The sequence below is a fragment of the Ylistrum balloti genome, unplaced genomic scaffold (assembly GCF_031769215.1).
Source record: "Ylistrum balloti isolate Yb309-2 unplaced genomic scaffold, AGI_CSIRO_Ybal_v1 Utg370806, whole genome shotgun sequence".
NCBI classification, from domain to species: Eukaryota; Metazoa; Mollusca; class Bivalvia; order Pectinida; family Pectinidae; genus Ylistrum; species Ylistrum balloti.
The window spans coordinates 334395-478573 of NW_026782467.1; the positions used below are offsets into that span (position 1 = coordinate 334395).

Genomic DNA, 144179 nt, shown 5'->3' on the forward strand with positions numbered 1-144179 from the left:
GTCCCTAACCAAACTTCTATACCTAAATATCTCAAACATGACTAGTAATTTCTGGAAAAATGCAAATTAACTGTTTCCTGCTACCCTAGTTGTGCCAATTAGATTTTGGGTCTGAACAGAAAAACAAAATGGCCGACAGGTGGCATATTGGATTTTGATTTTGCAAGTTTATTATCACTATTTCTTGAGAAGTACTGGGTGGACTTTTCCTCGTGTTCCCTAGCTGTGACTGTTTGATTTTCAGGTCTGATCAGGTAAAAAAGATGGCGGACAGGCGGCCATCTTTTATTTCACCTAGTACAATTTGTTATCCTTATTTCTTAAGAAGCATTGAATGGTCTCTCTCAAATTTCTTATGTAGGTTTTCCTTGATCTCTAGGTTGTGCCCGCTTGATTTTGAGACTGATCAGAGAAAATCAGGTGGCCTACAGACCATCATCATGGATTTGGTAGTTTAAGATTATCCTCGCTATTTCTGCAAAGGAATGTTTAATTTTCTTATCATTAGGAGCAAAAAACAGAGAAGACATTAGAAAAGTAAGGGAAAAGATTCAGCTTTCAAAGAACAAATAAAGACTAAACAATGGTGGGCGCCAAGATCTCTCTGGGATCTCTTGTTTCAGATCAAATGCTTTAAAATTTGTTAGGCTTTGATCAGGTATGGTTGAATTGATCCGAGTTATCATAATAAAGGGGTTATAAAGGCGACGTACGAGACCTAAGGAGTCCGCCAGTATTCGGTCATATGAAGGATGGGGAGACAACAGACGAAATAGTAAGTATTCCCCTACTGGAATGGTTTATATACATTTTAGTCATCCCTTTAAGTGTGTGTGCATCCATGATAACATCGTGTACAAGATATCTCCGGAACCCAACAGTAGGATGCACCATCATTTATGTCACGTCATGTATCTTTTTACCTGGCAGGGAGATGTGTGATGGGTTAAACAATCATGTTTACAAAATCGTAATAAAAATTTCAGATCGATAGGATGAGGGGAAATTATTACAAATGTATGGTAAACAGAGATCATAAAGGAATATGATTAAGACCAGGTGTTCCGAAAGAGCAAGTTCCTTCCTTTCTACGTTAATGTCATTTTCTGAAAATATAGATCTGGCCAACAACAACTACCTTATATTACAAGAAGTAACGAACAGACGTGATCTCATACCGCGCAGGTGACTAGAAATATACAAAGTTTGTTGTCATTAGTTGTCGACAATTAATGAGATATATGGTAGGAAGTAATCACAGGGTAGAGAGACCTTAATGGTCACGAATTTGACAATGACAACAGTCATTCATTATCACTTCGTGTCTTCCAAAACATGACACCAACGATATCCCATATTTCCTTTATTGTAATATTAGACATCTCTGTAGTATAAAGAAAATAGTCTGAAGTATTAGATACGTTCCATGTGGATTCTTGTTATAAAATGTGTTTATTCTGTTTATTTTAGTCAGGCTCCGTTTATTTTGACTTTCATTAAGCGGTCGTTCGGAATGTCCAAATAACTGGCAAAGTTCTCTACCTAACAATGTCATTTAAATATACAACAATATGAAGACTTAAACAGTAAGACCATCAGCCATTTATATATATATCACTAATTCCTTGATCCCTCGATCACACAGTGGATTACAATATGACCTAAGTTAAATACGACTTACCCTGAACTAGTTCGGCCTAATGAACGACCGCCATGGCTAGCGTGTATATTCTGCTTATATTACTTTGTAATATTTTAGGTAAGTGACCCAGTGTTTAACTTTGTGGTGTTGATAATTATCTAAAATGTTTAAAAATTATAGATTGTAATATAAATAAAGCAGCATATTTAGTATATTTTTTGCCCTGGGTATTTCTATCCTTTGTTTACATTTGGTTTGTAAAATGGAGAACACGTTTTAACTTGTGTGTATTAGTGTTTGTTGGATTTTGATAAGACAATACTTAGTGCAAATCGATTACCTTAATGTTAACACGTTTGTTCCTTGGACCATCAGGATCCAAATCTGAACTTACTTGTTGTCAACTTTCATGTGTGTTTTTTTTCTCCACATGCACGTCCAAAGTTTTCGATACATGTTTTACGTGTCAGGAAAACAAAGACTACATACAAGGTTCCAAGAGATTATATTGATGAAGATATGCAAGTTATATAGTCATCATTACAACCTCACGAGGTGGATATATTTCTTTCCTTTGGAATGCTCTTCCGAATGCCCGATGCTTTTGTTCGTCAGTGTAACGCGGTTCCCATTTGAGAACGTGACATTACTTCCTTCCATTAACTTCGATTTGTACGGCGTCTGTTTTCGATGAAGCCGGAGACGCTTGACACATTTTTGGAAGTTTCCTTGATTTAAAATTTCAATTATGAAGAAACCTTCATTATTCTCGAACTCAGCAAAATGTGTTACAGAACTCATACGAGATAATATGAAACGGGTCCTGAGTTTTATACAAGGTAGCAACAGGGACACGTGTTACATATATCGTAAGAAGTAGTATAGACCGCATGGGTCCTGTTGTCATACCATATAACTTGCCCGTCAACAACAAGAAACAAATTGTTTTGTTTCAAAGGAATTGGCACTAATGAAAATATCGGTGAATGACGAAACTATCAGAGACAACTACCACCAAGCTGTAAGACAAATATGATTGTGATTTCACCATATTGTGAATTTTCAATCACTTATTTGATTTCGGTACTTAGATCTTGTTCCGTGAAAGATTTTGACAACTGAGAGATAAACTCACGGCACGATTTCGAGAGATACAGATTGATGAAGATTATGGGAAAGTTTTATGGTCTCCATCATGATCTCTTTGGGAAATATTGTAGTTTCTCGTGCGAATTGAAGCTTTCATGTGTTCTATGTTCGTATGTATGTCGGTTGATTTCGTTGTTGGTAACCTTAAATGTTGTCATTTGACGTCACTTTCTTGGATCGATCAAGGTTTACATAGAGTCGTTGATGAAGCAGGAGACGTTTACCCATCCGGAACACATGGTCTAATTCCCTTGATCCCCCACCCCAAAGATATCGGTGTAAACTTTGCACCTTCGAGATTGTAGATGGTAGACATCATGATTACTTGAGTCTTAGTCCTCGAGGTTTGTCGTAACCTGCATGTCTCATTAAAATTCGTTCGAATGGTAACACAGTTCAGGGTATTATAAATATGCACTTGCCTTTTTGTAATTATCAGATATACGACAATTTATTTGATAATGGCGCTTGAGCATCCCGAATCTAGATTTTGATATTTTGGGATTTCCTTGGTCACCTTTGGGTGTTACTGGCGAGTCCTGGAAAAAAACGAGGTTTAATTCATCATTTGGCTCTATTGTATCTAATTCTCTTTGAATGAAAATGTTGTATTCACTGGTGTGTCCTTCGTATATGTTATCAGAATCATAGTCCAATCTCAAAGTCAGTAAAATTAGGACAAAATATTAACTAAATAATACGCAGATTCTTGAAAAAATACAAGGAGTATAAAACCAGGTGTTCCGGGAAAGTAAACGTTTTCTACTTCATACACAACTCCAGTCATGTAAATCTTGGTCGATCAGAGTAAGTTATGTCACGTTTCCAAATGAAAACACGGTATGGTTAAAAACAACAACAACAACAACAAAACAGCGGAACCAGCGGGTATACTATAGAGCATCAACCAACCTCAACTTCATATCGCAAAAAATACCGTAAAACTTCCAAAACATTTCCGCCAGCTTCTCTCGAGACATTGCACTGTGAGCGTCTGTCAGCTGCATGATATTGAGAGCAAGTCCTTGAATGTCAAATCAATTGCAACATGTACACAGGGTACAGAAAATAGGAGCTTGCTCTCCAGAAACTGAAAATTTTCAGTAGGAAAATTAAAATCATTAAACTTATCATCAAACAGTAAGAAATTCTAAAATAAGAGTTTAAAACACTGATTAACTACAACAAAAGGTTGACTTATAGCCGATTATCTAAAATCTCAAATGGAGGACGTTATGTTTGTGTTATATTGGTCCTCTGTTATCCTGTACATTTCAGGTTGTGATGCAGGCGACTTCTGTTACCAGTATCTCACCTACTCCTACACCTACGGACAGGAGTACTACTCCTACTACGGCTATTGTGACGCAGGCTGCTGTGGTTATACAGTGTACCGAACATGCTGTCAGAACAAGAACAATGCGTAAGTGCGGTTAATATTTCTTTATTACACATATTGCTGTAGATAAAATTCATCAAAAACTGACAGGAGTGTGACATTCCACGGGACTGATAAACCCGAGGGTTGATAGACTGATATGGAATCTTTAATTTAAAAAAAAACCAAACAAACAAACAAACAAACAAAAAACAAAAACAAAAACAAAAAAAACAAACAAAAAATGACATTACATTTATGTCGAGTAGTGGTTCATTCGGTTTGTAAATAATGACAATATGTGTTTTAGGATCAAAATTCTAAAAATATCATTTACTTAGGTTTACATATATACGATTATCAATTCTCCCAGCGTCAGCCCGTGTAGTTCTTACAGGAAGGTCAGTGTTGTCACAATGACATCTACGGCGTCACATAAATGATCACGTAACTAGACGATGTTGTAGTTAAACAATATGCCGGTATATACGCAACAGTAATAATATCAACCAATGTGATCTTATCTTAGAGAAGTAACATGATCAACCAATATGACCTTATATTACCGAGGTAATATGATTAACCAATATGATAATATCTTAGAGAAGTAACATGTTCAACCAATATGACATTATCTTACCACGGTAATATGTTCAACCAATATGACCTTATCTTACCACGGTAATATGTTCAACCAATATGATCTTATCTTACCACGGTAATATGTTCAACCAATATGATCTTATCTTACCACGGTAATATGTTCAACCAATATGACCTTATCTTACCACGGTAATATGTTCAACCAATATGATATTATCTTACCACGGTAATATGTTCAACCAATATGACCTTATCTTAGAGAAGTAACATTATTAACCAATATGACCTTATCTTACCGAGGTTATATGATTAACCAATATGATCTTACCTTACAGAGGGATGATAGCCGGTATTGTGGTCGGTGTTCTCCTTTTCATCGGTGCTATTGTCATCATAGTCGTTTGTATTTACAAAAATTCAAAACCAATCGAACTGCCGACGGATAATGAAATTGAGGCCACTCCGTCGGAGTGTAGTGATATCGTGTGTAAGTACGTTATTCTTCTAGGCCATAGTGGTTGGTTTAGTAGCTTCAAGAGCTATGACGTGAATGAGTCGGACATGCGCAAGCAATAACATGAGGGAAAAGAAACTATCATTTAAAATATTTCGCTTACACAAACTTTACGTAAAATAAATTGACGCTTGAATTTTCTGGACACAGATGATGTCCCATTTGTAAGTTTTGATATGTGCTCTGTTTCACTCCTTCATTCCTTTACTTGGCTCGTTTCAGTAGGTGAGGATGGAGACGAACCTTTTCATCCCCCTCCCAATTCACTGGGAAGCAGTCCGCCATACGACACGATGGGACAAACCAATCCTGCCATGACGACAGAGGCGTCCGTTTCCCCACCACCTCCTTACACAGATGAAAATAGGTACTAGATTCAGAGACAAAATCCCATCAACTTGGTCAAATCTCTCCCTGTTTTATTTCTCGTCTCGAATCAAGCGGGATAGACTAGTGACAACGAACGGGATACCTATTCTGCGAAAGTGTCCGATATTCGATATCAATTTCTATATGGCCCTTCACTGTAGCCTATATACTACAGATACCTACTTTCACCGGTCAATTTCCTAGTGTTGCACATTTTCGTGAAGATTGTTTGAACACTGCTTTAAACACCATCAAGACATTTCTAGCTTCATGTGTTAGTTCATCAAATCAGCTGCAGTAAGTCAGCAGCTCTTCACACTCAGGAACATCTGCATCGTCGCGGTATTAACAAGCTGGTTTTGGATGATTTAAAGAATATGTTTGGATATTACGTTATTCTGATTGGTTCTCCACATAGATATAGTATTACGTCATATCGAGCACCACGATATAAAGATATTGGAACTGGTTTCCGGAATATAGAAAGAAATCGACATTGGCTGGCTATACTTGAACGACAATGTATCGTGACAAAGCAATTGGTAGGAAGTAGGACAGATAATCAGATGTTAGGAAAGTAAATGTAGCATTAACGTGTTAAAATGTCGTCGTGATATCAAACAAAAAGATTTTTTTTTTCAATGAAACATTAAAACACGTTCATGAAATTGTTATGTTTAATGGTTTTAGAAAAGGACTAATAAATAAAAAAAAAACACTTCGTGTTTGGTATGAAATTAATACACGTAAAAGTAAAAGCAAGCAACCGAATGATTCTGAAACATGAAAAGTGCCACTTGTGCGCCATGTTTTAGGGAATTAAATAACTGAAGGTTCCCATAGGAAATGCTGGATCTGCTGGAAAATGTCCTCAATCCTAGCCGAAACTTCTCCGTGATAGGTGTGGACAGGTGAGTTGTCCTGGTGAAGCCGAACTCTCTCCGTGATGTGTGTGGACAAGTGAGTTATCCTGGTGAAGCCGAACCCTCTCCGTGATTGGTGTGGACAGGTGAGTTGTCCTGGTGAAGCCGAACCCTCTCCGTGATGGGTGTGGACAGGTGAGTTGTCCCGGTGAAGCCGAACCCTCCCACAAATTGGTGTGGACAGATGAGTTGTCTTGGTGAAGCCGAACTCTCTCCATGATTGGTGTGGACAAGTGAGTTATCCTGGTGAAGCCGAACCCTCACACAAATTGGTGTGGACAGGTGAGTTGTCTTGGTGAAGCCGAACCCTCTCCGTGATGGGTATGGACAGGTGAGTTGTCCCGGTGAAGCCGAACCCTCTCCGTGATGGGTATGGACAAGTGAGTTATCCTGGTGAAGCCGAACCCTCTCCGTGATGGGTGTGGACAGGTGAGTTGTCCTGGTGAAGCCGAATCCTCTCCGTGATAGGTATGGACAGGAGAGTTATCCTGGTGAAGCCGAACCCTCTCCGTGATAGGTATGGACAGGAGAGTTGTCTTGGTGAAGCCGAACTCTCTCCGTGATGTGTGTGGACAAGTGAGTTGTCCCGGTGAAGCCGAACCCTCTCCGTGATGGGTATGGACAGGTGAGTTGTCCTGGTGAAGCCGAACCCTCTCCGTGATGGGTATGGACAGGTGAGTTGTCCCGGTGAAGCCGAACCCTCTCCGTGATGGGTATGGACAAGTGAGTTATCCTGGTGAAGCCGAACCCTCTCCGTGATGGGTGTGGACAGGTGAGTTGTCCTGGTGAAGCCGAACCCTCTCCGTGATGGGTATGGACAGGTGAGTTGTCCCGGTGAAGCCGAACCCTCCCACAAATTGGTGTGGACAGATGAGTTGTCTTGGTGAAGCCGAACTCTCTCCATGATTGGTGTGGACAAGTGAGTTATCCTGGTGAAGCCGAACCCTCACACAAATTGGTGTGGACAGGTGAGTTGTCTTGGTGAAGCCGAACCCTCTCCGTGATGGGTATGGACAGGTGAGTTGTCCCGGTGAAGCCGAACCCTCTCCGTGATGGGTATGGACAAGTGAGTTATCCTGGTGAAGCCGAACCCTCTCCGTGATGGGTGTGGACAGGTGAGTTGTCCTGGTGAAGCCGAACCCTCTCCGTGATGGGTATGGACAGGTGAGTTGTCCCGGTGAAGCCGAACCCTCCCACAAATTGGTGTGGACAGATGAGTTGTCTTGGTGAAGCCGAACTCTCTCCATGATTGGTGTGGACAAGTGAGTTATCCTGGTGAAGCCGAACCCTCTCCGTGATGGGTGTGGACAGGTGAGTTGTCCTGGTGAAGCCGAACCCTCTCCGTGATTGGTGTGGACAGGTGAGTTGTCCTGGTGAAGCCGAACTCTCTCCGTGATGGGTATGGACAGGAGAGTTGTCTTGGTGAAGCCGAACCCTCTCCGTGATGGGTGTGGACAGGTGAGTTGTCCTGGTGAAGCCGAACCCTCTCCGTGATGGGTGTGGACAGGTGAGTTGTCCTGGTGAAGCCGAACCCTCTCCGTGATTGGTGTGGACAGGTGAGTTGTCCTGGTGAAGCCGAACTCTCTCCGTGATGGGTATGGACAGGAGAGTTGTCTTGGTGAAGCCGAACTCTCTCCGTGATGGGTGTGGACAGGTGAGTTGTCCTGGTGAAGCCGAACCCTCTCCGTGATGGGTATGGACAGGAGAGTTGTCTTGGTGAAGCCGAATCCTCTCCGTGATGGGTATGGACAGGAGAGTTGTCTTGGTGAAGCCGAACCCTCTCACACATTGGTGTGGACAGGTGAGTTGTCCTGGTGAAGCCGAATCCTCTCCGTGATGGGTGTGGACAGGTGAGTTGTCCTGGTGAAGCCGAATCCTCTCCGTGATGGGTGTGGACAGGAGAGTTGTCTTGGTGAAGCCGAATCCTCTCACACATTGGTGTGGACAAGTGAGTTATCCTGGTGAAGCCGAACCCTCTCCGTGATTGGTGTGGACAGGTGAGTTGTCTTGGTGAAGCCGAATCCTCTCACACATTGGTGTGGACAAGTGAGTTATCCTGGTGAAGCCGAACTCTCTCCGTGATGTGTGTGGACAAGTGAGTTATCCTGGTGAAGCCGAACCCTCTCCGTGATGGGTGTGGACAGGTGAGTTGTCCTGGTGAAGCCGAACCCTCTCCGTGATTGGTGTGGACAGGTGAGTTGTCCTGGTGAAGCCGAACTCTCTCCGTGATGTGTGTGGACAAGTGAGTTATCCTGGTGAAGCCGAACCCTCTCCGTGATGGGTGTGGACAGGTGAGTTGTCCTGGTGAAGCCGAACTCTCTCCGTGATTGGTGTGGACAGGTGAGTTGTCCTGGTGAAGCCGAACCCTCTCCGTGATGAGTATAGACAGGTGAGTTGTCCTGGTGAAGCCGAACCCTCTCCGTGATTGGTGTGGACAGGTGAGTTGTCCTGGTGAAGCCGAATCCTCTCCGTGATAGGTATGGACAGGAGAGTTATCCTGGTGAAGCCGAACCCTCTCCGTGATAGGTATGGACAGGAGAGTTGTCTTGGTGAAGCCGAATCCTCTCCGTGATAGGTATGGACAGGAGAGTTATCCTGGTGAAGCCGAATCCTCTCCGTGATGGGTATGGAAAGGAGAGTTGTCCTGGTGAAGCTGAACCCTCTCCGTGATGGGTATGGAAAGGAGAGTTGTCCTGGTGAAGCCGAACCCTCTCCGTGATGGGTATGGACAGGAGAGTTGTCCTGGTGAAGCTGAACCCTCTCCGTGATGGGTATGGACAGGAGAGTTGTCCTGGTGAAGCCGAACCCTCTCCGTGATGGGTATGGACAGGAGAGTTGTCCTGGTGAAGCCGAACCCTCTCCGTGATGGGTATGGACAGGAGAGTTGTCCTGGTGAAGCCGAACCCTCTCCGTGATGAGTATAGACAGGTGAGTTGTCCTGGTGAAGCCGAACCCTCTCCGTGATTGGTGTGGACAGGTGAGTTGTCCTGGTGAAGCCGAATCCTCTCCGTGATAGGTATGGACAGGAGAGTTATCCTGGTGAAGCCGAACCCTCTCCGTGATAGGTATGGACAGGAGAGTTGTCTTGGTGAAGCCGAATCCTCTCCGTGATAGGTATGGACAGGAGAGTTATCCTGGTGAAGCCGAATCCTCTCCGTGATGGGTATGGAAAGGAGAGTTGTCCTGGTGAAGCTGAACCCTCTCCGTGATGGGTATGGAAAGGAGAGTTGTCCTGGTGAAGCCGAACCCTCTCCGTGATGGGTATGGACAGGAGAGTTGTCCTGGTGAAGCTGAACCCTCTCCGTGATGGGTATGGACAGGAGAGTTGTCCTGGTGAAGCCGAACCCTCTCCGTGATGGGTGTGGACAAGTGAATTATCCTGGTGAAGCCAAACCCTCTCCGTGATGGGTGTGGACAAGTGAATTATCCTGGTGAAGCCGAACCCTCTCCGTGATGGGTGTGGACAAGTGAATTATCCTGGTGAAGCCGAACCCTCTCCGTGATGGGTGTGGACAAGTGAATTATCCTGGTGAAGCCGAACCCTCTCCGTGATGGGTGTGGACAAGTGAATTATCCTGGTGAAGCCGAACCCTCTCCGTGATGGGTATGGACAGAAGAGTTATCCTGGTGAAGCCGAACCCTCTCACACATTGGTGTGGACAAGTGAGTTATCCTGGTGAAGCCGAACCCTCTCCGTGATGGGTGTGGACATGTGAGTTTTCTCATGGAGCTGAACCCTCTCCTTGAATGACTTTCGCAGTAGTCTAGCGTAATATTTCTCATGAATTGATGCCCCATGGGCATGTGAACTGATTTCCTGAAATATGGTTGGCATAACCTTCTTACTTGACATCGTGGCTTTGAACTTGTGTGATTCCATGCCATGGATTCCTCTCGGGCCTTGAGCTAATCTAATCCTAAATCTATAAATAGATTCCAGCCCCCATCCCTTCTACAGATGAAGCTTCTCCCAAGCAATGGTAATAAATATGAATGTTGTTATCCTTCAGTAGCTTGTCATAATGTACGCTGTATATGGATCCAAATGAAAGGCCTGCTGCTATTACAAACTCACAAACTAGTAATACTTTGGTTTTCCTCATTAGTTTGTGTGGTGTTAAGAGTTTTTCGGACTTGTATTGATTGAAAGCTGTCCTCACCCAACGTTTGATATTTACAAAAGAAGGGGAAGACTCCTCATAAATTATTTCTCTTCAACCAATTTGGCAGCTTGACCGTCCGGAAACCTATGACCGCTCCATACTCACTTTTGTCAGTTTTACAAACTCCTTAGAGGCATGTAATACTAAGTAGACCCCACCAAGTGCATTTACTAACAGGACGTGTACATCGCGAAGTGGACACCATATTTAAGTTCATTAACAACCTATAACAGTCACGGCAGGGAGAACCTGCATGCAAAATGGATAGAGATGACTTTCTAAGACATTCTAGAATAAAGGGACGTGGCATTTAAGTAGTCACGACTCATCCTATCTCGTTAAGGACACTAATAATGATTGGAAATGTATCCTCCATACTCCAAGGGTTACAATCACTTTCGCTCTCTGCACTGTTGGAACATGACCAATTTAGTAAATGCATTTGGTGGGATCTATTCCTGCCAAGAAAAATTTTGAAAGAACATTAGATATCAAAATGCCTTCTAAGTAATGGAGACGGGATGAGCCCGGTCTGAGAATCTCTCAGGTGACCGGTAGTTCCTTTCATCCCTGTACTGATTCTACTTCAATAATCATAACAAACCAAGAAGTTGTATCATTAAAAATTTATTTATCATATTTGTCACAAAAAGTATAATGACAATACAAAAAAGATTCATGTATAAACTCGACAGATTTTATGATAAAGTTTGTATATATATAAACATCACATGGCACAACACAAGGGAGACAACCTCCATCACATTTCTTCCTCCTTTCCCAATTACACAATCTTTCACTCGTTAATTTTATATCCTTCACTGAAATGTATCTTTTATGAAATAGACCTTAAATCACTAAATCTAAGGATTTCACATTTTCCTTACAGAAATTCTATGGCAAAAACTCAAATCTTGGTTATTCTGACTCCAGAAAAAAGCTCATGGAGAGGTATCAAAACTGTAATTTGGCCAACTTTCTTTTGGTCATTTTCATTGAAATGTAAAACAATTACATGAACAAAATGAATTGTACAGGCCTTCATGTCAGGAAGTGTTTGAGTGTAAGACATGCAAAGTATGCTGTAGTAAATTGTTGCATTTTCAACAAAACAATTCTGGGGTTTGTAAGATATAAATATATAGCAAAATTATAATTTAAGATTTACTGGTTTTATTTACAGAATTGGAGGGTATTTTACAACACAATGACCTGTACCGAGGTCATTTCACACAATCGTATTGTTCTCCTGGCAGTTTACTCCAAAGCCAACACAAACAAATTGTTTGGTGTTGGCCTCAAATATCACACACTTGAAGCAAACAAGGACCACATAATTGTTGGATGTTGGCCTTGAATTTTCACATGATTATACTGATGCCAACCTCAACTTTTTGCTTGATTCTGGCCTCAACCTATTACACACTTATATTGAGGCCAACACCAGAAAATTGTTGGATGTTGGTCACAAACGTCACACTTATATTGAGGCCAACACCAGAAAATTGTTGGATGTTGGTTACAAATGTCCATTACCCTATCACCTACAATGGATTACATACTTGTAACAAGGCCATCGCTGACTAATTGTTTGGTGTAGAGGAAAAGACATTCAAAATATATCCTGCCCCTGGAATATCAAATATATTTTAGGAGGAGTATTAAAGGTGTAAACCAATCAAAACACTAGATCTCTTTGTCCAAACATCTTGTATAAGGACAATATAAATGCATCAGATTAGCAGCAACTTATTAAATACTTGTATCTGAAATTTCTTAAACAACTTTAAACAGCAAACATTGAAAGCCTTTATTTATTAAAACGTTCTCAAAACATTGATTACGCAGAGTAAAACAGAAGTAGATCAAACATTATGATGATAAAGAATGTTGGTCACTACTGGTCTTAAGTCTACACACAAACAGTTTTTCAATAATGGCCTTATTGCATTTCACTTACATGATATAAAGAAATACACTGTACAAGTATATACAGCTGTGATGTTCCTGGTACACCTACCAGATATCTTACACATCGTTCACATACATCACTTACATAAAAACTTCATTTTCACTTGACAAGCACACGTTTTTCTGTGATTAAAGCTTTTCTGTGTCTATTTAATTCTGAAATAATCCTGACTCAGTGTATTATCTCTTACTGACCTACTAACTGGCATGATTATCATACTGTTGCTGAATCATTTAATATAATAGAAGAAATTAAATTTTCATGTAAATTGACTTAAAATCTTCAAACTTTCCCATCTGTACTTTGTAAAATGATCAGCTAAAACCTTGCCAAATGAAAATATTGACAAAATTTTATAAAAATTCTCTAGACACCCATACCTCTCCTTATCACTGACTGACAGTTAAAAAACAAAGAAAATCCAACATTCAATAAATATCGAAGATGTAGTGCCATTTCTTTTCAAACCTTTTAATTTTTCATCATGTTTTTTCTGACAACAACTACAGCCATTTGAATTATCATAAATGATGGGAAAATATTAAAATAAAAAAAAATACATTAGATAATTCTGAACAAAGTTGATTGTAGATCTTACCCTTATCGATGAAATAACAAAAATTGCAATCACCTTAAGCTTTACATAAAACACCAGTTAAACAAACAAATGCTATGATTTTGACCTGGGCCATACAGAAAGTAAATTTCACACTGCTGTTTTTTACTATCTATAAAATGAAAAACCATCCTTAAGTATTGACCTAAGCCATCCAAGGATGAATCGACCAACCCCAGGGGATATTTTATCAATGGCCTTACACTTGGTCATATCCAAAAACTGCAACATGATGATGCAAGAAGACAATGTTCAAACTTTGAAAAAAACTTTCAACTCAATTGCTTACACAAATTTGAGAAAAGTACCATGTTTATTATAATACATAAAGTAATGCTTACAGTTAGATTTAAAGCTGTGCAGTTTAAATGCTTATGTTACAAGTTAAGTACTATTCTCTCTGGTAATTTCTGTATCCCTTTAACAAATTCTGCTAATACATGAAATGAATACTGTGTAATATCAACTTAGATGAAATAAAGCACTTTTTTTAGCAAACCATAAGCACCACATAATCACAAAACTGTTTTGGTTTAATAGGAAACATTTGTAGACAATGATTACAGGTTGAAGTATTTGTAGTAAATTTAACATCATTATTAGAAATGTTTAAAACACTAATGCTTACATTGTGTGACAATGCATTAAAAACAAAACAATTTAGACTGAAAAATGGAAAACCATGAAAAATCAAAGACTGAACGGACTAAAAAGTACTTAAAATCCATCAGTAAAAACAGGTAATGTATGACCAGTTGTCTAATGTAAAATATGTTTTACAAGAAATAAAACATGTATTGTTATAGATGATAAAACATTTAAAGCTTTTGAAAGATCTTAGCACCAACACTTTCACAACGGAATATCTATATCGTGCACTGAGATAAAGCCGATATCAGCACCACTGACCAGGTAAACACTCCTAACTTTACATTGTCTGTGACCAGGTAAACATTCCCAACTATACACTGTCTGCTTTTATCTAGGTTCTAGTACCAGGTTTTATATATAAAACCAGGGGCACTAACTCATGAAAAGTACCAGGTTAGACATATGATAAAACCAGGGGCACTAACTCATGAAAAGTACCAGGTTTTATATATGATAAAACCTGGGGCACTAACTCGTGAAAAGTACCAGGTTTAATATATGATAAAACCAGGGGCAATAACCCATGAAAAGTACCAGGTTTTATATACGATAAAACCTGGGGCACTAACCCATGAAAAAGGTGTAACTAGGTGACAGAGTCTCCCCAAATTCTTCTTGAAGTGGTGATGAAAAATAGCAGGTTTTTACCTTGATGAACCTTCAATTCTTTTGTTTTTTGTTTTTTTTTGAGAGTTTTTCTCTTATTTTTTAAACATGTCTTTTGAACATCGTTAACAAATGATACATACAGTTATGGATTTGATGCTACAACAAATAATTGCCTATCCTCCTTCTAAGCATGAGAGTAAAAGAATTAGGTTTTAAATATGTCTTAATAATGCTAAATGTTTGATACTGTATGAAAAGACTTTCCTTCATTCATAAACTTTTTGTACTCCACTAATTTGAACTTTGTTAAGTCATAATTTTAAATGTAAAATGCAATTTTCAGAGGGTCACACTAACAAAGTTTTGTTTCTTCAAAAGTCTGTAGAAGAGCAACAGATTTATAACAAAAAAAAACAGAACAAAAAAAGAACTGCAGGAAATATGAACACTAGAACTGTTAATGGTGTGAAGAATGTCACTTAGCAAACAGAAATTGTAATGCTGTTAAAGATTATATTTACATTTTGTATTTTTTTTTAACCTAATTTGACAAAGTCGGTCAGAATATATATACTGGTATATATAAAATCTTCTGTGTCACTTGGCAGTTTATTTTGCTTTTCACATGATTTCATATACATTTAGAAAGAAACAGTTTCCAAAAAACTATCCATAATACAGTGAACAAAAATATCTAAAATCATAAACACATGTAGATTTGATATTTAAGTCAGACTGTCTGAAGATTCAGTCCAAACATCCTTCTGTAGCAGCAACAGAACACATTGTAACTAGAATTAGCTGAGGTAGAGAAGAAAAAACTTGTACAAAATGGTAAAATATAGCCAGCTAGGTCTTCAATTTGCCCGTGTTATCATGCTTGCTCAAAAGATATTTTTGCACAGACAGCCAATCCGATACACAGACACACACAAATACTTACAAACTCACTGACACGTGGACTTTTTGTGGACACAGGTATTCGAAGCCAGACCCACAGACTCAAGGACACATGGACTTTATAGACACAGTTACTCAAAGCAGACAAACAGGCTCATTGACACATGGACTTCATAGACACAGTTACTCAAAGCAGACTCACAGACTCAAGGACACAGACTTTATAGACACAGTTACTCAAAGCAGACTCACAGACTCAAGGACAAAGACTTTATAGACACATTTACTCAAAGCAGACTCACAGACCCAAGGACACACAGACTTTATAGACACAGTTACTCAAAGCAGACTCACAGACTCATTGATACATGGACCCTATGGACACAGGTACACAGACTTATGGACACAAACACACAAAAACTCTTAATAAGAAAAATGTAATTACCAAGTTCTGGAAAATCAATGCACTCAGAATTTGACAGAAGTATGATTGCTAATTTAATAGAATTTCTGTTAGCATTGATACTTCAGTCAAAGTTTCTCACTCAACTACACATGGTCAAAAAAATGAATACACAATCTATAAAATCAAAGTTCTGTCTTTAAAATCATGTCATACAATCATATTAAAAATATGTATTATGTGTAATAAATACAAACATTTTTGTTCATCTCTTTCAAAAAAAAATGAAGACTTTGGCAACTAACATAAAATGAGATGACATCAAATTTACACAACTAATTGCTGAAATAAATAATGCTGGGGAGCCCTCCTGGCTACACACTGGTCTCTTTCTTGTTTTTGTTTTTGTCCTGCATCACCCAAATATCGTCAAGTCCCTCACTGTCACTGCTGGAGCTAGAATCCTCCATTAGTTGAGGAAATGCCCCATGTTTCCGTTGGAGCTTTTGCCGAACCCTGTCATGATAGTGGTAATTGACATAAGCATATGGTATCATTTTAGGACGAGGTGTACCCTCCCACTCAGCAGACGAAGAATGCTGCTTTTTGGCACTTTGTTTATGATGTTTTGAATGACGATGTTGTGGGTCATGTGACCGATGTCGTCTTCGATGAGATGCTTGAGATGTTGGTTCTGAGTTGTGATCAGAGTCATTGCCACGACTCCTGCGGACATGTATCTGACTATCAGAATCATGTGTGGTGAAGACTTTGGTATTATTACACAAGTCAGAAGTCACAGGGGATTTGTTATGGGGAGGCAGTGGTGGGGGGGACTGTGTATGATTTAGATCCTGCACTGCCTTTTTATTATTATCACTAGGGATCCTCTGATGAACTTCCTGAAGGAACGATTGTTCATGTTTACGTTGGATCCTTCCACTTGTATCAGAACTATACCCTCCTGAGGACGACCTCGCACGAGAGAAATGGTAGGCCGGAGGAGGGCGCTCCGATGTTATATGTTCATCCACTGAGCCATACTGTTTATATGTACAGCCCACTTGTTGTTGTTGTGGACTGATGCGTGACAATGGGTCATACCCTGGCGCAGCCTGATTATTATTATGATTATTATTCAAGTAATTATTTGTCACTTGCATGCCCCATTGTTTTTCACGAGGGCATACATCACTTATCTGACTTTGACCATCAAAGTCTCTGAGACGAGGCACAGAGCCATTCCGCATCATATAATCCTGTGTAGGACTAGTAGAAGTAGCGTTATTCTGAGGTGTGGGATTTTTGCCCTGCTTTGGTAGAGTGTTGTTACGAGGGGCTACAGGAGTAAAAGCACTGGGGTATGGCCGCATACCCAGAGAGCAGGCACTGGGTGATCTCCCATGGGCAGGGGCAACCTGTGATCCCGTATAAGATACTGTGCTACAGCATGGACTTGTAGTTACTGTGATTGGTGACACAGACCCACCGACAGGCGGGATTATATTACGGTCCAGCGGCAACATGGAGAACTTTGGTATAAGTCCACTGGAGCCCTTTATGGCTGGCAGTAGAAGCTGAGTAGGATAGAGATTCTGCTGAGACAATGGCAGTGATGAAGCCGGAGGAGACACTCCGTTTGATCTGCCATTAATCCCATTAGGCTGAATTTGTATCTCTATACTCATAAGTGTGTTGATGTCACTGGTATTTCCACGGTGATTGGCCTCCGAGCCAGAGAAGTAATCAGTACCACTACCATTTAAATCCTTAGTCATTTCTTTTGTTATAAGCTTTGAATGATGACGTTGTCTATCCCAAAATTTCTTTGCAATGCCATTTTGTTTAGGATTATAGAAACTTGGCACATTGTTAGGGTCTGGGGGCCCTGTTACAGAGCTCTCCCTATCACTGAGAAATGGCGGGGCAGGGATTAGATTGATATTGGATTGTTTCACAGGTCCGTCTGTCACCTCCTGTGTTATGTTGTAGTTCTTGTTCTCCATGTCTACATCATTGTTGGCATGAACCACATGACCATTTGACAGAGCAACATGATTACTTCCTTGATAATTTACATCATACACAGGATTTTGATCACAGAAGAAAAATCGCCTCCAACTAGAACATGAATCCTTCCTTGTCAGACAGAAATACACCAACATAAATATTCCAAATGCACTGCTTGTAAGTCCATACAAATAACTAAATATAAGCTCCTGATGGGGGATTATACTCTTGAAAGGTTGCGCAACAGCAAATCCTGCACATGTGTAAAATAATATGTACAGGAACAACATGGCTACCACAGCGTAGAGTTGTGTTATTGGTTGACGCTCCATATCCATGACACTTGATGCAATTGATTCCGTGTCCTCCTCTGGTGGTCGTCGTGTGCTGGTGAGTGCCTGTATCTCTGTGGTACCATCATCAGGACTTTGTGTTAGTTCGATGTCATTCACCTCTTCTGTATTGTCTGTCTCATTCAGGTTATTGGTCGTCTTGTGAATCACTCGGGAAATTCTCAGGAAAAATATTAAGTTGAATACCACCAGTAATCCTGTCGGACTGTAAAATGCTCCAATACTTGGATCCCAGGACAGGAAACAGCTGTGGAAGGCAGATAACATACCATTTATCAATGTCAATTTTTGGACAAAGATACAAAACATTGAATGAAGCATTACATTTTTTTCTTTCTCCTTTTTTTCTTCTATAGTAAATACATGTACATTCTATTTTCACAGCATAAGACTTTCTTAAATGTAACTTTGGATACTTTTAAATATGTTGTAGGAAATATCATCTGGTAGAACAAATAATAAAACCGATAAAATATGAAAAACTACAGGGAATATCTGTTGATTTTATTGTATGTGTATACTTACTAATCAGGCTCTGAGTAATGGTCAATGCTGACAGCCACAGTGATGCCGCACACAATGAGTGGCACTCCCCAGGCCAAAAGGTAGAAGCGTAACATTGGTTTTGGGGGTAAAGGCATGGCTACTGGTTCTGGGGGTGGGGCCGGTGGCTTGTTTACTTTATTGAACTTTTTAAGCATATTGCTGCAAAACAAAAACAAAAAAAAGATGAAGTTTTGTTTAGGCAGAATACAAATCAATTGAGCACATTGGCACAACTCTGGTGTCATTCATCAGAGAATTGACTTCAGAGAAATGTCACAATGAACAAGGTTCAATTGTATCCTGTTTTGTTTGTAGCTGCACTCATTCTAACAAATATCCAGCAAATATTTCAAGCTAACTCATGAGTTTTAACTACACTTCTATCAGAACAGCACCTTTAGTTTACATCCATTAAAGATTTATAATGAATTTATTGTAAAAAGATTGAACCCCTTATCTTTTCTACAATAAATACTGTTTTCACTTAATTTTAGTGAAAATAAATGCAATTGGATTACCTCCCCTATCACATCATGTAGTTTATATTTAAAACCTTTGTATCTTGTTCACCACTCAATTTTCATGAAAGATAAATTTTACACCAACAGCATCAATTCCAGGACCTTGGAATATTGTAGTTGATATAAGTGGCTTTAATCAAAATAATATAAAGAATGAAAAATAAAAAAGAAAGAAATACAAGGATTTATAGGAATGTCTTGTTCATTTGATTTAATTATAAGTAGTACAATGGAATTGAGAGATTTCCCCTCTCTACTGCAGTTGGCTTAACACTACTGGTATTTCAGCCAGGTAGCCATGTCTAATATCTTACTATGAAGTGACTGTGATCCAGAACATGGCGACCAGGGTGAGGTAGTGGATGCCGACGCCCACAATCTGACAGGCGAGGTGGTGATCTGTACGTTTCACTCCCATGGTAAAGCCGATCAGTAGTAACAGAATACTGATACAGATGTTGATCACAGAGTGTTTCAGCTTTTTAGGCACGTTGATAAACCTACAGAATCAAACAGAGACAATTATGGATAGAGTTGATACACAACCACACAACAATGAATTACAACAGATCTAGAGTTACTGAGGACTTCAGGGAACCTGACATTATTTCAAAAAGCTTTAAGTTTGACCTCTGACCCTCTAATTTTAATAGATGATCATAGATGTGGTATAACAGGTTACAATAATGTGTGTTAATACAAGCTAAACCATTGTTGAAGGAGTCGGGAGATATTTTATACACAAAGGTTTTTGCTACAGATGAAGGCATTGATGGAAGGAAAATATTACAATACATCCTATAAAGTTGGGGTATCATACATATGCCTGTGAAAAAAAAAAGCCCAGTAGAGTAAATGTGTTTGTTTACTACTAAACAATCCTGTTGAAACAATTAATTAGCTTACCTGAAGCAGGAAACATAGATGATGATGACAACCATGAGACGTAAACCTTACCTGACGCGGGAGGTGCAGGTGATGACTATAACAATGAGACAGATAACTCACCTGAAGCAGGAGACATTGGCAACAATGACAACCATGAAACATATCTTACCTGAAGCAGGAGACATAGGTGATGATGACAGCCATGAGACAGATGAGACAGATACAGCTGCCTACATAGACAGGGTAGGGTAGCAGGTGTAAAGTCCCCGACATCATCCCCCTGTCTAACTCACTAGAGCTATTCACCTGGTGACACAAAAATATTTCCTCATATAGGTTGGCACACAGCAAACAACCTCACATAGGTAGCCAGACAGCAAATGTATTGTTACATCCAATTTTACTCTGCTAAATGTTCTGACAAATTCACTTTTTTTTTTTTATAAAATCAATTTTCTACAGAATAACACATTATGGCAATAACACTGATCTATTCTAACATTACGTTATCCATATCATTAATATCTATATAATTAGCAATATAACCACAGCTTTATAAGACGCTAATGACCATTATATGTCAGTCTACGACATTTATGCTGTAGTTACTGATCAGGTGATCCTGTCACTAATCCTCGCATCAGAAATATATTTTTAGGAAGTGATTATCATTACATTCACTGTTAACACATTTCATTCTCATCAACACTAGTAAATGACAATCTATCTGTGGCCAAGACCTATAACCCAGAATCCTGGACTATTACAATAACTTCATGAGTACTGTGTATTAACTTTATAACTTACCTCCAGGATGGTGAAGATGGAGAGATGGAAGCAGTGAACGACAGTCACATTTGGGTCCGGAATGATCTGACAGCCGTCTGTCCTCCAGTCGCCATAGCCACCTACAACAATATAATACAATTATTACCTAAGACCAGCAAATGTAAAAGACATATCAGATTTCAGGCTTATCCTTAATTACAGGAAACATTGGCTTCAATGTCCCAGTATATCACCACCAGACTACAAATGTGTGTATACTAACGATTGACATCAAGGTCCCATTAGGGCCCCACCAGACTACAAATGTGTGTATACTAACCATTGACATCAAGGTCCCATTAGGGCACTACCAGACTACAAATGGGTCTATACTGACCATTGACCTCAAAGTCCCATTAGGGCCCCACCAGACTACAAATGTGTGTATACTAACCATTGACATCAAAGTCCCATTAGGACACTACCAGACTACAAATGGGTCCATACTAACCATTGGCCTCAAAGTCCCATTAGGACACTACCAGACTACAAATGGGTCCATACTAACCATTGGCCTCAAAGTCCCATTAGGACACTACCAGACTACAAATGGGTCCATACTAACCATTGGCCTCAAAGTCCCATTAGGACACTACCAGACTACAAATGGGTCTATACTGACCATTGGCCTCAAAGTCCCATTAGGGCCCCACCAGACTACAAATGTGTGTATACTAACCATTGACATCAAAGTCCCATTAGGACACTACCAGACTACAAATGGGTCCATACTAACCATTGACATCAAGGTCCCATTAGGGCACTACCAGACTACAAATGGGTCTATACTGACCATTGACCTCAAAGTCCCATTAGGGCCCCACCAGACTACAAATGTGTGTATACTAACCATTGACATCAAAGCCCCATTAGGACACTACCAGACTACAAATGGGTCCATACTAACCATTGGCCTCAAAGTCCCAGTAAGCTGCCACTAGATTCTTAGATGGCCGCTGTGTTTTGAAGTAGAGGACAATTGGTTCTGTCAGGTTCTTGATAGGGGTAGCTGTAAAGTTAAACAAAATTATTTCAGTTCTGTATATCATATCACAGTATCACATATGATAACTATCTCCTTCTTAATATGCAAACTAAGGTAGAAGAGGTAATTAAAAATTCAAATTCCAACAAATACAAATTATTGTTGCTTGGAAGACCAATATCAAAAATGATGTTCTGTAATCTGAAGTTATTAATTGTGCAACAGCTAAATAATATAAAAAAGTTACAAGAATCTTACCTGAAGCTACAGGTAAATATCACTAGAAGCTACATGTAAGTCTTATTGGAAGCTACAGGTAAATCTTACTGGAAGCTAGAGGTTAATCTAACTGGAAGTTACAGGTAAATATTACTGGAAGCTACAGGTAAATATTACTGGAAGATATTGGTTAATATTATTGGAAACTACAGGTAAATATTACGTGAAGATACAGGTAAATATTACGTGAAGATACAGGTAAATATTACGTGAAGATACAGGTAAATATTACTGGAAGCTACAGGTAAATATTAATGGAAGCTATTGGTTAATATTATTGGAAACTACAGGTAAATATTACGTGAAGATACAGGTAAATATTACTGGAAGCTACAGGTAAATATTAATGGAAGCTATTGGTTAATATTATTGGAAACTACAGGTAAATATTACGTGAAGATACAGGTAAATATTACTGGAAGCTACAGGTAAATATTAATGGAAGCTATTGGTTAATATTATTGGAAACTACAGGTAAATATTACGTGAAGCTACAGGTAAATATTACTGGAAGCTAGGGGTAAATATTAATGGAAGCTTTTGGTAAATATTATTGGAAACTACAGGTAAATCTTACAGGAAGCTACAGGTAAATATTACTGGAAGCTACAGGTAAATCTTACTGGAAGCTACAGGTAAATATCCAGGTAAATTACATTGAAAGTAACAGGTAAATCTTATTGATACACCTGCGATAGACTTACAGACATTAGCAGAGAGTACACTGGAGACAATGGCTATTCGGGAATGGTTCCCAATAGCAGGATCATCATGGAATGGTGTAGTAATGGGGAAGAGTTTTGTCTCCTTGTACAGTATAAACTGGAGGTGGAGTGTATCACTGTCCAGCTCTCCACTGCTGTTTAGGAGTGATCGTGGCAACTGAATGGATCCCTGAAGATTCTGTCAAATACAAAAAGAAAATACACCATGTAGAGAATACCTAGAGGTCAATACTAGTCATTATCATCTACAGATTCTGAAGATATCAGGATAGTAATGTGTGTCCCCAACAAATCACTTGCTGGAGATATTGCTGAGGACGATATGTGTCCCAAGAAATCGTACTGTCAACTTACACTGTATACTTAGTACTAATAATGATATTTTCCTATAGAGAACTAATTACTTTTACTCCTTTAGCTTTGTAGTAAAAGTTTAGAGCTAATTCCTGGTGTCTCCAGGGGACTGATAAATTCCAGGGTTACTTAGGATTTATAGATTTATAGCTCATAAAAATATTCTTTATTTCCTTACAAACTTACTGGTGAGACTTTAAATCTTTCAAACCTTGGACTTGAAGTCATTTTTTACTCAGGTTTTATAAGGTACCTTGGATTTCTTCATATTTTACAGTCCTACTAATAATGTGTATTCTGCTGTCTAAAATTTGCATATCTTTTTTATCTCGATGGTTTATTAATAGAGAAACATTATCACTTACTCTAAGTGAGTGCTTGAGGAAATAGATAAGGCCAGATAAAAGTGGCTACTACATAATGAGCTCTGTTGGTTCTATATCAGTTCTCCACCCATGTCGGAATGTTATCAAAGATAGTATTGTAACTCCAAAACATCAATACTAGCAAACCCTCCCACATCACCTAAACACCAATACTAACAATCCCTCTCACATACTCACAAACCATCTCACACTACCAAAACACCAATACTAACAATCCCTCTCACATACTCACAAACCATCTCACACTACCAAAACACCAATACTAACAATCCCTCTCACATACTCACAAACCATCTCACAATACCAAAACACCAATATTAACAATCCCTCTCACATACTCGCAAACCCTCTCACACCATCGAAACACCAATACTAACAATCCCTATCACATATTCGCAAACCCTCTCACACCACCAAAACACCAATATTAACAATCCCTCTCACATACTCGCAAACCCTGTCACACCACCGAAACACCAATACTAACAAACCCTCTCACATACTCGCAAACCCTCTCACACCACCGAAACACCAATACTAACAAACCCTCTCACATACTCGCAAACCCTCTCACACCACCGAAACACCCATATTAACAATCCCTCTCACATACTTGCAAACCCTCTCACACCACCGAAACACCATTACTAACTATCCCTCTCACATACTCGCAAACCCTATCACACCACACAAATACTTACTCGCAAACCCTCTCACACCACCGAAACACCAATACTAATAATTCCTCTCACATACTCGCAAACTCTCTCACTTCACCGAAACACCAATACTAACCCTCTCACACCACACAAATACTGATACTCCCAATCCCTCTCACATCCTCCAAACACAAAAACAAGCAAACCCCCTAACATCACACAAACTCCCAATTCTTCTCAAACCATACAAATACTGATACTCTCAATGCCCCTAACATCATCCTATCTGTACCTTTGAATAAAATCCTGAAATGGTAGCAGGTATCTTATGTAAATTGTATATTTAGAAATATGTGTCTGCGACAAAAAGTAAAGTTGTGATATATCTAGTTTAAGTGAAATCATCTGCACTCCCCAGGCCCTCATAACATCAGTCACAAATACCAATGAAGATATCAGAAGTAAAAATACCCACAATCCTCAAAACTTAAAACTAAAGTCACAAAAACCAATACAGACACTCCACAGATAACCAGAGATTCTCTTCTTTCATATTTTTGCTGAAACATCATCATCTATCTAGGAAGGTATACTGTTATCATCTATACTGACTTGCTGTCGGGAAGATTTCTCCCTTACTTATTTTGAATTCTGGAATCTAATGTGATTGTAAAGAGATACTTTTTGAATTCCTTCTCTGTAGAGTACAAACTGTCTGTATGGCTCAAAATCATTTGATATAATAAGATTTTTAATAATTAATAACTATTTATAACATTCTAATATATAATACAAATTTCAAAGAAAAAAACATGAGACTCTGAATTTATTATTATTTTTTGTATATTGCCAGTTTTTAAAAGTACATTGTTTCCCCCCCCCCCCCCCCCCCCCCCCCCCCGAGCATTTTAATCTGATCTTATCTGGTTCATTATAACAAATCTAATTTTCTTTGGATTATTCATAAGTACTCTTTCAGCACCAGAGAAGAAACAACTATGATAAAAATAAATGAAAATCTTAAAATATGCTGTGGTAAAGTTCCACTTACACATGGGATGTACTATTCTGCTCTTTTTCTAGCTTGTTAAACACCCTCACTAACAATCCTTCCATCATGCCAGTACCTATTTCTACAGCTGGGTAGACTAGGATGATTGAGATACAGTATATAGTTGACAAAAAAAAAAATACAAACAGCAGGAACCCATCCTATCACTGATCTACACCAACTCCTAAATTGATGAGATTTGTTTTTAATTTACATTCAAATTAGAATCTGAGGTACAGTATGAAGTAAACCTTAACATGCCTGGGTGGTCCCGGAAGTATGTATGTACCCCAAGTACAGTCTCACTGATATACTCTCATCTGGTCGTGTCAAACAGCCGCAGCCTCACATTTCACTGTTTACTTATCACATGCCTCTAACTGATATACATGTGCCTTATATTTTCAGAGAGAAAAAAACCCACCTGTAACTTAAGTAACTCAAATTTGTTGGGATATACATGTACATCATGAGCATGTGTTGTAATCAAAACATCCGACATGTATTGTAAATAATATCTATAACATAAATTGTTGGTAATATGTCTGCTTTAGCTATAGTAATACATCAGTAAAATTGTCAGGTCTTTAGAGATGACAGGCAAGTCATCAGTTTTACTGACATGTTGGCCAAGCACACCAACTGATCCTACAGTACCTGTAGTAAACCCTGTGACAGAGGTATCAATTTTATAAAGAGCTGATACAATGTGCACCAGGCTTGTTAAAGGAGGTGACTGTACACAGGTATATATACAGGAAGTGCTTATCTCTAGCAGTAACCATCATAAAATGTAATATCTAAGGATGGACCTAATGATAAACATTATCAGTTAAACATACAACTTTATAATCATCGCTAGGGTTATGGTTAAATGTGGGATAATCTTAATTAAGTATACCTATCAACATATATATATATATGTTTAAAGTATTGAAGCTCGAGGTGAAAAATATCTCAACATCCCCATACTTTATAGCAACACATTGATAAACAGGTCTGTGGTTTGTAGACTAGAAACAAGTTTTGTACAGAAATCACACTGCTTCTTCTTTCTTTAGAAAACTTTACACAGTTTCTTACATAGAAAGCATGATATTGCGTAGAAATACAGGCTTAAAATCTCAAGTACTGGGGTTGTGAAAGACCTGCACAGCACTTAACATGCTGACAACATCAAAATTGCCAGGTAATGTAAAAAGTTTGTAAGATGACATTTAAATCAGAAAGTTGGTGGAGTTTTCCTTCCCACCAACCACCTGACTGCTCCCAGTCAGACGAGTCTATATTATAGGCCCCTAAAATCTAAGGTTAAAGTCAGTGTCCTCTAGCTTCACATATACCTCTAATTCATTTCAAATGTAACTGATGCACAGTATAATATATAATTCTTGGTATACAAATCTGTGGAAATATATCCACTGATCCTCTGGGATCACAGGTTAAAATAATACATTACCCTGCTCGGGTATGGCCATTTCAATAATAGAATAGTTAATAATAAGACCTGAACATTTTTCTAAACTACTACTGCTACTGCTAAATAAATAGGACTTATTGTTAATGGTAAAAGGTCCTACAATTTAACCAAAGTGAAATGAACAGAGTGGGGAAATGAAAATATATTGACTAATCTGCATCTGAAATTGAATAAAATATTCATCCTCAGTTTGAAGATAAGATTTTTACAATATCAAAACATGAAGTATGTTTGTAATACAATGAGGCGATAACAAATACAAGTCCTACAGATACGTGCTATTGGGACAGGAAATACCATGTGAAGATGGCCAGCACCTCTACCACTGAGGCCAAACACAACAGATAAGTCTATCTTATCTCAAAACCTATCACCACATAAACACACTAGGGAGGCTGACCTCTGACCCAAGAAAACAGGGATGCTGACCTATAACCCAAGAAACAGGGACACTGAACTCTGACCAAGAAAATAGAATGACCTCCAAAAAAAAAAAAAACTGAGAGTGACCTCTGACCTAAGAATATCTTCCAAGTAGTGGTGCTGACTTCTGATTCAAGTTTCAATTTAGGAAGAAAAGAGACAATGACCTGTTATTCAACAATACACGAAGTTAACCTCTCACCCGGGGAAACAGAGAGGCTGACAACTGACCTCTGACCCAGGAAATAGAGAGGCTGACAACTGACCTCTGACCCAGGAAACAGAGAGGCTAATAACTGACCTCTGACCCAGGAAACAGGGAAGCTGACAAATGACTGAGGAAGACTAACATTTGATTCAGAAATCGGTTGGATGCGAAGCAGATTTTATGCCACAAACATTGAAGCTGATCTATAGCTGACCAAACATTCATTCCAGATCAACCATGTATATAATTTTGAATAAAGGTATGAAAATTTCAACACTAGATATAAAATATTTGGAAAAAGAAGGCACAAGCTGTCTTTTCATAAGCTTGCACTCTTTCTTTAAAAATATTTTGATCTCTAATATGAGCTTATGAAGATATATGTCCACAGAATATTCACTTACAAGTGTCCATACTTTCCACATCTGACCAACCTTACCTGTCAAAGGTGACCAGGCCCATCTGTTGCCTTCTGAGAGGTGTGTACAGGTATGCTAAATCCTACAGCCTTATCCCAGGGTACGGGGTTACATCGTATGTCAAGTAAGGCACATTCAGAATCACAAACTCATTCAACAAATTCCCAGTACTCACCGCGGTGGAAACAAACAGCAGTAGAGCACGAACACATGTACAAATATCCCTGCAGGTTCAATACTATAATCACTTAGGTCAGTTTACAGCACATTGGTGTCAAATTTATCCGAGGTCACTGGTCCGCGCCCCTTTTTACTGGAGATTTTAACAATAGATGTGATTCCATAGATGGATGGTAGCATGTGTGAGCCCTGTACAGGCCACTCGTAACTCCTTAATGACATGTAAACAGTAATATTTTTGCACTCAGACCTTGGGGGCCAAAACAGGTCGAGTCAGTGGTTCCCTCTTAATGGCTGTGTTATCAAAGTCCTAGAGCTTCCACTGAGGAGCTGGTATTTCCTTGGCTCCTCCGAATACCTAGGCTACCAGGCTCATGGCCACATGACCAATTTTTCGATTTTTCTTATCTGATTTTTAAAGTCTACTCAAGTAAATTTGAAATTGTCTTTTATCATATCTTAAGCAGCTGGAGAGTAGTTCTACAACAAATTTGCCGATATTTGCCGTTAGTACAGGTTATTCATGTTTCCATGGAAATGATTTTTCTGCAGCTGAAGCAAATTCTTGCTGTGATTAAAAAGCTAGCAGGTTCCCTTTTAACTAGACTTGTAACATAATCTAAAATGTGTTATAACATTGGGTTATGTAACTTTGGACATTAGAGCGACAGAGTTCAAATTTCCACAATGTGTCATACTTCTTTCATGAATGTTCTCATAACAAATGCAGCATGTTCATGTAATTCACTTGAAAGTTTATGAGATAAATTTAATGTAATTACACTATTTATCTGATAAGGCTTGTAATGCTTAATACTACCAAATTATTACATGATTTTCTGAAATTAGATGAGATATCCACAGATGAAGTGAGGATCAGTTTGATCAAGTATAACCTACAGAGATATGTGAGAATCTCTGAACATTGATGGCTTTAGAGATACTGTTCATGTCTTTACAAGAAAATATCTTTAAATCTAAATTCTATACCAAGAAAATATCTTAGAAATATTTGATGTTTACATATAAGACATTTCTTAACAAGGATATAATGTCTAACTTCCTTTATCCTTTATTACAGATACATTGTATAAAGTGATCTGACAGTGATATTTCACAGAATGCCTTACATCAGGAATTTTTTTCACAGGTATCTAATTCCAAATTTGCATGTTTTCTTCCTTTTATTGTAAACACACAAGTAATACAACTATAGAGCTGAGGTACCTACAGACACCTGTAATACATCTATAGAGCTGAGGTACCTACAGACACCTGTAATACATCTATAGAGCTGAGGTACCTACAGACACCTGTAATACATCAATAGAGCTGAGGTACCTACAGACACCTGTAATACATCTATAGAGCTGAGGTACCTACAGGTACCTGAACACTTTCTAGTCGTGTAAAACATCTATAGAGCTGAGGTACCTACAGACACCTGAACACTTTCTAGTCATGAATACATCTATAGAGCTCAGGTACCTACATGTATCTGTACACTTTCTAGTCATGTAATACATCTATAGAGCTGAGGTACCTACAGACACCTGAACACTTTCTAGTCGTGTAATACCTCTATAGAGCTGAGGTACCTACATGTACCTGAACACTTTCTAGTTGTGTAATACCTCTATAGAGCTGAGGTACCTACATGTATCTGTACACTTTGTAGTCGTGTAATACATCTATAGAGCTGAGGTACCTACAGACACCTGAACACTTTCTAGTCGTGTAATACATCTACAGAGCTGAGGTACCTACAGGTACCTGAACACTTTCTAGTCGTGTAAAACATCTATAGAGCTGAGGTACCTACAGACACCTGAACACTTTCTAGTCATGTAATACATCTAAAATAAATAAATACTAGCTGGTATGTAAATTTTTTATCTAGTTTGACTGGTCAGTTAAATCTCCAGTTGTTGTTAGAATCTACACTATGTTATATTATACATTATAATGTATTCACAGTCTTCAAATGAGGCCTTTCAATTCTGAGACAATAGAATCACAAAAACAAAACATGCAAAAGGTATATTTTTGGTGTTTTCACAAAAGTTACACAGTACAAAAGTTATTCCAATATACAGTATTGTAAACAAGTGGTAACTTAACTAGAAGTCCACACTTACTACATACAGGCTTTCAGAATCTCTACTGTTTGTTTTGTAACAAGATACATATAGTCTTTCAGAATCTCTACTGTCTGTTGTGTGACTTCCTACATTCAACCTTTCAGAATCTCTACTGTCTGTTGTGTGACTTCCTACATTCAACCTTTCAGAATCTCTACTGTCTGTTGTGTGACTTCCTACATTCAACCTTTCAGAATCTCTACAGTCTGTTGTGTGACTTCCTACATTCAACCTTTCAGAATCTCTACTGTCTGTTGTGTGACTTCCTACATTCAACCTTTCAGAATCTCTACAGTCTGTTGTGTGACTTCCTACATTCAACCTTTCAGAATCTCTACTGTCTGTTGTGTGACTTCCTACATTCAACCTTTCAGAATCTCTACAGTCTGTTGTGTGACTTCCTACATTCAACCTTTCAGAATCTCTACTGTCTGTTGTGTGACTTCCTACATTCAACCTTTCAGAATCTCTACTGTCTGTTGTGTGACTTCCTACATTCAACCTTTCAGAATCTCTACAGTCTGTTGTGTGACTTCCTACATTCAACCTTTCAGAATCTCTACAGTCTGTTGTGTGACTTCCTACATTCAACCTTTCAGAATCTCTACTCTCTGTTGTGTGACAAGATATGTACAGTCTTTCAAAATCTCTAGTGTTTGTCCGTGACGTACAACTTTTTCACAACATCTGCTGTCCAGTCCAGTCCAGTCCAGTCTAGTATTCATTGACAGTCCAAAAGACAGTTGTTAAAATCAAATATCTTATGTATCAAACATATGGTGTTTTTGTATTACATGACCTCTTGAACTTTACATATCTTATCACAATAAAACTTGACTAACAACAAATCAATGCATGGAATAATACTGTTCCCTAAGGAAATATCAGAAAGCTACTGTCATGTAACAACCTTACATAGTGTGACCAGTCTCTGATATAAACAACCCTTACTTGAAGTAAAACCCAATTTTTGTTAAATCCCCAGAGAAAGCCGAGATGATCTGGTTGATTGACATGGTTTTCCTGCATGGACAGCATGTGAAAAATAAAACTACCTATTGTAAAAAAAAACTCATAGCCTGGTGCAGGTCAACATCTGTCTCCAAGGTGACCTTTGTTTAACTCTCTACATCATTTGTCAGAAAAACCTTCTGTACATACATAACAAAGAGCCACATTAAATCAATTGAGAACCAGCATAAAATCAGATTGCTGGTAGGTCTATTATGAACAGCAAAAAATCAAACAAATAATAAAATCAATAAACCTGACGTTCAAATAATATACCACATTTTGTTACACAACTTACATTAAACAAATGATGGTCTGTTCTACAGCTGCCTGACAACAAGTTTGTTTTACAGCTAATGGACAACTTTGTTCTACAACTGACAGACAACAACTTTGTTCTACAACTGACAGACAACAAATCTGTCAACAGACAACAAATCTGTTGTATAACTGACAGACAACAAATAACCAACCAGACAACAAATCTGTTGTATAACCAACAGACAACAAATCTGTTGTATAACTGACAGACAACAAATCTGTTGTATAACTGACAGACAACAAATCTGTTGTATAACTGACAGACAACAAATCTGTTGTATAATTGACAGACAACAAATCTGTTGTATAACTGAGAGACAACAAATCTGTTGTATAACCAACAGACAACAAATTTGTTGTATAACTGACAGACAACAAATCTGTTGTATAACCAACAGACAACAAATCTGTTGTATAACTGACAGACAACAAATCTGTTGTATAACCAACAGACAACAAATCTGTTGTATAATAGACCAAAGACAACAAATCTGTTGTATAACTGTTGTATAACTGACAGACAACAAATCAGACAACAAATCTGTTGTATAACCAACAGACAACAAATCTGTTGTATAACTGACAGACAACAAATCTGTTGTATAACCAACCAGACAACAAATCTGTTGTATAACCAACCAGACAACAAATCTGTTGTATAACCAACAGACAACAAATCTGTTGTATAACTGACAGACAACAAATCTGTTGTATAACCAACAGACAACAAATCTGTTGTATAACTGACAGACAACAAATCTGTTGTATAACCAACCAGACAACAAATCTGTTGTATAACTGATAGACAACAAATCTGTTGTATAACCAACAGACAACAAATCTGTTGTATAACTGACAGACAACAAATCTGTTGTATAACTGACAGACAACAAATCTGTTGTATAACTGATAGACAATAAATCTGTTGTATAACCGACAGACAACAAATGTGTTGTATAATTGACAGACAACAAATCTGTTGTATAACTGAGAGACAACAAATCTGTTGTATAACTGATAGACAATAAATCTGTCAACAGACAACAAATCTGTTGTATAACTGACAGACAACAAATGTGTTGTATAACTGATAGACAATAAATCTGTTGTATAACCGACAGACAATAAATCTGTTGTATAACCGACAGACAACAAATGTGTTGTATAATTGACAGACAACAAATCTGTTGTATAACTGAGAGACAACAAATCTGTTGTATAACTGATAGACAATAAATCTGTCAACAGACAACAAATCTGTTGTATAACCAACAGACAACAAATTTGCTGTACAACTAAAAGACATCAGAGTTGTTATGCAGAAAACAGTTAACCAAATAACTGCCATAACGTATCTTATGAACAATCAAAATTATAATGAAAATAATTATTTCATGATACAGTAGGTTATTTAAATCTCATTAATACACTTGGTATATCTGAATTCAACACAACTACAGGTAGATGTAGAGGCAGTAAGACAAATGAGACTATTAATCATGTTGGTCGTCAGGCCAAATTTCCCTAAGGGTAATTAAAATTCCGGATAAATGTAATTATGGTTCTATTTAACAGAGCAGCTATCAACATCGAGGCACCAGACATGGTAACTTAATGATCTGTTTGTCCTTAGTGACTCTGTCATGGTCGAGGTAATGTAATAACAATATATTGTCTATACTGCGCATGCCTCTAGTGTCAGATCGGTATAAACTTGACATATATGTGAATAAGGGAGGATTCGCTCTCAGCAAGTACATCTTTTTTTATTTTTTTAATTCTTAAAAAAGAATTTAGCATTTAGAAATATTCTAGCTTTTTTTAAAAAAAAAAAAAAATCCTTTTGTAAATGCTTCCGGTCAATGAATTAACTATTCAAATGACATTTATCTGACTTAAACCAAAGTCATATGAACGCTGAGATGACAAATCCAAGGACCATGTCAGACATACCAATAAAATCAATTGTACAGTAACAATCTGTTCATTCCCCTCATCAAGTCTCCAATTAACCTCATTTACCTTATCCTCATTCTATTTACTTCTCGACCACCGACCACCAGTGGTACCAAGATCTCTTTATACTCCAAACATTCAATTAATCTGATAAATTCCTTTGGCCCAGGTGTTCAATTGACTCAGTAAATTCCCTGTAACATGGTGGTTTAATAAACCAAGATGATTCCAAGCAGATCCCCTGTAGCTCAGTACAGTGTCGTTTACTTATCCTCCCTACACACATTTACTTACTCGACACTACAGATATCTGTATATAATACTGCTACTCCCAGAACTGCTACCATTTGACGACTTCAGACACTGTACCACTGATATAACCCCCAATGTCAGCAGTAAATATACCTTTATTAATGTCAACTAAGACACAATAGCTTTTTTCCCCCGATAAAGAATTCAAGAAAAAAATTCTTTAACTTTCAATCTTGATTTAAATGTTCTCCACAACCTAAATAAATATATGCAACAATATCTTTCAAAAGAAGAACAATTAATTCCAGACTCCATTATATTTGTAAAATTTCCTTTTAACTACACGTGAGAGTAGCCGTAAAATACAGACCTGGTTAAGATCTTAACTCACCTTTAAGTCTCCTGTATAATATCTAGATATACCACACAAACTGTCCACCAGTTATCACAAAAGGTAGCGGTCAGTCAGGTACAGGTCACTTGTCGACTGGACACTGGTCAGCTGGATTAATTAACTACCTGCATGGGCACAGGACCAACGACACAATATAAATGCTGCTTCCCATACAAACATTGACAAAGCCTAACGTTATAGCCTTGTGTGTGCCTTCACCAGGGACGTTACTGACAGTATCTGTCAGCATATCTGCATCGACATTTTACCTTCAATTATCATCATAGTCCTGCTTAAATCAGTCGTGCTTCAGTAGGTTTCCATACAAAAACAGTGTGCTTTGGGCTCATATACACTGTCTTATCACCACAGAACATCAGCATAACACCGTGCAATTATGAAAATAATTACTGCTCCATTATACCAGGCAAAAAAATGTACAGCCCTACAGACAGGACAACATTATCTGGATATATAATAAACAAAACCTTAACAATTTTCTATAAATCCACCACCATGTCAGTTTATCCCTTTGACCCAATTCTTATTTTCACCTGTCATTATTTCCAGGTAGCCTTAGAATTATACTAGCACTACAGGTAACAAGTGTCCGGCAGATCTTAGGAAAATATTGATACTGGCTGTCAGATTGAAATGAAAACCACGCTCTCTAAACATTCATTGCACTTCATTTCTCCTGAAGAAAGGCACACAAAAGGGAGATAATAGGCACCATTATACTAGACAAACATCCACAGCTTTACCGCCACCACTTGTACTGTGTTGGTCGTCTAAAATACATTAACACAACAAAAATCATTTAGGAAGCCGAATGGGCCCAACTTAGTATAGCTCATGGCTAAAACCTGCCTATCATAGGGCCCTATCAGTCAGTATTGAGAGAAAAAACACATGATACACGACTTTCTAAACACCAGCCGAAATGAATTCATATTTAAACCGACAGATTTTCACACAGGTAAAAATGTCAACAAGACAGAGCCATTTTCTATGATGAATTTCTTCCCATCGTTAATCCTGTTTCGAAATAAAGTAGATGAATTGAGACAGTATAGCCACTCCCCCATCCTCTCCTTCACTCTTATGGACATTCTTTCCTGGCCTTAGAGACGCTGACAACCTTCAGGAAGCTACATCATGTCATATTTTACATGTTAAACATTCATTACATTGGTTAAAAGTGTTTCACATCAAGCTATAGGAGATAAAGAAGGTTATATACAGGATATTATTCTGCTGTGATACGGTTATAAACAGACCTACCCCTGCTGAAACTATCTCGGATTTTCTTTTTTATCAAATATCTGGGATCACTGATGAGAAACAGAAGGGTTGATTCAGGTATAAACACAAATTTATTTGATGAAATGAAAAGGGATCATAGCCAGGTTATATAACTGATCCTTTCCCATTACTTCATTGAAAAGTGTCCAAAAGATTTGAGAAAACTGCATGATATCAGGAATGTTACATGGTATAATGTCTTTTCTGGAAAGTAGAGGAGTACACTTTTCATAGTTATACCAGATAAAGGATTTGATTTACTGAAAGTGTGTGTCTGGTTTAGGTGATAAATTTTGTATTTATCATCCCAGCTTGATCTTGTTTCTAATTTTTAAAAAAAAAAAACCAAAATTAGGCACTCAAAGTCATACTGAATTTGTTTTCTTTATTACTTTGTTTTGGAATTTGACACTAAACAATTACAAATTTTTAACTTCATACAAATCACATTGTAGGTGTAGAATAGAGGATATGGTAACAGCCATTAACACTAGTAATCATAAGCTATAATTCAAATGTCATTACTCTTGGCCTAATAGCTCATAAGAAGAAGTTGTTCATTCAATTTCAGTACACATAAGACCACAGACATAAGATAATTCTATGTAAAGGTACTTGATTTCAAACTTGACAGATCTCCATATTAGAAAGCTACATGAAAAAATACAATTTTGTTCCTGTTATGTCCATTAAATTAACCGAATCCCCCACAAAACATGATCAACAATCATTTTGCCATGGAAACTGTACTGATGTAATTTTCAAAAGTTTGCTGTCCTATATATGGATATAATTACAACCTGTTTAAATCACAATTTTGTGGTTTTCCATGATATATACATTTTCCTTGACACTTAATTTCATGAATGAATCTCACTTACAATATCCACTAGTACTGTAATCCATGTCAACATTTAAATTGATTTTTATTTCCTTGACACATAAGTTCATGAATTAAGAGTACCCACAAATTTAATATAATGCTCAGGAAAATTCCTGATTTTACAGAAAATATTTTGGCAACTATTAGATAGCGTTTAGTTAATACTGAGGAAAAAGTCAAGCTTGTATACAAATTCTCAAGACGACATGTACTGGTTAGCATACATCTGGGTGTCTACACATGGTCAACAAGTTCAGGATCAGCATTCAGTAGGTTTATGTCAAAGTCCAGAGTGAAGTATGAAGAATTTGCATTATTTAATCAGATATTATGACCAGTATAATGGCTATTTATAGAAATGAACCTACAGGTAGATGATTTGTATGTATGTATAATTACTGGTTACATATGCAAGGTAAATATTACAACTTCACTCACCATATACAGATAGCATTAATGTGACCACCATTTAACACAGACACTCCTGGTGTCTTACTGTCATATAGAATGTTTAACAACATTACTGTCACCACATATATAATACACAGTCAGTGGTTGTGGTATAGAGTATCCTTATTCTTTCACTCTAGTAAGCTGTTGTTCAAAAGTTACAAAAAAATTTGCTTGTGTTTTTGTAACTTTAGGCAAAATAGCTAACTCAAGTGAAAGAAATACCATACAAGGCCCAATGGACTGCACTGCTCACCATGTACTCAATGTACATCTTTAGTTGGAAAGAGTGAGGTAGCAAATTGTGACAGTGGTGAGTGGGAGAAGGGAAATTTAAAGAACACTCCTAGCTAATCCCGATACATCAGATAACGTTTTACTGATGTTTGTTAGATTATCATCTTATTCATCATTTAACAAATTATTTTTGGCATCAGAGACATCAACAAGACTGAAATCCATCCTGTAACTTGGACACAAATCATAAACAGAGAATTTTTTATTTTTGGTGATGTAATATTGCATTTAGCCTGAAGTAAAAAAATATTATTTTATGTAATCTAAATATTTTATGTTGTTGTAATCCACTTTTATTTACATCCTTGACTGAGAGTGATCCACAAACTAGGTGTATGTATAACAGTAAACAGAAAATCAATTCATAAACAACTTCCACCACTGTCTACTTCAATCATTATGAAATCCGAGGAACCTGTTATTTTGTTTTTTTTGTCATTTGGCAATGCAAAGAAAACACTGATGAATCAGAAAGCATCATTTTGCATACAAACAACAAAAAATTGATCATTGACTTACAAATTAATTCCCTGCATTAATTCCTAGAAAGATTAAACACTAGGTAAATGCAAATTAAGCAACTTTATGCTAGCATACAATTGTGTATAGTACTTTTTGTGGTGTATTTTGAGTCTATGAATGAAGTATTTGTCATCAAAATTTTGAAATACCAGGTATAAACAAATCTATTAAGTAATTACCACCAAATTAAGCACCAGCAAAACAGTGATCTTTTGAAAAACAACGGAAATAAGGCCCCACGAAAATATTTAAACCTTCACTAATACTTGGTATGGTTTATTCCTACAGTAGTTATCTCCCTTTAGCAGATCAAGGAAAGTGAGTTATGCTGCATCCTTTTCACAGCCCAGCTATTATTGGACGTAATACCCATTAAACACATAAAGCACAGCTGTACACATCAGGTAGTCAATATCAAACTAGCATAACTTTATCAAATATTTCTTATGTTAAAGGCACTGGGGATCAAGGTGAAAATAAACATATATACATCATGAGGTTTTATGATACCTTTCTCAACATTCTAATCTCAATTTTATCATCAACACAACCTTTTCTAACCTTCTTTCATTTTCAATGTGTAAAATGATAATCTGTACATAAATATTGTTTCCCACTCTCAAGATGACTATCACATTCATCCAATTTAGCATATCTAAACATATTTTTTGTTACTTTCCTGTAATATGACGGCAGTAGAAATAATAACTGATAAAAGAAATTTTTGTAAAACTTTTTTTTTCAGACTTTTTATTGGATTCTTCACTGTAAAGTGCAAGGATACCAGAGTAAAAAGTAATGCTACTGATACAGTACAATACTCACATTTTGTTTCTTTGTGAAGGAGGCAGAGGTATTTATAATGCCATTCTGACAGCTGAAGATACTGGTGTATGCTAGGCAAGTCATTCCTGTAAAGTGTTCTACAGAAACTGTCCGTGCTTCCAGTGCAATATTCTCTGAGTACTTGGTGATATTTGCTCTCCTGGACAGCTGTTGGTGAGGAATTCCTTCTACTATATTCACCAGCCTGTTAGGAAAACACATTTCTTTGAATCAACCAATGCATTTGTAGAAAATATATGCTAACAAAAAATTATGTTATAAACTGTGACACAATACATACATTCTGAAAGAAATACATCCATTTAAATGACCAAATCATAAAACAATTGATAACCTGTATTTCTTTATAAAAAAAAAAAAAACCATTTGAAAATCTATATCTCTTTCATATCAGACATAATTACAATTTTCAACAATCCAGAAACTTCTCATGATACAGTTGTTAACCCCCTTTTGATTCATACCATCTGTTTGTCTTAATTTCTCATTTCACAATTAATATTCACTCTTTTCATAAACCTTTACTATCTAATTTGTAATATAATACAGTTGTTCAATAATTTATACAATATTTTCAGTGTAATAACTTGATATAGATAGGAGTTATCCCCCCTCCTACATGTATAGTATGCCATGTACCTGGTACAAGCTCTGGAAGCTTTCTGTTCTGACAGGAACATACTGGCCGGTAAATTCAACAACAGGCTCACAATATTCAACAGCACATCTGCCAACTGTAAAAAAATATATGTCTTATGTTATATTTTGGATAATGAAAACATTTAGAATTTTAAAATGAGCGAACAATGTGGTTACATTTGTATAAATATTTAAAACAGTTAAGGCTGGCTGAACTCATTTTAAAAAAATGCCAGGTAGAGATCGGAGCTTAGTCTGAGCTGAGGAAATTTCCTCACATAAAGTTTGAGGAGGCAAATCATACCTATATGAATCTAACTGGATGAGTATATGTAAGTTTAAGATTTTCCATCAACTCAAAGTTGATACCTATTGTGTTACTATATTCAATATTCAAGATGGAGTATATGAAAATTCTGCATTATGAGTTTTTCTTATAACATTTCTAATATCTAGTATAGGTTTGTTTGTTTATTATTGTACATTTTTGTGCCATCTGGAATTTTTCAACTGGGTTACATGAAAGCAGCCTGCTAATGTTTTATGTGGAGTAGGAATTGCAGAGTGGAATAAGGCTAGATAGTGAACCTGAGATTGAAGGGTGGGACAAGGCTACACAGTGTATCTCCCAGGATTGTAGGGTGGGACAAGGCTACACCGTGTATCTCCCAGGATTGTACGGTGGGACAAGGCTACACAGTGTATCTCCCAGGATTGTAGGGTGGGACAAGGCTACACAGTGTATCTCCCAGGATTGTAGGGTGGGACAAGGCTACACAGTGTATCTCCCAGGATTGTAGGGTGGGACAAGGCTACACAGTGTATCTCCCAGGATTGTAGGGTGGGACAAGGCTACAAAGTGGATCTCCCAGGATTGTAGGGTGGGACAAGGCTACACAGTGGATCTCCCAGGATTGTAGGGTGGGACAAGGCTACACAGTGTATCTCCCAGGATTGTAGGGTGGGACAAGGCTACACAGTGTATCTCCCAGGATTGTAGGGTGGGACAAGGCTACACAGTGCATGGCTCAGGATTGAAGTGTGGGACAAGGCTACACAGTGCATGGCTCAGGATTGAAGGGTGGGACAAGGCTACACAGTGCATGGCTCAGGATTGAAGGGTGGGACAAGGCTACACAGTGCATGGCTCAGGATTGAAGGGTGGGACAAGGCTACACAGTGCATGGCTCAGGATTGAAGGGTGGGACAAGGCTACACAGTGCATGGCTCAGGATTGAAGTGTGGGACAAGGCTACACAGTGCATGGCTCAGGATTGTAGGGTGGGACAAGGCTACACAGTGCATGGCTCAGGATTGAAGGGTGGGACAAGGCTACACAGTGGGCCTGGGATGGAAGGGTGGGACAAGGCTACACCGTTGGCCTGGGACTGAAGGGTGGGGAAAGGTGGGACCAAGACTAGAAGATAGGCAGGACAAGATTAGACATTTACAGTTAAATAAATTTGTTACAATACCTCTTCCTGTTGGTAAGCGTAAGGTGCCATCCTCGCAAGGGCGCGGGATACTAGAGTCAGATCTGTGGAGAAGGACATGTGGTTGGGTATCACCACCAGCTTCTGAAGGTTACGCATTGTCCGCAACAAACCACTTGAATTCCCTAGCAACTGCAACAGAGCACATGAAATGTACATCCTAGCCAAAACCAACATCCAAATTCAACAATAACAATAAATACCAATATCCAAATTCACCAATAAATACCAATATCTAAATTCACCAATTACAATAAATACCAATATCTAAATTCACCAATAAATACCAATATCTAAATTCACCAATTACAATAAATACCAATATCTAAATAAATCTAAACCAATTGCAATGAAGAATTATATCCAAATTCAACCTTAGCATATAATACCTATATCCTTTTCACCCATACCAACCAATACCAATATTCAAATCCATCCCAATAGCTACATCCTTTATCATCCATAGCAATTTATACTAATATGCAAACCCACTAATGACCACCAGCCTTCCTGAACAAGAAGCTGCATTTTTAACAAGTTATGTCATGCTAATGAGTTCCAAAAGATATCTTCATTTAAATATTTGCTTTCAACTGGAAATTGCTCAAGTCACTTCAAAGTTAAATCATTAAGAATCCATTAAGTCTGATATCACATGTCATCTTAGTGACCTAGTTAGGATGTAATGATTTTACCTGGTAACCTAAGATATACACAACATCACTGCAGACAGGTGATGATCACAGTAATTACCTGTGTCTTACCTTATTTATCTCAAATAAGCCCAGGTCAGTCCAACACAACAAAGTCATGTGATGGGCTTGTTACATCATGATGTCATGTTGCTAATGTTACACAGCAACCTATCTACTGTAGAAGTAATTACCTGACATGGACTTTTTGCACCGATTATTCTAAATTATTATTGATAGAAAAAATATTCCAAGAAAATTTCAAAAACAACAAAATACATAAGAATATATGATATGATTTCTACTCTGAACTGAAGAATTTATCAGTAAGATTTTTGTACAAAAGGAAATGTTATTCTTATTCCATATAGGAAAGTATATGCTTTCTATTCTATACATAAGAATATGTGATTTTTTTTTCTGTACAGAAGAATATATTATTTCTATTCTATACAGAACAATATGTTTTCTGTTCTGTACAGAAGTCAGAATGCTATTTCTAAATAATATAGTAAGTCATAGTTCATAATATCAGGCTGGAAAATGAGCTGAGAGCAATAGTATCACTTTACCCTATTCCCAAATGACCTGGCCTGCATGGTGGTTTTAAGGATATTAACCCCTAATTAAGGAAACAAAAAAAAATGGATTCCAAAACTTGAAATACTTACGCTATCCGTTAAACTCTCGCCAAGAGACTGGAGTTTACGAGTGGTATCACTTGTAAATTCACATCGGTCGACATTGAGGTCACGCCAATGACCTTCAGGTGTGCAATCATATGTGGCAAGTCTATCTTGGCCTCGTTTACAAGGGAGTTCACTCCGCACCCCTGCAACTGTTTTTGGCCATTTGTAGATGCCCCTCTCTGTCTTGGAAGTGATGGCAACACAGTAGAGTGCAGAACTTGAGATGACCACAATGTTGATATCATCAGAGACATTGCCTTGTGGTGTTGTCACCATACACTGCCAGATCCCTGTGTCATCTTTCCCAAGGTTATTCAGTAATAGTCTGTGTGTCATCATGGTTCGGTCCTGGGAGGGGTAGGTGTGTACAAAGATCCCAGCTGAGCGATTGGTTGTGACAACACCACCTTTCCTCACCCAGAACATGTGCATATTATCGTCAACAACTGATGCCTGACACTCAAATGGAATCTTGTCTCCCTCAAACACCACTTGGCTTTTACTGGGCGTGATCTCAAACAGTGGCAGTTCCAATGGACGATCTAGAATTGACAAAGAAAGCATAGCAGTGAAAAAGGATTAAACTTGAATCAGTATTATAAACAAAATTTACAATTCTTACATCACCAATGTTTTAACTTGATAATTTTTCATAAGGAAACACTTATTCCTGTGATTAAAATTGTGTGGGCACAGATAAATACCATCTAAAGTATGAGGGTAATGAATATACAATACTCCTTGATCCTCAATTAACGAACAGTTCCTGACTGGCTCATGTATCTCAAATGAAAAACATCTCTTCACTAAGAAGCAAGTGCTTGATCGGTACACTGTATATTTACATTCTGCATGAAAGCTTCCCATTAACTCAATGTTAATCAGTTTTGTATTCACAGGAGTATAGATGCAGTCTGGACCACATGAAAGTATCATGACATCATTGTGGCTCCAAGTTGATCAATGTTAAATGCATTTTAGCTTTACATTGATTTAGCGGAGTATGATTTTCAACAAGCTTTTCCAGTATGTAAACATTCAGTATGGCAAACAGTTTTAAATCAGAAAAAAAGACATAACAATGTTTTAAATAATATCTGAAATGTAAGTATAACCATTGAAAGTCTGTCAGATGGTATCTATTGTCAATACGAATGCAATCTGGGTGCTAGATAAATACAACATCACCAGAACAATGTCAACATTGGTGAGACAATACTCGGACATGGGAGGAGTCACAGAGACAAAAAACCTGTTACCTCAGCTAGATAAATTATAATAACGTTAGCGAATGTCATTCTTTCACCCAAATTGCATTCATATCGACAATAAATACAATCTGACCAATGTTCAATGGTTAATTGTAAGCTGCCTGATAAAAACTTACAAAGGTGAATGAGAATGGCATTATGCACTAGTGTTATCAAAGGGAGATAACTCTTAACAATAGTCATGGGGATAATGAAATCACAGGTACAAGAGTACATCTGCACTTATACACATCCTTTAAGATTGTGAGAGTGATTATCAAACACCTAAGTCACTGGGAAGGGTAGACAGACAGAGGAGAACATTGACCTTCTCTGTAATTACCTGTCTGTCCATATTTACCAGCTGGTCAGGTCAGGTCCCGTCTGGTCCCGTCCCTACCTACCATAAATCTGTTAGCAGTGTGGCTGTTCACTGCCTATACCTCCTATACTGGGGAGATCTCCAGCACACTTTTCCATACTAAGTGGAACATATCCCACAGACATGGGGAAGACCTATGGATTTACATAACGTATACATCAGATAGGAGGTAAATCTCTAGCATACCTTTTTGACACTATGACCTTCAGAAACATATCCCAGAAATGTGAGGTAGATCTATTCATCTCCGTTATTGATAAGGAGATGAAGGAGGAAATCTCAACCATACTTTACATCTATAATGACCAGGTACAATGCACCTATACCAGTAACTTACTTTCCATTATCTATCTTTTTTTGATAGCTTTAAATATCAGAAAAACCTGAAGAAGAGCTGTCACACCTCAGATTCATATAAAATACCATGGTATATCTCTCCTGTTCAGTGCCAAAAACCCAATTAATTAATCAACAAAGTGCCCTTCCTGTAATTTCATTTGTGTTGACAAGTAATAACAACAGTGTAGCGTGTGCCTTCCGTCTGTGTTAATGTGTTACTACACAAGCATAGTCTGTACCTTCTGTCTGTGTTAATGTGTCACTACAAAAGCATAGCCTGTACCTTCTGTCTGTGTCAATATGTCACTAGGCAAGCACAGCCTGTGTCTTTTGTCCGTGTCATTGTGTCACTAGACAAGCATAGTCTGTACCTTCTGTCTTTGTTTATTTGTCACTAGACAAGCACAGCCTGTGTGTTTTGTCTGTGTCATTGTGTCAATGTGTCACTAGACAAGCACAGCCTGTACCCTCTGTCTGTGTTAATGTGTCACTAGACAAGCATAGCCTGTACCTTCTGTGTCATTGTGTCAATGTGTCACTAGACAAGCATAGTCTGTACCTTCTGTCTGTGTCAATGTGTCACTAGACAAGCATAGTCTGTACCTTCTGTCTGTGTTAATGTGTCACTACACAAGCATAGCCTGTACCTTCTGTCTGTGTCAATATGTCACTAGGCAAGCACAGCCTGTGTCTTTTTTTATCCGTGTAATTGTGTCACTAGACAAGCATAGTCTGTACCTTCTGTCTGTGTTTATTTGTCACTAGACAAGCACAGCCTGTACCTTCTGTCTGTGTCAATGTGTCACTAGACAAGCACAGCCTGTGTGTTTTGTCTGTGTCATTGTGTCAATGTGTCACTAGACAAGCACAGCCTGTACCCTCTGTCTGTGTTAATGTGTCACTAGACAAGCATAGCCTGTACCTTCTGTGTCATTGTGTCAATGTGTCACTAGACAAGCATAGTCTGTACCTTCTGTCTGTGTCAATGTGTCACTACACAAGCACAGCCTGTGTCTTTTGTCCGTGTCATTGTGTCAATGTGTCACTAGACAAGCATAGCCTGTACCTTCTGTCTGTGTCAATGTGTCACTAGACAAGCACAGCCTGTACCTTCTGTCTGTGTCAATGTGTCACTAGACAAGCATAGCCTGTACCTTCTGTCTGTGTTTATGTGTCACTAGACAAGCATAGTCTGTACCTTCTGTCTGTGTCAATGTGTCACTAGACAAGCATAGTCTGTACCTTCTGTCTGTGTCAATGTGTCACTAGACAAGCATAGCCTGTACCTTCTGTCTGTGTCAATGTGTCACTAGACAAGCACAGTCTGTACCTTCTGTCTGTGTCAATGTGTCACTAGACAAGCATAGTCTGTACCTTCTGTCTGTGTCAATGTGTCACTAGACAATCATAGTCTATACCTTCTGTCTGTGTCAATGTGTCACTACACAAGCACAGCCTGTGTCTTTGTCCGTGTCATTGTGTCAATGTGTCACTAAAGAAGCATAGCCTGTATCCTCTGTCTGTGTCAATGTGTCACTAGACAAGAACAGCCTGTACCTTCTGTCTGTGTCAATGTGTCCCTAGACAAGCACAGCCTGTACCTTCTGTCTGTGTCAATGTGTCACTAGACAAGCACGGCCTGTACCTTCTGTCTGTGTCAATGTATCACTACACAAGCATAGTCTGTACCTTCTGTCTGTGTCAATGTGTCACTAAACAAGCACAGCCTGTACCTTCTGTGTCATTGTGTCAATGTGTCACTAAACAAGCATAGCCTGTACCTTCTGTCTGTGTCATGTTGTCACTAAACAAGCACAGCCTATGTGTTTTGTCTGTGTCATTGTGTCACTACACCAGCACAGCCTGTGTGCTTTGTCTGTGTCAATGTGACATCCCATTAAACAGTGTGTATGCACTGTAAGACCTCACTGAAGAAGAATCTTGGTTTATTATGTCCCTACTTTGATGATGCTTTCCTTTTTCCAGACCAAGGCTGTCTCCCACACTAATATTGTTGATTAGTATCCTCGTGTTTTTTGGTGACACTGACACCAATATGCACCCCTACCTATTGGACAGTATGAATAAAACCCATGACCTAAACATCTGTGTAGGGGATACAGACCCAGCAGGCACATAATAACAATCTGGAACACACAACGACAATCAGATTAACAACGGTCAAATTATCACTCACAGTCATGTGTAATGAAATTTGACACCTGAGTGACCTCCCCTTCTGCAGCTCTGTGGGTCAGGTAATTACAGGGCTAGTCCTACAAGGTGACAGGCTGGAGTGCTAATAAGCCAAACAAAACCCTGGGGGACTGGTCAAAGTTGTAAATTCCCTTTAAAGCTTTGTCAAAACTGTGAATTTTTTCAACAGAGTTATGAATTTTCTGTGGTTAAATTAATAAATATTGCAGACATAATTAACCACAAGCCCATGTAAAACACTTCAGTTTAATTTCCTGAAGCACTCAAGCAAGTTTTTCAGTAGAAAGGTACAAGATAAGACATTTTCTAATATTATTAATGGTTAATATCCTATAATCATTAATGCTCCAGTCATTTGAATTCCATCATGATTTAGTAAACTATGTTAAGGGTGTTTCAGAGAAATCCTAAGTAAACAAAGCACACTTGTGTTATATACTCTACAGGACTCATGTTGGTTTACTGAACTTCAAAATAGAGCATCTACCGTCTACTATGAAAAGGAGCTGTCATATATTCAAATTTCTTCTAGAAGAAAACTCAATCCTACTGTATCTACAGACTTGTTGCCTGGCCTTATTTTAGACAATTAGATTTGCATTTGGCAAACAAATAATTGAGTAAAAGAGTTATTGATATATATGGCTCCAGAAGAGTAACAAGTGTCTCCTCCACCAGTCCAGTATAACACAGCACATAATGTAGGGTTTACTAAGCTGTAGTACAAAGGTCAATTACCATAGAGCCCATCAGTGCTCTACAAAAACAATAAACCCATGTCTGTGGGGCAGGCTAGTCAACCCTATTTAAAATCATACCTTCAAACAATTTATGTGAAAATAACAGGCTTAAATGGATCAGTGATACGGGAATCCTATAAACCTGTCTGTCATACCCTCATTCTGACTCCAGCACATGTAAATGTTGTGAGAAGGTGGGTGACTTGTCTTTCTGTGCATACAAGGATCTGAACTTATATTTTCCTGACAGTCAGATCTAAATCTTAAATCACACTTAGATGTCATACCACAGTGTAATTCCTTCTTTTTGAGGCCTTTCACAGGGCGATCCTTTAGCTCCTGGGGTACTGCGCAGGTTGTAGAGGACTGAATGCGAACATTTTTTTCCTTCATCCATTTTGCTATCCAGCGCAGGTGACAGTCACATCGTAAATAATCGGACTTAAAGTCACTGTGAAAAAAAATCAATGGAAATATTAATCAACACGAGATCAAAAGCCCTGACACTTGTAGCAGAGCTAGTGTAACAACTGATACAAGTAATTAACAGATGTATTAAGTTTGAATAATGCATTCATTGATTTCTCCAAAATAACAGTGATTCATCCCTAACACAGGTATGATCAGAAGAGTATTTGTGACATATAAACACGGGGTCCAGTTGTGTTATAACTGTAAAATCTAATGATCAACTGATCATACACTGATCTACAGATTCAATCACCATGTAAGACAGCTTCCTTCCATTTATTCATTTTTTTCAATCTGATACACTGATCCATGTATAATAACAAAAACACATAATAATGCAATCTTACTCCACAATAGTGCAATCCCACCATGTATAGTGTGGTTGTGTTAAGGAGATATATGTACAAGATTTGTGGAAAAAAATAGTGGAAGATGTATGCACAGAATGTTCAGCTGTTTTGCACTCCCATAGCTGTAATCTAACATGGTAAACATTTATAAGGTAAAAATTTGCAGTGTCTTACTGGTAGATTTCTGTGGAATATCTTGTAATTAGTAGAGCTCCTGGTACCCTTATTGACATTGTCTTACTGGTAGATTTCTGTGGAATATCTTGTAATTAGCAGAGCTCCTGGTACCCTTATTGACATTGTCTTACTGGTAGATTTCTGTGGAATATCTTGTAATTACTACAGCTCTTGGTACCCTTATTGACATTGTCTTACTGGTAGATTTCTGTGGAATATCTTGTAATTAGTAGAGCTCCTGGTACCCTTATTGACATTGTCTTACTGGTAGATTTCTGTGGAATATCTTGTAATTAGTAGAGCTCCTGGTACCCTTATTGACATTGTCTTACTGGTAGATTTCTGTGGAATATCTTGTAATTAGTAGAGCTCCTGGTACCCTTATTGACATTGTCTTACTGGTAGATTTCTGTGGAATATCTTGTAATTGGTAAAGCTCTTGGTACCCTTATTGACATTGTCGCCAATCTAAATATCATTATCTCCTTTTCACCAACAGTCCGTCCCTCATTCCCGCACTCTGCTAATTATAGTGTGCACTCTATTGATTCTAAACCTGAGAAGTACTCCAACATTTTACAGCCAACATGTCTGTTTTCAATACAGTCAATATTAACATTACGGACAGTACCTTGATTTGCAAGTCAAAGCAAAGGCTGTGTTAAAACACACAAACACTTACATTTTTATGACAGACAGTGCCGGTATGTTAAGCGATACGCAGTATAATTGTCACCAACAACAACACACTTACATTTTGCGAAGGGAGATGAGGTCGCTAAAAGTGCCTTCAGGAATTGTGTTGATCTTGTTGAAGGATAAGGACCTACAATAAATGACAAGTGCGATGAAAATGACGATAACAAAAAACATCCACCCTCCTGTCACTGTCACAATACATCTCATTAAAAGGAAATAAATAGCAGGCTCCGTAACTCTTGATTCAAATGTCACTCCTCTAAGGACTGGTGAAATTTTAACGAGGTGTTACTTTTCTTTTGTATCTTTTTACCTCCCCTACCATCTACAAAATGAAGAGTCACCAGACATGTGGTAAATGTCCCCCAACACTAATTTTCTGATACAGACACAGATCTTTTTTGGAAGGGTTACCGTAGAAAAGCATAACATTCTGTTCCCTGACACCTTTTGGTGGACTAGCTGGGTTACAGTGGCCAATAATGAACCATCTGAAAGCTTACATCCACAGCATTTACAGCAATGGACCAGTGATCTGCACACAGAGTCTAATATTCAAATCTGATAATACATGTAGTATTAGAAGTGGAATCCGAACGTCACGTTAATATTTTTTAATGTTAGGTTTTCAGATATTTTTGAAATCAGATCTCAATTTTTTAAATGATTGAATTATGAACAATACTACATATGAATAATCAAGGAATAGGGAATAAGATAAAAATTATTAGATTTTCCACAAGCTTTTTTATCACAATATGGTTATTATAAGCAAACCTTTTTCATAGAAATTTGTTATCATGTTTCAATTTTTAACTTTAATGAAAACTTTCAACATACAGAATTTCTGTGGAGAATTTTACTCTTCAAAGTTGAAGGATATATACAGTACTACTAAAGCACCACTTAGCAATCAAACCTATCTCTAGTGCCCAGCCAGCACAGATATATCCCTACTCTTTATAACGCTGCATAAATTTCCTGAAATCTTATATTCTCCATAAAAGTTGTAGAATCCTTAATGATTTGACATCCCTCTGTGAAAGCTGAATGATGCCTACTTCCCTAAACTTCCCACACATCTGATGAGTGAATAATCTGATGATGAGGTTGAAATAAGTAAAAATTTTGTATATATATATATAAATATTTTGTATATATATATATATAAGTAAATATTTTGTATATATATATACCTATATATATGTGATGTTACTGAACACTACATGAAATTTCTCACTGGAAATAAAACAGATATGTCCATATATTTTGGTTACTCATTACTAATCTATCAAATTAAAATATCTATGAAAATTTACTTGTTCCACAGTTTGTAAAAAAAGTAATGAAGGTGTTTTTATATGGGGGGAAAAGATACCAGAATATTTGTTTTAAAATGAAAAAGCATGTTTTAATTTGAATCTATTGGAGCTGATAGGTATTCTTTAATTAATCCTCTATAAACATTATTGCTATGGGAGAAGTTTTCATCAAAATAAGATATATGGGGAAAAAATCTACACTATCTTAAATATGTGTGAATTTATTTGATTTTTCATTTTAGAAGAAACTTCGTCTCAAATTAAATAAATCCAATTATTCATAAAAATTCATGAACTCAATTTGTAGAACTGGCAACTGGTGGAAGTGAACAATAAAGATTTAATTCATTAGGCATGGAATCCCAAACTTTATCTCAGATTACACACAAAAGACTGGAATCCTAAACTTTTCCCCATGTCAAACTCAAAAGACCAACACTTAAAACGGAACTCAAAAAAGAAAACATCTGTAAAATTGAAGGAAGCGCTTGAAAACAACTTTATAATTATAGACAAAACATTCTAGTAAATGTACATCATAAATTTTATTAGTATAATTGATTTACACTAGTTTAAATGGAAGCAAAGTTATGCCACAGGCATAAAATTTCAACAAAGGGCAATAACTCTGTTTTTAATTTTTTGGGGAACATAATAATTGAATCAATGGGATTACAACAATGAAATAGTATTTGTATTGTACTGTACTGTATGGGTGGACTTATCACCTCACATAGGCTTATTGCAGGATGACATGTACAGACAATAGCTAACTAGGAGGCTTACATTTTCTGCAGACTGGACATTCCGGTAAACATGGACGTATTGACACTGCCAATGTTGTTGTACGATAGATCTCTGCAATGACAAAAACAAATATGAAATATTCAAAAGTCATGCAGTCCTTTTGTCTGTTAAGTTATTCCAACAGCTTGCATCAAAGTGTTAATTTATTAATATGTAATTTCAAAATTACTCCTGGCTTTGGAAAGACAGAGGGTTTCTCATTAGAAATTCCAGGTCCTGACAACATTAGAAATATCAGCAGACCAGTTGGTGTAATTATCAAACCAATTTCGAGGCAAACATCAGTCTAATGTCACTGCGGCTGAGGGTATGACACACCCAGTCTGTGTTGTAGACACACTGATCAATAAGATCACACACTTAATATCTGCCATTTATCAGTCTCTCAGTTCTCCATTTCTGCAAGGATATCAGGGATTCTTTTCAATTTGGGGCTATATAATGCTGTCTAGAGGTTCTGAAAAGATTTTGGCCATAAAACATCTTCTCTGCAGATTATCCAGTTTGTCAACACTTTAACATCAGAAACTTGGTAAATGAGACACAATGTCTAAAAACATGACATCTTGCTAGAACTGGTCCAGAGCCCATTACTAATTGGTAACACTTTTGAATACAGTGTACCTCATCGATGCTCCTATCTTGATACCAAATTCACAACATAACTAGGACTAAATTGCATGAACTACATGTGTAATCATTCAACTGTAAAAAAATGGAAGAATAAATTAAAACCAGAAATCTGGATTAAAATTGATGCCGACTGTGAGGCCATCATGGTCAGTTACACCTTATAAGGTACAAAGGAAGGTACGGTTTACAACAGTTAACATCCAATTTCTCACTCAATTAGAACATTTTGAACAAATCCAAGGTCTGCCTTTCTGATACTCTGTAAGGGTGTGAGAGTGATGACCTTTGTAACAGATCTGCCTTCACACAATTACTATCTATTACCACAAATAAATACTTCTCGCTGTTAATGTTATATTCTGATAAATTCTCAGCCTTTTTCAGTTTATGAAACATGCACTTAACAATCTGCATTTTACCAACATCAATAATAACTGAAAAAGTTCATTATTGTCTATACAAATTGACCTGCCACGAAAATTATAGACTTGATTAAGTCTGAGCAAGTAACCAATCATACATCCTATGTTAGATTTACGAGGCACCTACATGAAAACACTTCTGAATAATGTATGCTTTTCCTGGTCTTTGTAAATGCAGTTCAAACAATGTTTATACTGAACAAGATATCATTAATATACATTACAACCCATGTATCATGATGCACTTTACATTTATTACAAAATTATCATGACAAATTTGAAACACTGTTTCATATTGCTAACAAGCCTACAACCAAAGGCATGGGTATGAACTTTATGTGTAACTTCATAACCATATCACTACAGTTTACTATCATTAATAACTGACTTGGTGAAATAATATCCTGTAACAAAGCAGACTCGTCAATATTTCGGAATGAAATTTAGTAATTTGGAACATCAAAAGTATTAGTTTTGTGAAGATTTCAAAAGAAAAAATAATAATTACTAGTAATTATTTCAAACATCAAAAATAGTATTTTGACAGATGATTGAGAAAAAAGTAGTAATGAACAGCAAAAATTAGCTAATAATTACTGTGAAATAGTAGGAGTTGGCAGGTCTGCAAAAGTATAGCCAAGACAGACTACACTGTCTGGGGATACAAATCTGTCAATAGAGTTTTGTGAACGAAAATCTTTTTCAATTGTTTATTCATAATGTATTTTTTCAAAATATCAATTGCTGTCACATGACCTTTCCCAGGATACCATGCTGCTTGTCCAACTTCCTGTAACCTTTCTAGTGTTAAGTGTAAAGGCTGACCTGGAAACTCAATAAATGTTCCCAAGTGTGTATAATTTATCAACTAAATTAAATTGAAGTATTTATTGATTAAATAAAAAGAAAAAATTTAAGGAAATGAATCCTTAGATCAAAAATGAAAGGGGGTTGAATGTACCCTTTGACACCACTTCAAAATCTAGTGGTTAAAGGTAGCATGTGGATAGACCAGGTGGGTATACAGGTACATCACAGGTAAATAATGTACAGGTGTGAAAAGGTGTGCTACAGCAGGTAAGATCAGGTGTGTCCATCAACTGATACTTTGGTCCCTACCACCATAAATGAACCAAATATTGACCAAAATCAAATTACATATACCTTTCCATACCATTATATTACCAAACGTTTTCATGTGATTAACAACAAGTATATATAGTGTCCTGTTTTTATTGCCAACAATTACATTAAATAACAACACTTTTAGAACCAATACTGGGTTATGATTTTACAAGCACTGTGACATTTTCATGACTTGGTCAAACTAAAGCATTTGAAAGCATCTGAGACCCAATATGCTTGTTACTAAGGCAAGTTCAACTCTAACCATGTCCAATGGAGGCAACACTGGCCAGACTTCTAAACTGTTTAAAAAAGGTCAGTTCTTGTAGAAACATTTCTAGTCCACAACAAATGTTGAATATTGCATGTAAACTGAAATGAAAATAAAGCAATGAAACAATACCTTAGTATGTTAGCTACTTTTCAAGACACAGATTCTCCAAAGTCTACCCAGACTGTCATATCAACCAGACCTGAATTTCTCTATGATATCATTGTACATCTTGCAAAGTATTTGTAATATCTTCACAAGGAAGACCCATCTGAATATCTGTATGAGCTGGACCTAAACTACTGCTGCCATTTTCTGTCACCAGGTATATAAAACAGATCTAAGAGGAGATATGACGATGAGGTGGGAGGTGGTGGGTAGTGGTGGGTAGAGGTGTTAGGTATTTATATAATAACATCAGCTAAGATCAATAGATACACGTCATTAGATTTAAAAGGAAGTATAGATATTACTGGAATACCTATAACTGCCATTTAATGAGGATAGTGGATGAAGTGAGTTTCCTGCCTTGAACCATTGATAACATCCTATTTCACTGCCCCCTAACTACTTACTTCCTGCCTGTACTTTAACATTCACTGACATACTGTTAAGGTGTGAAGGTAAAATAACTTTTTCCCCTTCATTTCTCTCCATCAGTGATATCAACTGACTACACCATGTAAAAGTGTGGCACTTATTTTCAGTTTTTTATCCTCTTACTCTCATCTTCCATTTTCTGATGAAGGAATAAATGGAACCGATCACTTTGAGATTATGCTTTTGGTCCTCAGATATATGTATGAAGTGACATTGCAATTTTACAAATTGATTGTCTTCTAACATGACCTTCACATTCATAGCCTTAGAAAAGAAATGTGTGATATATTCAATGCTGTTTAGAAAGTGGTTAAGGATGACCTTTGAACTTTAAACTTGATCCATGATGACCACAGATTCATGCGATATGTTGTACATGTTTTTTACCCTACACTTATATGCAGATATAAAGTGATAATTACACAACTCCACCTCCCCTCCACCCATCCCTTCACATACACTCAACCTCCCCTCCACCAACCCCTCCACATACACTCAACCTCAACTCCTCCCATCCCTTCACATACACTCAACCTCCCCTCCACCCACCCCTCCACATACACTCAACCTCCCCTCCACCAACCCCTTCACATACACTCAACCTTCCCTCCACCCATCCCTTCACATACACTCAACCTCCCCTCCACCAACCCCTCCACATACACTCAACCTCCCCTCCACCCATCCCTTCACATACACTCAACCTCACCTCCACCAACCCCTCCACATACACTCAACCTCCCCTCCACCCATCCCTTCACATACACTCAACCTCCCCTCCACCAACCCCTCCACATACACTCAACCTCCCCTCCACCCATCCCTTCACATACACTCAACCTCCCCTCCACCAACCCCTCCACATACACTCAACCTCCCCTCCAACCATCCCTTCACATACACTCAACCTCCCCTCCACCAACCCCTCCACATACACTCAACCTCCCCTCCACCCATCCCTTCACATACACTCAACCTCCCCTCCACCAACCCCTCCACATACACTCAACCTCCCCTCCACCCATCCCTTTACATACACTCAACCTCCCCTCCACCCATCCCTTCACATACACTAAACCTCCTCTCCACCAACCCCTTCACATACACTCAACCTCCCCTCCAACCATCCCTTCACATACACTCAACCTCCCCTCCACCAACCCCTCCACATACACTTAACCTCCCCTCCAACCATCCCTTCACATACACTCAACCTCCCCTCCACCAACCCCTCCACATACACTCAACCTCCCCTCCACCCATCCTTTCACATACACTCAACCTCCCCTCCACCAACCCCTCCACATACACTTAACCTCCCCTCCACCAACCCCTCCACATACACTCAACCTCCCCTCCACCCATCCCTTCACATACACTCAACCTCCCCTCCACCAACCCCTCCACATACACCCAACCTCCCCTCCACCCACCCCTTCACATAAACTCAACCTCCCCTCCACCCATCCCTTCACATACACTCAACCTCCCCTCCACCAACCCCTCCACATACACTCAACCTCCCCTCCACCCATCCCTTTACATACACTCAACCTCCCCTCCACCCACCCCTTCACATACACTCAACCTCCCCTCCATCCATCCCTTCACATTAACTCAACCTCCCCTCCACCCACACCTTTACATACCCTTAATCTACCCTCCACCTTCCCCTTTACATAAGTAGGGGGTTTAAATATGAATCTGTATCAAACATCTTCCTTTTAAGGTAAGTTTTTCATGACCTTGCACTTGGTCCACCAAAAGGCTGACTACATGACCTTGACTTCATTCTTGTTGCTATAGTGGTAACAGACATATTTCCTTATGTGTTAAGCAGTACTGAGTGAACCTTGTCACACAAACATCTGTAGTCAAGGAAACCAGCACTAGTCAGTTGGGTAGAGCTGATCTTCAATGGGGTGTGGAACATCTCTAATGGCTGACACTAACTTCAAAGGCAGCACTGTAATGTGTTTATGTTAATTATAATCATATCTACATCACTACAAGGTACTGTACTGAATCTGTGTTACTAGAACCTTACCTCCCTCTCCTTATCCTACCTATATATTTATATATCAGTACAGAAATTGTAGAGCAATCAAGAAATCACAAAATCTTTTACTATGTACACTTTCTAAAACTTCCACATACTGAATTGACTTATATACTGGTAATCATATACCTCAGAAAAATTGGATTTTACAAGTCATGCTGTTTAAATAACCAATGTAGTATGAAAATGAGACAGTTCAATTCATTGCTAACAACAATTTCAAAACAGGTATATGATAATTCAACACTTGAAACACTATTAGTCAATATAATGCAAAATGGTGTTAATGGTTGTTTAGCTGGATAGGTTCACTGATACAGAATGGAACGGACGTTTATTAGGTAGAATACGGTAGGTGACAATGCATGATCAAACCCTGAAATTGAGAATAACAGTGTTAGGAAAAGGAGTAATGGATATTAGGTTAAGGCCAAAATTTAATAAGCTAACACATGTCAGAATCTGTAGGCATGGGGGCATGAAAATATTACTATGTCCTGCCTACTGGCACGAAAGAGATCAAAGGCAAGGCAGTTTACAATCTGCCACATTCTCAAGGTATACCAGCAGGACTACTCTACATGGAGGAATTCCTGTAAAGACTGTTCCAATAGTCTAGGGAACCAGTCATGTACACAGTTGTATTGCTAGGAGAAAACAACAGCATGCATTTCAAAATTTAATGCTCAAAGCCAGAATTCTTCAATAACAAATTTTACGGTGGAGTAAGAGGTGACAAGGGGTGCGTGGCCTAACATTTTGGAGCAAGAGAGGTCATATTTGAATAATTAACACATCTTTTTTTAGGTCTAATTGAAATCTAATTACACCAACCAAAATAAGATTTTAAAAATCAGAAAAACAGACTTTCAAATTCTTCATCATTTTTGAAACCCCATGGTCTTGATTAAGACTTTCAATATCTGACGTTTTAGCATTTTACTTTTTCAGTCCAATTACTCTTTACAATACCAAGTAATGTAAGTCATAAAACTGTATGTCATTGACTGAGGGACATTTTTTTCTTGTCCCAATGCTCCTTCATATATGTTCAATTGTGTTAATTTGTTTTGTATGCAATGCTGTTGAGAAAAAATTTAATTCAAACTTTCCAATATCTTTGTACCCTCCCATATAAACTGATACCAATTCTAGTAAAAAATAATATCACTGTACCCTCCCATTCAGACAGATACCAATTCTAGTAAAAATAATATCACTGTACCCTCCCATTCAGACAGATACCAATTCTAGTAAAAATAATATCACTGTACCCTCCCATTCAGACAGATACCAATTCTAGTAAAAATAATATTACTGTACCCTCCCATTCAGACAGATACCGATTCTAGTAAAAATAATATCACTGTACCCTCCCATTCAGACAGATACCAATTCTAGTAAAAATAATATCACTGTACTAAAACTAATATCACTGTACCCTCCTATTCAGACAGATACCAATTCTAGTAAAAATAATATCACTGTACCCTCCCATTCAGACAGATACCAATTCTAGTAAAAATAATATTACTGTACCCTCCCATTCAGACAGATACCAATTCTAGTAAAAATAATATCACTGTACCCTCCCATTCAGACAGATACCAATTCTAGTAAAAATAATATCACTGTACCCTCCCATTCAGACAGATACCAATTCTAGTAAAAATAATATTACTGTACCCTCCCATTCAAACAGAAACCAATTCTAGTAAAAATAATATCACTGTACCCTCCCATTCAGACAGAAACCAATTCTAGTAAAACTAATATCACTGTACCCTCCCATTCAGACAGAAACCAATTCTAGTAAAAATAATATTACTGTACCCTCCCATTCAGACAGATACCAATTCTAGTACAAAATACTAAGTTTAAAACATACTCCCCACAGGTTTTACCAATTTACAGCCAACGTGTACCTTCAATGAACCTTTCATACAGAAATGCAATTACATAATCTACATGCAGAGTGACCTTGCATGAAATCAAGTACATACTTATATCAGACTGACCTTGGAATTTCAGCTACCCATCCTGGTGTGTTTATATATATATTTATCTGATGCAGGGCAAAGATTTTGATCAGTTAAAAATGGTACAGTCTTGAAAACTGGCATAAAATGTTACCGTAAATTAAATCAGCTCTTCTCTGTTTGGTTTAACGATATTTCAAAACACTTGTGATAAAAATACTTCAATGTTTAGAACCACCACCCTTTCCTTCATCTCATCTCCATCCTAACACAAAATACCTTATCAAGGATTACTACATATCCCTTCATCAACAAAGGTACAACTAAACTAAACTATTTCTGCAAAAGAATGAAATATTTTTCTGATATAAAATGATGTTCGTCTATCCGTGCCATCACACTGCTAGGTCAGGTATAATTACAGATGAGATTAACACCAGGAACAGCCTCTCTACTATATGGACCTAAACCTATAAAATCGGCCAACATCTCACAGACCTCGACAAACCACCAGTGTAGTTGAAGAAACACATGCTTCCTCTCAATCAAACTGTAAAAACCACACTTCTCCATCTTGATTTGTGATTGTGAGGTTAAAAATAGATAACATATCCCTATGCCACATCCTGGAAATGACCGACAGCTGTTGCTAACCAAACAACATACTTATACATCCATAAGTATACAGACCTATATGGTCATGTCGTCTAATCACAAATACCACTTTTCACCTGCGAATAAATCTAGAAATTTACAGAGACCATTTTTTTTTCTTCTAAATTGTGGTATGTTAATAAAGATGTTTTTCTTAATTTACAACATACTCATGTTAGATGGAACACAAAGACAAAGACAAAATTTTGTTTACAAAAAATCCCAACATATAGGTAAAACAGTTTTAGGTTCTTCTCTGGAACTCTAGGTAGGGACATATACAAGTAGGCTTTCAGATTAGCTTCCTTGAACATTAAATACATTCTAAGATTATCCCCCTTGATCACTCAGTATACCAGTTCACTCCAAGATTTTCTCCTAACAATAATCTGAGATTATTTCCCTTGAATACTCAGTAAACCAGTTCACTCCAACATTTCCCCTAAAAAATAATCTGAGATTATCCCCATCGAACAGTAACCAAACTGACGTTATCCCCCTTAAACTGTATTAACACTATAGGATTGTCTCCCTTGGAAAAGTAAACACCCTTTGAACAGCAAACATAATGAGTTTGTCCTTTTAACAATAAACAAACTGAAAATATTCTCCCTTGAACAATAAATTCAATATGAGATTATCCCCTAGAACAGTAAACACATTCAGATTATCCTCCCTGAATGGTATCTGCACTCTGGGATTATCTCCCTTGAACAGACAAAAGATGCTAATACAATGAAGACAGGTAAAATGTAGATAAATTAAGCAAAATTCTATAAGAAAGTGCTCCACGTACATGAAATATGCATTATATATGTGCATTAGCTTTCAAATATTTCAATTGTTCCTGCTAACATGAAACTTCAATAATGACCAAACATGATTCCTGAATAGTAATGACAAAATGACATAACAAAAAAGAAAAAAGAAAATAGAAAAAAAAAAGTTATCCATAACAAATTTATCTACCAATTTTTATACAGACACTAAAGCATGCCTAAAATGCATAAAAATGCTACAGAACAGGAAAACTAACCAAGTTTATGTAAGATTGCATGTGCTTGCTGCTGTTTTAAAATCATAAACAAGCATGACCTGAAGCCAATTACTTCTAAGGTTGGCATATTTTATCTGATATGTCCAAGGTCTCCAGGGATCAACCTTGTTGTGGCCAATGTGTGTTAGTCTCCCATCAAAATCTTATTATAATGTAGACAATATAGGTATATCTAATATTTGTGTGTGTGAGCGTGCCAGAAGATCTATGATAAAACAGCATGTGTGGCGATATTTTACCTACATCTTCAACTCCATCCTTCTTTAATAACAATGTATATATACCAACTGTCTACCATGTAACAGACATCACGGCACGCAATGGCAAAAAGTCTGAACAAATAAAGTGTCCAATACTAATCAACCTCCAATAGGTACATATACAGTCTTCATCACTGCGTTCTTACTTCAAGACATCAACATCAGAAACAGCCAACAATTTATCTGAATAAGAATTTACATCTTATGGTAACTTTCCTTGTAATAACTTTTATTCTTTTCCCTTGAGACTAACATTTCCTTGATATTTTCATCCTATGGAACAAAGACCCTAAACTATTGCTGTATTATTTCTGTAACCTGGTGTGTCTTATCTATACTGGAATTGTCTGTAAGCTGACCCCATAAGAACCCAGCACAGCCGTCATGGACTTAGCCATTCCTACAAACACTACAGGGTTCAAAAGATGACCCCACATCACCCCAAACATGAGAGGGTCAAGAGTCGTCCATCATAATTAAGACCCAAACACTAACTCGAACCATTCCTGCATACTGGTCTGCTCTAACCTTAAAGGAAGCTGTCCGTCAGATAACATTAGATGAATATTGAACATCCCTCTGGTCACATGATAGGTGCACCATGTCGACAGCTCCATAAAATCACTACTCAGGTTCAAACTTGGCGTTACCATGCAAGTTCTAAAAGCTCCCTGGGTCCATTCTAGCATTACAAATTAAAGGCACAAGAACATGTGCCACACCGCCATGCCCTTACAGGGCGCCGTACCAGACATATTGATCAACAACTTCCAATGACTAGTTAGTTTGCAGCCCAGGTCTATATTTATCGCAGATAATATGGGCCACATCAGACTTATCCAATTAATAAACTGTACACCAGTTTAATATTCTATGAAAAGTATCAGTTTATTCATTGGGATACAAACTATGAAAGCAACGATTTCTCATATGTTAAAAACAATACTTAATATCTTCACAAGAAAGCTAATCCAGGATTTCCACGAGGCAATTGTTCTTGCATGAAAAAGGGAACTTAAGACACAAAACAGATCAAACCAAGGAGAAATTATTCAAAGTATTCTGCCAAGAAATCAATTTCAGTAATAAAATATGAGTGGTTCTGTGCCTTAATATCTTTTTGTCCCTATATAGCTATGTATATTAAGTTCTGTTTTATAAAAACTGTATTCATCAAATGCAATGAGAATGGCGCTTACGCATTATAACGATTCCCAATCGAGAAATGAAAGTAAAATACAATTTCAGTTTCTGCCTGGCTTTGTCAGGATTAACTAACAATAGAGCCCTCACAATGTTAGCACGAAAGATGGAATTTGAAAGTGAAATATCTCTTCTGTTCTGCTGAGATTCAGCTTAAAATTGATACACCGAACAGATTTTAATGAAAATAAAATTGATACATCTAACAGGTTTTAATGAAAATAAAACTGATACACTGAACAGGTTTTATTGAAGGTAAAAATGATACACCGAACAGGTTTTATTGAAGGTAAAACTGATACACCAAACAGGTTTTACTGAAGGTAAAATTGATACACCGAACAGGTTTTATTGAAGATAAAATTGATACATCTAACAGGTTTTACTGAAGGTAAAATTGATACACCAAACAGGTTTTACTGAAGGTAAAATTGATACATCTAACAGGTTTTACTGAAGGTAAAATTGATACACCATACAGGTTTTACTGAAGATAAAATTGATACATCTAACAGGTTTTACTGAAGATAAAATTGATACATCTAACAGGTTTTACTGAAGGTAAAATTGATACACCAAACAGGTTTTACTGAAGATAAAATTGATACACCAAACAGGTTTTACTGAAGGTAAAATTGATACATCTAACAGGTTTAACTGAAGATAAAATTGATACATCTAACAGGTTTTACTGAAGATAAAATTGATACACCAACCAGGTAAACACATTTGGATACTCCAGTTTAGAATATTTCAATCAAACAAAACTTCACATTTTGTGAAGAATCTTTCAAACCTTATCCATTTATAAACCAGTTACATAGTTAACATGTTCATAATGAACAGCAATCTCCAAGAGAGATTCTGTGATATATGTTATAATTTATTAGTGACATGGTGACTGTCACATGTTCAATGCCATAGTTTACTGAACGGATTGGTGGCAATAAATGATCATACATACATACATACTGTATATATATATACATGTATTATGTAATACTTCAATTTTCCTTCCCATTCCGGCTAATTTTAAGGATTGATTTCATTAATAAAACTAAAAATTCTCATGAAGAGTAAATATATAGTGCACTTATAAGGACTTGAAGCACAGCTAACACTGGAGATTTTTACTTCTAGTCTGTTGACACTAAAAAAGACACCAAAATATCAATAGCCAATTGTCTTTTACAGTTTAAATATTCAACATTGACAAGCACTTGGAAACAATGCTCCTCCCCATTATAAGACTGGGCAGGAGACTGGTGTTAATATTGACAGAGCCCAGAGTAAATACTTTATCTCCTGATTAAAGTGTGTTAACTTGTCCACCTGTGAATCTATGACCACTCAAGTAGCACCAGTGTGGTCGTAAATAGGTCTAGAAGGGTGATAGGACTAAATTGGAGGGTGATATAACAAAGCAAACAGACTGGATCTTAGGACACTATCGGGACACTAGAGTTTGACACTTGAAACACATCATTAAAGGAAAGAAAATGGACTAGCAGACCTCAGAAACGTGACAAACCAAATAGGAGAAACTGGTCTTTGAAAAGTGTGCCTAATTACTTGATGCACGCATTCCTTTACAGAAACTCTGTTGTAGCATAATTAAAACCACTAGTTTGTGTACTGTGTTATTTAATCTTCATACAGCATGTTACAGAAATTTATTTTTGACTCAAACAAATAAAGAAAAAAATTACATAAAGTGTAAAGAAAAAAATTATACAAAGTTTAATTCTATTGATAAATTCACTTTTTTTCATACACAATCTAAAAGAAATACATGTGGTTTGATCACAATTGTTTTAAAATGCTTTTATTTGAGCTCCAAGACTTGTGAGAGGGAGGGTCAGGAGTTTCCTGAACTTCAGTGACTGATCTCTGGCTCCTAAACACAGTTCTCACCTGAACCACCACAGCTGATTACATCAAAAATAAAGACAGTGTTACTGTTTCAGTCACACAACAAGTCTTTAAACAGAGGAATATATATATAGTATAGGCTCAATGGTATAGAGTTTGTCGGTCCCTAACACAGTAGATCTACTAATATTCACATCTTTGTGGCTGGCATACCTGCCAGGTGGAGGTCACTTATACAGGTGAAAAGCATCACTTTTTTAGGTAGGTTTACACGGTGATCCCACACACACAGTCCGCTGAAGGCAAATACCGATTTAAAGGCCTTTAATTTCAGGCCAATCGATCTGCTTATGATTTCGACAATTTGTCTAACACATGTGACATGAATTTCTCCAATCTTAAAATCATCTATTCAATAGCATAGCAATAACAGAAATTAACCAGTTTTAAGAAGCTTTTCAGAAATGGATATAAAAATAAATAGACACAAAAAAAAACAGATAAAAATAAAAAGCAACACAGAAATGCACTCAAGATCAGGTAATCAATCTGTTTTTTGTTATGAGTCATGCTCTTTTATGAAGATATTTGTCATTAAGGCTTTTGCACTTATTTATGAGATTGGAAATGTAACTTACAATTTTTCTAGTTTCTGCAGGCCTTCAAATGCCCCTGCCTCTATCAAACTGATCTGGTTGTTGCTTAGGTCCCTGCAAAAACAAAAGAAAATTCACAACTTTATATGATGATACAAAACTACTTTTTCATAAAGAAAAAAGAACAAGAAATAATTAGAACTGTAAATATTTTGATGTCACAAAATAAAGAAAAGGGTGATGTTTGACACTGAGTTAAAATTGTTTATTATTTTGTTGAAGCCTGATCCATACATTAAGGACACCCATACTGTAAATATTCCTGGGGGATTTAATTTCAGAGTAAACATAACATGAATTTCTCAGGCAAATATTTTTACAGTAATTTGAGATCTCAGAAAATCTGTTATATATGCCTGTATACAATGTTACCAAAGTTTAGGGACATACATTCCCTGTCTACTGCTGAAGGGGGTTTTGTGTAAAATTTAATCTCATGAACTAGCCTAACATAGGATAACCACAATAGATCTGTCTCACAAAATCAAACAACACAACAATAATTACTAATTAACTGATATAGTCACACTTTGATCCTTTCTACTCATGACAGTTGACATTAACTCTGTAACAAATAGAAGATGGAATATTATATTGATCCAGCTGAATTCCATTTAGAACTAAAAGGGCATTCCGGATCCAGAATTAAGATAACTACCATATAGATGGTTAAATAAGTCATTCTACAAGCATAATACCCATTATGGAATTAATAAATTGAGTGGAAAATAAAATGGTTTAATAATCCATTTTTATTTTGTTAGGGAAATGACAGAAACAACTATGTTTACAGCGCTGATAAAAGAAAAAACACACAATATGTGTGCATTAATGATATCTATCGAGGAAAGACAGATATGTGTCATATTATTGGTGAGATAGGAATCACCTAAATTGGTACAAATATGATTATAGCAAATAAAAACTTGTACAGAAAACATAAATCACAATAAAACACGACAGCTTAACAGTGAACAGCAGGATTTTATATTCAGAAGCCAACATGTTTATTCATGGACTCAATTATCGTCACACTTTGGTGTAAGAAGTAACATTCAAGTGGTATCAGGATTCTGTTTTGTCTAGTGTTAAGGAGGCACACCCCAGTACATAGTGAGACTGAGAGGTTAAGGTGTATGACAAAATCTACAGACAGATCTGTTATTACATAATTGCTAATTCCTGGCATTTTGGTCATTGTGTGTAAATGTAATACTGTCATTTTCATCTTCCTGGCGCCAGAGGCAACCACTGTACATGGACCAATGGTTAAGTACATTGGAACGTTTAATCTGTGAGTGTTACACTTCTGATCCAGAAGACAGACCCCCTATTTTCTCTAACAAACTTGTTGATATACTTCCAATCAACATTAAGATTTTCACACACAAATTTTCAACACTATTTATAAACATGGCATGTTTACCTTAATTCAATAAAAACATATCCACCATTAGTACGAGAATGTCTATAGATAAATATATATATATCTATTGACCCATAATATACATATCATATCATAATCCAGCCAAAACTAAATCAATGATATAACACCTCTCACTGGCTATAGTGACACGGCTGAGTTATCTCCCCTGATAAGATGCCTCTATTGAATATACTGGTTCAATTCTACATGTGCAGTTTTACATGTATACTTACATATGCCTCCATCACTGGATATATTACTTACAATATAACTTTCACTGACAGTTTGTAAGACAACAATTAAAATCCACACTTTTTAACGAAACATGTAATTTTTTTTATCAAAATGATACACTATCATCATTATCATTAGTTTGCAACAACAAAAAGAAATAAAAAAAATGTGATGTTTGTACAAAAAAAATTTTTTTCAAATGTTATACTGAAACAACCATTGTTACAAAAGTATAATACTATCTGTATATAAACTCATAAATTTATTTTATAAATTTTCAAAAAGACAATAACAATCCTTAATAAAGGTATCCTAGGCCATCACACAGCAGATGTACGTCTTTCTAAAGTACATGTTAGGTGATTTAATGTATTCTCACACATCTGATAGTTCCATATAATATAAATCTGAAATGAGAATCATATCCTCCTCCCCCTATTAACAATATGCTTGACTATTTCAACACATCTGTGGAACAGTTTAATGGTGAAAAAGGGATGATGGCTTTTTCAATCTTCTGCATTTTTATTTTCCTAACCATTATATCACTTTATTTCCTTGACAACAGCTGTAATGAATATTGATGTGCTCAACATGTGACAGTTTGAGAAATGTTGATTTCTCTGGAACGCAATACACACATCATGTTTGAGCATGCAACCATAATCAACATTTCGATGACAATTTTTTTTTATATCCAGGATCTCAAAGATAATTACTCTAAACGCTTCATCCAAGTGTCTCCAAAATTATCTCAGAATATTTGGAATTCCATCAAATAAAAAAGAGTCATCATCCTAGCATTTTACACTAAATGTTCTATACATTTCTGACAAAACTTCTTCATGTGAATAAGTAACATTATACTGAGAATTGTAAATCTTTACCTAATCATATGAACATCACATAGAATACTGAATATTAATTAAGACAGTGAATTTCAACCTTGATCTGATGAAAGGATCTTAGATTTGCAAGTAACCTGAAAATAAGTGACTGGAAATAAAAATCACCAAAAAGTCGCTCCATGATGTCTATCTTTGAACCACAATGTGACAAGTCAGTTGATTAAAGCTCATACAGCACCTTCATGGTTATAGCTGTAATTATTTTTATATACATTTTATTTCAAAATGAATTATCTGGAAAGTCAGATATCAGAAATATTAATTTCCTATTCATATCTCAATTAATTTCAATATGAAAGAAAAAGTAGATAATTAAAAGTTCTGACACTAAAATATTTCAAATATTTAGGCTCACTTGGAAACAACCGACAAGCAGTGATACTTAACAGCACCTAATGGAGATTTCTGACATCTGCCTATGCCATCTGAGGCTTTGATTTATCAGGAGTTCAAGACTCCATAAAAACATGACAGTCTGTGATCAGCAGGCAAGTAATTGAATCATAAACTCTCAGAAATCAATAAGCTACAAAGAAAAGTAACAATGCCATCATTACACAAAAGCAGACATATTCACACACAATAGGAGGTGTGTAGAAATTATTTACAGGCGTGAATTTCAACAGGTGTTCCATCCTGGACGTTAGGAAGGCACACTGCTCTATCAACAGAGCTATTGTGGTTCCATGTATCAAAGAAATCTCAGATTGTAATTAATCTGACACAGATGCTTCTTATGATCTAACCTGACTATAAACTGACTGATAATGTTGTCAGATGATTTAAACTACTGGTTCCGGTAATCACAGGTAATCTGTAAACCTGATGACAAACTAGGTTATCACAAACCTGGTGATGACAGACCAGGTAACCACAAGTAATCAGACCAAATTATCATTAACCAGGTAATCAGTCCTGGTGATGACATTAACCAGGTAATCAGTCCTGGTGATGATAGACCAGGTAATCAGTCCTGGTGATGGATGACAGACCAGGTGATGATATTAACCAGGTAATCAGTCCTGGTGATGACAGACCAGGTGATGGTATTAACCAGGTAATCAGTCCTGGTGATGACAGACCAGGTGATGATATTAACCAGGTAATCAGTCCTGGTGATGACAGATCAGGTAATGATATTAACCAGGTAATCAGTCCTGGTGATGACAGATCAGGTAATGATATTAACCAGGTAATCAGTCCTGGTGATGACAGACCAGGTAATGATATTAACCAGGTAATCAGTCCTGGTGATGACAGACCAGGTGATGATATTAACCAGGTAATCAGTCCTGGTGATGACAGAACAGGTGATGATATTTACCAGGTAATCAGTCCTGGTGATGACAGATCAGGTAATGATATTAACCAGGTAATCAGTCCTGGTGATGACAGACCAGGTGATGATATTAACCGGGAAATCAGTCCTGGTGATGACAGATCAGGTAATAATATTAACCAGGTAATCAGTCCTGGTGATGACAGACCAGGTAATGATATTAACCAGGTAATCAGTCCTGGTGATGACAGACCAGGTGATCAAATTCACCAGGTAATCAGTCCTGGTGATGACAGACCAGGTGATGATATTAACCAGGTAATCAGTCCTGGTGATGACAGACCAGGTGATCAAATTCACCAGCTAATCAGTCCTGGTGTTGACAGAACAGGTGATGATATTAACTAGGTAATCAGTCTAGGTGATGACAGATCAGGTGATGATATTAACCAGGTTATCAGTCCTGGTGATGACAGACCAGGTGATCAAATTCACCAGGTAATCAGTCCTGGTGATGATAGACCAGGTGATGATATTAACCAGGTAATCAGTCCTGGTGATGACAGACCAGGTGATATTAACTAGGTAATCAGTCTAGGTGATGACAGATCAGGTGATGATATTAACCAGGTTATCAGTCCTGGTGATGACAGACCAGGTGATCAAATTCACCAGGTAATCAGTCCTGGTGATGACAGACCAGGTGATGATATTAACCAGGTAATCAGTCTAGGTGATGACAGACCAGGTGATCAAATTCACCAGGTAATCAGTCCTGGTGTTGACAGAACAGGTGATGATATTAACTAGGTAATCAGTCTAGGTGATGACAGATCAGGTGATGATATTAACCAGGTTATCAGTCCTGGTGATGACAGACCAGGTGATCAAATTCACCAGGTAATCAGTCCTGGTGATGATAGACCAGGTGATCAAATTCACCAGGTTATCTGTCTCGGTAATGCCAGACCCTTACTCGGTGATTATTAGAATCATAACTCGATGTTAAGATGCCTAATGGTCCAATTCATCAAGGAAATGATATCAGGCCCATATCTTCAAAGACAAATCTGCATCATAAACAAAATTTTGTTTATCCCTTTTTTTCTAAAACCAAAACTGTCATACATAAAAGTGTCAATAGCAGTTGTTTAATACAGTAGAAAACTCATGATGAACATGTTCCTCAATAATGTAACCGCTGGTGGCAGGAGAGTTCCGCTTGCTTCATCGGAAATCTGTATAATCAGTGTCAGCCCATCAAAATCAGGAGCAATGGACAGGGAAATCTCCAGGAAATGGCTGACTAGTGTACTGTAATTAGTCTCCGAGTTATTCTGGCAGACTGTCATGTTTGTAAATACCCATTTCAATATAAGACGGAACAAGTGGGTTTTAATTCAACAGACATCGTATTCAGCCTGACATCTTAGTCTTCGTCAATAGTAACGCCTGAAACTACGGTCAAAAGCAAATGCATGTTTCAATTGATCCTATACATTTGTGAGGTTTACACAGCTCAATCAGTGTGTCTATGGCACTCGTCCATCTCTACTCGTTACAGTCAACCTGACAAGAGTCAGAAGACTAACCAGAGATATTTAACACTCAGTTTCACAACACTGAGAATCCTCAATACAAATACTATCTGATAAACAATATCTAAATTGAATTTTCAACATAATGTGAATTACTCTCAAATCTATTTATTAGTTTTTCTCGAGAGCACTCAAATTTTGAGTCATATGAAATGTACAATATTGGAGCCAGATTTGAGGGAAGTGAATTAAAATAAAGTGATATGGAGACTGTTTCTAATCCTACTTTCAAAGACATGGCTCCCTTTTATGTGTTTTTTTATCAGGTTATCTTTGATGAAAAACTTCAAATTTGAATACTCTAGTTGACTTTTGAGGGCTTAAAAATAATGTTTTGGGCGTTTCCAATCACTTGTGAAGTTTGCTACTGCAATGTGCTTACTTGTCACTTACAATCCTTACTTAGAATTCATATTGTACATGCATAACAATTATCTAATAAGATCTCCTTTGAAATATCTTGCTAACACACAAACTTCTGTGTTTAAGAAACTATCAAACTTAAATGTAAACTTAAGTATGCTACCAATGGAAATATATCTTGTTAAAGATGTATACTTGTGTAATATTTGATTTATGTAGGATATCTTCATGAGTAAATCATGATGTATTTCATTACATACTGTTGAATGAAATACTACAAACAAAATCTTCCTTTGTGTAGGATTTACTTTTGTCACAAACTTGTCAAGGTGCTCAAATAACAAACGATATGTACCAAGCTGTGAAAGGAAGGTTTTTGTTAAAGCTACACATATCTCATAAATTCTTAATCAATTAACATACCCTACTGCTGATCATTTTTACAAGTCAAAATTTTCATAATTTTCTTTTAAAACAATCCGTGCACATTTCAAATAATTCAAATTTTGTGATCAGGATGTAAAAGGTCATTTAATACAAACATCACATTATTTCATACATCAAACTTGTGCAATAATGTCAAATTACCACAAGAGTAACTGACTATATACGGTGTATTTAAGGAGATGGGTGAGCATCTTGCTGAAGCAACATACTTGAATTTGTCATATAAAATTTTTCATTATTTGCACCAACATGTCATATTACCCTTCTCATATGACTTTCCCTTTTCACATGTCAGAGACCATCAGATGTATCTAAGGAAATAACAGATTTGATTAATGGCGTTACAATCAGTATCATCAACATCCCGTAACTATCATTTTAACTATTTCTAATGCAAAATATTTAAAATAAACACTACAGACTAACAACAACTTTATATTTAAAATCTGAAAACATTTATATCAAAATATTTACAAAGGTAATCAATCTGCCTACACATCTCGTTCTATAACTTTGAGCATCCCAGTATTTTCATACCTAAAGCTTTAAGGACTACAGAATATTCCTCCATATGTGTGTGATTGTTTCTCCAGATAATGATAGTTGCTGAGATTGCCAGATAACAAGGAATGTTTAAAACCTTGGTCTCTATAACCATCTATAACTGACAAAATCCCATCCCAACTTTTAACTGCTTGCTGGTGCTGATGTTCTGTAACTGAGCGCGCTTCATTAACGGCAGTATGGCAATCAGTATTAAAAAGCCATTCTGCTTCAGAGGAGAAGTCAAATAGACTGGGCAAACTTCCAACAAGTTCCCCCTCCCCTCACTTTTATAATAAACAGATTAAATACATTACCATACACCCCAGAGGCACATTCCACCCTCTGTTACCTGCAATACACATTAGACTAGCCAACTTCAATGAAAGAACAGTTTACCATATAGAATTAGGGATGTTAACTTACACCGGGCCAACATCCTGAGCAATACCACCATACAGAAATTTTGCAAAACACTGTGATTATTATTAAATCATTCTCATACCTAGAATCAACAACACATCTAGTTGGGATATATTTTTCTATGAGGGCTTTTTTTCTCTTCTTATTACCTACGTTATAATTGCTAGGTTTTAGTCTTTAATAGAACAGATGTGAAATTTGAAATATTGATCCATATATTTTGGAAGGTGAAGGAACAACATAGTCTGTCCTAGTTCCACAAATCTAATACAACATTCTTAAACATATAAGTATCAGGCATACACACGTATTGTGAGACAAAAGAATCATAGTTATTATTCACTCAAAGTAAATAGTTAACTTATGTTCTGTACAATATGATCTCATGACCGCGCTCTGAATCACAAACATTATAAGTGTGGCCTTAATCTGAATCACAAACATTATAAGTGTGGCCTTGATCTGAATCACAAACATTATAAGTATGACCGTGCTCTGAATCACAAACATTATAAGTGTGACCATGCTCTGAATCACAAACATTATAAGTGTGGCCTTGATCTGAATCACAAACATTATAAGTGTGACCTTGATCTGAATCACAAACATTATAGGTGTGACCATGCTCTGAATCACAAACATTATAAGTGTGGCCATGCTCTGAATCACAAACATTATAAGTGTGACCTTGATCTGAATCACAAACATTATAAGTGTGACCGTGCTCTGAATCACAAACATTATAAGTGTGACCTTGATCTGAATCACAAACATTATAAGTGTGACCTTGATCTGAATCACAAACATTATAAGTATGACCGTGCTCTGAATCACAAACATTATAAGAATGACCTTGATCTGAATCACAAACATTATAAGTATGACCTTGATCTGAATCACAAACATTATAAGTGTGATAAGTATGACGTATCTGAATCACAAACATTATAAGTGTGACCATGCTCTGAATCACAAACATTGTAAGTGTGACCGTGCTCTGAATCACAAACATTATAAGTGTGGCCTTGATCTGAATCACAAACATTATAAGTATGGCCATGCTCTGAATCACAAACATTATAAGTGTGACCTTGATCTGAATCACAAACATTATAAGTATGACCTTGATCTGAATCACAAACATTATAAGTATGACCTTGATCTGAATCACAAACATTATAAGTATGACCGTGCTCTGAATCACAAACATTATAAGTGTGACCTTGATCTGAATCACAATCATTATAAGTGTGACCTTGATCTGAATCACAAACATTAGAGAGTACATACAGGACTGATGACCTGATTGGGTAGCAATCTTGTAGTTCTGACCAGAAACATGAGCCCTTCATTTTGACCTTGACCTGATGATGAAGTTTAGTAGACTTATGACTCTGACTGGGAGACCTGCTACATGCTATCCAAAGAGACAGGGGTATATTGTCTTGACTTACAGGGAAGGACATAACAAGAAGATAAAAGGAAAATTCCTGATCTACAACTATGGCTGAATAGACTACAAATGGTCTAGTGCTTGCTGAGCTATCATGACCTACTACTATAAAGTGTGACCTTGACATAAAATGAGTGAACTTTAATGACCCTAACCTGAATTATAAACAAGATCTTGAGTACCATCAGGCATTCCTGTTTAAATGTATAAAGTTTGAATATAGTTGTAACATAGACTATCTTTATAACCACAAAGGAAGCTGAAGTTCACACAGTGTAAATATATTGATAGAAAACAGGGTCATGTGTTTATTATGATAAACAAACCATTATTTCCTCTTTGTATCATCCATATGTCATTCAAGAATTATTCCTAAAAAAGCTTTATTGACACATAAAGGAAATTGATTACCTCATTAGAACGAATGAAAATCAATGAAATAATTAATGTTTGCTATATTCCTGAAAACTTGGCAATTATTTATCATGAATTTCAAACCAGTTCCAAAATGTCAATCAATTACAGTGTAATAATGACCTTTAATTGTTTCTCCTGGTTTTTTTTATTTGTTTTTTTTTTCAGGTTGACACTTAACATGTGAGTTCATAATATCAGTCACTATTGATCTAGTCCAGTTACTGAATGGCACAGATAACAAACAAATACTTTAGAAATAAATGCTTTCATATTTTAACTTTGTCTTTGTAGCAGGACATTGAGACCTTATTGATCCCAATGTTGTAATTGGTTGTGTTACAGACAGGACATGGTAAAGTGGTTTGTACTCCAGGACAAGGCTGCCTAATAGGTATAAACCCAACTCTTGTCTTTAAAACACTGGCAGAATTTCATCTGATATAAGTTAAAGTTTATTGCAAAGGAAAATTTTTTAGACAAATTATGAATTCTTAGGCGCTCTTTTTTGTCATTTGAATGTTCTGAAAATCAACGACCTTGTGGACCAAACATTTGTCTTTGAAAATAAAACGATTTCAGCTCCGTTTCAACAGTAACGAGTACCTACTGTTTCTAACATGGTTAGACATATCTTTACAACATTGATGTATCTCTATTTATATGTTAGAAATCCAACATTCAATTTCTACGACTCATATTTGCAATATCAATGTCCCATCTGCAGAGAAGAGCTTTAGTGAGGCTAGTTATTTACTGTCCTGTGCAATATTATACTGTTGCATATTTAATCGACATTTGATGAAAATAACAATACAAAACAATATTAATCAAGAATTTCTCTTTTTCATCAGTGGATACATTTTGCTAAATAAATGTCAGTCTAGCCATACTAAATGATATAAAAAATTATGTGTTTTACAGTAAACCAGAAAAATCAGGCCAATTCTGAGCAACAAACCACAAACATCTGAAGATATCTGGAACAGCTTGCTGTATTCTTCCTGCCGTAAATGTAGTTAGCGGTCAATATTACTGTACAGCACGAACCAATGAGAATCATAAAATACTGAGAACAAAGAGCCACAGGGATTTAATACAATGAAGAAGATGCTCCCTTATTTTGATTCTCTGCATTTAATGACAAAACAAACAGCTATTTTGATGTATGAAGACCAAATTCACTGGTTTGCAAGCTTTGATGTAATTAGTCCTTGCCCACTAAGTACCCTTTTGTGATAACCTTTAAAGTGTTTGCCTCGTATGACCTAATTATTGTCCCTATAGCCGTCGTCTTGTAAGACATAATTATTGTCCCATACAGCTGATCCTCAAGAGCCTGCTCTGATAGTTTAATGACATGTGAAATAAAAAAATGATTTCATTTTCCACTACACGATGATCGTTTTCAACAGCAGCATAAAGTGACACCTACAGAATAGTATCTCATATGATGATCCATTGATCTTACTCATCAACCAGGATGTAGATGTGTAATATCAACCTGCATGATTAATTCAAATATAATTGCTATTCAAATTTCCTAAACTGTTTAAATAGCACAATTCAACTTTCAAGCCATTTTCAGGAGTATACTGGCATTACCGTTTTGGTTATAATTGCATTGTCAGGAATGACATTTACTAGGTGAACATTGGTGTTTCGATCTGGTTGATCTGCTTCAGGGAACCGCCATACAAATGTAAATATTTCACCACAGTAACACCACAGAGTGTACGCCCTTGAGTGGCTCCTCAATATTCCCTTGGACAAACGGGCAAAGGTGTTCCAAATATATAAAACAAAAGCAAAGTCTAGACTCCCATGAGACCTCATTAGTCACCATCTTAAGTAGCATACTTCCCATACCTGCCAGAGAATCAACTGTCTGCCCTTGGTACAGCCATATTCTGTGTATTATTTAATGTTATATATGGGTCTGTTGCCACTTATAGATGTATACATCCACTTTCCCTCCAATTCTGTCTTCACCCAGGGGCTTCACTGGACTTTTACCATTACAGACAGGGTACATCTATTCCTATTATTGCTGGCATGTGATCCAGTGTATATATTTCTGTAATACCAACAGGCTACAGGTGACTTCACAACAAGAAGTCAAATATAACATATAATAGAAGCAGAAATGACACCAAAACATCAGAAACTGATGCAACAAGGAACAAAGCATAGCATTATCCCCCACACCCAGCTGTTGGGTGTAAAACCCAAATATGATATATATATATACAGGTATAACAACTTGTGACGTCACTCAATTATGTATCGCTACCATCAACTGAAGATCTAATAAGTGAAAGCGCTAGTGCAAAGTGTAACGTCTTCTTTTGTCAATTATCAATTAAATTTTGTTGCATCATCTCAACTTAAACATTTAAAATAAATATCTATATTTATATCTTATATATATCAACATTATAGTAAGAGTTTATATCTTAATGTAGATCCTGTGTGTTTGACTGTTGATATTTGAATAGAGCTTGGTATGGTCCATGAACAACAAATTCATGCAACACTCTATAAGCTCTGGAGTAATACAAGAAGTGACAAGAAATCAAAACTGTATCTTAAAAGTAAAAAGATAAAGGATAAAATGTGGTCAACAAGAAAAGGCACAACTAAGACACTGACCACACCATGGACAACAGTACCATCAATGTTACAAAATCTCATCTCATATTGTTCATAACTAAACCTCAAACTTAACCTTCAAAAAGTAATATTTAAGCCCAATCCCCAGCAACACTTTCACCAACACAAAAATCCAAATATCAGTACACTAACACAAACGTCAAATCCAAAGTATTTAAAAAGAAGAAAGCGAAACTCCTTATAAAGATTCCTAGAAGAAAACAGAAGCCACAAAACCTTCAAACCAAATACTAGTACCCTGGTACACTTACAAAGGAATTTATTGATGTCTAAAAACACTTTGCTAGGTCCTAAATGTTTAAAAAAAAAAAAAAAACAGACTAATTTTTCAAAAAAATATTCATTCCAATTTTGGTAAGAAATAGCAACCCTCAAACCAAATATCACAGCACACTGATAAAGGAATGTTTTGCTCCATTTCAACACTTGCAATCAAACCTAACCATTAAGAAACCATTGCTGATGCAGACTCCAAGCAAGGGGTGGCAACATAAGCTTCCCCTCTCTTCCAGAACTGAGCTTCATTTACAAATCAATAACAGTATTCTATAAAAGTGCATATACCATAAGATAAGAAATGTCATTTTACGTATTTATCTTTAAAACACTAGATCAAGTAGATATATTAATGGGAACAGTAACACCAAATATAAATGTCCATTTAGAAGATGCTGTTAATGTCAATGAAACAGTTATGGTGGAAAGTTTATAATAATTTATTTCTACTGAACAGAATAACTTCATTTGTGTCCAGCAATGAAAAGTATGAATCATTCTAAAATAAACCTCCATCATACTCCATTCAATATTCTGAAAAGTGCAATCTCAGCTGTGCTATCCTTTAAAGAAGGGAGGTAACTGTTCTCATAGGTAGATAACTGCTTTATAATTATATATAATTCAGGGTATGTTAAGGTTAGCACTTTTCATACTGAAAGTATGGTGCTGAATCATTTTAAAGACATCAGTTAATTCACATGAGATCTATTAAGGATCTACAGTAATCAAGTCCGTATCTGGGGAGCTTTCGTGTAATACCAGTAAATGAACACAATCTATGTCCCTGTTATACTTCAGACAACAAAATGTTTCCCTAAACCTTTGAAAATTTAAAACCACTAGCTGGTAGATATTATCAGTATAAACACTATGTTACATATCTATTCGACATCATGATGACATTCATTTAAATTCAAAACCTGCCAAATTTATAAAATGCAATCACAATCATTTGAATTTCATTTCAATCCTATAAAGATGAAAAAGGTGATAAAATAAGAACTTGTCAAAGGCGTCCTTAATCAGAGACCTGCCATGGAGAAGTTTGACAGCAAGGGAGACATTATTGTGATGATACTTAAGTACAAATCAAAACTACTGACACGTATACACACTGACATAAAGAGAATTACCTGTTATCAGTAGCCCTGAATTCATGTTCAAAATTTAAAACATTAGTTGGGAGTTGGAATAATAAATATTTATCAATCACTGCTGAAATGTCAGTATCATCCATCTTTTGTGTTACAGAGCTTATGGACAGTTCACCTACCCATACACATAATACAGAGGAAGACCCTCCCACAGATATTATAATGCTCACTGTCTTCAGTCATTCCTCACAATACAAATGTACTTACTTTTCTTAATGTTAAAATTTCACATTGGCTACTATATCAATACTAATAACAATAAGCCTGACATTGGAAACACCCATATAATATTGTACTTCAGTTCTTTAGAATTACCAGGTACACACAAATACTACCTGGTATTTCATAGTCCTGTAATAAGCCAACCCCGTGAGTTTGAGTCAGTTGGTATGTTTTGAACACCATGGACAAACTGCAGTACACACATCAATTTAATAGTAATGGAGTTTTGTTTCAAGACAAACATAGTGATGGAGTTTTGTTTAAAGACAAACATAGTGATGGAGTTTTATTTCAAGACAAACATAGTGATGGAGTTTTATTTCAAGACAAACATAGTGATGGAGTTTTGTTTCATGACAAACATAGTGATGGAGTTTTATTTCAAGACAAACATAGTGATGGAGTTTTGTTTCATGACAAACATAGAAATGGAGTTTTGTTTCAAGACAAACATAGTAATGGAGTTTTGTTTCATGACAAACATAGAAATGGAGTTTTGTTTTAAGACAAACATAGTAATGGTGTTTTGTTTCAAGACAAACATAGTAATGGAGTTTTGTTTCATGACAAACATAGAAATGGAGTTTTGTTTTAAGACAAACATAGTAATGGTGTTTTGTTTCAAGACAAAAACAGTGATGGAGTTTTGTTTCAATTATCATTTATCTTGCAATGGGCACCATTGACCACTGACATTTTGGACAGAATACTTTTTTTATAAAGCTGTGACATAACTTGAGGAACTGTTTCTGAAAGTAATGATCAGAAACCATCTGAAATATCATCTCAATTTGTAATAGGTTTAACTTCTTTTTAATTTCCTTGTTAGCAGTGCAACAATACACTAAAAGCAAGAAAAAAGCATCAATATACTGAGAGAATTACTTTTTTGTCTGGTGTAAAACTTAACATGATACCTTAAACTATCCAACTCTGTGAAAACCTAGCCAGTTGTCATCTTATATAATCACCAAAGCCAAAGAATTTACAAATAAAGGCCACCATTTAATTCTGCCACCACTGTATACAAAGTACACCTTCATTTAAACAACGACAACCCAGTACATTTTTTTTTCAAACATTACTTTAAATTTCTATACTAGAGTCCATTCATGTCAAAATTTGCCAGTAAAGGTATGGGACAGGTGAGTGACATTCCTACAAAAAACGTCCAATCATTATTTACATTGGAGAGTCGACATTGACAGCCATCTAGTTATTCTTTCTCTCACTTGGCCATTCAGAATGCTTCAGATACGTTGTATGTGTGTGGCAGACCTATCAAACCAGCCTTGTTCAGTCATGTGTGAAATACTCAGTTAATTTACTACAATACTCCAAATAACTTTTAATGAATACATCCACAATTTGGGTAAAAACAGTTTTAAGAAGTTTTGAGGCCCTCTCCAGCTTGGTTGTTAGATGGTATCACTGCATCTTTTTACAATCCACCCCATGGTTAGATTAACAACTATACAAACTTATACTGATATGAATTCTTACACATTCATCTCCAGCAGTTAATCTCTACAGTAATAACAGCACTAATCTAAGACATAAACCACAAGCATTGTATAGCATTCAATTATAGGATAGATCTAGTGATTCTTACATGACCCTGCCTCACTTGTGTTCATTAGTGGAGCATTTGGACAGGGTCCTGGTCAAGACAAACCAGAGTCCTTAAAAAATGGAACTTACTACTCCCTGCTCAACACTCAGCATTATAGTGGTGTAATGAAGACCAGTTGCCCTGTATCAGTGTAAAGTAACTGGGTGGAGTGTCCTGATGGGGACCTTTGATTGTAACTGATAGTATATATCTTCTGAATACATGACATTTGATAAACTATTACTTAAACAAAAAACTTGACAAAGAAAAATACAAATAAATATCATTTTTGTTCCTTACTTTCATTAGGCTCAAGGGGTTAAATAAAGGTGTTTTTATGTTTCCCCATTTGTTCACCTAAATAGATAGAATATGTCTCCACTCCTGGGTACACCTTCATCCATTGTGAATCATGTGTACTTTGTTATAAATAACCCACATGAATCAGAAGATCACAAATTTTTTCTCCTCCTATGACTGATATCAAAGTTGTTTTTTTTACATTCGACATCATCCAGTACTAGGAGACAGCCTGTTATCCTAGTGTTGTGTCCACATAAAGATTTATAGATATAACGCCTGCAAAATGAAAATCTGTATTTAAACAGATGTCCCCTTGATCTCAGGGTTATCTGATGTAAAAACGCAAGGGTACTAGTATTGCAGCACAGCCACACATGCAATGTAACCTGTACTTTGTCTGTGAAGGTGGAATGTTAAAATAGCTGGCCATAAAACACTTCTTGGTGTACATTCGTGAGGCATTCACGAAAGGTTATTTTCGATCCCATGAAAAAGACTAAAGTGATTTATTTTGTTGAATTTTTTCACATAATCCAAAAAAAGGTGTCATGTTCATATTTCAAATTTTAACAAAAGGCATGTAAGGCCTGTATTGCTAACCTGATCTAGTTTGGGGAAATTGGTTAATTTAATCCTTAGGAAAAGTTTTTAAATCACTTAAATCTATTTTCCCGTTTTAGGTCCTGCCCTCTGGCCTTAATGGTTTGAAGCACAGTTTATAAGTTATAAGATTTTTGCACCCAACAATGCTTCAGATCAAATCTGGACAAAACCAAAACATTCCATCAGAAGAAGGTTTTTAAATAATTTGCTTAATTATTTTTTTTTTTTTTTTTTTTTGATTTTTTTGCTTTATTTCCATTATTGGGCCCTGTCCCTTCTGCCCCTGAGGGCAAAGACCAATTGTTTATACCAAATTGTTTACCTTCACCTAAACTGCATTGAAGAGTTTAATTCTTGAACTTTGGCCAAAGTCATTTTCTGAACTTTTCCAAAACAGAACTCGCATATTCATTATTGCATATAATGATTTTATAGTAACTCCATATTACTACGAAACAATTATGTTAAAGGTATTTGATTGCTTTACAGGGGGAAAAGGAAAAGTCCCTTTAAGATACGGAGACCTAGATATAATAACCATTTTTCATTATGGTTTGGTAAAAAACATGGTTAACATGAAAAATGGACAAAAAATGAATGAGGAAATAGCGTTTTGTTATAAAAATATCACAGATTTCTTACACTTAGCTATTTCATCTCAAACATTTTGAAATCCTGCGAAAAAAATCAATACAATAGTTCCTTATAAATACTCTCCTTGTAGAAGTTAAAATAATCTAAGAGTACAGGAAATGCAGTTAGAATACCGTGTACATGAGGTTCCACCTGTTAGCAGGATGAATACACATTGTTCACCATCAACGGTGTGGAAAAACACTCAAATGAAATATAATCTAAAATGCCAGGTTAAATCGTCGCCCTGATTTTTTTGTGTGTGTATTGCTAGTTTAGATTTTAGAACATAGAAAGTGTTTTTCTCTTTTCCGTGTGTTGATAATACGTGACCAGCAAAATGTAAATGTCAATTAAACATTTACAGTAAACTAACAAAAGAACGAGAAATAGGAGTCTGTGGGCTTTATTTCAACATTCAGTTTGATTAATTTTAAACATTGGCAGTGGAATGTTACACCCTGCTACAACTGAGATAGGCATCGCTAGGTAGACTAGTAAATCAACACAACAATTACAGTATTATTGTTACCCGTCATTCCTGGCAGAGAAAATCAAACCAGCGACATGCATTGTCATCAAGTAGCATGTTAGGGAGTAATTTCACATAACACAGGTACCACCTAGGCTGATTTGGACCTTCTGAAACCATTATAGCTGAATACAATGTGTACCACATTTTTCCAACACTTGTATTACCTTAAAGCATCTTAAGTATAATTATACCCTAAAATACATCAATGCATTTAACATGGTTACAAATACAGATTTGTTAAAACCATGCTTTGACAATTTTCACTAATTGATTTGATCTCCAATGTTAACTCCAATTCTACACAATAACTTCAACCCCTCCTCCCCCTCCTTCCTTCTCCTCCCCCTCCCTCCTTTTCCCCCTCTCTCCTCCCCCTCCCTTCCCCCTCCCTCCTCCTCCTCTTCCCCTCCCTCCCCCTCCCTCCCTCCTCCCCTCCCTCCTTCTCCTCCCCCTTATCCTTGTCTCTATCTACACCTAATTAGCCCTCTTCCTTGTCAGTCATATGATACCATTTTTACTTTATTACTCCCCCCACCTTCCCCTTGGTATGTAGGTGACACTGTAAGCCTGTGTGTGGCCTGGTTCCTTTCCTGAGATAACAATCTCAATGCCTGTTGTATAAATACTCTTTGATTTAATTACATTTGCACATTACATTTCTTACAAAGTGATATCTCTTCTATCTTTAACACAACTAAACGTTTTGAAATGTCCTATATCTGAGTTCAGTCAAACAATCAATTAAAGTACCTCATGGTATACTTTGACAGAAATAAAAAAAAACTTTTCAAACTAAATCATTCAGTGTTAGAGAGATATATCGAAATCACAGTATCAATATGTCATATACCTCAATATACCAAAGTAAGTACAGTGCTTTTCTCTTGATGTCATATTTAATGTAAAATGTTTAATTTAAAAGAAACACAAAATTGTTTTCTTCAATATTTGTGTAATCAATGTAACACTACCATATTCATTCTGAAATAAGCCCAAGAGCCAAACAGATGAATTCTTACTTAAATCTGAGGTAGGCTCATAAGCAGTCATTTAGAAAGCATTGGTTTATAACTTACTTACCAGCACTATGTAAGGGTGGGCTTATTACAGGACAATCAAATAGTATTGGTTTATAACTTACAGACCAGCACTATGCAAAGGTGGGCTTATTACCAAGCAGGAGCTTATTATTGTCAAAACAGTAGATATAAACTCCCAACAAAACACAGGATCAAGGAAAAGTCACCTTGGCAACAACTGGTTTGGACTATGTAGTTACTGGTGGAAAAGGCTAATCAAACATTATTAATTGTAACTTTATTGTAGGTTTATGATCTTCTACATTTAACCTTCATCATTGAAGAACAGGAATTGGTGTTGATAAATAGCAATACTTTTCCATTACAACATCAGGAATAACCAGTGTTTATAGCCTGAGCTTATTTTAATCTAAACCTTATTAGCCAACTCTGCTAATGGCAACATAATTGGTATCAACAAGCATATGCTGTATTTCAACATATGGCACCATTATTGTATCCCACAAGCATCATTTTTATTGTAATATGGACTGTACAAATATTCTTATGTTTGGCCTACATGTTGCCCACATTTCCCACGCCACCTGAATACTTTTAGACTTCCTAACTATATGAGTTATAGGAAATATAATTGTTACCAAGTTTCTTCTGTAGGAAATACAGCAAGACCTACAATACAATCCAGCTAACTACTCTGATGTGTCTCTGATTCAGCGGAGCGTTTGTAACTTACCATCTGGCTATGACCAGACCCTGGTACCACAGGTGCATTAAATCAGAATGCATTTTACCTTAATAGCCCAAGGCACAGCTCATAAACAAAGGCAGCATGGTGTGGCAGTTGTTACTTCATTAGGATTACTTAAGATATGAAATAAAAGGCATGAATTCAATAAAGCTTCTCATTAATGTTCAAAGCCATAATCCAAACCTTTTCAGAACAGACTCCTTATGAATTTATGCAAACTAGGAAGTTGTAAGGAGGATCGTGTAACACCCATTGTAAATATAACATGAATGTCGCTGTATAAATCTAATTCTTGTTTCACCAAGACATTTAAAGTCAAGTTATACATCTATATGAGAATATTTTATCTGAAACAAAAAATAACGTCATATGTTACCGACTTGCAAACAGTTTTAAAATGAAGTGAGAAATCTTATCCCTACTTTAAACAGTTATATGGTATGCTGAGAAATGGCCTTCATGGTTTTTATTTCATTTATGAAAGCAACACATGCACATGTGTCTAAAATCTTACATTTTCATCCAAACCTGCAGTTTCTTATAAAACATTTGACTATATGCCTGTTTTTTTTTTTTTTTTTATCAGTCAGCTGAATAATCTGTATGTTATAAAATCCTTTTTATTAATGGTATCAGGGTCCTTGACACGTTTGAAAATAATGAAGCATTGGTATGTTTCATGTCATTTAAATTTTTAAAATCATCTTAATTAGGCAAAATGAAGGGGGCTGATTCTAAAAGACCATTAGTCTGGGAAAACATCTGTAGTAGAACAGGTCATTTTCACCAGTATCTAATTTTTGCTATTTTTTTGCCATAAGATTGCATGGGAAATCTCAAACAGGCAAAATTTAATTTAGCAAGAATGATGTTTCTATGATGAAGTTTGATTTACAGAAGTAAACACAGTTGACACCATGATCATGACTTGGATATACTTGATCCCATACCGTTCTGTACCTGATATAACCTAGGTCTTAGAATCACATGTCCAACTTACTTAATACATATATAATTAAACCAAGAATTGCCAGTAAATAATGTGTGCGAGTTCACTCAAGAAGATGTCTACAAATTGGCCCTCAATGTTGGCACTGAGTATACACACACATGGCTAAACCTTGCCCATATGTGCTGATGGTTGGTCTGTCTGGAAGTGTTTACAACTGATATATTTGATAAACGGGTGTTTTATCAGGATAATGAAATTATCTTTTAAACAAGATTACATGTTCATTAATGTTTCTATGCCGCTAATATTAAAATGACCTATTCCAAAACTCATGCAAATTAGTACTTTCCTAGCTCTGCATGTTGATTTATTTTCACAATGTATTATAGCCCCTACTCAGAATTGTTTCATCTTGTCTTCATTGATAATTACATATCATGCTAACTTACAATCCTCCTAATGAAAGAAGGTATGGTATACAAAGCCTACCCATACCTCGACAAAAATGTGCCACAGGCAAAAAGCATACAACATGGTTTTTGTACCGTCCCACTGTTTGGAGCTGGAGTTTCTAAGAGTCTTCATTGCTGAGGCTAAAGCCATTTTTCAGACGTATCTCAATCCTTTCATACAAAAAATCAGTTTGGTATTCAGAATCAAGAGATATCAGTATTGGAATGTTTTTATTACTATGATAAAGAAAACATCCTTTCATTTGGTTGATCTAACCTACACTTCTGTAGAATCCATTTGATATTTTAGCAAAAATGAAAACTGACATTAATCACCCTCTCAAGTAAAATCTAATAAAATGGCTGTTAAAAATGCGACAAGACAACCACTTATTTCAGTATATGTTACCCAGTTTACAAGCAACTCATTAATCATCCTTTACTGGTCACTAATTAGGGAGGAGGACAGAACACTAAAAGAGGCAAAAATTAGGTAGGAGTACACAGCTCCATCAGGAGGCCAGCAGCATCAATAACACATCTACATATGGGAGACTGAGATGAGGAACCTATAGTGCAACATACTTTTGATAATATCTCCAGAAAATGGGACTTTAAAGAAGGATTTGGTGAGTAAAGCTCTCCTAACTAGATCAAAGCACAGGAAGGAATGAGTAACGTTGAGTGGTGATGTCTGCCACTGACTATTGGGATGTATGTTGACTGTAGAGTTTCTACATGTATCTTCAGTGTATTAAAGAGTTTGTATGAAATCTAGACCCTGGGTTTTATCATACCAGTTTATATCCCTGGAGAGGTTAATACTTCAAGGATAAGAGTTTTTGATAAAGTTTTCCCTGCCTTTGATGTCCTTTACAGCTTGCTGGTCTACAAGTGTATAGTGCCACAGCCCAAACACAAAATGGCAGTCTATATACAAAAATTCTTTAGGCCATTTATGTTCGGTAACATAAATCAGAATTAATCGTTTCAAATTTTTAATGTGATTCAAGGAAAAAGGAAAAAAATGCAGAAATCTTGAATTTGTACAAATAGTGATGGCTATTTCCATACTTCATTGAGCATAATATGCAATGATCATATTTATACTGATAAGTGTCCACCCCACAGTCTATTTCAAACATTTGAGCCAAGGGACAAGACAGGGTGCAGATAAGACCTCTTCAGAAATAAACTCTGGGTAACAAAGACTTTACTGCTGGATCAAAGGATGACGGCAAAACAAAAATAGATATTTCTGTAAAGATTCTGGTAAAAATATCCAAGACATCATGGAAGGAAGAAGAGCTAAGGATACTTAAGATGGCAGTTGTCTATGTAGTATCTATATGGTCAGGGACCTTTTCTACTTGTTCTATCAGAATTTCACAGAATGTTCTAGCATGTTTGTAACTTCCTCCACCGAATATAAATTCAATAGACCAAAATAAGTTATTGTACTAAACCATGGGAACTTATCTGAACATTGTCATCTCCCATTGTTAGTTTTTGTGTTATGTTACAATCTACCCCGGTATTTACGTGTAAGCAACTCAGAATCCAAGAATAATGTAGTAACGTCTCTGCCTCACAGCTGGTGACAGGAACAGCTGACCACTCACTGTCCTTCCTGAACCGAGAGCTGACATGACCATTGATGCACAGATCCTTTAGCTTCTCCCCATTATCCACAGGAAATAGGCCAGATAATCCAATCCTGATTTGTCTGGAATTGATCTGGTTCTGAAATCCAGGTGTTAAGGATGTTCCTCTATTACCTGTTTACATGGAATTTAAATGTCTAGAGATCGCCAACTCCTGTCTTAACAGTCAGAGGAATAAAGAGTTACAGAGGGAGATCAGGGACCAGACAGAAAAACCAGGATCTCTAGTCAATCCTAGTAAATATAAATTTATACCTGACCTCCAAATAGGTTACTATTTTACTCTGCTCAGATGACAGCAGATTAACAGTGCTGGTCTAGTGATGAGTCACTAAGCCACAATCCTACAGAGTTGTCTGACATTGTAAGAACATGTTTCTCAACCAATTCAATAAATCACTTCAGCTTATGTCGAACTTCCGTCTTTTAATCCATTGTTTTGAAATCATATTGAAATGAAGCCAATTTCATTGACATGTGTATTAGCAAATACATACCAATTTGACTTTGTGCAGTTTGATTTTCAACCTCTTTTAGTTTTTTCCTTAGAATGAAAAATTCATATTTGCAAAGAAATTGAAACAAACGACAGGTTTCAAAAGCATTACACATATCACATATATTTATTGATACACATACTGATAGATTATTTCTGATATTTAAAAATGCAGTATTGGAACTTTAGAGCTCATACAAGGTACCTAGTAATACTGTAGGAATTTAATGAGAAAAGACAATGAAATGCTGCATCGATGTTTAAATCTCTTATAATAACTTACATCACGGTCATTTGAAACTGAATACATTAGAAAATCTTAGAATCTATTCAATTCAGTGAAACCTGCTTAATATCATGTTCTATTTGTCAGAGGAAAATGTGATAATAAGCAGAACATGACATTAACAGTTGATACTATTTTTCTGGATGTCTAAACTTGGAAGTTAATTTTCAGATGCGTCAAACTGACTTGTTTCTAACAGAACTTGCTTGAAGACAATAAATTTGAAATTTGATTTGTTTAACCCATTAAAAACAATGATTTTCCTTGCTTTTATTCTTTGAAATATTTAAACTGCAATCATAAATTATCATGAACGATCATGACAATTCATGTCATATTCTATTTACACATGGTCAGATTCCTGCGTGACACTACTGTTCATAAGCTGTACCACACATTGTTAGCCATCCATGCATATATGTGATTCTATCAGCAGTAATATCCTCTACATTCTGATAAAGTACAAATAATTTTAAAGTAATTTAATGAGTTATTTAATAGAGTTTTTACAAAATGTTTACAGAAGAGAAATTGATGGAAGGCTCCAAAGAATCTAGGTCATGAAGGCAGCCGATTTTTATCCTGCAGAATTCTGTGCCGCCATTTCTCCAAGCATGCAGAAAGTGATAATATATATCATACACAAAAAACAATCAAATTAAACATTATACTTCACACTCTCTTTATATCACATGGTGTATATGATATGAAGCCTCAGGCCATAAAACACATAACCAACTGGAAACGTGAGAGTAATTGGTTCATTTTTATGCCAAAAGCTTCAACCTGAATGTTGTTGCCAGCATATGAACAGTGTGAACAGTGCTGTTGTGTACTTCTATGTGGTATTTCAATACCTTAACCCTTCCATCCTCTATTTCTATCCTGCACTCTGTTCCTCCTCAAGGCCCCCTCCCCTCATCCTACTTACAAATATCATTTCTCCACTCAGATAACACCCTTCCACTCTCCCTTCAAAAATTAAGATTTTTCTTCCACATTGATCCTTTTCCTCCATGGTGTTTCCCAATCCCTCTTTCTATATATTTCCTGCTTATTTCTGCTTCCCATCTTCTTCTCCTAAAACCATTACCTACTTCCATTGTCTATCCCCCCTCCTACATACCTAACTCCACCTTACACATCCCCCTCCTCTATACCCCTCCCTTGGCTCTATAGAGCTAGCTGTTGATTTGCCACCAGGATGCGTGCTGCGAATCATAAAAAACTCTGTTGACTACAGTTGTTAGAGTGGCCTACAGTCAAACATGCTACAGACTCCTTTGATGTTCAGAAATGTAAAAATTCTATCTATAAAATCATCCCTTCCTTGCAAAAAAATTTAAACATGTCCAATAGCAAATTGCTGTGAATTTAGATTTCGTAAAGATACAGAAAATTGAACAGACTCACAATTTCTGTTTTCCAAATCAGAAATGATGCCTTTAATATGGAAAGATCCAAAGAAATAAAAATATTGAACACTTCTACAGGATCTTACTTGTATCTTCATCTCTTCAGGGTGATCATTCTATTCAAAACTACCATACCAATCAATAGTGTCACCATTTTTTTTCTTATAAAACTATGACTTGCTATCAAAATTAATTTATTTTTGTTACAGCATTCAGGACTGTGGCTCAAGGGGATTACAATCTCATTGATAGCAAAAAGGTATTAAATCAAAGCATGAGTACAGAGTTGATGATGCTAAGATATAATTTTTCCCAGGGTGGGAGTAGTGTAACTAGGAAACATGAACATCCTGTAAGAAAGATGTAAAAAATCACACTGCTGCTTGTCAATCGTTACATAATGCACAAAAGTGCATACAATCTACAGAAAAGTTGTTCAGTAAAGTGTATAGAACAGCAACATGCAGCAATGAAATTGAGCAACTTTTACTTCAGATATGCAGCCACAACATCAGTCATTCTGTCATTCATTTAAAAAGAATAAATTTATCAAAAACACTTCAGATCAGCAAAACATTATTTCAACCATAATACAATGCATCAAATTAAATTTATGAGAGATGACTAACAATTCTACAAGAACATGAAAGAAATAATTGTGATCAGTAAGGACAAGATTGATAAAAAGCACTGGATAGAATTATGGTATAACAGATATATTATGGGAATAAAGAGAAAGCACTGGAACATCTTACTTAAATACAGCAGAGACAAGATTAAGTAGTGTGCCTGTATAACAGAAACAGAAACATATCTAATAGGACTTTTAGCATGAATGAAGTAATTGCTGGTCTTGTCTCAATGAAATGTTCATTTATCATACCCAGAAGCTGAACCTATGGTGATACACCAGCTTGTCTGACTGTTGGCTCCAGTCAGCTGACTGAAAAGGTCTCGTATCAGGTCAATCTACTATAAATTAAGTACTACAGACAGATTTAAAAGCTTAAAAAAAATGTATATTTCTGTAGATGGAAATTAACAAAATTTTGAATGTGTAGCAATGATATATAGCTTGTCAAGTCTGTGACTGGCAAAATATGTTAGCTTTTCTGAACACCACACACAATACTTCTACCACAAAAAGCTTCATTGACAAAATGTGTGCTGATCTCAATCATAAAAAACAAGCTATATAACAATCAAACATAGGCTGAGTGTGAGCTTGTTTTTCATGATAATTATGAAACACAATCAAATATAGATCTAGATCTGATAATCAATTACTTATAAAAACATTGATCTCTAGATCTGATAACCAATAACATATAGCAACACTAAAATCTCTTAGAGCTAGTGACCACTTACTCCTAACAAGAGGAATCTCTAAATGTGGAGTCCACTTACCCTCAATAAGAGGGATCTCTAAACATGGCAACCATCTACCCCAACAAGCTAGATGGATCTCTACATGTGGCAACCATCTACCCCAACAAGCTAGACTGGTCCCTAAACATGGCAAACATCTACCCCAACAAGCTAGACTGGTCCTTAAACATGGCAAACATCTACCCCAACAAGCTAGATGGGTCTCTAAACATGGCTACCATCTACCCCAACAAGCTTAATTGGTCTCTAAACATGGTTACCATCTACCCCAACAAGCTATATGGGTCTCTAAACATGGCTACCATCTACCCCAACAAGCTAGATGTGTCTCTAAACATGGAGACTACCTATACCAACAAGGACCAAAATCTGTTGATATCTTGTATAAACAAAGAAAGGCTTATCCAGTAATCCTTCATGACAACAGTAACTGGTATCTGTAATATTATCACCGATTCCTGCCATGATAACTGTATGTCACCTATCACAACCCACAATCTAGAAATTACATCTCAATCTACAAAGATTACCTTGTCTTTTCAAATTATAAACCACACATCATGTGTTTTTTGTTTGTTTATCCTACACAGCAAAAATCATCTATAACTGCCATTGAGCCCTTCCTTTTTTACTTCAAAGGTAAGTTGTAGGTACACTACTGTAAGCATAAAGACCCTAAATCTGTGTATATCATCATATCATCACTTACCTCTAAGCTAATAAAACAAATATAGCTGTATCTTTTCTGTCGCCAATTTATTTTGCCTGAAAGCATAAACTGGTATCACACAACATATTTTTGCCATAAAGTCTGTGAAGGCAGACAATTGTTGTGTAGATCTGTAACAACCTCTGTATATAGATATTCCTACAATTACAGTGTCAAGGTGAATCAGCATCAATCACGACCTTTGTATCAATGTAATAAACCATATGTTAAACAGAAAAACCAACAAGTAAACTTACAGGAAATGATGTGGCTATAAGTACAGTGTTAGAGTAAAAAACCAACAAGTAAACTTACAGGAAATGATGTGGCTATAAGTACAGTGTTAGAGTAAGTTCCTCCTGTTCTTCCTCCAACCCCACCCATGAACTTTTGAACTATATATTGATATCACTGATCTTTAACTCCTATCATCTTTTAAATGCTAAAATATTTGCAATACTCTGATTTCTATCTATCTATATATATTTAGTTTTGATAGAAGTCCGACCCTAAGATTGATGATTACTAAATCATTGTCAATCTATATATATTTAGTTTTGATAGAAGTCCGACTATAAGATTGATTATTACTAAATCATTGTCAACATGAAATATAAGAAAGAAAAACAGTACCTGTCTTACATGTAGGCCAAGGTCATCATTTATGTAAGAATTTGTAACTCAAAACAAAATGTTCTAACCCAGCAGAGCTTTAAGATATCAATGTGACATTAACAGGTCCACAGAAAAAGAGCTTCGACTTTTATAGGAAACAGGACCTACAGTTATAAACAGTATCATATCTATTTGTTTACAGGCAGCTATCTAAGGTTGGAGAGCAAATGTGCCAATTCAGTATGTAACCAAACTTTTTATGACATTTATACTACTAAATGTAGTCCAATTGGTAAGGTGTATAGAAGCTACCCAAAACCAATTTAGATGTAGGCAGTGAAATACAGCTACCCTTGGCAACCTCTATAGATATGAACATCTGCAAAATATATTATCTTTGTAGTGTATCCTTTCCTTATTAGATAAATTCCCTGGTACCCTAGTTCTGCCACAGTAAGATGCCCCATCTTATCACCAAATGCTCAGGTCAACAATAATGATTAACAGACATTGATAAAACTTATTTTCCAATTTGCAAAGAAAGTAATGAAGTATGAATCAGTATCGCAATGAGCATCAGATAGTTATCATCATGTCTCAGAGACATCTTATCCAACATATTGTTGTAGGTACATCTTGGCAAAAGAATAGTGCCCAAGTCTCCCACACACAGGTAGTTAATTATATAATAAGACTCCTACTGACAAACGACACCAGTCAAATTGGTTACACAAATTAGGAGAACATGATCATTATACCCTACTCTGGTCAAATCCACATCCTCATTACTCACAACACCTCACTAATGAGAGCTTTATATACATTCTACCAGCTCTGTAGCCTGTACCACAGGCACAGTCCAACATATCCTAACAACTTCCTTTTCCTTCGTCATATACTCTTATCATTAAAGATTTAAATCAAACAAGTGTTTGTTCATGACAACAATTACATGGCACAATAGCCTGGGCACACACATTAGCTGGTTCCAATTCCAATCCATCATGACATGCTGAAGGGGATTCAACAGGTGGGCATTGTCTCTCACCGTGCACTTTATCCCAGCCATTAGTGATGAATGCTGTTTGTGGACAAGTATTAGCCTAGGGCCAGTCAACAATCGGAGAGCAAAAGACCCCCATCCATTCAGATGACCTTTAACCTCCCTATGGATATTTCCCCAGGTGAAAAGGTCACATGAACTTCCTTCTTTGATTGGTCTTTTGTGGAATATTACATCCACAAAATGGCCAAGGTTTGGATCATGTCCATCCTTAAATGTGTCTAACAGTGACTTTCCATCTCCAAATGTCAGATGTCCATACCAGATGCACTTTATCTTTGATATCTTACTTTGTTATTCAAAAACATCCAAATACCGTGCAGTTATCAATGATAAGATGTTCGTGTGGTGTGGATCCTCGGGCTAGTGTATTAATTGTACACTGTAATGGAACAGGTCCCTTGAGGGAGTTGGTTCAATTTGACAGTCAATCTAATTTCCACAAAAATTCAGTCCTTTCTTTGTCAAATCAATAGTGATACCATTCAAACGCAACATATTCCAACGTAAAAATCAACTTCAGTTGGGTTTCTCGCAAAAAGATAAATACTTAATATCTCGTTAAAAAGTGCCTTGTTTCTGTTACTATTGTGACTGTCTCTTTATACCCAGTACTGTTTACCAAGGCAGAAACTATTACACAATCGTTGTAATTAACTTTACAACTGAGACTCATACAGATGAAATGCAGATTTCATGATAAGCCCTTTGTGATTTGGCACAATATTGTCTTTAGGATTTTAACTGAGCCCACATGATACCAGTATGGGTGGATTCTCTGGTACATACCATTTACACTGATCAGCGACTAACATAATTGTACTCAATTTAACATTACTTGTGAATTTGGAATGCAGCATTTTTGCTTGGATTGCATTTTGTAATGTATTCTGTACTTAGTATTTTCAGGACTGGAGGACAAGTAAGTTCCATGTATCTTTATTATTTCAATGATACAATTGTATCCGAGTATCAAAGGGCAGGTAATCCACAATTAACCATTTTTTTTTTTATAACTTCACTTTTTGAAGTTATTATCCAATAGTACTCTCTAAGTTATTATCCAATAGTACTATCTAAGTTATTATCCAATAGTACTATATAAGTTATTATCCACTAGTACTATCTAAGTTATTATCCAATAGTACTATATAAGTTATCATCCAATAGTACTATCTAAGTTATTATCCACTAGTACTATCTAAGTATATAGCTTGATTATACTGTATCTCACTGTTATGGTAAATGGTTAAACCATGCAACGGGCTAAACCATGTACATGGCTAAACTACTGGTTAAACCATGTAACTGGTTAACAATGTAACTGGCTAAATCATGTAACTGATTAAACCATGCAAAAATTTAAACTGTGTAAAAGGCTAAACCATGCAACTGGCTAAAACAGGCTGAACCATGTAACTGGCTAAACCATGTAACTGGTTAACCATGCAAAAATTTAAACCATGTAACTGGTTAAACCATGCAACTGGCTAAACCATGTAACTGACATAGGTACCTGGCAAGATCTATGACAAAATGAAAGTAAAAGTCCTTATATATTTATACTGACAAACTATACTGAGTTCAAATGAAACTAAACAGTAAAGTTGGATAAAATTGATGTGCACATTCAGTTTACAAAGAAGTATGACAAGGCAATCACACAAAACACTGAAGCAGCTTTCTACCAGGAGGCTAGGTCTGGTGTCTCTGTGTTTAAAGAATAATCAAATCATGATAAAACTCTATCAGATTAAGTCTATATACCATGGCCCCAACCCCTATGTACAAATGGGGCTGTGTCAGCTCCCTGGTCCCACAACAGGATCATGATAATCCAATAGACATGCTAATTTCTCACAGCTTCAACCTGTCTTCAACACAATGATGGGGGCTGTAGATTTTTTTCAATGTTTTGTTTTCTGTTATCAGCTGCAGAAAACTTTGACTCTTTTATTTGCTGAAGAAGGTCACTGCTGTAAGAGTATGCAAAGTTCAAACTTAAAGACTTCAATAACACAGGATGAGATATGGTATTGATCCCTGAACATTTTCCTAATAAGAACTTACCTATATAACAACATAGGCTCTATACGAGGGGTCTCATAAATTTGACATAAATGCAACACTGAATGAAATAGATATTATTATGACTTCTACATCCGCACATTTTATTAAGCTCCTACATCAGCACATTTTATCATGTTTCCAACATCAGCACATTTTCTCATGACTTCTATATCAGCACATTTTCTCATGACTTCTATATCGCACATTTTTTCATGGCTTCAATATCAGTAATTTTTATCAGGACTCCTATATCAGTATATTTTATCATGATTCCTATATCAGTATATTTTATCATAACTCCTATATCAGTATATTTTATCATGACTCCTATATCAGTATATTTTATCATAACTCCTTTATCAGTATATTTCATCATGACACCTATATCAGTATTATAACTCCTATATCAGTATATTTTATCATGACTCCTATATCAATATATTTTATCATGACTCCTATATCAGTATATTTTATCATGATTCCTATATCAGTACATTTTATCATAACTCCTATATCAGTATATTTTATTCTATATCAGTATTATGACTCCTATATCAGTATATTTTATCATGACTCCTATATCAGTATATTTTATCATGACTCCTATATCAGTATATTTTATCATGACTCCTATATCAGTATATTTTATCTATATCAGTATTCCTATATCAGTATATTTTATCATAACTCCTATATCAGTATATTTATATCAGTATATTTTATCATAACTCCTATATCAGTATATTTTATCATGACTCCTATATCAGTATATATCATGATTCCTATATCAGTATTAACTCCTATATCAGTATATTTCATAATCATGACTCCTATATCAGTATATTTCATGATCATGACTCCTATATCAGTATATTTTATCATGATTCCTATATCAGTATATTTCATCATGACTCCTATATCAGTATATTTTATCATAACTCCTATATCAGTATATTTTATCATGACTCCTATATCAGTATATTTCATCATGACTCCTATATCAGTATATTTTATCATGACTCCTATATCAGTATATTTTATCATAACTCCTATATCAGTATATTTTATCATGACACCTATATCAGTATATTTTATCATGACACCTATATCAGTATATTTTATCATGACACCTATATCAGTATATTTTATCATAACTCCTATATCAGTATATTTTATCATGACACCTATATCAGTATATTTTATCATGATTCCTATATCAGTATATTTTATCATGATTCCTATATCAGTATATTTTATCATGACTCCTATATCAGTATATTTTATCATGACTCCTATATCAGTATATTATAACTCCTATATCAGTATATTTTATCATGATTCCTATATCAGTATATTTTATCATGACTCCTATATCAGTATATTTTATCATAACTCCTATATCAGTATAATATTTTCATGTATCAATACCCAGCTTTCTTATTTCCCTAATATCTTATGTTTTAGGTAGTTTTTAGATGCATTTTAGTATCATATTATAAAGTCTCGGAACACAGTATTGAAGACGATGCAAATTTGTTTAACAAATTTTTTTGTTTTTTATTTTCTTCAATATTTTTCACCGTCATTTAAATGTCAACTTTTAATTTATTGCAAAGAAAGAAAACAGTTTCCTTTACCAAAATGGTGCCTTAGCTGTCTGTTGAGAAAAACAGGTATTTAGTGAAAGGAAGTGCTTCATATTCCTGTCATTAGCAATGAAACCTTACAGGCTGGAGGAGTATGTACATACTTTTCTCAAAGTTGTCATTAAAACCAGTTAATGGGTAATTCAAAACTAGCAATTTTTTTACCAATGTAAAACACTCCATTCACTGCGATATACTTACTTAGAATTTGTGGAGACAGGAAATAAATCTTATACTCTCACTCACTATTGTATCTACTTAGGTAATCTTTCCTTAAATCAAATGACATACGTTTCGTGATTTGAATCAGCTTTAACTTTCCATTTGATCATTCAATGTATGCTATTAAGTGCACCAAAGTCCTTGGTGGCACCCTGAAGATCCAATTTGCTCAAGAAATCCATTTTATTTTTCTTAGACATCTGCACTGTAAAATAGCAATGATTACACATTGAGAGAGTCACCATTAAGCCATATAGAAAACAAATCAATAAACCAGAGGGTGTGAAGCCGATTGTTGGAAGGTCTGGCCATTCCATTTGGTTGATCACACGTTCCCATCAGGTATTTTGCTATCTTAGGAAAGGCTGTAGCCCAGTTCTCCAAGCTACAGATGATTCCAAGCATATACCTCACATTTCATTTGCCAGAATTCAGAGAACATCTGTTGGACTCCTTTGAAAAAACTGTTATGATAGTGTAAAAGCGTACCTCTGGTCTCTCTTAGTCTCTTCATTACAGCCAACACCCAAACTGTATTCTCTGGGGTAACATAGGTACATCAAACACATACATGCACCTCATATATCCCCCATATAAAATATTAACTCTACAGGATTTGAGAGCTAAGAGGCAATTTTTGCCATGAGACAATGAGGTGAAGCCTACAAAACTTTCTATCAAGGATACATGATGTAGGTGCTCACTTTAAGCTGAAAATACACTCGTTTATGGATACAATTTGACCAGGACAAGTAACACACGAAACTCAGAAATACTCCAAATATGTATTTCACTATTTGTATTGTGCTGTTTTGGTCATACATAACTGTAATTTAGGAAACAAAAATTTTAATGAAAGGCAAAACAAATTATACAAAATTATGCAATTGATTCTAATGTCATGTGAAGTTATCAATTAACAAACATGTGCATGTATATGAGATAACATTACATAATATTGGTACATAGATATGTCTGCTATTCCTAACACAAACAACCTATTACTATCCCAATCAGTCAACACAAACAGCCTATTCCTATCACAAACAGCCTATTCCTATCCTAATCAGCCAACACAAACAGCCTATTCCTTCCGCCAACCAAACCTGACTACCTAAAGAGCATAGATATATCCCCATCAAGGTGTTGTATGTGTTATATAAGAATTAGAGATAGGTAACCTTTCAGCCTGCTCATCATGGTCATCAACCATCTGACATTCATCTTGTTCACATAATCCTGGGCCTAGATTGTAATTAAGCAGGTATACAGGCTTATTTCTACCCTTTTATCCATCTATACATACATGTTATCCCCACCCTATAACTTGTACCCATACATCTGCATTAAGCCTATTCCTAGTAACGAAGCCTATCCCAGTCTAAAGGCTAAATATCATTAAGGCTATCTGCCTATACCTTCCCTATATGCCTACACATACGGTCTATCCCACCTACTTATACATCCACACTCATCTTAGATAGGCCTCTATCTCTTCAACAGTTGTATTTCTACACTTTACGAGTCTAATCAGGAGTTTAATAAAAATCGTTGGGAGAAACATGTCATTAAATTGCTAAGAAGAAAAAAAAATCTTGAAACGTCTGTGTTGGTCTGGCAGTGTGTGCCTTCTCCAGGACTTATCAATGCCTGCCATACCTGGCATTCAGCTCTTCTTCTTACAGGTGCATAAAAGTTCAAATGTAATTAACTTCATCATACTGGTACACATAAATGGAGAGTGCTGCAGAGCTCAGGGAACTCTAATCTGTTCCTGGCAGGGGTAGGAAGACAAGGAAACACTAGTTCATAAAACAGATATCTACATCTAATGTAAGAAATAAAAAGTATCACTATTCTGACTTTACAGTTCACCTTCAACATATATATCTATAAATGTATGTTCAAAGTCTTTAAAATATATATGAAATGTGTAAACAATTCAAAGACAAAGAATTCACAAAAATTATCATATATGTTCTTTCAATTGAAATAATTTGACCAACTTGTAATTGGTTAACATAGGAACATACATACCCAACCAGTGCATTGATAAAAGGACCAGTTTCTTGTTTAAGTAAATTTAAGAATCTAAACATAATGCTAAAGCACAAACCTTGAAAATATCAGTAAATGATTGTGATCTGCCAAACTTTACTACATTGAAAATGTGGAGTTTATTATCAGTAAGCATGTGTACAAATGCTAACATCAAAGTACCATTGTTGACACAGCTTTAACATGTAGAAGAGTGTAGTATTTTGGATGGGTAACTTGATGCAGCTCTATAATTTCCTAGCTTTAAAAATGAAGTTGGATTTTCTTACAAAAATATTGTTACTTGCACACTCCGTCCATAGAATTATTCAAACCTCAGGACACTGTTTATGTTTTTAAGTCTCAGCAAGCCGAGATCCCTGATCACTGTTGTGCTGCCTGGTTGTGACTTTGGGCCAGGCACATTACCCAAGTTGCTTTAGATAGCACACAGTGGGTTCTCACATGGTGTTCAGAAAGGTAAGCCACCAGCTAACAGCAGATTGCTTAAAAATAGCCCTGCCAATGGTCATGGGGCGATATATCCGGCAAATGATAAAAAAAATCACACAGAGAGTCTGTAGATCAAGTAAAATGCAGACAAATAGGAAGATCTAATTTGATTGGTAACAATCAATACTATTCCAAAGTCAATTTTCCAATGTGATGATGTAGGAAATTGTGTCTGTATCTTCACTAGATATAACACCAAATAAAACTTTGTGATGTTTCACATATGAAATTATGTCTTATAAACCACATCCCCATATCTTCCTGTGTTGAAACTGTTACCTTTGATTTAAAAAGTGTAACCTGTCGGTTCAGACATGAATTCTCTAATAGTTCTGTAAAGTAAGAAACTTGCCAATACATCTGCTGAATCTGCAGTTTGCTGGTTTGATCGGCTGGCCCCACTAACAACCATTGGAACCTATTTATCAAATAAGTTTTTTTTTACCTTTCTGTATCGACTCCCCATGCTTCACAAGTGATGTGGACAACATGGCTATAGAACCTTGGTTATTTATTCAGAAGTAAACCTCTGCACAATAAAGGTCCTTTTTACAGACTAAAAATTTTTCCAGCATCATCTCTCCACAAACTCCCAGCAAGCATGTTCCTGATTAACACACAGCCATTATGTAGTATGAATACATATATGTGTTAAGATACTTCAGAGAAAAACTACATGTGTGTTGTTTATTAGTGGATCTGAATTTGTAGATCTCTAACTGAGCCGAGTAATAAAAGTATTATCCTTGTAATGAAACATGGCCATAGTCACAATAGTGAGCAGGTTTAGTCACAACTAACTGTTTAAAAACAAAACATGTGGAACAAATATGTACCCGTAACATGCAACAAAGTTCTACTGACAAAAATGTTTATTAATATCAAAACAAAGCAGTAGAATGTTATATTACACGATACAATTTTCTCATTTCTACAACTACATAATGCAACTGCATACAGGGGCTATATTACTCAAATCTACAGAAATATTATGGTATCATCAGATTGCCATGAAAAAGAATAAAGTCTGCACCATACAGCTAGGTAGATTAGAGCAATGAAAAAATGTATAGAGCATACCTACAAATGAATGAACAGATGTGTTATACACATACAGATAAACCAAGTTCTGTGTCTGTTTCAACATCATCCATATATACAGTAACAATACACATATACTATAGTACTGTGTCAGACTGAAATGACACTGGTAACTACGTACTTTACCACTTAAAGCATTTCTCACCTTTCTGCGATTGTATAATTGGTCCTTATTACATAAAGCTTGTTACAACAATGGTAACGAGTATCAGTATTACTGACCCCTTATCCCCTATGTTACAACAGTTTCATTCCTCCATAGAAAAACAAGGAAACTATTCTGACCATTTATTACCTTCATGTAACCCCAGCTTTATCCCTGTGTAATCAGCATGTAATGCTAACTTCCCCAGGACAATGAAGCCTGGTCTGGTTCACTGACAGTTTGCTTCTCCCTGGGTGTCAATATGACACCTCTTTTGTTGTGTTACACACAATTACACACACACAAAGTGCACCAATGACAAATATCTCCACATATTATATCCCCTTCAATCATAATTACATTTAAAGTTACAAGTTAAAAGAATTTTTTGTTTCGCAACTTCACAAAAAACCTGACAAGTTGTAATATATTTGTGGTAACAAAACAACCAAGTTAACAAAAATAAATCTTTAAGTTATATCAATTCATTTTGTAAAATCTCCATATCATACAGGTTTAATTTCTGTACAAGCTACATGATGCAGCATCTAATGTACTGCACTAGTATAAAACTACAGCAACTTTCATAATACTAGTATTCAAACCCAAGACCAGAGGATAACTGTCTAGTACTCCAACCATTCCGCTAAAGAGAAATTCTTGGAGTCAGACACAAGCAAATGGATGGTTCATTATTAATCCCTGTGAATGTGCAATGTTGCACTAGAATAATTTACCACTATTAATCAAAGCACAACATAGATCATATCAAAGTCAGTAATTTTTGTAGGATTTGTTCAGGTGAGTCCAAAACACAATTCCAAAATTTGTATGAGTCACAGTCATATCTAAGTCAGTAATTTTTGTAGGATTTGTTCAGGTGAGTCCAAAACACAATTCCAAAATTTGTATGAGTCACAACACTAAAAGATACAACACTGGGTATTCAATTTCAATTTTCAATTTCATTGAGTCCCACAGGAAAAGCATGAGTCCAGGACTCAAATATATGAGTCCCAAAAATCACATTTAAACTTAATTAATTGATTTCCTTCAAATACAGCATTTACATGACACAAACTATCTGGAAGATATAAAACATAACATAGTTGCTAACACATTGAATGTCTGAAGACATAACCTATGTCAACACGCAATACAAACCCGGTGCTTGGCAAGCGGTGACCAGCCAGCACAAGTAGCCTAAAAACATCTATTAAAATGTATCCAGGTAAAAAATATTGCTAAAAAATAAGAGAAAACAAAAGCTAAAAATTAATTTTTGGTCTGGCAATCATTTACATAGTATATACCTTTGCAAACCTATACTGATATTGCTAAGTTACAGGGTGATAAAATTTTACTTACAATTTACGCAGCATAGAGAGTCTGTTGAATGACGCTCGCCTCAGAACAGTGATGGCATTCTTACTCAGGTCACTGAAAAATTCAAAGTGTAAACTTTTCATAATAAGGTCAAACTTAAACAACAGGAAATAAAATGAAACTTAATTTGCATTAATTGTATTCAAAAGAATTTCATAGAAGCAACACTGAGGTCACAATAGCTTAATTAATTAGAGTATCGGCCTACGTAACAACTATGATGAAGATCCAAGTTGGGTATGTTGTTCCGTCCTCCTTACTAAATATGTGGACTTTCGTGTTCCCCAGGAAGTGGAAAACACATGTGATATAGTGCTTGGACAACACAGTTTATTGTTTACTCTGGGTGGCATGTGAAGGGCCTTCCAGAAGTTGTTCAGTGAGGTAGTAATCATGACCAGCTACAATGTACTACAACATGACAACCATCTCAAACTGACCCTTGCTCATGAGGCAGTAAACTCAACAAAACAATAACAAATCTACAAGAATTAACATTGGATAAGTTTACTCCTATATAGACATATATATATATATATATATATATCATAACAAAAACTGCAACATCATGAATGTTCAGAATAATTTTTGTAATTATTTGACAAAAAAAAAGATTTTGAATGTAAGATATCAGGTTTTCAAAGATCTTTTTGTGAACTCCAAGTAGACTGTCGATTATATTAAGGTATATCATAAAATCCTGGATTATCATATTCCAAATTTTCTAATTTCTTGAAGTTAGCACTTGCCTTTGATAGTTATATATTTGAAGATGAATCTAGCAATCAACATGCTGCTTTTACACAAGATTTTGGATACTTTGCTTTAGGAATAGTTGAGCTGAATCTCTACGGTTACCTTAACTCAGACCTCCTTTAAATATATCATAATGGTTCAGTGTTGTGGTGTGTAAAACCTTCACATACATATACATACCATATCAAATATTATAGAAAGCATTGTCTACCAAACACAATAAATCATATAGAGAACTCTTCCTTACAATTATGTACATGTTTTTACTATAACTGTCTGGTGTAGTTATAGACCTCCTAGAAACATATTATTACAGATGATGGAAAACAATAACTCCAGGACAATCACAATTTGTATATACATGTACCTTAACCATTTACATTTGTCTAATGAATGCACAGTTCTAAGTTCATATGAATTTATGAATTTAAACAGTGAAAATTATGTATATCAAACAAGGTTACATAATTTCTAAAGCTCTTCCCTAGGATAAATAAGCATGAAATCTGTCATTGTCAAAATTGAATACCAGGTTAAAAAAAATCAGAATAACTTTCCCTTTATGAGACAAAATTCATTTTTTTAAAAGGCAATACACAATATTATTAAAGTTTATTTTCTTTTTTTCTGAACTTTTTTTCATTAGTGTTATTCATTTACGCAGATTTTAGCAATTACACATTGTAATTTTGCAGAATGTATTGAAATTAAAATGTGTGAAGTTTTAATCTGGTTTCTGATGTGGAAGGTGACTTACATCAAACAAAACACTTTGAATTCATAATGCTTTGTATATGTAGTGCCCTTGATATATCTGCTTACCTGATGATATACTTTAGGTTCAGTTATTTTTTCTAGAGACTATTTTGAATACCAAAACAGTCAATATTATAATTAAGAAAAGATTCTGCAAAATACTTCATTTACAAGTATACACAGATGGTGGAACTCTGTGAACCTGTGTAAGTGAGATATGTAACAATGGGTATTCCTATGAGATATCATGTATGTGTGTCACATCATAGGGCCATCAATCTAGACACACAGCGATTAATTACACAAGCTTGTAACAATGCTATACATTACAGGCCACACACATCAACAGTGGCACAGCATTACCTGTCCCTTATATACCAGTACAACAGTCTACAGCTGATATATACCTGGACAGGTGAGAAGGCACGATACAACTGTATTACCTAACAATGCCTTATGTTGCTCATGATGTTCATGTAAAATATCAATTAACATGGAATTTGCCTTCATTCTAATGATTTACCTGTGTACCAGGTAATACAGGTACACCTGTGTACATTATAAATACACCTGTAACAAGATTACACGACACCTTCTCCAGACACTGAAACTGATCAAGTAATAAGTTCTCACCTTACTATTAATGTGCATGGTAAATTACATAAGCTTATTTCTAAATATACATCCATTTACATAATATCTTTTTTTTTTCAAATGGCTATAACAGGATCCTTTTTAATATGATATGCGAGCTTGCACCTGCACAGGTAAGATGTCATAAAGGTAATACACCCACAATAAATTGTCAGTAAGTCGAGAGTAACACTTCAGAGTTTATGAGATATAATCACCTATCACTTATGTACATATATGTTTGCCATAACCACATGCCACATTCTATTTCATTCAAATATTGCTATTGTGGCACAGTTCATAATCTAAATATGTATTTACATGAATTGACATTCTTTTTTCAATTAAGAATTAATCAACACATTTTGACAACTACCACATATTTATATAAATTGGTCTGACTGATCGTCCATTTTGTTTCCATTGTAAAACTGAAAATGAAACCATTGTTCATGCACTTTGGGATTGTAAATTACGACATTTTTATCAAATTTTGAGTCTATATTAGATGTGTTATTGATTCCTTTTGCTTTTAATAAGGAAACATTTATCATTTGGTTTATATGATAAAAATAACAGTATGGATAACTTAGTAATTCTGATCTTGAAACTCTATATATACAAGGCCAGATGTCTGCAAACTACATTGCCCATTTCTGCCCAAAAGAACCAAATTAAAGATATGTATACCACTCAAAAATATACAGCTTCTGGCAAAGGTGAAAACGATCTCCTATACTTTATAGAAATCTGGAAAATGGGAAAGATTACTATAAACCACATATTAAAAGATAGAAGCCACATAACTAGCCTTGCCTAGTCCTTGATGGGTCTTTTTTTCATATTTAATGAATGTATGAAAGCTTTCTATCAAAATATGATTATTATGAAAAAGGAATTCTTCATTATTCCTTAGGCACCTTTTCTTTTCTCTGTCCTCCCCTCCATCTTTTCTTATCTACCTCCATCTTTTCTTATCTATCTCCATCTTTTCTTATCTATAACTGTCTTTTTCTTTCTCTCCTTAGAAACAGTACAAGGCACCATGTTTTTCAACTCTTGAAATCATGAATCTGCATTGCTTTAGTAACATTTGAAAGAGTATAAGTAAACACTAAAAAATATGATGTCTCATGTATTTAAAACTACAGAATATCAAAAATGTTATTTTTTGTACTGCTGTAAAAATTTTTAAAAAATGAAAAAAAATACAAAAAAGAATTGTCCTTCTTTTGTAATTATCTGGTGAAAATTACATATCTATTGAATTATGGGGTAATCCCCATCTACAATTTGACATTTCTATCAAACAATTTTGATTTTCATCTGTCATTTTTTCAGTTTCAAAATTTAGGGCCTTAATATATCACTGACAAGTCTTCAAGAGGTGAAACAGCTGTATGATGCATTTAACACTTTATTTGACTCTTCTGTATCTGTGTTTTGTACAACCCTATACATGCACTTAGTGGAGGACAACTTTATATGTAGTTTCATTAATACTGTTGATATATTCTACATGTATACTAACAATGTCCAATGATCTAATTGCTTTCTGACTATTAACCTTTACTACATGAGAATTACTCTGATGACATTCTTTAATGTCTCGCTTTTTTCACAACTGATGTAACAGACATTGAAATATCAAAATACATCATAAAATTGTCTTTCTCAAAGATGAATGATTGTTACCACAGATTGTAAAGATCTAAGCTTTTATGTGTACATTGTCTACAGACACTACATAAGGTACATTAACTATATCACATAATTTGTTGTATAAAACAATATCCAATTTAACTTTGATACAATAGTACATCTTATCACCATTGTATGCACATCCAGGTTTAGTCAGGTATGAATTTACCATGCATGTAAAAAAATTATTCGTGGGTGTTCCTGAGCTGAAACATTTGTTGTATAAAAATGCATAAATTCCTATACCTTTTAATGCTGAAGTATGCATCAACTGCACAAAAAAATGTATGTATTGAAAAAAAATCATAAATCAGTGTCTTCAGAGCTGTATGACAACTTGGATTGCATGATCATATCAATAAACTAGACAATACTCTGGGTAAACAGACAGCATTTATTTAATTTATATGCATTTTATAAATGTACTCAATACCACTGGATTCCGGAAGCTCCATGCTGACTTTACCTGTACAGGTATGAAGTGACATGAACAGGTGCAAGCATTACCTTTGTACTACAGGCAAAAAAACTGTAAAGATTATATGAGCAGTATCATCTACCCGAGCAGGTAATGAAGTTACTGACTGGTGCCTGTAGTGTACTATTAATTAGGCCACATTCCTCATTTCCTGTGCCTAATAGGGCACCACATGGCACTACCATAATGAAGGATTTGGAGGGTACCAGAATGTGCTCAGTAACCTTGGGTTTGCTCCCTGTACACCCCAATTGTACATCAACACTATACAGTTACCTTGACTCTGCTAACATTCAACTGGAGGAGTTAGTTATCTAGATCTGCAGACATTTTTAAGGTCATATTACAACATGTACAAAAACTGTGTTTTCATTTGAATTTTCAAAGAAATGCTGCAGAATTAGATCTGAAACACACACTGGTCTACATGGAAATGAGAAACAACCTTGTGTTTTCCAAATACAAATCTTCTTAAAAGTCTTATTTCTGTATCAACTTTTGATGAAACTGGGAATTTTTCTCATAATTACAGGATGACAGTAATATCTTTTCACTATCAATTATACACTTAATTTACTTAGCATTGCCATCATATGTATCATACATTTGTATTTGTATCTACATTAAGCAGATCCTTGGGGGGAATATTTTTTACTCTTGACGTTTCAGTTAGAAGGGACATGTCTTTTTCACATATTCGGATTCTTCAGATTTGTGGTTTCACTTTCAAAATTGTCAAAGGGCGACGGTTAAGTTGAATGCCCTGAACATAATACAAATACAGTGTATCTATAACATATGAATATCTGTATTCTTCCATCATTATGACCATTCAGCAAAAACTAGAAAGAGTAACAGGTCAAGAGGTCATTCTGCAACGATAACGCTGTGATTATATTTACATGCAAAGACACTAAGTTTTCTGAATTTTTCACGCTGTATAAAGTTAATGTTTCCTTCTAACAAATTTTGGTCTTCTGCCCAACTCTAGCTGTTAAAACATTTCAATGTCAGTTATGAAAAAAATATATATAGAAAACCTTATGTATACAGAGATATAAGAAATATAGTTTATTTTTGTAAGATATGAATCATAGATTACGAATTAAAGCTTCTGGAGGAATAGGGAAGAGGGGGTGGGAAGGGGGATTACAGTACACAGATGTAGGCAATGGCTGTATGTGAAGCACTGAATTTCCAGCAATGGATACTTGTGTTGACCTCCATTCACCCTTTTCTAATACCTCTGACCCCTACCAACACTTCATCAGCACACATAACTGTGTGCCCTCCATACATGTTACAAATGATGGTTCATTGTCATGTGAAAATAAATTGTTGGAGACAAATTATTAATATCTTCATTACTTCCTCAAAGAACACTATACACACAGAATAATATGAACACTAGTTAGGATATGAAGAAAGATTTGTCTGGCTTTAAGAAATTATGTCTCAAATACAATGATCACTAAAGAAGCCACAGAAAAATACTTTTTCTTAAATCAGAAGCCTCAAATATAATTAACACCAGAAAAAGGACCATTCTAATACATAATTGATATGTACCCATATAAAAAAGAAAATATTTCCCAGAGACTTTCTTCCACAAAAGAATTATATAGAAGTGCAACACTATTCCTAAAAATATTCTGTCAAACTTATGTACCAAATAACAAAATAAATCTGAAAGTACTAAATTTCTTGTCATTTCATATTATTCAAAATACCCATGTTAGGACAAATACGTATTCAGAAATCAAAATATCATTGTTACTTTTATCTTACACTAGCTCTAATTGAAGAATGCGACATCAAAATTTTGCATTTTTTAAAAGTTGCACCAAATGAAATCTCCATTCCTTTGTCTTGTTTCTAATTTTACCTACACTCACGAAATGAAAGCTGAACAAATCAATGTAGATAATGAATTTCTATGACAATATATTCAAAATAAGATAGTATAAACATGCCGTTCATGTGTATGCAACAGAGGTCATTATTTATTTCAAAGTCTTCAGTAGGATTCAAACCTGGGACCCTGCTAATAGTTAGCAACTGAACTAAAGAGATCAATTCTCTAGGCCAGTGGCATACTGTTACTAGTATTTAACCAGGATGTAAATTAATTACTGCGACATTGATTTCTCATTTCTAAAATATTTTACCTAAATAAAATATTCTTTAAAAAAAAAAGCAGTATTGTTATTAACATTGTATGTACTTGAAAGAAATGACAGTGGTTCATACATTTAGTAACACAAAATAAAAGTTAGAGTAAAATAATATACATATGTTTCGTGCTGTTGAAGTAGTGCTAATTAAGTATATGCTATGGTCATTATCATTTTCACTCTTATACTTACATAATTACAGTATCAAGAGGGAGGCTTTTGATCTGATCAGCGGATGTTATTGGCGACAGATTTTCTGCACAGTTGACTTTGCGTCCCCGCCCTATCCTTGGGGTCTCTCCACTCTTGTCATCCTTGGCTTTAAGGGTGGTGCATGTGCAGCCCGGGGGACAGGCTTCCACACCCCAGATAACACACAAACTTATCACAATTACCACACATATCAGTGGATATTTCTTAGGTAGCATTGGGACCTGAAGCTCTTTCCTGAGCACAGACATTACTAGACAGGACACAACACTGACATCTGTAAATGCTGATGCAGGTATCTTGCGACTCAACCAATATCAATTGGTTTATTTCACATTACCTTATACATTGTCAAAATATTTACAAAAACAACAAAAATTCTACATTTATGTGCTGAATACAGCAGTGCATTCACTTCACCCGTGTAGCATGGTCTCCATTCACAAGGCTCTATTCCAATACACAGGGTTTCACACACTTACATATTCTTTGTTAGAAACTGCATTCATTTCTATTAGAAGCAACGCTTTTGTTTCCTGAATTCATAAATTACGATAGTATTTTATGAGTTAGGAGTGCTGAGAACACGGGGCCAACGCTAATGCACAATGCTCCGTTATAAGGCCCCCAACACTGACTACTGCTAATACACAAGATCGATGTTTACAAACAATGAATATGAAATTGAAATATGAGAATTAAAATTGATTTACTCATATGTCTAGAAAAGAAGCATTGGTCTAACGAAATATCATCGAACCACAAAACAGTTATTTAGAGTGCAGTATGAACTGTGAGTGATGTACGATGCTAGACTACCAGAGAAAGAATATATCCTGCACCGGCAGCCTGTAAAAAGCCCGTACACTAAAATCCAATGTGCGCTGGTCGAGATTCCCGGTGTTCTAGCTCCATTTTGACTAAGATCTTTAAATCTGAGAATCGGGATAATTCCTTGTACCTACACAGTCATAATCAGCTCATATAAATTCCTCTTTTACAACAGAATACACCGAAAACCAACAATCTTAATCCTTCCACAAACAAAACATGCCCCTCAGTAGGCCATCTTGGTTTACGAATGTGACGTCACAGATGCTATTTTAAACTTTCTCTTTGGAGAGCACCGACTGAAAAAGGCGAATCACTGGGCCGTATCACTGTTGCATTGAATGCTCGTTTCGGAGTAGTATGAGAACGGTGGGAAGAGTAATGAAAAAGGATCGTGCATAAGACAGATATAATAAGAAACATATTAGTACTGAACACATTCACTGAAGTAGACCTTAAAGTCCAGAAATTGATTGATCTATGGATTTTCTATGGTTTTGATGTGAAGACGTAGTTCAATATTCTACTAGAGATCCAAGTCCCTCAGTACCTAAAACTTTGCCTTAGTTGTAAATACATAACTGTATGGGTGGCAAAGTTGCGTAGTGGTAATTCGCTCCGGCGCCTATCTTCACATAGGTGACCGGGGTTCGATTCGGTCGGACGTGAAAAGTTAATTTGGTACGTCACCTGCCCGATCACGTGGGTTGTCTCGGTATTCTAGTTCATAGCTTGTTTGCAAAATAAATATTATAGCGTTTTATAGTGTGATAATGGCATACTCTTTATGCGAGGGACTTTCTTTTATTATTTCATTTTTTTCCCGAGAAAGCAAATGACACTTTTATTTGATAATCAAGATTCAAAACTTAACACATAAACAGAATCATCCAGAAGGCAAAACTTTAAACACACGTCATACTTTTATTTATGTTAGTTATTGATTTTCTATCTGATTATACCAGATGCTTTTATACAAATCTTCACACCCCTCATAGTATTGCTAATATAAATTTCTATGTACATGTATATACACTGGAGGGATGGTTGAACCCCTAGTCACTTTTATTTACATGTACAATAACGTTATTTAAAATGATTGATAAAAGGCAACATTGAATTAGCGGAAATAGTTTTTTGTTTTGTGTGTGTGTGTGTTTTTTTTTTCTTTGTAGGTGTGTGTGTGTTTGTTTGCTTTTTTTATCTGTATTTTTTTATTGTTCAATATTCATACAAATATCCTTCTCCAAATAATATAATATGATTACACAGATGTCCAAATAAATAATTCATCAAGGAACTTCATGATAGCCATTAGATAAGACTACTATTACAGATGATATTGTGAGTCGTCCTGTGACTGTTCTGTGTCTCCTCTCGTGTTTCATCTTGTGGGTGTTGGGAGGAAATGTTAGCCCCTTTATCACTTCTATATAGACACAGTTTCCATCAGATTGTACTAATGTGATCCAAATGAATATAGCACATTTCAGTACAAGTTTTCAATTAGATACATTTGGGCCAAATGATTATTTAAACTGCATGAAACAGTTGTTTTGTCCTCCAGGGACTCGGTAGTGATGCTAGCCAAGGCAGCAGCTGAGAAAATCCTGAATAGGCCCAAATAAATCAAAACAAGAAGATGTGATGCATAAACCCATATTCATTATATCAATTTCATATTTTTTATGTCAAATAATTGAAAAAAAATCAAGAAAATACCAACATGGCAACATAATCATAATCCAAACTCAAATTCCATTTCCTAATGAGATCACTATAGCTACCATAAAACTTCTCCATAATTTTCACCTACCTGCATCTTTTGAACCCCAGTGTTTCGAGGTTTTCTGTCCGTTAATGACTTCTTGCATGAAAATTGTGAGAATGGGAACAGACTTTTGAATATCGAATCAGCTGTGACATGTAGCAACCATAGGTTGGGGATGTAGGGACATTGATATCCAGAAAAAGAAAATTAATAATAAGGAAATTAAGATAATGACGTTTAATATACAGGTTAATGGAATGCTTTTCATGTTGGTTTGTGTGAGAAAAGATTGAGATAAACAGCTGATGTAGAAGAGTCTGTTGTGTCTTTGATATCCAGTTCTGATGGGTATATACGATGGACATGGTCAATAATTATCTTGTTGTTTAAAGACAGACATCTTCAATAGGTCTGAAAGTAACATTAAACAACTTAAACAACACTCTTTGTGACCTGTAAAGATAAGCTCTTCAATAAATTCAGCCTCTTATGAAAACAAAAAACTCAAGTCAGCCAACGGAGGGGCACAGTTGGTTGCCAAAGGTATGCCAATAGTCTGAAGATTTTGCCACAAAACTTGACGAAGATGTTGTCAGACAGAAACTCAATCATTTTAATGATTTCGTTCTCCCTACCAAACAAAAAGGCAGACATGATGTCCCAATCAACACCACAGACATGATGTACCAAACAACACCACAGACATGATGTTCCAAACAACACAACCGACATGATGTACCAAACAACACCACAGACATGATGTACCAAACAATACAACAGACATGATGTACCAAACAAAACCACAGACATGATGTACCAAACAACACAACCAACATGATGTACCAAACAATACAACAGACATGATGTACCAAAAACACAACAGACATGATGTACCAAACAACACCACCAACACGATGTACCAAACAAAACAACAGACATGATGTACCAAAAACACAACAGACATGATGTACCAAACAACACAACAGACATGATGTACCAAACAACACCACAGACATGATGTACCAAACAACACAACAGACATGATGTTCCAAACAACACCACAGACATGATGTTCCAAACAACACCACAGACATGATGTACCAAACAACACCACAGACATGATTTACGAAACAACACCACAGACATGATGTACAAAACAATACAACAGACATGATGTACCAAGCGCTCAACAGAAGTGATGTACCAAAAACACAACAGACATGATGTACCGAACAACACAACAGACATGATGTACCAAACAAAACCACAGACATGATGTACCAAACAACACAACCAACATGATGTACCAAACAATACAACAGACATGATGTACCAAAAACACAACAGACATGATGTACCAAACAACACCACCAACACGATGTACCAAACAAAACAACAGACATGATGTACCAAAAACACAACAGACATGATGTACCAAACAACACAACAGACATGATGTACCAAACAACACAACAGACATGATGTTCCAAACAACACCACAGACATGATGTTCCAAACAACACCACAGACATGATGTACCAAACAACACCACAGACATGATTTACGAAACAACACCACAGACATGATGTACAAAACAATACAACAGACATGATGTACCAAGCGCTCAACAGAAGTGATGTACCAAAAACACAACAGACATGATGTACCGAACAACACAACAGACATGATGTACCAAACAACACAACAGACATGATGTACCAAACAACACCACAGACATGATGTACCAAACAACACAACAGATGTGATGTACCAAACAACACCACAGACATGATGTACCAAACAACACAACCAACATGATGTACCAAACAATACAACAGACATGATGTACCAAAAACACAACAGACATGATGTACCAAACAACACCACCAACACGATGTACCAAACAAAACAACAGACATGATGTACCAAAAACACAACAGACATGATGTACCAAACAACACAACAGACATGATGTACCAAACAACACCACAGACATGATGTACCAAACAACACAACAGACATGATGTTCCAAACAACACCACAGACATGATGTTCCAAACAACACCACAGACATGATGTACCAAACAACACCACAGACATGATTTACGAAACAACACCACAGACATGATGTACAAAACAATACAACAGACATGATGTACCAAGCGCTCAACAGAAGTGATGTACCAAAAACACAACAGACATGATGTACCGAACAACACAACAGACATGATGTACCAAACAAAACCACAGACATGATGTACCAAACAACACAACCAACATGATGTACCAAACAATACAACAGACATGATGTACCAAAAACACAACAGACATGATGTACCAAACAACACCACCAACACGATGTACCAAACAAAACAACAGACATGATGTACCAAAAACACAACAGACATGATGTACCAAACAACACAACAGACATGATGTACCAAACAACACAACAGACATGATGTTCCAAACAACACCACAGACATGATGTTCCAAACAACACCACAGACATGATGTACCAAACAACACCACAGACATGATTTACGAAACAACACCACAGACATGATGTACAAAACAATACAACAGACATGATGTACCAAGCGCTCAACAGAAGTGATGTACCATAAAACACAACAGACATGATGTACCGAACAACACAACAGACATGATGTACCAAACAACACAACAGACATGATGTACCAAACAACACCACAGACATGATGTACCAAACAACACAACAGATGTGATGTACCAAACAACACCACAGACATGATGTACCAAACAACACAACCAACATGATGTACCAAACAATACAACAGACATGATGTACCAAAAACACAACAGACATGATGTACCAAACAACACCACCAACACGATGTACCAAACAAAACAACAGACATGATGTACCAAAAACACAACAGACATGATGTACCAAACAACACAACAGACATGATGTACCAAACAACACCACAGACATGATGTACCAAACAACACAACAGACATGATGTACCAAACAAAACCACAGACATGATGTACCAAACAACACAACAGATGTGATGTACCAAACAACACCACAGACATGATGTACCTAACAACACAACAGACATGATGTACCAAACAACACCACATACATGATGTACCAAACAATACAATAGACATGATGTTCCAAACAACACCACAGACATGATGTACCAAACAACACCACAGACATGATTTACCAAACAACACCACAGACATGATGTACCAAACAATACAACAGACATGATGTACCAAACAACACCACAGACATGATGTACCAAACAATACAACAGACATGATGTACCAAACAACACCACAGACATGATGTACCAAACAATACAACAGACATGATGTACCAAACAACACAACAGACATGATGTACCAAACAACACCACAGACATGATGTACCAAACAACACAACATACATGATGTACCAAACAACACAACAGACATGATGTACCAAACAACACCACCAACATGATGTACCAAACAATACAACAGACATGATGTACCAAACAACACCACAGACATGATGTTCCAAACAACACAACAGACATGATGTTCCAAACAACACAACCGACATGATGTACCAAACAATACAACAGACATGATGTACCAAACAACACCACAGACATATATGTACCAAACAATACAATAGACATGATGTTCCAAACAACACCACAGACATGTTGTACCAAACAACACCACAGACATAATGTACCAAACAACACCACAGACATGATGTACCAAACATCACCACAGACATGATGTACCAAACAACACCACATACATGATGTACCAAACAACACAACAGATGTGATGTACCAAACAACACCACAGACATGATTTACCAAACAACACCACAGACATGATGTACCAAACAATACAACAGACATGATGTACCAAACAACACCACAGACATGATGTACCAAACAACACAACCGACATGATGTACCAAACAACACCACAGACATGATGTACCAAACAATACAACAGACATGATGTACCAAACAACACCACAGACATGATGTACCAAAAACCCCACAGACATGATATACCAAACAACACCACAGACATGATGTACCAAAAACCCCACAGACATGATGTACCAAACAACACAACATACATGATGTATCAAACAACACCACAGACATGATGTACCAAACAACACAACAGACATGATGTACCAAACAACACCACCAACATGATGTACCAAACAATACAACAGACATGATGTACCAAACAACACCACAGACATGATGTACCAAACAACACAACATACATGATGTACCAAACAACACAACAGACATGATGTACCAAACAACACCACCAACATGATGTACCAAACAATACAACAGACATGATGTACCAAACAACACCACAGACATGATGTTCCAAACAACACAACAGACATGATGTTCCAAACAACACAACCGACATGATGTACCAAACAATACAACAGACATGATGTACCAAACAACACCACAGACATATATGTACCAAACAATACAATAGACATGATGTTCCAAACAACACCACAGACATGTTGTACCAAACAACACCACAGACATGATGTACCAAACAACACCACAGACATGATGTACCAAACATCACCACAGACATGATGTACCAAACAACACCACATACATGATGTACCAAACAACACAACAGATGTGATGTACCAAACAACACCACAGACATGATTTACCAAACAACACCACAGACATGATGTACCAAACAATACAACAGACATGATGTACCAAACAACACCACAGACATGATGTACCAAACAACACAACCGACATGATGTACCAAACAACACCACAGACATGATGTACCAAACAATACAACAGACATGATGTACCAAACAACACCACAGACATGATGTACCAAACACACACAACATGATGACAAACAACACCACAGACATGATGTACCAAACAATACAACAGACATGATGTACCAAACAACACCACAGACATGATGTACCAAAAACCCCACAGACATGATGTACCAAACAACACCACAGACATGATGTACCAAAAACCCCACAGACATGATGTACCAAACAACACAACATACATGATGTATCAAACAACACCACAGACATGATGTACCAAACAACACAACAGACATGATGTACCAAACAACACCACCAACATGATGTACCAAACAATACAACAGACATGATGTACCAAACAACACCACAGACATGATGTACCAAACAACACAACATACATGATGTACCAAACAACACAACAGACATGATGTACCAAACAACACCACCAACATGATGTACCAAACAATACAACAGACATGATGTACCAAACAACACCACAGACATGATGTTCCAAACAACACAACAGACATGATGTTCCAAACAACACAACCGACATGATGTACCAAACAATACAACAGACATGATGTACCAAACAACACCACAGACATATATGTACCAAACAATACAATAGACATGATGTTCCAAACAACACCACAGACATGTTGTACCAAACAACACCACAGACATGATGTACCAAACAACAACACAGACATGATGTACCAAACATCACCACAGACATGATGTACCAAACAACACCACATACATGATGTACCAAACAACACAACAGATGTGATGTACCAAACAACACCACAGACATGATTTACCAAACAACACCACAGACATGATGTACCAAACAATACAACAGACATGATGTACCAAACAACACCACAGACATGATGTACCAAACAACACAACCGACATGATGTACCAAACAACACCACAGACATGATGTACCAAACAATACAACAGACATGATGTACCAAACAACACCACAGACATGATGTACCAAAAACCCCACAGACATGATGTACTAAACAACACCACAGACATGATGTACCAAAAACCCCACAGACATGATGTTCCAAACAACACAACATACATGATGTACCAAACAACACCACAGACATGATGTACCAAACAACACCACCAACATGATGTACCAAACAATACAACAGACATGATGTTCCAAACAACACCACAGACATGATGTACCAAACAACACCACAGACATGATGTACCAAACAATACAACAGACATGATGTACCAAAAACACAATAGACATGATGTACCAAACAACACCACAGACATGATGTACCAAAAACACAACAGATATGATGTACCAAACAACACCACAGACATGATGTACCAAACAATACAACAGACATGATGTACCAAACAACACAACAGACATGATGTACCAAACAACACCACAGACATGATGTACCAAACAACACCACCAACACGATGTACCAAACAAAACAACAGACATGATGTACCGAACAACACAACCGACATGATGTACCAAACAATACAACAGACATGATGTACCAAACAAAACCACAGACATGATGTACCAAACAAACAACCAACATGATGTACCAAACAATACAACAGACATGATGTACCAAAACCACCACAGACATGATGTACCAAACAACACCACCAACACGATGTACCAAACAAAACAACAGACATGATGTACCAAAAACACAACAGACATGATGTACCAAACAATACAATAGACATGATGTTCCAAACAACACCACAGACATGATGTACCAAGCAACACCACAGACATGATGTACCAAACATCACAACAGACATGATGTACCAAACAACACCACAGACATGATGTTCCAAACAACACAACCGACATGATGTACCAAACAATACAACAGACATGATGTACCAAACATCACAACAGATGTGATGTACCAAACAACACAACAGACATGATGTACCAAACAACACCACCAACATGATGTACCAAACAAAACAACAGACATGATTGTACCAAAAACACAACAGACATGATGTACCAAATATCACAACAGATGTGATGTACCAAAAACACAACAGACATGATGTACCAAACATCACAACAGATGTGATGTACCAAACAACACCACAGACATGATGTACCAAACAACACAACAGACGTGATGTACCAAACAACACAACAGACATGATGTACCAAACAATACAACAGACATGATGTACCAAACAACACCACAGACATGATGTACCAAACAATACAACAGACATGATGTATCAAACATCACAACAGATGTGATGTACCAAACAATACAACAGACATGGTGTACCAAACAACACAACGGACTTGATGTATCTCATCTCGCAGTTTTCAATTTATTTCTTTGTATGCCTAATTATGACGTGATATTGTGTTTTGTAGTGTAGCAGTTCAATTTATTAATACTTGACGGAGTGCTAGCCCTCACCATTATAATATTTACGGAGAGAACTTCTCCCTCAGCTGGTTTCTCTGAAATTTTGTATGATCTACACCCTTAATATCAAAATGTGTTTTCACGAACAGCATTTTGATTTTCAAATAGTTTGTGCCTTTTATCAGTTTTCTAATTATGTCCATAAGTTTCTTCTCAACCAATTTTCTTTAAAACTTGGCAGGCTTTATTTCCGTCTCGACATTTTGGCTAAATATTACGATTTCCATAAATATTGTATTTGTGTTCATTTCAATATACTTGATAATGAGTATTTCTTTGGCATGTTACGTACTTTTTTCCGCCCCCTAGAACTAAAAAAATGACATGGACATAACCAAAATGCACGACGATTGCCCCGACAGGAAACAAAAGTAATAATAATGACAACACACAAACACAACATTCTACCAACATCTGACACAGACTTTCGCGTATTATAAATTTCGCGATTTTTTAGATATTGGACTATTTCATTCAGAGTAGTATTAATAAAACGAGTCATGCAAATGATTGTAATCATGGAGGATTTCACCTACTGATTGTAAAAAAAATCCTTTAGAACAGCATTTTTCAATACAAAAGAAATAAAGAAGAGCCAATTAATGAATTAAACTGCATCATGCATTGTTTCGTCCTTCTAGGACTCGTCAGTGTTGCAAAGTGCTTGAAATGCGGGGGAGGAGACGTCAAACCTCTGAGAGGGGGGTCTGTATTGGTATGAAGGATAACCTATGCTTAAACCTGTTAGTTATAAAAGCATAGTGTTAGCTGAGCAATATAACTGATTAAGACGTGTAACTTTCATACCACAATCGTAAGCATTTCACATATGGATGAACTGACTTTGTAGTCTGGTTTACGCCCAAAGTTGGACTAACATGTGTCGCAGTATCAATTATCTACTTGTTTACCTCCCACGGTTGGTTGACATGGTTTCTTGTGTTCAAAAAGTTCAGGATGGCTGTAGTTGCCAATAATATAACGAACCACACCCTTTGGTTAAGTTTTTTCTTGATTGTTTTTAATCAGATGTTTGTTTGTTTTAATAACATACCGTTGCTCGAACGAACACACTGGACTGCTCAAGTTTCATCCCCTATTACTGATATTCACAAGGAAAATGAATTTCAGCTACACAAATTAAAAAAAACGGACTTCCGTGGTTTCACGAAGATTTGAGCCGAAACATTAACGCAGTCTAGCTATTTCAATTCGAATTAAATAATAACATGTACGTGCACTTACTGGAAGAAAAAGAGTCTTTGGTACACAGACATATTTAATTTGATTACCACGTAAATATATTATGTTACTGCAAAGAGGCTATCTAACTGAGATATCAAACGACTAATTAATTAGGTTTATCTAACTTATCAAAAACAGTTACATCAAACCTACAGCCATCTGTGATTACGATATCAAGATGAAAAAAGGTCGCTTATCAGCTTTAGACCAGGGTTAACTTTGTGTATTCGTGTCCTTGTGATGTTGGACAGACATTCGAACGTACCCTTCAAAGATAATTTTTAGACCCGACAGAGTTACTTCCCCTTTGTCACCCGACGTATACCTCCATGATCTATGTAGTAAACTGTTTGATTATTATTCACTGTTACCTGTAATAAGATATCATACTGACTTGGTAAAATCACAGAAAAATACAGACATACATATTTTACAAACATAAATCAAACACTACACGGAAAGAAATATCGCTGAGAGTGTAACAGTTATCTCCCCTGCATCGCATTCACTGTATTATCAACCCTTCAATCAAACCTGGGGGCGAATGTGCAGGTCATTGGAAGACAGTTAGTTGACTTATCTGAAGGTGACTGTTAAATATAAATGTACTTTTGTAAAAGAAAGGAAATGACAATTCTCTTGATCTTAAAAAAACTTTTGAATTCTATACATTGTTAAAATTCTTATAAAATATATATTAAATTTTGAACGAAATCTTTCTTTAAAACGTATTATCTTCATAATGACACAGAGAAATAGCCGTTTTAATCAGAAAAGAAATTTAAAGCCATAGAAAAGAAAGGAGGACGAAATCCAGTTTCGCAATTTTAATGGTGAGTGACGCATGGAACTTATCAAATAATGCAGAAATGCTTGGGAAATGTTCTGCAATATTGCTGATAGTATACGACGTCGCTGGATTGATTGGCTCCTGAAGCAGACGTCGCTCCAGTCATGCCAAACATGTTCGATTTGGAGACACTTTCGGTGACACATCAGGCCAAGGTAGCACGGTGACACTCTGCTCCTCGTTTATATCAAGTATATGCCAACAACTCACTACAACCAAAGGGCTCCTTCCGTGCATCCTTATACGTTCCTTATTACGTCAATAATCTGAACTCGTCTGCGAATAGTCCTTCTGACTCGTCCCTGTTGGTGAATCGTGGATGTCTTCTGAACCATTCTAAGTAAACAACTCTTGAAACAAAACTGGACGGCCAGCGGAGTGTCTTGGACCTGTTTCGTACTGTTCTGGATCCGGGTAATCCTTGAATGATTCTAGTCGTTAGTGAAAAGGACTACACAAAGGTTACGTATCTTGCTGTCGTGACGTCCGCGTCCTATTCACGGTCCCGTACCGTGTTTATCTGCTATAAACGCCCCCGCATTTGTCCTAGAGCGAAGCATTATAGTAATAACATAATTAATTCAAACTGAAATAAGGCATAAATACAGTTTAATGTACCTCAGGATGGGCACAGTATATTGCATATACAAAAATTTTATTTGTGAAAATAGCAAATATAAATTCACCTCATCGATAAATCTCTGACGTTAACGTTGATCAAAATATTGCTACTGATATATCTTCTAAATCATTTATTTCTGGTGAGGGTGGCATGGACTTGCGGTCGTCTCCCACTCTGTAAAACGTTTTGAAACAGTTTGAAGTTGCAGTATCTATCACTGCTTGGGGTAAATGTAAATTGGAAGAGTGTTGCCTCTGAGATTTGTTATGTATTTTATTTGTATAGTTTGTTGTTTGTGACCTTCGCTGTTGTGAATGTCCTGTTATAAGAATGATCGAGTCCACACTGATATCAACAAGGAAGATCTGAAACAGCCTGATCACATTTGCACTGTTGTGTCTATATTTCATTGACGGTAGTACTTATGTCCCGGGTCGTTCTTCACACCTCACATTCTTCAGTTGGACACATGCTTTGAGGCGCGTTGTTTCACAAGAACATCTAAATGTTGTTTTCAGTATCTATTGGTTGCTTTTCACATCCTGTTTTCCAGTGTAGTTCTGTTATAAACAATTTTTTTTCTTTAGGTACGAGAATATTAGCATAGTCAAAACAATTCATTTCAAATTAACATATATTCATCAAACTCTGAAAATCTTAATATGATATATTCTTTAAATGAATGACAACATAACTTGTAATCATGTCAAACGTGGGGTACAGCGTGCGCCACAGCAGCGGTAAGGGAGGTAACTCTGATCTCCCAGACTCTTGACCTCTTAATAAATATAGACTTTCAAGGGATGGCTGAGCGAGACTATTCTCCACTGGAGTATTGTTTCCGGTTTAATGATCATACGGTTATTATTTATAACTCATATGAGGAGGGAGACGTCTCCAATTAACATAAAATTCACAAATCATTGAAGAGCTACGCTCTAATTAATGTGCACCAAAGTAAAATCCCCAAAAAGACTGACTAATCAATTTTAAGAGCAGTTTTAAATCATACATATACCAACTGTGTATCTATGAACACTCTCATTTACCTAATCAATAACTCTGTCGTCTTGAAATAGCTCATTTACTTATTTTTGACATACCAGACTGATTCACATTCAATATATATATTACAATGTTTGTCCCACAGGAGTTTTAAAAAACCGTTTCAATTGTTATCCCTACAATAGCACCTTGTTGACACCACCTAACACATAACACTGAAGCTACCAATACGAGGATATATAGTGAGGGAAAAACTTGTCTGTAAAAAGTGCCGTTATAGAGTGGTGGCCGTAATACTGAAGCTAACAATACAAGGATATATAGTGGGGGAAAACGGGTCTGTAAAAAGTGCCCTTAATAGCGGGGTGGTCGTAATACTGAAACGACCAATACAGGTATTTATAGTGGGGGAAAACGGGTCTGTAAAAAGTGCCCGTAATAGCGAGGTGGTCGTAATACTGAAGCGACCAATACAGGTATTTATAGTGGGGGAAAACGGGTCTGTAAAAAGTGCCCGTAATAGCGCGGTGGCCGTAATACTGAAGCGACCAATACAAAGATATACAGTGGGGGAAAACGGGTCTGTAAAAAGTGCCCGTAATAGAGTGGTGGTCATAATACTGAAGCGACCAATACAAGTATATATAGTGGGGGAAAACGGGTCTATAAAAAGTGCCCGTAATAGCGGGGTGGCCGTAATACTGAAACGACCAATACAAGTATATATAGTGGAAAAAACAGGTCTGTAAAAAGTGCCCTTAATAGCGGGGTGGTCGTACTTTTGAGGCGGTCGTTAGGTGAAGTTTCACTGTAGTTTATTTAGATAGGAGATAATGAAAAATTGATGAACACTGAGTGATAATAGTGAATAATTACTGACACTGTCGACATGCTTTGAAGCATTCCTTTTTGTTCAATATTTCTATGCGACGCTGTTGTTTGCTTTGGACTAGAATACCATTATTACTTCTTGTTAGTACCTTCTACAGCTTCGATAAAGCGCCTTTTTATTGACCAATTCGTCATTTTTTCTCTATTGAAATGAAATGCGACATTTAGTGGACATAAAATGATGCCTTTTCACTGCAACAAAACGTCAATATCCTAACTACAGCGCTGTTTCCCGGAGGCAAAAAGGAGAATGGACCTAAACTATAAGTATACTCTATTCTTGATGTTTTTCTTGAAAGTATTTCTTCCGCTGAGGAATTGCCTTAAAGAACATTTATTAGTGAGAATGGGGGCTTGATGCATTTTTGCTGCAGGATGATTATTGTCCTTTTTTCTTGGAAAATGAAATATTACGTCAGCTAGGAATTGATTTCGGATTTATGATATACGATTTCAAACATTCTAACAGATGCATTAACCTGTGTCTGCCAATCGTCGAATCCATTTGTGCTGTGGGCATCACATGATGTCGTTAATGCGGCTACACCACTAGCGTATGTTAAAACGTTATGGATTATTGACAGTGAAATCAGTTAGAATACCAACAGCTAGGGAGTGCGCACAGGTAAGGTGTAGACAAGCTAGGCGTGGCAGGTATTCCCGTGGTTGATTGCAGTCTCGGATACCAAATGCATCATACTAGTCAATAAGGTCCCGCTACAGCAGGGAACGTAGAACTATAACTCGAGGACAGACTAGAGAACTATGTCATAACGACTTAATCAGCGAGGTTAAGGATGGTATCTGGGTTTTATGGAAATACATTGCTAATGTTGTGGAATCTCCCACAAGACTATTGTGTTTGTAAGGCTACGGATGTGAGAAAGTCTGTGGAACATCTATGTGTATACACTGGTCTGAATTCATGTCACGTTCTGTAGTACCGCACTGTCACACTGGAAGTTAAAATAATACAAACCCGTTAACAGAAGATAATTATCGGAACCCGACTTACTAATCAAAATCGTGTCAAATTATCTATGATTATGGCTCATAAAAGGGATCGCCTCGATGTTCTATGCGGGCCCTGTAAGATGGAGCGAATGAGTGTCGGAGCCACACTATTGTGTGTTACTTGTAAAGAACCATTCTGTAACAACTGTACTAAACTTCATCGTGCCCAACCCTGGGCCATGAAACACTCATATATGTCAGTTACTGACGAGACCAAGGAAAGTGTCAAGTCTGTGCTCTCCTCCCAGGTCAGTGCTATAAAACAGAAGGCTAAGAGCAAGAGAAATCTTTGGAACCAGGATGAGGCAGACAAGTCGTCTTATCTGGAAGACCTCCAACAACAGCATGACCATAATCAGATGGAGCTAGAGAACGAACTGTTCTGTGAACAACACCAGGTCATTCTTTGTGACCTATGTAAAGCTAAAGATCACAAGAATTGTGTCAATATCTCTCCTATAGCTGATGTTGCCAGCTCTAAAAAGAGCTCGCGAGAGATGATTGATCTTATAGCAGCGCTTAGGAAATACCGTAAGTTCGCAGACATCATGTACCAAGATCGTGTTAAAGAATCAGATATCTTAGAGAAAAAACGGGACGTAATTTTACAGCAACTAAGAAAAAGATCGAATGAAAAGACGAGTAATGCTGACGAAGAAATATTGACAGACTTCGAAAGTATGCATGCAAATAATACAAAGAAGCTTTCAAAAGAAAAAGAAAGACTTACAAATCTTATAAAAATGACGACAGCGGATGCCGAGGAAATGAGAGCACTGTTCCGAGATGAGTCCAACACATCCCCGGCACAGTTTATGAAGGTCTATATTAGGATCAGTAACAAAAGATCGGTCTATGAACGATTCCTCCGGGAAATCTACAACGATATCCAAAACCACGACTATGAACTGACACTGCCACATGCTGATAATGATGAAACTACTGGTCACGTCAAGCAGGTACCCACATACTTTCGGTTGCCGCCCTTTCTAGTTTTTGAGATGAATGGGAGAGTACGTGCGAAAGTTCAAGCCGTCTCTAAATTTGCGGGTATGCTGGCTATGCAGAGAGCAGAAAAAACCTTGCCATCGACTAGTAGTGATCCGTCGTCGACTGCAGGGAGACCAGATTCTTTCAGGTCTGTACATCTTTCTAGATCTGGTTCAAATTCCTCTTCAACTTCGTCTCGGTCTTCGGGCACAAACGGAAGTATAGGTGTAGCTGAACCTCTAAGACTACCATCACCTCCCCCCGAACGCGCTCATAGCGTAAATACTTTTGTTCCCTATTCTTACGACTCGCAACAAGCGTTTTTCATAACGGCAATTGGTTGTTTGCCTTCTGGTGATTTAGCTATCATCGATAGGTGTGCCTCGGAACTGAAGGTACACAACAAGAAATTAAGAGCGTCCACTTGTTACACATTTCAAACATTGCCTTGGGATCTAGCTGTTTTACCCGATTTACATTTTGCTGTCACCCTTCCTGGAGAGAAAATTGTCAAAATCTTGAAAATGGTCACCGTTATGAAGGAAGACAAAAACAGAAAAAATACACACGCTGACAGCGAAAACCAACCTAAGAAGGTACCCACAAATGAACTTGTCTATGTGAAAGACGTTCCGTGCACTGGAGAGTGTTGGGGTGTGGTTTATTGTGATGAAAACCTATATGTCACGTGTGATCCATGGTTGGGTGATCCGTACATATTAAAACTTAGTCTTGAAGATGATTCGAAAAAGGGGACAGTGCTTCCTGTGAAGGGTGTAGGACTTACAGCCCCACAACACATCTCTTGCAACAGCATGTACACGGAACTCTATGTCACTGATTCTGCCTTACACTGTGTCATTGCTTTGGGGAGAGATGGCAAATTGAAATTCGTCTACAGAGCACGTGACCTTGGTTGTCCGACAGGAATATCAGTCGACAGATCCGGAAACATATTTGTTTGCGCAAAGGAAACGTCCAATGTTCATAGAATTGTACCGGGAGGAAATGAAGGGTGTCCGATTCTCGCCGGAAATGACGGAGTTGTTAAACCACGCGGAATATGTTACAGCCCAATCAACGGTAATCTATACATCGCCAATAATAACACGTTGAAGATTAAGGCATACACAGTGTAACGCTAACACGTCATCAGCAGGACATATACAGTGTAACACTAACACGTCATCAACAGGACACACACAGTGTAACACTAACACGTCATCAACAGGACATACACAATGTAACACTAACACGTCACAACAGGACATGCACACTGTAACAATAACACGTCATCAACAGGACATACACAGTGTAACAGTAACACGTCATCAACAGGACATACACAGTGTAACACTAACATGTAACTACAGGACATACACAGTGTAACACTAACATGTAACAACAGGACATACACAGTGTAATACTAACATGTCACAACAGGACATACACAGCGTAACACTAACATGTCACAACAGGACATACACAGCGTAACACTAACATGTCACAACAGGACATACACAGTGTAACACTAACACGTCATCAACATACACAGTGTAACACTAACACGTCATCAACAGGACATACACAGTGTAACACTAACACGTCATCAACAGGACATACACAGTGTAACACTAACACGTCATCAACATACACAGTGTAACACTAACACGTCATCAACAGGACATACACAGTGTAACACTAACACGTCATCAACAGGACATACACAGTGTAACACTAACACGTCATCAACAGGACATACACAGTGTAACAAGTCAGAACAGGACATACACAGTGTAACACTAATACATGATCAATAATAAAATGATGTTGAAATAGAGACATGTGCAGTGGAATTGACACAGCAACAGAGGAATAAAGTTGTTTTACTGGAATATGTTATTCATGTTACGGAAGTTATTTCACATAAAAGGGATCGATGGATTGATTTTACCTTGTCATCTAATATTGTGAAATTACTGTTTGAATGAGGTGCGTTATAGATTCATAAATGCGAGTCATTATCATATTCTATTCTACATGTTTTAGTATCAATACATACTGGCCACTATCATATTCTATTCTACATGTTTTAGTATCAATACATACTGGCCACTATCATATTCTATTCTACATGTTTTAGTATCAATACATACTGACCACTATCATATTCTATTTTGTATATTTAAATATCAATACATACTGACCGCTATCATATTCTATTCTACAGGTTTTAGTATCAATACATACTGGCCACTATCATATTCTATTCTACATGTTTTAGTATCAATACATACTGACCACTATCATATTCTATTTTGTATATTTAAATATCAATACATACTGGCCACTATCATATTCTATTCTACATGTTTTAGTATCAATACATACTGCCCACTATCATATTCTATTCTACATGTTTTAGTATCAATACATACTGGCCACTATCATATTCTATTCTACATGTTTTAGTATCAATACATACTGGCCACTATCATATTCTATTCTACATGTTTTAGTATCAATACATACTGCCCACTATCATATTCTATTCTATATGTTTTAGTATCAATACATACTGACCGCTATCATATTCTCGTTAATCAGGCGTGTTGTAGTGTTAATATGCACGTCCACTGTTATTTTTCATTAACAGTTCATACCGGCCACAGCATTTTTTACAAAGATTAGAAGTATCATAAATTTGATTTCATATGAGATTTTATGAAACTTGTCTTGAAATTTGCTTGCCAAGCAAGGCTAACAGAAAAAAAACCTTCTAAGACTCATTTCATAAAAAATCATATGAAATGTTTGAGTGACGTTAACAACATAAGTAAAATGGCCGGAAACATACATTGTTTAGTTAAGCCATAAAATGTTTATTTTTGCTACCCGCAGTTTTTTAAATATGGTACTAATAAGATATCTTGTATTTATAAAACCTGAGTATTGGATGTTGTATTGTTCACTACTATATTAAGATATTACATTAAACAGGTTATATATAGATTTATCATGTTTGTACGTTGTTATGGCGTTTGTGTTATTCCATATAATATATTATGTTATACATTTGAATGTATACGAGGAAACCAAACAAACTTTGAAACATTATAGGTATTATATGAACTAACACAAGCATTATGTATCAACGATTGGAAACACTTTTCCATGATTTTTGAGATTTATCAGCTCTTGCTCGAAATTGTTACTTTTTTTATCTCATTTTGTATAACTTTGTATGCGTCTCTATAAATGTGCGATAATTGTATAATATAAATATAATATGATATATTGATAATTTTGTGCAAGAAATATTTTGGACATTATCAGAAGAAGCTTATCTGTATAGAAACGTTCGGTAAAAAAGGATAAAAATGTAGTTGTTTCTTTACGTCAAGGTATCGTTCATAAAAAGTCATCATTATTCCTTTGTAGTGATACAGTTTCTGCTGAAAGTTGTTTTTAAATTTTATTTTATTGACTTATTTTCTTACATACAATACACTAGTCAAAAATTCAAAAGATATGAAGCGATTTTACGTTCTCGCGAACTAACGAAAGATAAACAAATTGCACAAGTAGATTAAATGGTTAAATAAATTAACTGCTATGTTTATTTGGTACTTTTTTAAATGTGTGTCGGTGCGACACATTGTCGTTAAAAGTCTCAACTGGTTTTCACGTTTTCTTTATCTTACATTGTTTATGAAGTGCTACCATGAGATTTGCATAAATTAAAAAAAAAATAAAAAATCTATTTGTTCTTTTTTTTCTAATTTAACATACTGACGTCTGAATATGAAACATATTGATGCGAGAGCGTGAAAAAATAAGGACGTGAGAATGTGAAACACATTGACGAGAAACGTGAAACAAACTAACGTGAAAATGTGACACATTGGCGTAAGTATGTGAAACAATTATCATCGTTATTGTTATTACATTCTTAACGGCCTGTCAACACATAAAGGTCATTAGGGCCATCAACCGGTTAAAAAACACAGCGATCCAAAAAGGAAAAAAAACATCAAACAAACTAAAAGGTAAGACAAATGCTAAAAATCTTACATGGTTATATTTTCACAAAAGATGAAAATGGTAAGTCATAGTCTATAATATAGACAAACATCTTTTAGCTGACCTAGAATTTTATAAATCTGAACAGTTTTTAAAAGAGTCTTTATACTTGTGACTTGTGATCCGAAGACAGGCAAGGACAACTTCGTCTCCGTGGTTGTCTCTATAGCAAAGAGACCATTTAATCGATGATAAGTTTTACTGAATGCAATTTATTATTGATATATTGATTCCATTCCTCATGCAATTAAGCTGTTAAGATTGTTTGTTAAATGGTTTAAAATCAGTAAAATGAAGTTTAAAGACAGTAAGTGGTAGCGATAAAGCTGCCTTTACGGCACGATCTGATTTTTATTGCCTTGTGTTCCCATGTGGCCAGGAACCCAGCAAAAAGCAATACGAAAGTTAAAGGCAAGTTCATGATATAGTATTAATGCATCACGAATGAAAATATTTTTGATATTTCTATTGCCAAGACTTTGTAGTACAGAAAGAGAGTCTGCATAGAACAGCTCTCATTACTTTGTTTGAATATGTTTAAGGGCGAGGTAGATAATTCGCGCTTCCGCCGAGAATATTGAGACGTTGTTCGGTATCCGGTATCCATCGGCTTCATCTCGTGAAACCATGGTCGCGGCATTTCTATCGTTCCAAATGATTGAATTTGGTCATTATTAATATCTGTGTTTCGTGAAAGAGCGGAAATCCGAATACCGAATGGTTGAATGGCATTTGGTTTATTTCGAATCGAGGTTTTATATTTTGGATCAAACATAAGTGAAAAAGAAGGATTTGAAGGATTTGACCTAAGCTGAATGGTGTGTTGTAAAGCCAATTTATTTCGACGGCCATATAGTGATGGTTCGTTAGCCTCTAAATAGAGGCTTGCTATAGGTATGGTCTTAAAAAAATAACGCGGAAATGTGAAACATGTTGGCGTAAGATTGTGAAACATGCTAACGCGGAAATGTGAAACATGTTGGGGTAAGATTGTGAAACATGCTAACGCGGAAATGTGAAACATGTTGACGTGAATATGTGAAAGATATTGACGTGAGAATGTATAACCTACAAACATGAGAATATGAAACATATTGGCGTTAGTATATGAAACATAGTAACAGGAAAATGTGAAACATGTTGACGAGAAAATATGAAAGATACTGACGTGAAAAAGGGAAAACACATTGATGATAAACGTGAAACATACTAACGTGAATATGTGAAACATATTGACGTAAGTAATTGATGATTGTCGTTCTGTTTACAATCGCTAAAGATGGTTAACAAATTAAGGCAAAGAGATTATCTTTATTGACGGAGGTTCCACATATATATTCATACCAATCGGATATTCCAAGTTGAATAAAATGACCAGGAGGAAGCATTTGTACAACTAGAGGTTAGAGTAGTTATAAGTAACAACATCTTTCTCTCGGTATGGAACAGGAGGCTCGTGAAACTAAAAGGTCCCATGGCTAATTTCAACCATAGCTCCATATATTGCCATTGTCTCGATCTCATTGTCAAACTCACCCGAGACCTTCTGGATATCAGGCCTGATACCAAGTACCATTAAAATCAAATTTACTCAAATTTTCGTGTTCACAAAAAAAAAAGTTAACAGACGACGGACGATCGCAATAGGTCACCATGACCAATGATCAGGTATCCTAAAATCGATATTAGATGTGAAGAAATCATTTACATTATTTGGTTATTGAGTTCCGTGGCGACCGGAACGCAATGTCATCCAGTGATTATTGGAATACATCCAACTCGTACTCATAAATTATGAGAAGCAAAATCGGTTCTTTTTTCTATGATGGGTTAACAAGTGCTGTACAAACCTAAATGATTTGTATAAACGTTACAGTACTTATCAGACTGTGTATTAGGATCAGTGATTAGATTGAGTTACCTCTCCATGGTCGGAAAACTGGAAGCATTACTCCAGTGGAGAAAGAGTGTCGCGAAATCAACTGATAAATTTTACAAATTTTATTTAGTAAAAGAACACCTCACGTTCAATCTATGAATAGTTTGGGAAATATATTTTTATTTAGAATAAAATATTTTGATTAAGCAAATATCCTGGTAACAGAAGAGCAACTTTGCATAAGGCTTTATAAAAGAACACGTCAATAGCATACTGACTATTGTCTAACATTTGTCTACGATTATAGGGTAGAAAACATTAACTAGTCAGTACTGAAGACAAACACCGCACGACTCCTAAATTCAATTTTCTTTATTTATAAATGAAATCATTCTAGATACAGTACACTGTAATGTATTACAATAAGTAAGCAAATGCTACGTTCTTTTCCATGTTATATAATATAGAAAGGTGGACCAAAGAGTATTAAGTGCCTAAATTAATGAGTTAGGAACGCCGATATTCCCTGTAAATTTCAGTTGTGTTCAGATTTTGTTCAATACATCGACCATATCACGGGTATCCCGCTGAGTCTGTAACCGATGTTGTAATAGTGTTTAGTTATAACGTATCAAACTCACAAAGTATACACAGAAACTTGGGAATCGATCACATGTTGTTTAAAAGCATTGTGGTTGTATAATTCACAGGGTGATATACTAGACAGAATGTCGATGATATTTCTTTACGGAGAATATTCCTTCTTACTGTATACTACAGAAGATAGAAAGAGATGAAGATTTGTCTCTCGCTGCACGAATCAATACGTTTCAATCCATACTAATTTATTAACGATACATCTACATCGTTGAATATTGCTGTAATACAAAAAATCTTATCAGGGGGTTGACTGGTCACATACATATCCTGATAAGGGGTGGACTGGTCACATAAATACACGTGTCTGACCACATATTTATTAACCGCAATTGGCCTAGTTTCCGTGTTGCTACAATGCATGTGAGAATGTCAGAATCCTAAGGGTATGAAAACTCCGAAGCGACTGCGTGTGTTACTAAACGATTTATTTAACAGTGATAATTACGTTGGATGACGAATTGAGCTCTATCGTAAACTTGATAAATATTCGCCTCTCAACTTGCATTTACTTCTGTTTGGAGATAATCCACTCTCAGAAAAGACAGTGTAATGTATAGCCTTGCAATACTCAGCAATATATCAATGATACAAACAGACTCCAACTCACACCCTTTTCTATCCTCTTCGTCTCTTTCCTCCTTCCGAATGAAAGACTTTCTTTGTACGATTATCTAAGTTAACTTAAAAATATAATAATATAAAAGATTAAATATATATAGTATATGTTTAATATATGTTTGGACCTTCCTGGTATAAACAGAAATACCAGAAAAGTCGGAATGACAAGGAGGATAAAATTTGAATGATTCGAACTGAGAACTGCACTAGTCCCGTTTGCATAAATAGAGAGACACTGCATGACCTGCATATATATATGTATATATTTGAAAAGAATAAAATCAACACGACAAATGTATTCAACTAACGTTTTCAGGCCTAGCGGCCATCTTCATATATATATATCCATATAAAGTACATTTTAAAAATTATATTTGCATTTTAAAATTATCCCATTCAATCATTTCTTCTCTCCCGCATACCCCCTTCTCCGCCTCGCCGTCCCAGGCCTTAATGGTTTTACAATCAACTGTGTTTCATCAATAAAAGCAAAAAATACCCATGTATGTAAAATAATTTATTTCCCTACACCGTTCACTCGTCAATAAGGACTCTACTTCCCTACACCATTCACTCGTCAATAAGGATGTATACTTCCCTACACCATTCACTCGTCAATAAGGATGTATACTTCCCTACACCATTCACTCGTCAATAAGGATGTATACTTCCATACACCATTCACTCGTCAATAAGGATGTATACTTCCCTACACCGTTCACTCGTCAATAAGGATGTATACTTTCCTACACCATTCACTCGTCAATAAGGATGTATACTTCCCTACACCATTTACTCGTCAATAAGGATTCTACTTCCCTACACCATTCACTCGTCAATAAGGATGTATACTTCCATACACCGTTCAATCGTCAATAAGGACTCTACTTTCCTACACCATTCACTCATCAATAAGGATTCTACTTCCCTACACCATTCACTCGTCAATAAGGATGTATACTTCCCTACACCATTCAATAAGGATGTATTCTTCCCTACACCGTTCACTCGTCAATAAGGACACTATTTCCCTACACCATTCACTCGTCAATAAGGACTCTACTTCCCTACACCATTCACTCGTCAATAAGGATGTATACTTCCCTACACCATTCACTCGTCAATAAGGATGTAAACTTTCCTACACCATTCACTCGTCAATAAGGATGTATACTTCCCTACACCATTCACTCGTCAATAAGGATGTATACTTCCCTACACCATTCACTCGTCAATAAGGACTCTACTTCCCTACACCATTCACTCGTCAATAAGGATCTATACTTCTCTACACCATTCACTCGTCAATAAGGATGTAAACTTCCCTACACCATTCACTCGTCAATAAGGATGTATACTTCCCTACACCATTCACTCGTCAATAAGGATGTATACTTCCCTACACCGTTCACTCGTCAATAAGGACTCTACTTCCCTACACCATTCACTCGTCAATAAGGATGTATACTTCCCTACACCATTCACTCGTCAATAAGGATGTATTCTTCCCTACACCGTTCACTCGTCAATAAGGACACTATTTCCCTACACCATTCACTCGTCAATAAGGATGTATACTTCCCAACACATTCACTCGTCAATAAGGATGTATACTTCCCTACACCATTCACTCGTCAATAAGGATGTATACTTCCCTACACCATTCACTCGTCAATAAGGATGTATACTTCCATACACCATTCACTCGTCAATAAGGATGTATACTTCCATACACCATTCACTCGTCAATAAGGATGTATACTTCCATACACCATTCACTCGTCAATAAGGTCAATGTATACTTCCATACACCATTCACTCGTCAATAAGGATGTATACTTCCATACACCGTTCAATCGTCAATAAGGATGTATACTTCCATACACCATTCATTCGACTCGTCAATAAGGATGTATACTTCCATACACCATTCACTCGTCAATAAGGATGTATACTTCCATACACCATTCACTCGTCAATAAGGAATACACCATTCACTCGTCAATATTCACTTCCATACACCATTCACTCGTCAATAAGGATGTATACTTCCATACACCATTCACTCGTCAATAAGGATGTATACTTCCATACACCATTCACTCGTCAATAAGGATGTATACTTCCCAACACCATTCACTCGTCAATAAGGATGTATACTTCCCTACACCATTCACTCGTCAATAAGGATGGATACTTCCCTAAACCATTCACTCGTCAATAAGGATGTATACTTCCCTACACCATTCACACGTCAATAAGGATGTATACTTCCCTACACCATTCACTCGTCAATAAGGATGTATACTTCCATACACCATTCACTCGTCAATAAGGATGTATACTTCCCTACGCTATTCACATAACTTGTTCATACCTCTACATATTTTATCAAACTTATTGACGTTGAGGTATGATATTAGAGGATTAAGTATTTTATAATTCCACCACGTATTTTCCAGTACACAAAGTTTTTATGTGTATTCTGAGAGTAGTTTGTGTTTGTATTCTCGACAGCGAAGTGGATAAAGAACGACACCTAAAACAACTTTTAACTTTAATGGTTACGTAAATACGGTAATCTTTCAAACACTAATTCGATTCCTTTTACTGACTGAAATGGTTACAATATTATTGATACTCTTAGTCTATAGGACAGGAAATTTAAATGTCAATATTTTTGTTAGTAGTCAACCCACACAGGTAACTTGATAATTCTCGGGTGTTGACTGTTTGTGTAGGACCTTTAAGTAGCGATATGACATTGATGACATGTATAATAACGAATCTCTAATCAAGGAGGACCGCTTTAGGACTTATTTCTTTGGTCAGGTAAGTTTTGTGTTCACATTAAAACATAAGAATATGACATCAAATATTTCCATATACACCTTTCTTTCCAATACTTTCAGTAAGATTGTTTTTATATTACTATCGTAGATGGTCCGATACTTGGTACCACTAATGAAACATACATAAAGATGTATATGTAGACTGCAGAAATATTCATTTACTGACTCATTAGTGAGCACGATTTTTTTTCGTTTTTTAAGGTTCAATTTGATGTTCTGTGGCGTTTAACATTCTGTTTATCATTTTAATATCTTTAGTAAATCACCTCACGCACACACATCACAACACGCCCTCACACACCCTCATTCACCATCACACACGCCCACATGCCATCCCACCCACACCCACACCCACTCACACAGCCACACACTCTCACCCCTCACACACCCTCATTTACCATCACACACGCTCACATGCCATCCCACCCACACCCACACCCACTCACACAGCCACACACTCTCACCCCATCACACGCACACCATCCTACCCTCACACACCCTCACATCCCCATCACACACACTCACACACAAGCCCTCCCTCACACACGTGGTGTGTGGTGACGTGTGTGGTTGTGGTGTTCGTTTGTGTGTGTGTGTATGTGTACGTGAGGGTATGTGTGCATGTGTATGTATGCCTACTGTGTGTGTATGTATATATTTGCATCGTTAGATATATCAATAAATATATAGCTGATATTTGTGTGATTCTGTTATCTGATTGGAACTGTGCAAAAGTATTGTTTATATGCTTCCATTGTAATTCATTGTATAGAATACGATAAGTTACAAAAAATCGTCGACCTCTAGTCTTTGATGTAAGTAGTTCATCATTAATGATAATGAAATATGTATCCAATATGTATCTTAGCAACGGAGAAAAGACTATATGAGATAAATATGTATACGGTTTGTGAACTGACGTTTACTCGATGCCTGTGGGTTACCAGGATATGTTGTAAATACTGAATATTTCATGTCGATTCTACGGAAGAAGACACTTTGACGCCTTTACGTTTTAGTTTGTTAATTATTGATATGGAACACTGGGTTCACACCCCGTGGACACAAGAGACTTATTCAAGACACATCGTTTGGTAGTCGGTGATTAAAATTTGTCCTATCCAAAAAAGAATGGTAGAATTAAAGTCATGGTTTAAAATTGTTGGACAAATGTTTTAATCATGGTATAAAAAATACACCCCATTACAATTATGAATTGAATACCGATGAATGATTTAATATCTCCTATATGCTTATGCTGTTGCCAAAATGTTAAATGTACAAATTTCGGAAAATTCTACAATGCATTAAGACAGAAACATGTATGTTATTTTTCAATGGCTGTGATATGAGAAGTGCTCACATTTTTTTTGTTTAAATGGAGGCAAAGATATTATATACAGTGTTCAAAACAAAAGGCAGCCATTCTATTTCGCGACAGAAAAAAAATCGACGTTTTTCATAGATGGTCCGGGCACTTCTAATGGAATCTTTAAGTTAAATGAGCCATGGCTGTATTGGCATTTCAACTTAAAGTAGTTCAGCTAATCATACCGACATTTACTTAGTGTATACAGGTATATAATGCGGTTTTGTCACGGACTAATGTCACACAGGGACACGAACATATCCCCAAGTATAGTGCAGACAATCTGTGAAGGTAACACTGAAAAATGCCGGGAAAATGTTCAATTGTGATACGTTTATTTACTTCCAATATTCTACCATTCTGTTTCAAAATAAAATTTAATTTGTCAATAATTACTATCTGGAGTGAAAATATATTATACCTTTAAATATTCTCAAATAGTTCGTAACATATGATAATTTTATCAACCGGAAATTCATATTTGCAGCAATCCACTTCCGGTAACCAAAAAGTGCAGTATGCAATTCAATAAACTCGTGGCAAGTCCCCGCGATCAGGTAAGTATTTCTGCTGAAAGAATATATATATATAAATGAAATCAAATTTTAATAAAACTGCGTGAAGACTGAGTACATCAACTCCAATATAAGTAGCTAAAAAGGTTTCTTGGTCGGTTCACTTATTAAGATAGGTCCTCACCTTATTGTGATTCACTTATTAAGATAGGTCCTCGTCTTATTGTGATTCACTTATTAAGATAGGTCCTCACCTTATTGTGATTCCATTAATGCTTTGTTAAATCATTCTATATAATTATCAATCGTTTTTGTAAAATATCTAATTAATTAACGAGCACAAGCATCTGTATGATACGGTAACAACCAGTCATGTGTACGATTGTTACAAGTCCCTATAGTATACGTTTTGCACAGTCCCTGTTGAACCACGTAAGATGGCTAACTTTGATAGGGTACATGGCATTTGTCATGTATTTTGATTTATCATTTTGGATATAGAAGGTTTGATTCTAGATTTTCATTATTTGTCAGCATAGAGCAGTTGTTTTAGAACGAACCACATTCCCGCCGTGCTCGAACTGCCAGAAACTGAGAAAAGAAAACACAAAACTGAAACTTGCCCTGGAGAAGTCGGGATACCAGGATCAAAACCGCCAATACCGAGAATACCTTCCTCCAACAGTACCTGTCATGAAACAAGAGACAACGCCCAATCCATTCGTAACTCCTCGGGAATTGTCACCGATGACCAACGCAAGAGTAACAGATTGGTATGTAAAAGTATCTATCAACCCCACCTTCTCCATCTTTATAACAAGCACCTGTCAATACAGGTCACTTCACCAAGTTCCCAATGGCAGTACCATTGATAGAAATTGAACCTCTGTATAAAAGACACCTCATACATAGGCAACTTGAGTACATTTTAATTTTGGACTGTTTCTCCTAAAGCTATGTAGGATATACGTCTTATTTTGTTCATACAAAGATCAAGGTTTCCAGACCTCCGCCTCAAATTTCTTCCTCGCTTCGGATGTGAAAACATAATTATCTGCCAAGGTCATGACCAAGGTTTCCAGATCTCCGCCACAAATTTCTTCCTCGCTTTGGATGATAAAACACAATCAGTTACCAAGGTCATAAATACCAAGGTCACAACTACCAAGTTCACGTCTTCTGTTCATTAAAGCTATTGCAAGGTCTACGAACGTTTGAACTGACTGACTTACTGAAGGCAAATGAAAGACGTAAGCTGCAGTGTAAATAAAAGCGCTGACAACGCTGAAGAACAATAGGAGTCCTCATTATCGTAATGACGTCAATATTATGTTAAAAGTCGTAAAAGCGCAATCCTACCGACCTCGCTACAAATAAATAAGTGTGATTATGTACGACACTTCGACTGTGCGGGCACGATACACTGTGCTAGGATGATCAAGCTTTGCTTACTCTACAACGCGCAATGGCGACCCTACTACGTTGCTATTACATTCCGTACTGGGATAGGTGATACATGTCGGATTAACGTCGGCAGTCGTCTACATACATCTACAATTTGTTGTTTAATCATTGCACCGACGATTAACAACTAAGTACCAAAAGTTAAGAATCGGAAAAACTATTATAAGGGCTGATATTATTCAGGATAGAATTAATAGACTTCATGTGAATAGCAAGTGCAAGCCTTTCTTAAAATCACACATATTTCTCTTTTGGCGAAAACCATCAGAAATGGGAGTCATGGTTCAAACTTGGAAACCGTGTAAATGTATTTGTAGATAATTAGGCGTGTCCGTGAATATATAGGATGGCCGAATAGAATTCTTACTTAATTTTTTACTTTGATACCTTGAATTATCATACAAAAGCAGACAACATTGCTACGGTTAAAACCTACGGAATAAGGCTTGTTAAAACTATGTACGTCTCGTGTAACTGTACACACTGTTATCGAATAGTAATTGGCCCCCTTGGGATTCTATCGCGTGACATCACCGTAAGCAGTTTTGCAAGTTGAAACCACTCTTAAAATAAAAATTCATTAGCTGTTTTTTTTAATTTACATATATTGAATCACATCTTCTTTAAATCGATCGAAATGAAACAGCCGGCTGCTGTTCAGTGTTCCCAGAGGGCCTCATCGTCAAGTTTTGTTGGCATGGAATAGATGGCAAGGTGGATACACAAAACATCTGTATATACAATCTAGAATGTTAAAAAACAACAAGAAAATACAAACATGTCAACATAAACATAATCCAAACATTAATTCAATAAAACCAGGGGAAATATGTAAGATTATTTACACGGAGGCTCCAGAAAAAGTACAATAAGACCCTGTGCTTCAGAAGAGTAAGAATTTTTGCATTATCAATGACAATTGACATGTTAATCGTGGTCAATCCAAGCAATGCCACGTTCTCAAATAAGAACTGGGTGTAAAACAAATAGACCAACAGGAAAACAAACAAGCATCAAACACGTCCAGCTTCATATCGCACACAGAAACATGATATTTGTCAATGAGTTCAAAATGGCGACCGTAAATCTTTCTCATAATTATCACCAACCTGCATCTCTCGGAGTCCTGTGTGGTGAGTGTGTCTGCCAGTTGATGACCTTTAGCACAAATATCGTGACGCTGAGAACAGACCCTTATATATCGAATCAACTGCAAAAAAGTAAACGCTATAAGTCGGGGTTGCAGGGTGTTACTATCCGGAAATGGAATAATCAAGCTTTCCATAGTGGTTTTGTTGTTGGAAATACACTTCAGTGCAGGCCACAACCATATATTTATACCGCCGTTCACCTTTCTTGGAGAAGGCGTTCCTTCAGTCTAGAATATGGCATGGTAATGTACAGAGTGGAGAAATAAAATGTTCTTATATGAGATCTTTTTTAAGAAAAGGATGGAGATTGGTCAGCGGCCCTTCACAGTTCTTTAAAATCCACATACTATTAATTCCACTTGTTGAATAAGCATTATCACAATAAGACTGTAACCCAGATTTGATAGTACTAAGAAGGGTGGTTAGTAGTTTTGAGAAAGGTTTGGTTGAACAGATGGACGAGCCAGCAATAAAATTGATGTTTGTATAGATTCTAATAAACTTTAGAAATGTAAATAAGCGAGGTCCGTGTTTACTTACAGACAATCTAAATTATTTTAATATTGACATATTAGTTAGTATTATTTCATTGGAACGAAAGCATTAATGTATAGGTTATGTTTCCAAACCCAGTTCTTTTTTGTATACAGCGATGCCTGCAGACAAGGATCACGTTATTGGACACATTCCGGTACAATAACATACCTGTCATGCCACTTTTATTCAACAGAATCCATAAATGTTTTAAAATTCCGCGTAGTGAGCTTGGTTTCACGATATTTAGGACCTCCATTAAAAGTACTAGCAGCTTAACATTTTGGAAATTGCTTAAGTCACCAGTTACTATGTACCCAGTTAGACCATAGTTACATGTACATGCAGATGCAGAACAAGCGCCAGATAACGGAATTGTAGTTCTTCGGTCACAACTTTTGCTTAGAATTGAAAAGTTTTAAATGCAATGAGCTTGCAGTATCATAAATATTTCTGATGTAAACTATTACCAGCATGAAAAGCATCCTATCCCTTATTTGCAAACTCAACTTTCATAAATTGACAAATTACTGGAGAATCGCGGCCACCTATATACAGACATATTTGTGCCGCAGCATCAATGAATTTATGAAGTCTCCAAACTTGTTGCCACAGGTCACCAGGAACTGTATTCGCTGAATCCAGGAGAGAGGAAACGAGTATAATGTAGTCTCCGTTAGACCTTCAAACGTGACAGTAAATCAGATATCCTCGGAGACATCGGATTTCATATCGTTTCTATCTTCTGAAATCTTCTAAATCAAGAATTCGATAAAGTTATATCGATAAACATTCATTGACATTATTAATTCAGTGATATCGCTAATTCTTATCATTCATATCATTTAATGAATTATTGATATCGTTAAATATTCTTAACTGTTGATTTCATTACTCGATTTAGTCATGTAATTGATTCGAATCTCTGGTAATTATTATTCATTTATTGATATCACCAATTCGAATCAATGATATCAACAATTAGAGTTAAAGATATCAATTATTCGGGACCTTTAGTTAAATGATTAATTTGAATTAGTGATATCAATTATTAATTTAATGACATCAATAATTAGAAATTGTGATATCACGTGTTGTAGATGTCAAGACTTTCTAACTTAAAGACCTTTAGGGACATTGATCAAAGTATGTATTTCTGCTTTCAAGGGAGATAATCACTATATTTTTTGTGGTGTAATTGCACGTAACAATCGCAACATTAAAAACAAAATAAATATACCTCACGTTTGGTCGGTCGCTGTGTAGATGTTTTTTATGAATACTTAAAGAAAAGTTATAACATTTTGTGTTTAATTTGAAAACCTAAAGCTTCTAAATTCAGAGACTTTCATTAATGTCATGTTCTAAGACTTTCCGGACATGACATGTAATTCCAAGGTTTTTTAAGTGCTGAAAATCACGTGCCTAGAGATCAAATCCGACAAAAACGTCCTATTTTGAATCAATTTAACAAGACATCCGTATGTCAATACAGGGAAGCGATATGGGCTGGGACACCGGACTTGATCGCCACTCGGACCAAGCCAAGTAAGTTGTTATTGAGGCCAGGTCAAGACCTTTCTGATAACACTGAGGCTCTGCACAAGGAGATCAGCCGTCTCAACAAGGAGCTTGACTACCGAAGTGCTGAGGCGCATCTGTATCGTCGGCGTTTGGGCGTGGCAACGCCAAATACATCCGGGTCACGAGGCGATGTGTTCACTACCTCGAGAAACAGGTATCATATTATTGAATTTAGAAAAGGCTTCATATGTAACAGTCTTGGTGCATTAGATCGATAATCTCAACAATCTGATCTTCATGCAATAGAATATGGCGAACGGTGATGACGAAACCAGAACACACTCGTGTAATCAATTAATATATTATATACTATAAGAAGTCACATTAAAAGGAATTGTTTGTATTTGATCTGCTCTTCTGAAATTGACATTATTAATCTTGGTTTATTAGAAAGGGTGATGAACAAGTGACAAATGATAAAGAAAAGGTTGGACAGCAGTACCATAAACTGTTTAACACAGAATGGGATGCTGTCCTTCAAGTCCTGGAAGCTTCCGGTATGGAATATAGGAAATGCACAGAGTTGCTCTTCAACATTTTGGTGGTGAGAAAATCAGTCTTATTAAATAGTTTAATTTAAATATTGTTCTAGTTTATGAAATGGACATACAACATTGCAATACGTATAATTATCGTATTTCTTAATGGATAATCTGACAATATTGCTATTTATACGTATTAGGAGATTTACCAGTATGCAGAAAAAACATCCCGGGAACAGCTCAACAAGATTATAGAAGGCACGAACGACATTCTCTTGCAGTCGACAGGTGGCCGGGTAACTATGCTAATTAAAAGACAAAGATATATATATCGGTTCCCAATTTTTCCACATTTGTACTCAAGGCATTTTCAATTTATAGGAATAGTTTCCCTATGTTTAGTGTAACAAGAACTACATCTTTCTTGGCAACATATTTTGTTTTATATCTTCGTTATTGTTTTTATTCAGCCGTTGTCAAGATATGACGTGAGTTTGGTGGGAAGTATAGAGGCCATGATTTACCGTAGGAAGGTGTCCGACAGTACGGTAGCGGTCCTCACGAAGGTACGACGGCAACATTTCATCTGGTTCTCGGGCAAACATACCATGTACCTTATCAAACAATAAATAATATTGGGGTATTCAAAGTTTGTTTTCTAGACATTATCTTTTCACTGCCTTCCTTGGTTTTCTCAATAGCATATCCCATTTATATAAGAGATCAGTGACAGGTCATGCTTTCTGGGTTTGTCAGGACAACCAAACCATGACGTCATTCATCCCTCAATAACTAAGAACAGTGTGTCTTGCAATCATTTCATGATGGTATGACGGTCTTTTCAGATATACACGGTGAATGACGTAGAAGAATTCAAGAAAAAAAACATTTCACAGACGGTAAAGAATAACAAAAAGATCATGACATACGTCAGCAGGTGTGTTGAGGTCACGTGGTCCATGTGTGTTCAAGATCCTGCTATGACATTTGACCTCACGAGGAAGAAAGGTTACGCGTTTGACCTTTCTAGGTATCAGTACTACAGAACAGAAGGCAAAGTCATGGACTCGTTGGTGTGGCCCGTCTTGTTGGCAAGGGCACAGGGAGCTGTTGTTACCAAAGGATGGGCAGACGCCGAGCCGATAAAACCGAAATGAGACGGGGTTTCAAGGAGAGGAGCTGATGAGGGTTCAATGTTGAACGCTGAAAAATAAGGCATCGAGATTTTCCCTTTATAATAAAGATTAACTTATCGTGAATTTTGTTATCTGCTCCTCGGAATCGTCACTTTTACTACTAAAGAATGTTACAGTGACACGTCTGGGGAGTTCCTCGGAAACGTCACTTATACTACTAAAGAATCTTATAGTGACACGTCTGGGGAGTTCCTCGGAAACGTCGCTTATACTAACAAAGAATGTTACTGTGACACGTCTGGGGAGTTCCTCGGAAACGTCGCTTATACTAACAAAGAATGTTACTGTGACACGTCTGGGGAGTTCCTCGGAAACGTCACTTTTACTACTAAAGAATGTTACTGTGACACGTCTGGGGAGTTCCTCGGAAACGTCACTTATACTACTAAAGAATGTTACAGTGACACGTCTGGGGAGTTCCTCTGAAACGTCACTTATACTACTAAAGAATGTTACAGTGACACGTCTGGGGAGCTCCTCTGAAACGTCACTTTTACTACTAAAGAATGTTACTGTGACACGTCTGGGGAGCTCCTCAGAAACGTCATTTATACTACTATAGAATGTTACTGTGACACGTCTGGTGAGTTCCTTGGAAACGTCACTTATACTATAAAGAATGTTACAGTGACACGTCTGGGGAGCTCCTCAGAAACGTCACATATGTTAATAAGAATGTAACACGAATGAAATATGAAGTACATTCAGTTTTAAATGATCTGCCACGCTGAAGTGATTCTGTTTGTACACGGATTGATATAAATGTTGGAACGATAGGTAGGTACTTAATTGACGACCAAGTCATTACAAGTAGAAACTCGTTACTGATATATTACCGTCGTTATTATAGAGCACTTCCATACTTCCCTGTATTTATAGACTTGACATAGACTGATAAGTACTGAAATATTGATCAGTTAACGACATTTACTTACGAATCAGGCATCATTGATCAAGACTGTCGTATCTTGTAGATGTCAAGGTATACCATAGTCCAGAGGTGTACAGATAGTCGTTCTGTTCAAATGCACGGTGTATATTATCATAAGTTGAATCTTACGACCCCAGGCTTCAGTCGCTACTCTCCTTTACATTGGCCCCATTAGAGTGTGTATTGTCCTTTGTGGGATATAATTCCACTCCTGAATAACGGCCAGCGTGAGTTGAGTGACGTTATATGGGACGTTGACGTACTTACTAACCTTCCTGTCCAGCTCGTTCCAAAAATGTTCGATTGGGGACAATCAAGAACCGGGAAGAATATCGCTTTCCACGACGTCGATAGACACATTGTTTCCACCTGGTCTGTAAAGCATGAAGCAAGACTCGTCAGTGAACGACACACGTCTCCAATGGGCCAAACGAAACCGATTAGGTTTAGCAGCTACTGCATTCGACGTTGGCGTCGCCTCTGTGTAAGTAGAGGACCAACATAGGGCCTTAAATGAAACTTCCGCAACCGATTCCAAACCATTCTTGGACACACTGACCTACAATGAGTGCCGACAACTTGACGTCTGAAATCGGTTACACAGGTGCGAGAGGTGTATGCCTTTATTTTGACGTCGCGACGTAACGCGCGGGCGTCCGCTCCTGGAACGGTCACCCAATCTCCCTGTGGCTCCGAGATGCCCAACTAAACGGGATATTGTTGTCTCATGTACACATTGTTGCTGGGCTTCATGACGTTGCGAATGCACTTGCATTTTCAGAGCAATGGCCCTACCTCTATCAAATTCACTCAAACGCGGTGTTTCGCCCCATAATCGCTGCGGAAAGAAATGTTGTTTAGCTGATCTATGCTGTTACAATGTTTAATTTGTAATGATTTACCAACACATATGGTGCAAAAGTACCCCAGA

The 144179-nt window shown here is 36.4% G+C and overlaps 5 protein-coding genes across 5 annotated transcripts in view; 4 read left to right on the top strand and 1 right to left on the bottom strand.

Moving 5' to 3' along the window:
- Window positions 1-1713: 1713 nt before the first annotated feature.
- Window positions 1714-5660, top strand: LOC132558647 (uncharacterized). Its single transcript, XM_060223243.1, has 4 exons — window positions 1714-1759; window positions 4070-4214; window positions 5108-5289; window positions 5509-5660. The coding sequence occupies exons 1-4, from the start codon at window positions 1714-1716 to the stop codon at window positions 5658-5660; spliced, it is 525 nt and encodes a 174-aa protein (XP_060079226.1).
- A 5692-nt stretch (window positions 5661-11352) lies between these two features.
- On the bottom strand, window positions 11353-107633 carry LOC132558643 (adhesion G protein-coupled receptor A3-like). The gene is made up of 17 exons (XM_060223239.1): window positions 107365-107633; window positions 100657-100728; window positions 63606-63677; window positions 50812-50883; window positions 48759-48830; window positions 47294-47457; window positions 42061-42620; window positions 40680-40829; window positions 39205-39299; window positions 38545-38749; window positions 23007-23205; window positions 21946-22047; window positions 21018-21118; window positions 20380-20516; window positions 19637-19822; window positions 18781-18960; window positions 11353-18502 (listed from the first exon to the last, which is right to left on the bottom strand). Exons 1-17 carry the CDS (start codon window positions 107631-107633, stop codon window positions 16267-16269), a joined length of 4872 nt encoding a protein of 1623 aa, XP_060079222.1. The 3' UTR covers window positions 11353-16266.
- A 15339-nt stretch (window positions 107634-122972) lies between these two features.
- Window positions 122973-125069, top strand: LOC132558649 (uncharacterized). Its single transcript, XM_060223244.1, has one exon. It carries the CDS (start codon window positions 122973-122975, stop codon window positions 125067-125069), a length of 2097 nt encoding a protein of 698 aa, XP_060079227.1.
- A 10840-nt stretch (window positions 125070-135909) lies between these two features.
- LOC132558644 (uncharacterized) lies at window positions 135910-142278 on the top strand. The gene is made up of 7 exons (XM_060223240.1): window positions 135910-135948; window positions 136441-136679; window positions 140551-140793; window positions 141030-141183; window positions 141322-141417; window positions 141592-141687; window positions 141967-142278. The coding sequence occupies exons 1-7, from the start codon at window positions 135910-135912 to the stop codon at window positions 142276-142278; spliced, it is 1179 nt and encodes a 392-aa protein (XP_060079223.1).
- Window positions 142279-143631: 1353 nt separating this feature from the next.
- The window catches only part of LOC132558650 (paraneoplastic antigen Ma6E-like), a 2395-nt gene continuing 1847 nt past the window's right edge, over window positions 143632-144179 (top strand). The window contains exon 1 of the mRNA XM_060223245.1: window positions 143632-143732. Within this exon, the coding sequence (XP_060079228.1) occupies window positions 143632-143732 (101 nt within the window). The remainder of the gene's footprint in view (window positions 143733-144179) is intronic.

Bases quoted from the DNA above. Each gene is read 5' to 3' on its own strand.
- LOC132558647 (XM_060223243.1), top strand. From the start codon at position 1,714: ATGGCTAGCGTGTATATTCTGCTTATATTACTTTGTAATATTTTAG. The intron at 4,215-5,107 runs GTAAGTGCGGTT...CTTACCTTACAG, and splicing joins TGTCAGAACAAGAACAATGC to AGGGATGATAGCCGGTATTG. The intron at 5,290-5,508 runs GTTGGTTTAGTA...GGCTCGTTTCAG, and splicing joins TATTCTTCTAGGCCATAGTG to TAGGTGAGGATGGAGACGAA.
- LOC132558643 (XM_060223239.1), bottom strand. From the start codon at position 107,633: ATGTCTGTGCTCAGGAAAGAGCTTCAGGTCCCAATGCTACCTAAGAAA. The intron at 100,729-107,364 runs GTAAGTATAAGA...TGAATTTTTCAG, and splicing joins CCTCTTGATACTGTAATTAT to TGACCTGAGTAAGAATGCCA. The intron at 42,621-47,293 runs GTATGACATCTA...TGTCAATTCTAG, and splicing joins AAAGAAGGAATTACACTGTG to ATCGTCCATTGGAACTGCCA.
- LOC132558649 (XM_060223244.1), top strand. From the start codon at position 122,973: ATGGCTCATAAAAGGGATCGCCTCGATGTTCTATGCGGGCCCTGTAAG.
- LOC132558644 (XM_060223240.1), top strand. From the start codon at position 135,910: ATGCAATTCAATAAACTCGTGGCAAGTCCCCGCGATCAG. The intron at 136,680-140,550 runs GTATGTAAAAGT...ATGTCAATACAG, and splicing joins AACGCAAGAGTAACAGATTG to GGAAGCGATATGGGCTGGGA. The intron at 141,184-141,321 runs GTGAGAAAATCA...TATACGTATTAG, and splicing joins TGCTCTTCAACATTTTGGTG to GAGATTTACCAGTATGCAGA.